The sequence below is a fragment of the Rhinopithecus roxellana genome, chromosome 7 (assembly GCF_007565055.1).
Source record: "Rhinopithecus roxellana isolate Shanxi Qingling chromosome 7, ASM756505v1, whole genome shotgun sequence".
Taxonomy (NCBI): Eukaryota; Metazoa; Chordata; class Mammalia; order Primates; family Cercopithecidae; genus Rhinopithecus; species Rhinopithecus roxellana.
The window spans coordinates 130,603,727-130,747,905 of NC_044555.1; the positions used below are offsets into that span (position 1 = coordinate 130,603,727).

Genomic DNA, 144,179 nt, shown 5'->3' on the forward strand with positions numbered 1-144,179 from the left:
GTAACATATCAAATATTAACAGTAATTACCTCTGATGAGTGAGACATTTATTTTTTTGGGTACACATTTATATTATCGCAAATCTGAATTTGTTACAATGAACAAGCAAAGTATGTTTTCTGTAGCTATATATATATTCAGAATATATATGATTAGAATATATAAATTTGGAATAGATTTACGAAATTCCATGTGGAAGTTGTGTTTTTGTGAAAGTTGACAGTTTTAGAGCAGGAGTATGTAAACAAATAGAGCTGAGCCTTAGTTTAATCTGGAGAAAGGCATGTACCAAGGACAAGGATAGATGGCAGAGACACTATAGAAAGGAAAAACCATAGGACCTGACAACTAATTCTATGTAAGTGCAGAGATAAGGGTGAGTTAAAAAAAGCTCAGTCACTGAAAGAACTTTGGAGATAGCATTAACCTGAGTAGGGAAGCCAGAGGAGCTGATTTTAAAGGGGGAAATCATGACTTCAGAGCCTAGAAAGATGTATTAGTTTGCCTACTGTTACAAAATACCCTGAAACTTAGTGGCTTAAAACACTAATAATCATCTATTATTTATATGGCTTCTGTAGATCAGGAATTCAGACTTAGGCTCAGCAAGGAAAAGTTGTTTCTGTCTCATGATGTCTGTGTCCTCAGCTGGAAGATCCAAAAGCTGAGAGCTGGAAAGCATCTGATGGTTCTTTCACTCACATTGTCTCACAATTGATGTCAGGCTGGTAACTGGTGTCAGCTGGGGTCCTAGCTGGGACTGTCAGCCAGAACATCAACATGGAGCCTCTTCATGTGGTCTGGCTCCCTCACAACATGGTGGTTGGGTTCCAAAGGAGAGTATCCTGACAGAGCGAGAGAGAGATCCAGGTGGAAGCCATATTTCCTTTTAGAAGCTTGCCTTGGACATCACGCAGCATTGCCACCGCTGTACACCATTGACCAGTGTGGTTATAAGCCCCCTTCCCCATATTTAAGAGTGGGAAACACAGACCCCACCTCCCAGTGGGAAGAGTGTTAGTCACATTACATTATAAGGGCATGTGGGGTGGGATAAATGTATAGGTATGGCTAGCTTATAAAAATGAATCTGTCGCACTGCATTGTACTTTAAGGTGAATTTGACTATTCATGGCTTAATGAATTATCACTTTGAGAAAGATGGGCATTTGGCTAAGGAACCCAGCATCCCCCAGTGCCTTTACCTAAATGAACAACTCACTAAAGGTGGGGAAGCTACATTGTTAAAGGACCATGATTTGAGGAAGGGTGCTTTAATCTTTAAAAGGCCCAATATAAAACTTAAAAGGACTCAAAAAGTCTTTAATACGGCATACAAAGTCCTCTATGATCTGGCTTTTTGCCTAATTCTTGGATTTCATCTTCCAACTATTCCTTAACTCACACCTTAAGTACAAGTTATGCCAAATGTCTAGAAGTTCTTTGAACATACTATTTGAGGTCAGGTTCTCGTAATTTACTACAGGAGAGTTTCCGGAAGAAGGGGGTGAGGGAAGCAGGATAGGGCAGGGGAAGAACCTAAGCAAGAATGTGGACTCACTTGGAGAGAGGGTTTCGCTGCTTCCCCAAATCTGGGAATCACGAATGACACCACAAAGATGATCCCATCTTTGTTAGGCAGTTGTTGGGTGCAGGTTGTAGGGGATGGCGGGGGGGATGTGACTTGGTACCAAAGAGGCTCCTCTTCTTGAGGACAACTTTACAAAAGTTGTCCTCAAGAAGAGGAGGGGGCAGCCGACGTTCACAGCAGCTGTGGGATGGGTGCAGTTGCCAATAAAGAGCACTTGAGCAGACCACTAGCTAGGGCTACACACACATTAATCTGTTTCAAGGCTTCAGACCCTGGCTCCTACTAGTCCCTTTATTTTGGGAGACAACTGCTTCTCTTTTTCTTTTCATTTTTTTGAGACCAAGTCTCACTCTGTCACCCAGGCTGGAGGCCAGTGGCATGATCTCAACTCACTGCAGCCTCTGCCTCCCAGGTTCAAGTGATTCTCCTGCCTCCACACCCGGCTAATTTTTGTATTTTTCATACAGACAAGGTTTCGCCATGTTGACCAGGCTGGTCTTGAACTCCTGACCTCAAGTGATCTGCCCACCTCGGCCTCTCAAAGTGTTGGGATTACAGGCGTGAGCCACCACACCTGGCCTCAACTGCCTCTCTTTTTCATCATGAATTCTTCCTTTCAGGACAAGTTCAGATACCACCTCCTCCAGGAGTCTTTCCCTGATGACTGGCTAAGTCTTACCCTTCTGTGCTCACATAGAACCTTGTGCATTTCTCTCTCTCTCTCCTCTCTCTCTCTCTCTCGCTCGCTCTCTCTCTCTCAGAGCATTTCCCACACTCTATTGAAAATATTTGTTTCTATTCTGGCCTTCCCCAGTGGAATAGAAGCTCATCAAGGCAGAAGCCATGTCCTGTTTATCTTTTCACCTCAGGCATTTAGCAAAGTGTCAAGTAGAGCAGGTCTAAGTAAATATCTGATGAACTGAACACTAAGTAAGTGATTTCTGTGGCTGTACAAGGCCAGCCAGCTCTGCTATCAATAATTCTTCGTTCTCCATTTGGTAGAAGGGAAACAGGCAAAACTGGGAAAATTAAGTGATTTATGACAAATAAGCTAGGTATAGGGGTTCTTACTACACCTAAGTAAAAATATGATCCTTCTATTGTTACATTTTAAAGGACATATTTACAAAAAAGGGAACAACAGACAGTGGGGCCTACTTGAAGGTGGAGGGTGGGAGGAGGGAGACGAGCAGAAAAAATAACCATTGGATCCTAGGCTTAGTTCAACAAATTCCCGGGACATGAGTTTGCTATATAACAAATCTTCACATGTGCTCCCAAACCTAAAATAAAAGTTAAAATAAAATAAAGGACATGTTCAAACATAGTTTAAATGTTGTCATTTAGAAAACATAGCCTTAAGGAGAAGAGGGAAGAATGATGAAACTTATGCTTTAGCAAGAATCAAAATGTTTCTTTTTTGTTAGTGGAAATGTCTTGGTATAGAAGCTGTTTAAGGATTTTTCACAATACTAACCCTCCCCAGAAGTTAAAAGGGAAACTAAAGGCATGTAAGTACTATGGACTAAATAAGTTGCAAAGAACCCAGCCAGGAGAAAAGCAGTGAGGGGATGAATTTAAGTGATATAGAAGGTAGAAATTCAACAGTACTTGCTGGTCTGGTAGATGTGGAGGAGGAGAGAGAGAGAAGCATCTAGGTTTCTGGAGGCAAGAGAGGCTAAGGCTGGCTGTGGCAAGGTCCTCCCCACCTGAATGCTTAGAATTCACTCTCTGTGCACTGCGTACATCCCTGGTGTTCCACACACAGAATAATGACCCTCTTGCCTGTGAGTTCCACAGTGGGCATGGGCAGTGGCTTCAGGGTGGTGAGGTATGAGGAGAACACCACAGAAAATGTGAAGGGGAAAGACCAAGATTCCAGGGCCTCAGCCCAGAGGCTCCAACACCCTGACTTGTGAGAGGAAGTTACCCAAGTGGCAAGACTCGCTGGGGAGCTTTGTGTGGGCTGCCCTGGGTCAACTTTCATCACCAGCTATTTTTATTTTTAGCCTACACCACCTCTCAGAGTAACCAAGTCTATAAATGTCCATATAACTTGCTGTGCCTGAGCCCTGGGCAGAAGGGAGCCACTAAGCCCTGGGCAGAAGGGAGCAGTAAGATTGTGCTAGGCATTTGGCTGCCCTTGATCAACAGATGTCTGGATCTCACCTCAGCTCTCTGGGCACCCCAACACTGCCACCACTCCTCACCCCTCACCAGCCCTTCTCCCATCAGGTTTCAGAAAGAGGATTTCCTGAGCATGGGTAGAACAACTGTCCATAGGCAGATCACAGCAAAATCAGGTCCCATACAGTCCTACAAGATGGGTTATCCAAGGCCAGTCTTTTGTGGGCTGAGGGAGGGCAGTCTTCATGCCTGGATGACTCACTCTCTCTGGCCCCTCTGCATCCTGCTGCACTGCAGGGCAGTGCCCAGGTTTCCTGTGCTTCCCTGCCAGTGAGCTGGTTCCATGCTGGGCTTCTTCTAATGTGTGTCTGGGCTCTTAGACACCCAGCACATACCTTCTTGTTCTGGTATTGTTCCTGCAGAGTGGAGAAAAAGAGCTTGAGCTCGGAGGTCAGGCAGTTGACCAGTGGAGGGACCCCAGTTTCCTCACGTTCACCTGGGAAAAATAGTAGGCCCTACCTCACAAGATTGGTGTCTTGAGATAAGATGTGCAAAGTGCCAAGGCCTTTACCTTATACGTAGTTCGTGCTTAAAAAAACAAGCACTCACAACTGTAGTGTATTCCCCCAAAATCTGTCTGGGAAGCTTCTCCCCTCTTTGAGGCTTATTTTTATACTTTGCTCAGCCAGCTTGCTTCCTAGTAATTTTTACATGGGTGGCCCACAGACAAGTCAAACTCACCTTGCCCCTTGTACAAAGATTAGCTTTTTACCTGACTTTATTTCTTCCATGGTAGTTATCACCATCTGACATACTAGATATTTACTTGTTTATTTATTATAAATGTGCCAAGACAGGGAATCTTGGCCTATGTATCTAGATCTTGGAACAATGCCTGGCACTGCTTACAAAATATTTGTTGAATAGCCTCCACCTGCCCCAAAATGCATCTCTTCCTTTGTCTTCTGTCTCAGTGAGTAGCCCCACAATTTCCCTATTGCCCAAGCCAGAATGCTGATCACCCTTGACTCCTCCCTTTTCCTACATCCCATGTTCAGTCAATGGCTAGGACTTGACTACCCTACCGTCTAAATGTACCTGGCACCTATACACTTCTCTCCACCCTCTTGTCACCACTACAATTCAGCCCACCTAAATTATAGAAATAGACTCCTCGCTTGTCTTCTGGATTCCATTTTTGTCCTCGTCTAACCCATTCTCTGTGCTGAAGATAGAAGGATATCACCGAAACCTGATCTGTTGAGAATCATTCAATGGTTCCTCGTTGTCTCCACGATAAAATTCAACTCCTTACAGGGCCGACTAGGCCCTGCATGATCTGGCTCCTGCTAAGCTCTTCAAACTCATTTCTATCCACTTCTCCCCTCTACCTATTCCCCCACTCCAGCTCCTTTCATTACAGTCATACAGAACTTCCTTTTCTTTCCCAAGGGGTCTCTGTCAGTCTCTCTCACCATCTCATCCACATTCCCCATTTCCTGCCTGGGACACTCTTCCTCCTTTGGTGTGTTATTCCTCGCCCCCCACCAGCCTCCTTCACCAGGATAATTCCTAAGCAAAGTCAGATCCTGTAAGAAATCTTCTCTGTATGCGCCCCTGACATCTCCACCCCCTCTAGAATATACTTTCCTTCTTGGTGCTTCCATAACACCCTGTATTTCCTCTCTTATAGCACTCAATATAATATCACATCTATTATTTTGACTATTTTCCTACTAGAATGTAAGCTCTACAAGGGCCAGAACTATATCTATTCTTGCTTTTATTTAACACAAATAGAGCTTACTCTGTGCTTAGCATGTCTCTGAGCTCTTCATGGGCTGGGCACAGTGGCTCATACTTGTAATCCCAACATTTGGGAGGCTGAAGTGGGAGGAATGGTTGAGCCCAGGAGTTTGAGACCAGCCTGGGCAACATAGCAAGACCGTGTCTCTACAAAAAAAAAAAAAAAAAAAAAAAAAAGTATTCATTCATTTAATCATCATTACAATCCAAAGAAATATTATTATTATTACCGTTATACAGATGATGAAGCTGAGGCAGAAAGAGGTTAAGTAAACTTGTCCCAGGTCACATAGCTGGTAAATGGCAGAGCCGGAATTTGAACCCCCAGATCCAAGCTCGTAACCACTACAATATGCTGTTTCCCTTTTTCCCACATGCATACTCATTGCCCATCATATAGAAGGTCCACCCAAGCAGTATTTGAATAAAAGAAAGAAAGAATGACTAAGTGAATAAAGACTGTGGAAATAACACAGTCCTTTGTGGAGACAGTGAGAGGAAAAGAGGTAGCCATGGAGTGAGACAAAGATTAACAGTCAGTGAAGGTGAAAACAAATGGTCCAAGGTGTAGGAAGACCCCAGGTGAAATTGCAGGAGATGAAAAACAAGGTAGTTGGGAGTGGGAGCTCAGGAAGGCATGTAACAAGTAGCTCTTCAATCAACAAAGGAAATACAGAACACACCATTGGACTTGGCCAGAAGTAGGCCACTGGGGACCTCTGAGCAGTTTCCATGGAGTGCAGGGAAAATAACCAGATTGCATGGGCTTGAGGAGACAGAGGGTGCTGAAGAAACCAGACAGGGAGATTTTACTTCCCTCTAAACCAAGAAAGGCGGGCTTTGGGAGGGGGTAGTCACCAGGTTAAGTAAGGTCTTTTTGTCAAGATGTAGTGATTACGGCCGGGCCTGGTGGCTTATGTCTATAATCCCAGCACTTTGGGAGGCTGAGTTGGGATGATCGGTTGCATCCAGGAGTTCAAGACCAGTCTGGGCGACATAGTGAGACCCCATCTCTATAAAAAAAATTAAACATTAACCAGGCATCGTGGCAAGCACCTGTAGTCCCAACTACTCAGGAGGCTGAGGTGGAAGGATCACTTGAGCCAGGGAGGTTGAGGTTCTAGTAAGTTGTGGTCACACCACGGTACTCCAGCCTGGGTGACAGAGTGTGACCCTCTCAAAAATAAAAATGAAAATATAGTGATTAGGGACTGCTTAAAGACAAGAGGTGACAAATCTTGGAAGAGTGAAAAATCAAACTGACTCTCACCAAAACAAAGCATCAGCTGTATGGTGGTGGACCACACCACAACATAAAATGTAAACATGGGGCAAAGTCTGTGACCATTTGTATGAAGGGAATGAAGGCCAGGAGAGCAGTATATGAAGAGCAAGGACTTGAAGGGGAAAGAGGAAACTCTTTTCAAGAGCTCACAATTTCAAAAAATGTTAGAAAATCGAAAAGAAGACAGGATGGTTAATGCAGGTCATACAGCCTGAAATTTGGGAGCAGTTGGAAGAGGATTTGACTGAAGGAGACAAACAGTGAGCAGTGGCCCCAGAAGGAGCCATTTCATAAGGAAGCATGAGTAGAACAAAAGGGAAGTTGCCAGGGTTCTGGGTAAGCAGTGAGGACTGTCAGTTCAATGCCTTGGCCTGAAGGGGCCTTCTGGAGCCCAAATCCAAATGGCCCTGGATCCTCAGGGACAGGGGAGCTGGGTCTACCACCCTGCTCCCATGAGAGATGGCAGGCAGGGGGCAACATGGGAGGGCTGGGTAACCCTAGGAAAGGAGCTATAGGATAATACCCCAAGCACCTGGAAATATGATGAAAGAATGAAAACCACAGCACATTTGACAATTTCTTTCAATAACCATTTATGGAGCAAGTACTTTGCACCAGGCATTGGTTATAGGCTCTAGCTGCTCTCAAGGAGTTTACATTCTAGTACAAGAAACAAACCCAAGGCAGAAAGAACCTACAACACGAAGAGGCTGATGTTCTGTAGCAGAGAAAGATGTAGAAAGGGCTTTGTATGGGCTAGTGTTGATGTATGCCAAAGAAACACAGTGGAGAAGTCTACACACTTTCCAGCATAATACAGAGCTTACTTTCCTCCAGGAAGTGATGAAGAGAAGGTTCTTGGTGATAGCTTGGGGTCTGGTTTAATCTGAATAAGCCCATAAATCCATTACATGGTTTTTTTTTTTTGTATATTGCCATTTTTGTAGTTTATACTGAGACGCAAATATTCTTCAATTCTATGTTTACATCACTTCAATTCCATTTGCATTTATGCCAGAAAGAATCAATAACATGTCTTGTTAGAAAAAAAAATACGTTAAAAGGCATTCACCTGCATGGGGAGAATATCTTGTCCCTAGAAGGTCACTCTGTGGGACCATGTATATGCTCGACCACAGGAGCATTGTGTGACTGAGACTATTTGTGCTTCACTAATGCTGGTAAGTCGTTTTTGAAAATTGCCTCAGTAATATTCACATTGGAATAACTTTTACAAGACTTTTAATGTAATTTTTAACATAGCCCCTTTTCTGATTATAAAAGTAAGGCATACTCATTGAAAAGTTGGGAGGAAAGTATAAAGGAGATTTTAAATGTCATCTTAAAATACCATTTGTAAACTGGGGTATATCATGGCACAGCAGTCCTTATTCTCCTCTCTCACACACACATACATACATAGATATTCACAAAATAAAATATAAACTCCTCATGGGAAATCTTATGATTCTTCAACCAAAGGATAGTCTAAGCAACAAATCAACCCAATGCATTTATTTGGTGGGCTGAAAGTTTGTATAGTATTACTCAAAATTGACTTTAACAGGCTGGGCACGATGGCTCACACCTGTAAACCCAGCAATTTGGGAGGCCGAGGCGTGTGGATCACTTGAAGTCAGGAGTTTGAGACCAGCCTGGTCAACATGGTGAAACTTCATCTCTACTCAAAATACAAAAATTAGCTGAGCGTGGTAGCACATGCCTCTAGTACCAGCTACTCAGGAGGCTGAGGCAGGAGAATCACTTTAAGCTGGGAGGCAGAGGTTGCAGTGAGCCGAGATCACGCCACTGTACTGTAGTCTGGGCAACAGAGCACGACTCGATCTCACAAAAACTGTGAACTAGGCAAAGTTTCTTTCCACGAAATAATCACATCCGCATCTTAATAATCCCATCCCTATCTAATGTTAGGCAGAATTCTTAGGTGACCCCATGATCTCCAACCCTTGGTGTTACATCTGTATAATATTCTTCCCTTGAGTGTGGGTGGGACCTGTGGCTTGCTTCTAGTCAATAGAATATGGCAAAAGTAATGGAGGTCACTCTCGAGATTATCTACATTATATAAGGCTCCATCTTGGAGTGACAGATTTCTCTGCTGGCCTTGAAGTAGCAGCTATGTTGTGAACAGCCAATGGAGAAAGCCATATGGCACAGACCTGCAACAGAAGGTGGACCTGAAGGTGGTCTCTGGTCACCAGCATACAGCCCCAAGGAAATGAATTCTGCCAGAAATCTGAAGGAGCCTGGAAACCAATTCTTTCCCAGTTGAACCTCCAGATGAAAACAGCCTGGCTGACACTTTGCAGACTTATGAGACTAAGTAGAGAACCCTGGTAAACTCAGACCCCTGACTCATGGAAACTGTGAGATAGTAAATGCTTGTGTTGTTTTAAGCCACCAAATTTGTGATAATTTGTTACACAGTGGTAGAAAACTAACACACTGCCCCCAACAGTCCTATATTTTTTGTACCCTAGCCCATGTAGGCATTGCCCTTCTACATTGACATTTGTATTGGAATGGAAATGGTGGCTTCTGGTATCTTTTTCATACTTATTTCTTCATTAATTCCCTACATTCCACCAGAATGGCCTGAAATGCACCATACATAGCACTATCTTTGGCTGAATTTTTGTTCATACCATTCCTTCCAACCAGATTCCCTCTCTTCCACCTTTGTGCCTTGTTCATGAAATCCTCTGAATTTCTAGACCACTGGACGATTGTTTCCATAGCACTTTTTAATTTGCATCCTTGTTTGTCCCTGATTCATATACTGCCATAGACTTATTTTAAAATCGTATTTCTCTGAGAATGTATTGAATGTGTATATATAATATATAAAAATATGTAATACACAGAATATATACATATATATATATAATGTGTACATAGAATATATAAAAGACTTTTTATTTTTTTTGAGACGGAATCTCATTCTGTCACGCAGGCTGGAGTACAGTGGCGTGATCTCAGTTCACTGCAACCTCCGTCTCCTGCGTTCAAGTGATTCTCCTGCCTCAGCCTCCCAAGTAGCTGGGACTACAGGCGCCTGCTACCATGGCTGGCTAATTTTTGTATTTTTAGTAGAGACGGGAGTTTCACCATGTTGGCCAGGCTGGTCTCAAACTCCTGCCCTCAAATGATCCACTCACCTTGGCTTCCCAAAGTGCTGGATTACAGGCATGAGCCACCGCGCCTGACCAAAAGATATAAAATACTATATATGTGTATGTCATCATCTCTCCTCAATGAAATTGCAAACTCATTGGAGCCCTGGATTCCACATTGTGCATAGTAATTGCCAGGAATACACAAGTCCAAATTTTAAAACTGTGTCATATGAAGTAGTCGATCAAGTGTGGTTGGCCACTTATTGAATCTCTTCACAGAGCCAGACCTGAGAGTATCCGACATTGTTACTCTAACTTCAGGGAGCTGCATTTTCCTTTACTAAAATGAATATAATGCCATCTGCCATAATTAATTCAAAGATTAAACAAGGCTACCGTGGGTGCCTGGCTCTTCATAGGTGCTCAATAAATGTGAGTTGAGAGCCCGCCCCTGTGGTCCCAGCTACTTGGGAGGCTGAGATGGGAGGATCGCTTGAGCCCAGGAGCCGGATGGTGCAGACTGCTATGATGGGGCCACTGCACTCCAGCCTGGGCGATCAAGCGAGATCTTCTTTATTTATTTATATAAATAAATAAATAAATGTGCGAGTTGAATCACAATCTAGGTTTGCAAACCTCCTTGTGTAAAGGCTGCGCAGAGAGAACAGTGGTGGAATTATCACAGGCAGGCCAATGTTTCAAAGAGCTTAGTGAAACTGAAGAAGCTTGTGCATACAAAAGGCCAGTTTAGGTAACTGTGTTTAAGCTTTAGTTTCCTTTCTAAGTAGATATATGTGGAATGCAAGGCCAGCAACCGACTCACAAATACTGATCAAGACGGGGGAGGGATCTAAAGGAATGTGAGTACGTCCTGCCAGGAAAGAAGTTTGCTGCTTCTGAAATATTTTCGTCTTCGCCACTGGCAGGATTGATCGATTGCAGTTAGCAAAGCGTTTTCTGTGCAGACTGTCCAAGCATCTGCTTCTGTACTTCTGTACAACTGTTGCTCAAATTCACTCTTCCTTTCGAATCACCATCTTTGAAGAGCGACAGAAAAATCCATCTAAACCACCCGAACTAATTATTTGAACTGCTTCCAAGTCCTTTAAAGGAGAATCCTAGCGAGGGTCCTTAACACTTCCCCTTACCCTCTGCCTGGGTTCAAACTTCAACTCCCAGGGTTCGCCCAAGTCCCTCCCCCAGTCCTGTCATCTAATGAATATGCAAATACCACATAATTGGCAGCCAATGGCTTGGGTTCTGGTCACATGGTGCCGATGGTAGGTGAGCAGACAGAAGTTGTCAGTGAACAGAGACGGCGCTCAGTCTGGGGCGAGCGCTCTAGTGAGCGCGGACGGATGCTTAGGCAGTAGTCCTGGCAGCGGCAGTAGTGGTGGCAGCAGAAGAGAGGAAGGGGGAGGGCCCCGAGGGCTACACACGCTCACACTTTCAAGTTCCCTTGGAGGGAGAGGAGGTGGGGCTGCAGAAAGAGGAGGCCAGGAGCGGTCCCATCCGTCCCGTCCCGTTTCCCCCTCTTTCTCTTGCTCCTTGCCCCCCGGCTCTGCGAGAGTTGAGGGTTCGGGTGGCTGTACGCGGCAGTGAGGGCAAGAGGGCCAGGAGAGTGGGGAGCGGAGGCAGGAGTGCGGGAGAAGATGCCCATCCTGCTGTTCCTCATAGACACGTCCGCCTCTATGAACCAGCGCACTGACCTGGGCACCTCCTATTTGGACATTGCCAAAGGCGCTGTGGAGTTATTCTTGAAGGTAAAGGGAGGGGAGGGGAGAGATGGGGAGAGCTCCCGAGGGATTTCGGGGTGTGGATTGAGGTGCTTCTGTAACGTTTGTATCGCCCTCCCCCCCTTTCCTACGCGACCCCCTCCGTCATCCCTCGCCCCGCAGCTGCGCGCCCGGGACCCGGCCAGCCGCGGAGACAGGTACATGCTGGTCACCTACGACGAACCCCCGTACTGCATCAAGGTAAAGGGGCTACGGGTGGGGGGACAGGCGGGAAGCGGGAGCAAGTCGGCGGGGGCTGCTTACCCCCCTGCCCCCGCCCGAGGCGGTCCTGCGTCGCCCGGCGGGGCGGGCGGCGGGGGGGCGCAGAGGGCGGTCGGAGTGGTGCCGTCGGCGACTTCGGAGTAGCTGTCGCACCTGGGGTCGGGGAGAGGGGACCGGGTAGGAGCAGCCCCAGGGAGAAACCGCAGGAGGGCCGAGCTCGTGGCGCGACAACCGCAGCTGCCTCGGAACATGGCGGACATTTTGCTTTTGTATGAGCCTGCGAGAGGGAGACTGAGGGCGCTGCTGAGATGGAAAGGAGGGAGGGGAGGGAGGAGCGGGGAAGGAGGGCCCGAAACCCGGAGGGAGGCTGCGAGGCGGTCCCGCCCCTTCGAGGCGCACCGCGCGAGGGTGCGGCCGCGGCCGGGGGGCCGGGCGGAGCCTGCGACTCCGCCCCGAGGTCCTGCGGGCTGGGCGCGCGGGCTTTCCCGGAGCCTGGGCTCCTCCTCCGGCCCCTCCTTCCTCCCCCGGTCTTCCTCCCCCTCCTTGGGCTCTTCGCCGCTTCTCCTCCTTCTCCCCCTCTTCCTCCCGCTCCCCTCCCCTTCCTGCTGAGAGCGTGGCAGAGCCAGCCGCCGGCCTTCAAAGACCAGACAACCGCCTTTGCACTCGTTGGCCTCTCACCACCCCCGCCCAATCGGAAATCTGTCCGCGAAGCCAGCCTCCCCACCCCCAGACCCGGAGAAAGTCATTGCGTTTCTCCTCCGGAACTGGCCAGGTTCAGCCCCGCTCTCAGTTACCTTAGCTACTGTTACTGTTTCATTGGAAATTCCAGCGAAGCAGCGACACGGAGGGGGACGTGCCGAGTGCGAACCCACAGGGGCAGAGCTTTTTAGGGACCCGCTCTACCTATTAACATCGTAAATTAGGTTTGTGCCAGCCACGTAGGAATTAATCCAGGGACAAGAAAGAAAGGAAGGGGAGGACTCAAATGTGAGCATTTGTAATAGTCAAGTTCGATGATTTGATTCTGACCTACAGGAGAAAAGTAGGGAGGACGGCCTCTGTGGGGTAATTTATGTTCCTATGCTGAGGAGATAAAGAACTGCTGCTTTGCCTGCAGTGGCCAGATAAAATGGAATTTAAACTGTTAAACCAACCTGCATAAGAGTCCTGCTTGCATATTGAAAATTTTAAAATACTACCACAATCCTTGACGTTTTTTGTTAGGCTTTTTCTTTTTTCCTCAGAATAATCGTTAATAGTGGTAGGGAGACGCAGTCTGGATGTGTTGTGATCCGTTTCTGTAGAATGAGGTGTTTTAATGAATGGAACCTACCAAGCTGAAGATAGTTGGCCAAAGAGTGTTCCTTCAAGCATAGGGAAACCAAAGAGAAACTAATTTTGTAACTCGTAGCTTCGGTTAACAGTTTAATTAGTAGGTTCCCCTTAAAACTGTTCTTTTTTTCGATACTTTGTTTTCAGTTTGTGATTCTATCCATTTAGAAAAGTGGAACAAGTAGACATCTTTCAAAATGCCATAAGCTTTTTAAAAATGTCAGTTTTCCCAAAAGGGTGTGATCTTTTTTTCCCACATAGAAAAGGAGATGTTTATACATCCTAGGTCTGAATATCTACACCCTTTGACTAGTAATATAGATAAGAACCGACCATTTGTAGTGTGGTCATTTGAAGACACGCTCCTTAATTGGAAGTAGTAAAAAAGATAAACCACAAAGCAGTGTGCCTTCTTTTCCTTAAAGGAACAACTTATTGGCCGGGTGTGGTGGCTCACGCCTGTAATCCTAGCACTTTGGGAGGTCGAGATGGGCGGATTTTCTGAGCTCAGGAGTTTGAGACCAGCCTGGGCAACATGGTAAAACCACGTCTTTACTAAAATACCCCCCCCCCAAAAAAAAAAAAAATCTGCCGGGTGTGGTGGTGGGCGCCTGTAATCCCAGCTACGCGGGAGACTGAGGCATGAGAATTGCTTGAACCCGGGAGGTGGAGGTTGCAGTGAGCCGATACCATGCCACTGCACTCCAGCCCGGGCAACAAAGTGAAACTCTGTCGTCAAAAAAAAAAAAAAAAAAAAAAAGGAACAACTTATTTATCATTTTTCCATATGCCAAGAAGGATGGTTTAAAGATAGTTTTCCATCTATAAAACTTAACAAAACAGTAGTTACAGAAACTTGGGAAAGGAAATAAACCTCATTCTTAATAACCATCATTACATCTTTTAACCTAGCGTTGTGATTACAGTGCACATATTACTTTGTATTCTGCTTTTTCCACCGATTTTTATCCCATGAATTATTCCAGGTCGCCACATAGCCTTCATACTTAAAATTTTTAATGGCTGTGTAATTCATTCATGCTATTTTAAAGGCTCCAGATAGCCCTATAGAACAGACAGGAAAAGTTGGATTTTGTTTTTAGTGGAAATTTCATCAGATAGCTCTTTTTATCCTGCCATTTTTTTCCTAAAGCAAAAAGCACGTTTCCAAATTGAGTTTGATTATTTTTTTCGTTATGTAGGTCAGATATATGGGAAGATACTTTTTGTAATATGTTTATTAATCGTTGGTTATCTTCTTCTTAGTCTATCTTTCCAAAGTTTTTCATTTTAGGTGGTAACTACATGTTCTAGGAAAGGTTAATGATCGTAACGATGTTCTTGTCATTTTGCTCTCTATACCTGAATTAATAATATGCCATATTTTGGTAGCATTTTCTTTTTCTGAGTCTCTTTTCAATCACTCTCTTGCCAGCCTGCCTCCAACCCTCCTCTCAGCATGTGGCAACTATTTGTTCTTTGCTTTTAGGATCTAACCAGCTTGGAAAGTCTGAAATTTTAGAACATCTGGTGATTTTTTTTTTTCTTATAATTTAGTCTAGTCTCACTTGCTAATAGCTGGGAGCCATAAATGTCTGTTTTCTGTCACACTGATTATCAAATAGGTCTTTCTTTGATTGTCAGCAGGCACCTTAGTTCCTACTTAAAAACTTCACTCATAAGGAGTCTGAGGTCTTTTCAGCAAAGTGATGTTGGCTAGGAATTTATTGGTAGCTTATTCTTTTGCAGAATGTGAGTGTATTTTTTTTAATTTCTCCAAGGTTTGAGGACCATTGTTTCTCTTTTTTCACAGTAACTGCTTATTTCTTAGGTCTTGGTTGTATCCAAGTCTAAACACTGTAAAATGAACTTTGTTTTCTACTCGAAGGTTTGTTTCTATTGGTGTTAGACATGAGTTGTGCATTTGGTTGGAAGATTTTTTTTCTTAATAGGCGTACAACTCTTCCCAGTATATCCACTTACAAGCTCCGACAATAAATCTTGTGAAAAGTTACTGTGACTGAAAATGTTCACTAATGTATAATGTTGAATATGTGAATATAGTATTTCACCAAAGACTTCGGAACTTTTTACCGCATACCCCTTACTTTATAGCTGTGTGCTCTTTTAAAATTAGTCATACTTGTTACTTGCAGTCCAGGTTTGCATGGATGGAATTAAGTTTGACTTAAGTACCATATAAAAAGTGTATGAAATGTAAGCATCATGTGCTACGTCTGTTATGTTGCTTTCTAGACAAGTTTTATGCATAGTGTTACAAGTGTTAACCCCACCTTTATACCGTGGTATCTTCAGTATACACAGCTAGCATGAAACCCTGTTTAACATTTAAAAATGTCTAATGTATCCTTGTAAAACTAATATGTGGTTTTTAAAAGTGTTATGTTTTGGGATGTTTTGGTATAATTGTTCTTTTTAGTCTTGGCTGAGGTTCTGCTGTCTTGTATGTTTTGTTTTGCTATGAATAATAATTTCCTTTTATTCAGTGAATAGAAGAGGTAGGCTTGTCACTACTATTACTTCGAAAGAAAGTAAGCTATTAGAGTAGGGTATATACTAACAAAGGTATTCAAAATAGTTTTATGTTGGAAGCTACTTTCTTAAAATTATTTCTTTTTCGTTGAAGGACATTTTTTTTAAAACATAAAATGGAGTTACTTTTCTAGAAATAGTTGAAACATATGTATAAAATACTGGCCAGAAGATTTTTATAAATGGGAAATGATAATGTTTCAAAGAAATATTCTAAGTCTGTAATTTGAAAACATACATTTGAAAAAGTAAAATTTTCCCTGAGCGTTGCCTTTTCACATCCTGTAGCTAGCTTTGCTTACTGGTGTCTGCATGCCTTTGACAACATGTATCAGAAAATAGCAAAATTTTGGCTTACAGATTTAGGAAGTAATCTAAGCTTTTAAAATGATATGTGTCACAGGCATTTTTAAGAATTTTAGCTAAGACATAACTTTTTCATATGCCCATGAATATATTTTATAGACCTTATTTGCAAAAGGAGTGACTTTTACAGGAGCCTTTGATTGTGGTTAAGAAGCTATGGAAGAGCTTGTCAGTGAAATAGTAGCAACATGGCCTGTGAGAGCAATCTTAGACAATGAAAGATGCTTTTAAAACTCAAAATGCCACACAGGCAGTGCATTGACTTTTACAATGAATTGCCTCTCCCATGATCTTGCTTTCTTATCTACCTTCTTTTACTGGCCATTTGTGGCATGCAGCAATAATTATTTTGAAATAAGAAAAGGGGAGAGTCAATAGTAGAAGATGAGACCTCTGGGCAATACAATCTTCAGACTAGGGACCAGCTGGAAGATGACTAGGGAATATGCCTGACAAAATTGTGGAGGCCTGTCTGTTCTGGATCCCCAACCTCTCTGGTATCCATTCATTCTTATTTGCTCCTCGTTTCAACCTTCATCATTTCTCACTTGCAAGCAGTCACTCAATTGTTCTCCCTACTTCCAGTCTTGCTTTCCACTGATTCCTTCCCCTCATTGCCCTCAGATTGATCATTCTTTAAATAAAGTCATTCCCCTATGAAAAAAAAAATCCTTCAGTGGCACTCCATTTCCCAATAATAGTAAATTTCTTGGCCTGGCCTCCATGGCCCTTCATGATTTGGCCCTATTTTACCATGTCTCTGCCCTCTCTTCTCTTCTCATGGACCTCAGGCTTCACTCACAATGAAAAATTAGGTCCTCTCCAAACACACTATGCCAGTTGCTTCTGTGCCATTGTAAATGTTATTCCCTCTGCCTGGGACACATTGGTTGGCCTGACATACCTCAGTTCTTTATTCTATGTTCTCGAAAGTCATTTTGTCCATCTGCCTTTTCCCTACTCCAAGCAGTGTAACAATTTCCTCTGTGTTCCTTTAATGTGTTGTCCACACCTTAACTATACAGCATTTAGCATGTTATACGGGGACTATTAGTGTTCACGTTGACTTCCCTAATGTGAGCTCTTGAAGGGCAAATATTTGAACTTCTAGGTATTTGTATCCCTAGTACCTAAGGGGGTATGTAGATTTTAATATGTACTCAACAAATGGAAAAAAGGTTTCAAGCACTATGTAAGTGTCAAAGCTACTCATTTCTCTCATGTCAAAGCTTACCTCATTCTTGGAACTCTTCCCCATAGAGTAATCACTATTAACAATTTGATATATTTAGTGTTTATTACAGCTAGCATTTTCATATAGGTTCAAGTTTATAATATGGTAGAATCTTATTGTATTTTTTACAAGATAATTGTACCCCTTTTTTCCTTTTTTATCGAAGTATAATTTATATGCAGAAAATTCATGAATCCTGATGACTTGATGCATTTTCATATTTATACATTCATGTAACCACCATCCCAGGCCAAGATATATAACATTTCCATCAACCAGGAAAATGCCTCTTGCATCTTTCTGCAATCCATCTCTCCCCTGCATGTAATTACTGTTCTGACTTTTATCACCATTGTAGTGATATGATCAAAATGGTGTTTCCAAAAGACAAGTCTAACAGTGGATCAACACTACGGCAGTCTAGGCATTCATTTACCATATACTTCTCGGGCATCTCCTCTGCACCAGGCTCTGTTATAGGGGCCTAAGGTGAAATCAGAAAGATCTGGCCTAAGGAGGGACCAGAATAGTAAAAGACATGGTCCTAGTCATTAAAGGTCTTGAGGATAGTCACTGGAAAAAGCTGACTAGAGAAGGTTGCTTAGGATATGGGAAATGTCAAGAGCAGTGGACTCTTAACCAGACAATTGGAGATGAGGGAGGAGGATGCACAGGAGTCGGAGAATCTGATGTGTCTCAAGACTATAACTAGTTAAGACTGGACCACAGAAAGGCTTTGAAACTTACAAGCTAGAGTATGTACATTTCTTCTGGGATGCAGAGCTCTTAGGTAGAACTGAAGAGAAATAGGACAAAACTTGTTGTCTGTATGCTTGTTTGGTTATAATTACCTTTTAAGTGAGCTAAAGGAGGGGAGAATAAAAGGCTAGGGAGACCCAGAAGTTGTAGTTGAAATTGCCTAGTTTTGTATTAGTGCTTGTTGCTTGAGAGCTTTTGGCCTTATGGTTGGGATTGGGGTGGGGGTAGGGAGATGGTGAAGGGCAGGGCACAGGTAAGGAAAGGGCAGATATTTTTTTCTTTTCAGTTTGCCTTTGCTTTGGGAAGATAATTATAATTTAGAACACAGGATTCTCAGTTTCACAGAGTGAAAAAATATGGCAGTGGTTCCACATCTCAGGAAGAAATGTGTTTTCTAGAGAAGGATAGGATTGAAGGACCCTCCTTATGGGAGTGAGAAGGGCAGTGAAGAAAGGAAACTACATGTTTCATTTAAGTCCTTAAATGAAAAACTCTGTAAACATGGCCTCCTCCCAGTTGCCTTTTACCAAAAGAGTGTAGATGAGAGACCCAGGCAGTCCCTTTGTAACTGTGTATTGGGAACTTGGAACACATTATCTCCTGGATACAATGTTGGAAGTGGTGATTACCTTCCCAGACCTTCCTCCCAGGAAAGCCTTTTTAACTCTTAATGTCATTTAGCCATAGACCTATTGTGTTTATCATTGTTTCTAATGGGAAATGGGTTTAAGTTTCCAACTTGATTTGTGGAAAACATATTCCTTCTCTCTTCTTCCTCACAACTGGGTGTGGACTGTGGTTCCTTGAGGGGTGGGAACACTGTAAAGGTTCCAGCAGAGAGGGTGAGGGGCTGAGGTGGCAGTGGAGGTAGGCGTGGCTCTTCACATATGCCAGTTACTCCTATTCATAGATTGGCTACATTTACAGGTTCAGCACAGCATCCACTTAGCCACGTATGGTTATTGAGCACTTGAAAGGTAGCTAGTCTGTCAGTCGGTGCTGCAACAGACAGTGTAAAATATAATATTTTGGATATATTGAGTTAAGTACATTATTAATCTAACTTGTTTCTTTTTACTGTTTTAATGTGGCGAGTTGAAAATTTGAAATTCCATATGTGGCTTGCACTATATTTCTATTAGACAGCAGTATTCGTCTATATTCTTTCTTAAGATATTTTATGATGTTCATATCCTAGAAATTGTTTCTGAAGGAGGATCCTTTCTCTGGAAGTTCCGTTTAAAATGAACACCTCCCCCCACCCCGTGATAAAAGACTCATTTGTGCATGAAAGGTTATCATATAGTTCAGAGTTGATGGCTTGATAACCCTTGCCCATGGGGCAAAATATGAAAGCATCCCATTCTTATTTGTATTGAAAGCTAGTTTGGTTGCTTAGTCTTTTGGATGCAGTTGGTGATCCAACTGGTTGGGTTAGAAGTCTTTTCCTGGGCTAAGTATAATGGAATATGTATGTGAATGAATGTAACTGCAGTAATTCAGAATTCCATTTATAATATGTGCTCACCAGTAGTACTGAATGTTTCATGCTTTCAGTGTTATTGGAAATATGTAACATGTCCCTTGTTAGATTTACATAGCTACTTTGCCCAATAATTCTCAGGAGCAGCATTCTTTAGGAAGCTTAGAGGATAAAGTTTAGAGGATAAAGAATAAATACTCTAGTTTGGCATAGTGTAAAACTTAACAAAGGGGAATTTGTATCACTACTGTTTTTGAAAACTTTATTGATGTTCCCCAGCGGAGCCCTTGTCTTACATCATGGCAAGTCATCAGTAGCGTTAAAATGAGGGAGAGGCCACATGACTGGAGGGCTCCTAGGATTCTTACTTCTGACAGTCTTTAACTTTTTCAAAACTTAATCCTCCTAGTGGAGGTTACAGGAGTGGTTGTTATTTTTTGGTAACTATAATGGCTCCCATTTAAGGAAGAAGCACCAATGTCTAATTCTGAGGCTGGGTGGATGTGTAGATATGCTGATGAATAGCATCTATAAGAGGTAGGACCACTTTATATCCCTAATTTTGGATCCTACTAAATCCCATCTTATGGTCGAAGGTGTTATCTAGCTTGTATAGCATATCCCTGTATTTCAGATATGATTTGACTTATATTTGCTTCCTTATAATAATGAACAGTCACAAAATAGCTTTCAAATAATAGCAGCTGACATTTATTGAGTAATGCTTAGGTACAGGGCAATGTGCCAATGAATGTAAAATGTTTATTTAGTTTCTCTTCCTAGTCAGCCTGTGTACTGGTATTACTGGGTACTATTATTATCCTCATTTTATAGATGAGGGAACCAGGGCCCAGAGAGGTTAAGTAACATAGCCAGTAGTAACCCAGGTCTGTCTCTATTCCAGTCTATTCAGTGATTAACCTCTTCACTTTTCCTATGAATTTTGACACAACATTCCTTTTGATAACTTCTCACTGGTATTTTCTCAGTATGATGCATGTCCTAGAGCCATCATTTTTTAAACATAATTGTCATGCTGTTATTTATAGCTGCTTTTAATGTAATAGTGCTTGGTATTGTAGCAAGCACTCAGTGAATGAAAATTATTACTGCTAGTGTTATTATTTTTAATATTTCTCTGACTTGCTGGGTGAGTATTGTGGTACATTTGTTTGTAAAACATTTTTGGCCGGGCGCGGTGGCTCAAGCCTGTAATCCCAGCACTTTGGGAGGCCGAGACGGGCGGATCACGAGGTCAGGAGATCAAGACCATCCTGGCTAACATGGTGAAACCCCACTCTACTGAAAATACAAAAAACTAGCCGGGCGACCTGGCGGGTGCCTGTAGTCCCAGCTACTCGGGAGGCTGAGGCAGGAGAATGGCGGGAACCCGGGAGGCGGAGCTTGCAGTGAGCTGAGATCTGGCCACTGCACTCCAGCCTGGGCGACAGAGCAAGACTCCGTCTCAAAAAAAAAAAAAAAAAAAAAACATTTTTGCCTTTGATGTCCCACAGTTATGCCCCTACTGATGACAGATACAGAGTTGTTGAGACTCTCAGTTGATGGAGTATGAGATAGTTGAGGACTGGAGGATGTGAACTGGTGGCCTAGGCTGAGTAGGCCCTATAGGAATAGTGGTAGTTTTGTAAAAGCAGCAGGGTAGTCCTTGGCTATCTATTCATAATAGCCACTAGAAACTGATATGCCTTCTTCACTTTACCAATCTCCTGATAAATGCTTTTTTTATGAGGAAAAGAAAGATATTCAGTGTACTCCACAGTAGCCATTTGTTTTTTCTAATCCACAGCCTCTGGAGGAGGTAGACATGGTTTTTAAAAAGGTTTGGAAAACCATCATGCCTTTGCATAGTTTTGTGTATCAGCCTGAGCCTTATCTGCTGGTGTGGTCCTCATTTCAACCACTTCTTCCATTTTCCTCAAGCCACACCCTGTCATAGTCAGATGGTTGGTTTTTTTCCCTCCTGTCTAGTTAGATGGCCTGGGGTAGAAGAGGGATTTTAGAGAAGAAATAGAGATGTCAGTCAGTGGGGTCTTAACCAGAAAAACATTGCATGAAGACTTTTGGGTGGTGTGCCAGATGTTTATAGAAAAAGTAGAATTCTGTATCTTAAACCATTTCCCCCTGGTTATACTACTCATTAATGTCAGTTGCTCTTTCATTATCTATATCCTGCCCTGTAGCTCAAATAGTTCAGTGAACTTAGTACCAGGAGCCAAACACAGGATTTAAATGCAATTGAACAAAAAGTCTTGAAACATTTTTGTTGGTGCAACTGAAAAACAGTACTGTTAAGAAAAGTAAATATGATTTATTAAGATCCTAAGATTTATTGTCAAGCTACTTGGGCAAAATTACTAATATTCATCCTCTTTGTCCTTGACTACATTTGAAACTAACTACTTCTCCCTTCCACAACTTATTACTTCCTATATTCTGTTTCTCCACTTCTTTCTCTCATAATTATTTCTCTGTCTTCCAAAGTCTTTCCCTTGGGGAGTGTATCCTGCTTCATTTGTGGTTCCAAATATTCTGACACACACTGATGCTTCACCATCTTCAGCTCTTACTCAGGCATCTCAACTGACTGCATTACATCTCCACACATCTCCCGTGACTGTCTGTCCTGCTATCAGCTCACAGTCAGACCTCTGTCATTATTCATCTTTGTTTGGTTTGTTTGTTTGTTTGTTTTGCCTTCCATCTGCCATCCCTTTGAAATTTCTTTTACGTGTGTTCCTTCGACTCAATTTCTGTTGCCATCACTTTAATCGAGGTTCTCATGTTTTTATGCTTTGACCACTGTACCAACCTTCTAACTGGACTCCCAAGTGCCTCCAAAATTCCTGTCTTCACTTAAATCAACTGCTAACTTTCGAAAAAAGTTGGTTTTATCATATCACCCTCCCCACCAGCCTTCAGTCTCCCCATGCCTATGGGGTCAAGTCTAAATTCCCCAGCATGCCATTCTGAGCTCTCTAGTATCTGTTAAAAACTTATTTTCCATCATTTCCCACAGAAGCCCTGCACTGTCTCTTCTACTCTCTGAGTGTATCTCCCCATTCTTGATGCCAGCCCTTAGAGCATCAGTTAGTCAAAGGAAGAAGAGATATAGAGCCAGGAGAGCTGAAGGCCTGGGGGAGGAGAGGAAGTAAACTGAAAGCATTCCATTAAGGGTGTGACTTGAGGGTGAGGACATGACAGAACATGCTTTAAAATGCTATTATAATGATGAGAAGTTGCAGAAGGAAGAAGGGTGGGAGCTGGAGTATGACCGTTAGGGTTTGATTAGCCTGAACTCTAGACCAAGATGTTTTAATTTAAATTGACCTGAAGTTGCCCGGAGGCACTGCTGTTTAATTAGAAGGGCCAGTCCCTCTGCCAAAGACAGCCCACATAACTAGACAGGGGACAACAGGATTCCAGGGAGAATATCTAGCCTTTAATATAGCCATGACATTGGAAAGTGGAGACCCCCTCCTGTTTTATTTCTTGAAGGAGGATGTTGACGATAAGCAGAGCAAAGCTCTGCACTTTTCTTAATAGCTTATGTAGGTTTGTAAACTCCATTTCATAGTGATGCCTTTGAGTTGTGTGTTAGAGGTAGATTTAGGCTATAGCTAGGTACTTTTATAAAATCAGATTTTAAAAAGTGGACATAGTACATCCTGTCTAGTAGATCATACCATCTACTGTCATGTAGTATGGCAAACTGTGTCATTTTCACTTCAGTAGCTCTGTCAAGAGTGCTGGACTGGAAGGCAAGAGATCCATGTTCTTAGCCTGAGTCTGTTACTAATTATACACATGACCCCAGGCAAGTCACTTAACCTTTTATGGTGTCAGTTTCCTTATCTATTAAATGAAGGGATTAGACTAGATTATTTCCAGGGCTCCTTCCGAAAAAGTACAGGAGAGAGTTGTGTAACTGAAAGGCAGGAAGTGGAATAATTGAGGCTTGGAATTCAGGGTGACTTAAAAATTACTTTAGGCCGGACATAGTGGCTCACACCTGTAATCGCAGCACTTTGGAAGGCTGAGGTGGGAGGACCACTTGAGCCCAGGAGTTTGAGACAGCCTAGGAAACATGGCAAGACCCTGTCTCTACAAAAAATAATTTAAAAAAAGAAAAGTAGTCTGGTATAGTGGCACATGCCTGCAGCCCCAGCTACTCAGGAGGCTGAGGTGGGAAGATCACTTGAGCCCAGGATTACAAGACTGCAGTTAGCTATGTTCACACCAGTGCACTCCAGCCTGTGCCACAAAGCGAGATCCTGTCTCAAAAAAACAAACAAACAAACAACAACAACAACAACAACAACAAACTTTAAATTTTAGAAAAGAGGTCCTGGATGTGTTTAATGTGCTATATCACACACTTAGTGGTTAAATTGGTAAATGCCACTCCATCTTATTGATGTCAATTCTGTTTGCTGTAAACAATTTAATAATGTTCATGACAGAGTCCTATCAATACTTTGGAAGAGTGAGAGTGAGGGTTTGGAAAACAGACAGACTAACTAACTTTGTATTTTGTTGGGATTTTTAGCAATGAATGCATGTTACTTTTACCATGTAAAAAGTAGCTCATAACAATTTTTTGAAATTATTTATTTTCATCAACTTTTAAGTTCTAGGGTACATGTGCAAGATATGCAGGTTTTTTAACATGTGCCATGGTGGTTTGCTGCATAGATCATCCCATTACCTAGGTGTTAAGCCCAGCATCCATTAGCTATTCTTCCTGATGCTTTTCCTTCCCCAACCCCCTTTCACAGGCCCCACCCAGTGTGTGTGGTTCCTCCCATGTGTCCATGTGTTCTCATGGAAGAATTTTTCCTAAAAGAATTAGTCCTGGGGAAAGAGGTACTGTGTAATCTTCAGAAAGTAATAAATGGCCATTCTGCTATCTCATATGTTCAACACTTTCTGCAATGCTTAGGTGGCTTAGTCTCACTCCTGTCCATGTATGTTTTTTCCAAGGCCAAACATTTTTATTATTTTGTGTATCTGTCCATAAAATGAACCAAAATGTAACCAACTGAACGTGTGATATGCGCAATAGTAGTTTTTTTTCCCCTGATAATAGGTATTAGTTGATAGCTGCAGTCGAAGTGGTCTGAGACTGGGAAAGGAAACTTTTCACATTTACATATGACCAAGTTTAGTAAGTTCTAAGATGTTTCTGCTTCAGTGGCAGTGCAGTTGACTTTTGGAGGGAGGAGAAAAGCTTCTAAAATTATTAGTTTCTACATGTTACTGTCCACTGGTGAAGGTCAGATTTCTTTTGATATTATCATGTTTTCCAGTAAACTTTGAGAAGTGTGCTGCTTCACGATTTTATCGTAATTCCCTGGGGTAAGAATTGAAAACTTCATAAACATATTTTGTAAATTTTCTAGATCCTTATGATTGTTTGTATGCTTAAAAAACTTCATACTAAGTATTACTTTAAAGAGGTCAGTAACACAAAATGGTGAACTATGTGTCAGTGGAACCAAACTGTGAATCATTTCTTTGCCCAGTTTCATTAAAATATATGATCACCTGAGTCTTTAACTGTCTGCTGAAGATCAGTGCAGCAGGCCACAGACTGTTAAATACATTTCTGCAATATACTGGGGGAGGTAAATTTCTTAATATCTTTGTTAAAAAGTAGAATACACAAGTAAGCTAGATTTCATATATGTAGTCTTGGTTGGTAGTATCTGCTGAAGTGTGTGGAGGAAAATTGGTAGATCAAAACACAGAATGATAGCATTCAGAATTCTCAGGGAGAGAACCGATTTAATCAAATAAAATGAACTTTACACATTTTGGCAAGTTCAGGACACTAAGAAAAGCCCTTGGGGAAGTAACTTTTATAAAACTGAATCCAAGAGAACTGGTTATTCTTTTTTTTTTTTTCTTTTTTTTTTTTAAAGATAAGGTCTTGCTCTGACACCCAGGCTGGGGTGTAGTGGTGTTATCATAGTTCACTGTAGCCTCAAACTCCTGGGTTCAAGCGATTACCACTCGAGACTACAAACACATGCCACTATGGTTGGCTAATTTGTATGTTAATTTTTTGTAGAGAGAGGGGTCTTGCTATGTTGTCCAGGCTGATCTTGAACTCGTGGGCTCAAGTGATCCTCTCTCCTCAGCCTCCCAAAGTGTGTTGGGATTACAGGCATGAGCCATTGCACCCAGCCTTGGATATTCTTTAAAAAGTAATTTTAAAGCTACACTATACATTTAAAACACACAACAGTAAAATACCTCCTTTGAGCGTTGAAGTATATTAGTACCTTGAGTCAAGCGAGTAAAGCACAAAAAAGTGAAATCCAGCCAACTTGCTAGAGTATCAGGGAAAAAGTTGTGTCAGGGTCAGAAAATATAAGCAAGAAGGAAGCTTTTAGGGGAGGTACAAGAAGGAAGACAGTTCTATTCTTGTAATGATATAGTGTATTCTTAGTGTGTACTTCATAATTGTAACAACCTCCTTTATAGGTGTGCTAGCTGTAAAAATCATTTTACAAAGATATTTTAAACAGTTTAAAGTGATTAAGCTATCACAGTGTTCTGTTACCTAAGACAGCAAGTAAACCTTGTCTTTGTTATCCAAATTGAAGTCCATTGTAATTGTGAGAAGAAGATTCTTGAAGTTGAGAAGTTTTAACTTGCCCAAATATTCAGGGCAAAGACCAAGAGAAAAGTCATTTGTCTCCTAGGGAGACAGAGATGATTGGAAAAGCAGGGCTTCTTATTTTTCATGTCATTCCATCTCACTGGTGAGTTTACCAATGCAGGAACAGTTTGTGATGACAAAGATGACAGAATGCTAAATTGAAGAAGAAAGTAAGTTGGTTGAAAAATACTGTTGGAATTGATTTATGCAAATTTTCTGGGTTGTTTCAGAGCAAGTTTTCCCCAAACTTATGGAGAGCAGATGGAAAAAGGAAAATAGTTTATCTTTCAACAAGAGAAATGATGGCCCTGCTAAATTTAGACTCTTTGGCTTTAACTTGTGACATCTGGGAAAATACTCAAATCTGTTAATCATTTAGTTTGTATAACCACCTAGAAGAGCCCAATGTCCAGGATAGACCTCTAACATGGGCTTACAAATGGCAGATATTACCAGGCTGATTTAATTTCCTTTAATAAAAGATAAAAAGTCTTGTCAAGGAGAGGAAAGCAACATGCATTGGCTTTCTGGATGTCAACAAGGTTTTCATTCATTCATTGTGAAGGGCTTGCTAACAAGCTAGGAAGATTTGGACTGGACTGCGCTGCTCAGGGGAATGTCCAGATAGGCTGTGGGATGTATGTGCCTAAAACAAGTCAGTGCAGTGGCTCAGCACCAAGTCAGGGGGACACAACAAGTGGAGCCTCCCAGCAAGAAGTTCTGTCACTGCTGTGTGAAGGAGCCTGGCTTGTGAAAATTCATAATGTACAAAGATTCTTTTTACTGTTTGGAAAGATTCACTGCCAGTCCCTTTAAATAGCTACCATCCTAGAGAATATTAATCATTCAACTATTTTTTTGATTTATAAATAGTCAATTCACATACCGTTTGTAAGGGTTTCTTTTCTTGTGGAAATTTAGGTACAGCTGCCCTAAATATTTTTATCAGTTACCTTGGCTGGGGAAATTAACAGCATGTTTATTGAACTTGTACATTATACTGTGTTATAACATTATACCATTTTCCAAATGTTAGTAAGGTTGCTAACATTTTGGAAAAGGATTACAAGTGACCTTTAGAGATAGAACAGGAGTTTTCAGAAAGGCCTCTGACACCACTCCCACATCCCCTTCAAGGACAGTTGATCTGCTTTTATCTCTTTTACTTGTTCTTAGTTCCTGGCAAGATTTCAATGGAGGAAAAGGCTTCTCTATTTAAAAAAAAATAAAAATCAATGAAAATCAATGAATCAGAAAAGTGGCCTGGCTAAAATGGGATGAAGTTCAGGAAGGACAAGTATTAGGATAGATACTGAGGGATACTGAAGTTTAGGGGAGCCGCTAAATAACACTCCTTCATTTCCCTCCTCCACTTGAAATCTATTGAGAAATAAGACCCAGAAGCCAACCAGAGTTCCAGATTACAGCTTTATTCCTGGTCAAAGCTGGAGGAAAGGATATAGCCTACATGTGTATTCATGAAAAGCTTCCAAGTAGTTCACATATTGACAGACCTACCCTATGGGTCTGTTGTAGGGGTGGAACCTACCCCTTAAGCACCACATGTCAGAGAACATACCAGAATATTCAAAAGAGCTTCAGCAACAGGCCTGCAGAGAGCATGCCAGTTTCCTGTTTGCAAACCAACTAGTCAGATGAGAAGGTGGAAATGTGGGTGCAGAGGGTAATAGAAAAGAAAATATTGCTTTTAGGCTTTGCCCTTCTGAGGAGAAAAGTGCAAATTCTCTCCTTCCTGTGGTGATGTCAGTGGAGAATAAATAGCTAGTGGCTAGTCAGATCAAGCTGGGACAAGAACCCAGGTCACTTTCTGTCAGTGACAGAAAGGCCCATGTTTTTCTGTTGGTATGAAAAGACATTTTTAGTTGACTATGGAAACTTAAACCCAACCTGAATTAACATATTTACTGAGACAGGAGGTGTTCTCTTTCTGTAAGTCAGATTTACATAAAGGATTGTTACAGGGTGTAGAATTATAAGATATATAAGTCTGATTTATATTAAAGGAAGGTATAGAATTATAGGATATAAAAACTGCAAGGGACCTTAGAGTTGGTTTTTCAGCCCTTTCATTCCTTGGGTGAGGAAACAGCCCCAGTGGGATTAAGTGACTTACTCTGGACCACTTGCCAAGCGAGTTTGAGACAGCTAGGAATAGACCAGGCCCTTCTAATTCTTAATTCACTGTTCCCCATACCTAATTGTTCTGTACTTAGATGTCAGGGAAAGTAGGCTTAAAGTGAAATTTGAAAATTTTATTAAACGTCTAAACTAATCTAACATGACATATCTGTGAAGTGAATATAGGCTTACCATGAAGATAGTGCAGGTTCAATTCCCAGACCACCACAATGAAGTGAGTCACAAGAGTTTTTTGCTTTCCCAGTTTACACGATACTGTAGTCTATTAAGTGTGCAATAGCATTATGTCTAAAAAACAATGTATACACCTTAATTGAAAATACTTTATTGCTAAAAAAATTGTTAATGATCACCTGAGCCTTCAGCCAGTCATAATCTTTTTGCTGGTGGAGACTCTTGCCTCGATGTTGATGGCTGCTGAGTGATCAGGGTAGTTGTTGCTGAAGGATGGGGTGGCTGTGGCAATTTCTTAAAATAAGACAACTACAAATTTTGCCGCATTGGTGGACACTTCCTTTCAGGAAAGTTTTCTCTGAAGCATGCAGTGCTTTTTGATAACATTTTATCCACAGTAGAACTTCTTTCTATTTTCTTTTATTGGAGTCTGTCCTCTCAAACTCTGCCACTGATGTATAAACTCAGTTTATATAATATTGTAAATCCTTTGTTGTCATTTCAACAATGTTCACAACATCTTCACCATGAGTAGATTCCATCTCAGGAAACCACTTTCTTTGCTTATTCATAGGAAACAACTCAATCATTAAAGTTTTATTATGAGATTGAAGCAATTCAGTCACATCCTTAGGCTTCACTTCTAAATCTAGTTCTCATGCTCTTTCTACCACTTATGCAGTTACTTCCTCAACTGGACTTTTGAACTCCTTAAAGTCATCCATGAAGGTTGGAATCACCTTCTTCCAAACTCCTGCTAATGTTGATCTTTTGACCTCCTCCCACGAATCACGAATGTTCTTAATGTCATCTAGAATGTTGAATCCTTCCCAGAAGGTTTTCAACTTCGCCCAGATGCATCACAGGGATCACTATCTATGGCAGCTGTAGCCCTACAAAATGTACTTCTTAATAGCCTTACAAAATGTATTTTTTAAATAATAAGACTTGAAAGTCAAAATGACTCCTTCATCCATGGGCTGCAGAATGGATGTTGTGTTAGCAGGCATGACAATAACATTGATTTCCTTGTACATCTACATCAGGGCTCTTGGGTGGCCGGGTGCATTGACAATGATCAACAGTATTTTGAAAGGAATCTTTTTTTCTGAGCATTAGGTCTCAAGAGTGGGCTTAAAATATTCAGTAAACCATGCTGTAAACAGATATGCTGTCATCCAGGTTTTGTTGTTCCATTGCTAAAGCACAGGCAAAGTAGATGTACACAGGGCCCTTGGATTTTCAGGATGGCAAATGAATGTTGGCTTCAGCTTAAAGTTGCAAGCTGCATTAGCCCCTAACAAAAAGTCAGTCTGTCCTTTGAGGCTTTGAAGTCAGGCATTGACTTCTCCTTTCAAGTTATGGAAGTCCTAGATTGTGTCTTCTTCCTATAGAAGTCCGTTTCATCTACATTGAAAATCTGTTCTTCAGTGTAGCCACTCTCATCAGTGATCTTAGCTAGATCTTCTGGATAACTTGCTATAGCTTCTATATCAACACCTGCTGCTTCACCTTGCACTTTTATGACATGGAAGTGGCTGCTTCTTCTAGCTTCAAAGTTTTCTTCTGCAGCTTTCTTACCTCTCTCAGCCTTCATAGAGTTGAAGATTCATTCTGTCAACTCTAGGAAGAGTTAGAGCCTTGCTCTGGATTAGGCTTTGGTTTAAGGGAATGTTGTAGCTGGTTTGATCTTCTCTGCAGACCACTAAAACTTTCTCCATATCAGCAATGTGGCTATTTTTCTTCTTATTCCTGTGTTTCCTGAAGTAGCATTTTAAATTTTCTTCAAGAGCTTCCTTTGTATTAACAACATGGCTGTTTGGTGCAAGAGGCCTACCTATCTCAGCTTTCGACATGCCTTCCTCACTAAGTTTAATCATTTCTAGCTTTCGATTTAAAGTGAGAGAAGTGCAACTGTTCCTTTCACCCAAACACTTAAGAGTCCATTGTAGGGTTACTAATTGGCCTGATTTCAATATTGTTGTGTCTCAAGGAATAGGGAGGCCTGAGGAGAGGGAAAGAGATAGGGAACAGCTGGTCAGTGGAGCAGTTAGGACACATACAACATTTATCGATTAAGTTCACTGCCATCTTATATGGGTATGGTTCATGGTGCCCCAAAATAATTACAATAGTAACATCAAAGCTCACTGATCATAGATCACCATAAAAGATATAATAATAGTGAAAAAGTTAGAAATATTGCAAAAATTACCAAAATGTAACAGAGAAACACAAAGTGAGCACATGCTGTTGGAAAAATGGCACTGATAATACAGGGCTGCCACAAACATTCAATTTGTAAAAAATGCAATATCTGTGAGGTGCAATAAAGCAAAGCACAATAAAACGAGGTATGCCGATATCCATAATGTGTGGAAGAGTGGTTTAAATTGGTGGGCTCTGAAGTTAGGTTATCTGGATTCAAATCTTGGCTGTGCCATTTCCTAGTTGTTTGGCCTGGACAAGTTGCTTCGCTTTCCCAAGCCTCAGTATGCTCATGTATAAAGTGGAGATAATAACAGCACCTACCCAGAGGGTGGCTGTGAGGTTCATGTAAGAAGGATGTATATTACATGCTATGCTTAGTATAAGTTAGTTCCTAACATATAAGCACTGATAAATATTAGCTATCCTTAGTCATCATCATGATTATTTTACCTCAGAGAGACTTTTAAAATTTGACCTGTGAAGATAATAAACCCTTAGCTTAGGATTTTACCCATCCCAAGTTACTCCTTTGTCCTAAACCTCCATTCTTTAGGCCTCTTGTAATCATCTTTTACTGTCTGTCCTTTGGCCCCATGCTCTATCACCAAGTCCTGTCCTATTTGTTTCACATGTTTCTCATTTAACTCTTTCATCTGTGTTTCCATACTAATTCAGGTCTTGATTCCCCAGGTGTGACTTACTATTCACGCCTCTTAGCTGCTGCTCCTTCTCCTCTTCCTCCTCTTCCTCCTCCTCCTCCTCCTGCCCCCCTCATCCTCCCTGTCCTTTTTTTTTTTTTTTTGAGACAGGCCCTGGTTCTGTCACCCAGGCTGGAGTGCAGTGGCATGATCATGGCACACTGCAGCCTCCACCTCCTGGGATCAAGTGATCCTCCTGCCTCAGCTTTCTGAGTAGCTGGGACCACAGGTGCACACCACCATACCCGGCTATATTTTTGTGTGTGTATTTTTGGTAGAGACAGGGCCTTGTCATGTTGCCCAGGCTGGTCTCGAATTCCTGAGCTTAAGCTATCTGCCAGCCTCGGCCTCCCAAAGCGTTGGGATTACAGGTGTGAGCCATCGCGCCTGGCCTCAAACCTCCTAGCTTCTTCTGACTACAGCTTCACCTTCCTCCAGGCTGTCCTGTATGTAACTATCAGACTGATTTTCTGTTTACCCCTGCCTTGGATTCTGTAGTGTGTCTACTGTCTGCTGCTTTTAAGGCCAGGCTCTCATACCTCAACTTCAGGTCTTTTAGGAACATCAGTGTCCAATAGAAATATAATGCCAGTCATACACATAATTTAAAAAATTCTAGTAGCCACATTAAAGAGTAAAAACAGGTAAAATTAATTTTACTAAAATATTTTATGTAACCAAAAATATCTAGGACATTATCATTTCAACATGTAATCAGTACAAAAATAATGAGATTTTGGCATTTCTTGTTCTGCATCCTCAAAATGCCAAATGCATTCTATACTTACATCACATCTCAATCCAAACTAACCACACATCAAGTGTTAAATAACCACATGTAGCTAAAAGCTACTGTATCAGATAGTGCAGCTGTAGAATGTGACTTGCCACCACATAAACAAGACATAACTATGTTTCACTTCTTCCTTGTCTGTTAAAATAGGGATGTTAATGCCATGCCTATTTTATAGGGTTGTCCTAAGCCAATGTGAAGTGTGAAAGTGCTTTGTAAGCAGTAAAGTTCTGTAAGAATGTATAGAAGTTATTATCAGGAGTGAAGGTTTTTACTAATATAAGAATACAATATCTTTGGAGTAAAGTAATTTAAAAGAAAAAACCATATTAAGGAGGCAAATTAGCTGTCCTGAATTCATTTGTGAAAAAAAATTAAGCAATGAACGGAGAGTATAAATGTATACTCACTATCTCTTTATAATTATCTTTTTGGAAGAAATTTATCACATTAATAAGATTCTCTAAATACTTAAGTAAATCTGTGGGCCTTTTTTTCTTCAGCATGTTGAGCAATGGACGTAGGGACATTTGGTTCTTCTCTTGATATAGGGAGCTGGACCCCTACCAAAGAGTTAATTGCTCTTGGTAGTAAATGTAGCCTACATATTTTGTAGTACTGAGGTAGGAGTGGCATTAAAAATTTCCCATATCATCCAGTTCATTGCAAAGAATAGGAATTAACCTAAAAACAATGTCAGAGATTTAGGTACAGAAACTATTAATATTTGGGTCGGGCACAGTGGCTCACTCCTGTAATCACAGCACTATAGGAGGCCAAGGCAAGTGGATCACCTGAGCTCAGGAGTTCAAGACTACCCTGGGCAACATGGTGAAACCCCGAATATACTAAAATACAAAAAGTTAGCCAGGCATGGTGGCATACGCCTGTAGTACCAGCTACTCAGGAGGCTGAGATGCAAGAATCGCTTGAGCCTGGGAGGTGGAGGTTGCAGTGAGCCGAGATCGTGCCACTGCACCCCAGCTTGGGCTACAGAGTGAGACTCCATCTCAAAAAAAAAAGGAAAGAAAAAGAGAGAGAGAGAGAGAGGGAGGGAGAGAAGGAGAGAAGGGAGGGAGGGGAAGGAAGGAAGGAGGGAAGGAAGGAAACTTAATATTTGTAAAATGCTTTCATTCCATATTCTAAAGGAAAATTTGAAGACAGATTGATGAATAACACCACTAACAATCAGGACACATTATTTTAAATCATGATGAGTCATGAAGTGGTACCCAAATCTTATCCTAGCCCTTTACCAAACCAAACAGTCCACTAGTTTTTAAAAATTATACCTTGAACTACCACATGGCCCTTCAGAGTTCAAATTTGATATATAACCGTTGTTTCCAGTGTGGAAATAAGATTGCTAAACGAATTAACTCCAAAAACAAGAATCAATTTTATATAATGGCTTCAGGGTAAAGGACCCCCGCCCACCATTACAAGTTTGCGAAAGCCAGAAACTTCAACATAATGCATGACCCTTTCTCTCTCACCTGTCCCTCTAATTAGCTACTAAATCCTTAGGACTCCTCCTCTGAAATACTTCTTTAATCTGCAACATCCTCTCCATCCCCACTGCCCTAACTCAGGCTTTCATCACTTTTCTCATAAGCTCTTTCAGCAGTCTCCAAACCAGTTTCCCTCCCTCAAGCTTCAGCCTCCCTTCCACCCCACAATTTATTCTCCAACTACCAGCAGAGATCTTAGTGAAATACAGATCTGATCATACCACTCCCCGGATTTAAAACCTTGAGTTCTTCCCAGGGCCAGCAGATAAAATCCAATCTGCTGAGCATGGTGTACAAAGCACTTTATAGTCAGAACCCAAATTATCTTAATCAGCCTTGCCTCCTGCCATGTGCCCAGAGCAATGATAATCAGATTACTGGTGGTTCTCAAGTAAGTCCTATCCTTTTATCTGTTCTCTTCTCTTGCACAGTCCCCTCCACCCCTCACATCAGTGAGTCTCATGATCTTCACTTCATCCCATCAGGCTTTCTCAAATGTCCCATTTTCAGTGAGAAGCTTTCCCTCACTCTCTGGTCACTTGTTCTTTCAGTCTCCATAAAAGCATCTCTTATTCCTTTGTGGCAGGAATCCCTCAAGAGCTCATTCCTCTCTATATCCCCAGCATGTAGCATTCTGCCAAGTATAGCATAGTTTGTCAGTAAAAAAATTGTTGAATAAATACAAGAAAGAATTGATCCTCTCCTCCACCCAAATGTACACCTTTCTCTTCTACCCCAAAGAAGAAATCTAATTTCCTGATTCTGTATGATTTATAATCAACTACTGATAGTTCCAGGTATTTGAAAAGACACTTTAAACCATAATGCTTCCTTTTCACTATCTAGTCCAATAAGATTTTCCTTGGGCCATAAAGAGTTATTCTCATTCCCTATATTCCCAGTGCTAAAAGTCATATATATACAAATTGGCCAAAAGAACACCTGGAAAGTTTTAACCTTTAAATGCTTTGACCTATAGGATATGTTAGGAATATTAAAATAAAAGACAACAAGCTTAGCACATCTTTAATTTCACAAGAATCGCCAGCTATTGGACCTGGAGTGAATCTTAACCAAGATCACCCTCACCTTGTAGGGTTATGCAGGTTGTGTTCTGTTTAACCCTAGGGGGCGCCACTCTCACAGATTACGATGTGAATGACTCTGCGAGGTGGTATTCTCAGCCTTAGACAGTGTCCCTGCTTATCAGATCATCCTCCTTTTCAACTTAGGTCCTAATAAGCCGACTGGTTTGCTCAAGGTCACACAGGTATTTCATAACAGGGTTCATAGCCAATAACCTGACCCCTTTCTTCTCAGTCATTCTACTAATCCAAATTGCTCTGGAAGACCATGAAACCAGAAAAGAGTGTTTGATGTAGTTGCATGGATAATGGACTATATGCCTTCAGCTAAATGTGAAATTCAAATGGTTTGGTATATCTCAGTACCATTTGCTCTTGTTTTCCACCTCCCGCTGTACTGGCCTGGTTGGCATAACTTCAGCATTTAGCATATCACACTGCTGCTCTCAGGCTCTCCGAGGCTCAAGTGGCTGTTCCACTCTGTTGCCAAGCTGTGCTGTCTTCTCTCTTTCTTGCTGGCCCATTCCTCTGTGACTTCCTGTTAGCTGCCACCTTCTTCTTTTAGCTTCTCTTCTCAGCATTTTTTGCTGCTTTGTTTTTATACCCATCTCAGACCAGTCAGCACGATCCTTTCCTTCCTTCTATTCTACAGAGCAATCAATCACAGCATGTTGGCTGTTGACCTTGGATCTTTGGTTGTTTGCTGCTGTTCATAGCTGCTGGGCGTGGCTAGGGGACGCTGCTTCTTTGCCAAAACTTTTTGTTTCTTTTTCTTTCTCCTCTTATTCTAGATCTTGGGCTTTCTGAATGCTTGAAGATGCCAGAAGGGTTATATCCAAATAAGTGTGGCTCTATTCCTATTATTCCCTCTTTACTCTTGCTTAAAAGTGAAAATATTGCTTGGGTGGAAGAATCTTGGTTAGAAGAATTAATGTAGCTCAGACAGTCAATATAGCTAATTGTTTGTCTCTACCAAGGACAATGCATTTAAAAAATAACTACTCCTTCCTCTGCCCCTTACTCCATGCTTACCATCAATGTCAAGCTAAGGTAACAGGTGTGTTGGCAGGTTTGGTTGAGCCTGAACAGAAAACTGGACCTCTTGAGCCACAGTTCTTCAGCCATAATGGACGAAGTATTTTTGACTTCAGTTCTTTGCAGTTGATCATTAGAGCTAGCAGGTCTTTCCGAAACTGCTTGCTTTAGTTCTACCTGATCAGTGAAGATATGGAATAGAATTAGGTTAAGGAGTGGTTAATTTCTTAGAGTTTTGATACTTGCTGTTTATGTTTGTACTTTATATATTGTTCATTGTGTAATTGAGAAATTCTTTGTAAATGTTTGGTTTGCAGGCTGGTTGGAAGGAAAATCATGCAACATTCATGAGCGAACTAAAAAATCTTCAGGCTTCTGGACTGACTACTCTTGGTCAGGCTCTAAGATCCTCATTTGATTTGTTAAATCTCAATAGATTAATATCTGGAATAGACAATTATGGACAGGTAAAAAAAAATTTGAGTGAGTACAGCTAATTTATTTTGGTGGCTTGGGGTAAGAATTTAAAATTGGGCATGGTTACTGAGTTTTCTGCTACTTTTCATAACCTCCAAAAATGAGATTCATATTACCTTTTAAATATATACTTTTAAAAAATCCCTCTTCTTTTGGTTCTTGTATATGGCTTGATAATAGAATAGCTAACATTGTCTACTATGAGATAATCAGATGTTTGAGAATGATGTGAATAAACGGCTGAGAAATATCGGAACAAGACAATTGGAAAGAAACTTTCAGTGTCCTTAACTCCTCTGCCCCTCCCAATTTGATGAAAAAGCTCTAGGATAAGAAGGCAGAGTAGCATTTGCTGTTGCTCCCATTGTCCTTTCCTCCTCTAAAGTCTGTGCTCACAGTAACCAGAGTCATTCTCCAAGTTGCAGCAGGTAAGTCACTAGTGTCCTATCTGTGCCAGGATTTTGACTCAAGTGAATGATTCATGAGGGTGGATGATAATGCCAGTATAATCTTGTAATATTATTTTATGATTACTTGGAAAGCACAGTGAGAGAGGTATTTAAATGTTAATGGTTTGGGGAGTTCCTGAATTATAAGAATTTCTCAGTTTATACTGAATGTTACCTCTTCAACGGTTGTTATTTTGATTCCCACCTATTTCGTTCCCTGATCATTTCTTCCTTATTTATCCAGACAAATTTTATCATATTCTTGAGAGATCATTGGCAAGGCAAATGTAAAAGTTTAAATACACTTCTATTACTTTACATGGCTCTAATGCTTTTTAAATGTATTTTAGGGGAGAAATCCATTTTTTTTAGAACCATCTATTTTAATTACCATCACAGATGGAAACAAGTTAACAAGTACTGCTGGTGTTCAAGAAGAGGTGAGATTTTTTTTTTTTTTAATTTTGTTTAAATGGCAGGGAACATGTAGCTATTTCTGTGGGAGGCATTTCCAGTTAAGAATAAATTTGGTCAAATCACCCATCTTGGTAATCCTTGAAAGATTGCTTAATTTTATTGAGTTACATGAAAGAAAAAGTCAACCCTTTAATTCTTTCTTCATTTTTATATGGGTTGTTATGATGAACCTTTTCACATTTTTGCCTTATCAGCTCCATCTTCCTTTGAATTCCCCTCTGCCTGGAAGTGAACTAACCAAAGAACCTTTTCGTTGGGATCAAAGGTTATTTGCCCTGGTGTTGCGTTTGCCTGGAGTGGCTTCTACCGAACCAGAGCAACTAGGGAGCGTACCAACTGATGAATCTGCCATCACACAGATGTGTGAAGTCACAGGAGGTATTGGCAATATTTACCGTTTCCGAAGGAAAAATTCAGAGCATAGAGTATGTTTTTCATTAAATGCCATATCCAATCTTTACTTGTTTTCCTTCAAAGCCTTTTAACTCTGTTGCTTAAAGTCATCATTGGTATGATACTTGCTGCCAATGTAGTTATGATTATTTCAAGCCCTATTTTAGGATTTTAAAATGCTTATATTATGAAATTATATTTTATTTGATCAAACTTGTGCTGTTTATTTTTCCTTCTGGGATAGGTCGCTCCTACTGTGTGAGAACACAAAGAATGTTGAATCAATGTTTAGAATCTCTAGTTCAAAAAGTTCAGAGTGGTGTAGTTATTAATTTTGAAAAAACAGGACCAGATCCACTTCCTATTGGAGAAGGTATAGTAGATAAACTTTTTTAACCCTAAAGTGTTATATAGGAGAATGAGAAGACATTAAATAAATTATTATAGACACAGTCTTCACTGTCCACATGCATTTGAGTGGTTACAAACATCCATCCAAACAACTACCATACATTCACTGCCTATGTGTATGTGTCAGGTAGCCAAATTCTAACAACTTTAATTTCATGTTGGATGTTCCTAAGAATGTGTTTCCTTTTCCTGGTGCATTTTATATTCTCTGGTCCCAGTCTTTGGATTGCACTGACTCATTCACTTCTCTATTCACAAAATGTCTGGAGATTCGCTATGGTATGTACTTAAAAAATAATCTGGTTTTTGTTTTGTGAGTGCCAAATATGCTAAGCCATCTTTATGAAATATGTGTTAGTTTCTGCACCTCAGCAAGAAATTATGAATGTTTATCCAGGAACTGCTCATCTTCTCTAAGATCCTACACTAGTATTTTCCCGGTCACTTTTTCACTTTGAAGTTAAGGGTTGAGCAACCTTTTCTCCAAATGAGATTTCACAGAAAGTTTGACATCCAAGAATTGATGAAAGTAGGGTGACTTTTGCATAGGGAAAGTTAAATTGTAGTGAATCTCCAGATAGTTTGTGAATGGATGTTTGTGATCACTTGAATGCAGATGGATTTCAAAGGGATCAGGGAACTAAACAAGCACCATGGTAATGCATTGCAACACTTCCATGGTAATGCATTGCACGAACAGAGCTCCTAGGAAGTCCGTGTGTGTGTGTGTGTGTGTGTGTGTGTGTGTGTGTATTTTCCATTATTATTACCACAGTGCTTGTCTAGCCTGATTTATATGTTTTAATTGCCTTGACCAAGAACAAAGGAGTCAAATGCATAAGGGCAGAAAGCTATACATTTCTGTCTGAAGCAGTGGATCCTGTGGCTCCTGATCTTTTGTTGTTGTTGTTATTGTTGTTGTTTTGCTCTTTAGTTCCTCATCCTTTTGAGAAGCTGTTGGAAAAAATATAGACCGCTTTTCCTATAAATACAGACATAAGTAACACATCCACAATTTTGTATATAATCTCAGGGATTTTTTGGACCTCCAAGTTAAGAACATCTGCCATAAAAGACTGAGGCTCCACAGCCTGTTTTAAATTAACTGTGTAGGAAGGGCATGTTATACTGCTAGCAATCCAAAATTTCATGCTCACTATCTTAGCATAAACTGGGAACTTACATATTGAAATCCTAGTGGGATCTGGTGTCATGTAAATGGCTCAGATTTTTTTTCTAGCTCCAGTTCTCCTTTGTCCAGAGTTATTAACCTTTCAGGTTCTGATGAAAGTTAAGAACCCTTTCCTCAGAAAAATATACATTGTCAGAATTGTGAGCTCAACCTAAGGGGGGTCCTCCAAAGCCATTACATGTCCTTTTCCCTAGTGCACAGTGGACCCATTAAATCTCCTAGTCTAAAGAAATTACTTGTTTAAAGTAATGCTTAAATAAGTTATTCAAATGACTGGTAATTTAAGAAAAATGAGACTCAAATCATTAAAACATATCTTTTACAAATATTATCATTGAAAGGTCATATAACTCTACCTTGCCCTGATTTGGGGTGGGGGGAGAAGGAGGAAGGAAATGAAATATGCTAGTTTAAATTATTAAAATGCATTCAGGATACATTATTCAGCATTATGCAACACCTATTGTCCATGGAATTTTGATGGTGGTTGGAGAAACCATAGTGAATTAGCCCATGATAAACTTGATGTGTTTGCTTTGTGCTCCCCTCAACTATATACACATTGTCTGCATTTCTTATATCTTTAAGTGAATTTGGCTAGTTTTTATTTTGCCTTTGTGGTCATTCGGTCTAATTGTTTGACAAAGAACACTTTTTTTCCATGTATTTGGAAATAGAAAGAATATATAAATGGAATTTATGATCTATTTTTGTCAATTCCAGAAATGTGAAAACTATACCAGGGAGTGAACAATTTCATTTGCCTAATTTAGTAATTGAATTCTTGAAAAATAACTGTAGTGTTTTGATGTTTTTAATTTATGTGTACGAGTCTCAGAAAATTTAAAACCAGTTTTACCATAGTTTTCTGCATAACTGCATATTCTCTTACTAGGTTAAGAATGGTGGGGGGCGGGGTGTTGGGTTAGAAGAGATAGATTAGATGAAAAGAGTTGCTAGAGAGAACATTTAGAAATCCTAGTAGAGTTACTTTTTTTTTTCTTTCATTTTTCATGAATCATTGTTCTTGTTTTATTTTGGACTTTGCTTTCAGCTGGAAAATTTGTACAAGAAGATCAGCAGCTGTAAAAAGAAATTCACACCTTAGTTTGTCTTTTGTTTAACTTTTAGATGGACTTACGGATTCATCTAGGCCAAGCAATTCATTTGCTGCTCAGCCATGGCATAGTTGTCATAAACTCATTTATGTACGACCTAACTCTAAAACTGGTGTTCCTGTTGGACATTGGCCAATTCCAGAATCTTTTTGGCCAGATCAGAATTTACCTTCACTAGTAAGTGTCATAAAACAAAAAGGTAAACATCATTCTGGATTTTCAATTTTCTAATTACAGTGAACCTTTTAAAATAGCTTTGAGGCCATGCCACAGGCAAGTAAGTCTTCTCTCCTTTGCCTTCTACCTCTTACTGGAAGTCTAGCTTTGTGCCTAAAATCAAAGGAGGACTTCCTTTATTTTCTGATACTTGTCATTCTTCAGTTGCCTTTACCACTTGAGCTGCCCTTTTTGGATGTTAAAACATTGCTGTTTTTGATGCTGTGATAATCTGTTACTTGGTTTTCATTTCAGAGCAGCTGACTTGATTTGTGTGGCAAACACAATGTCTAAAATGTACTGGCCTTGGTTTTCATGCACAGCCTCAGGAAGTCTGAACATAGTTTGCACCTTGGATAGGTTCTGGGAACATATTAAAAGCATATTCAAAATTCTACTTCTTCCTACTTGTCATCTTTTTGTAATCAATGGACTTTTGTAGCAATATACCTTTCAATGATGGGTAATTAAACAATATTTAAAAAATAATCTCTAGGCAAGAACTTGTCTTTTTGGTCACTGCATTTGGTAGGAGAGGCTTTGCTATTATAGTTGCTCCTAGTGCCAAATCAATTGGCTTTTCTTTTGGAGGGAGGGCAGTGTCTAGTAATAAGGGAGATGGTGTGAAACCCACTCTCTCTTTTCTCTTCTTTCCCCTTCCCCAAATTGTAAGAAGGCCTGAGTAATCTCCCTAGTGTGGGCTCAGGAGGGGACACAAACAAATCACTACTTCTATTTAACATCTTCCTGGTTCAGTTAATCTATATTCTGTCTCAGTTTTAGAAATTTCTGACAGTGAATTGCATTTTCTCCTGGATTACTGCTTTTAGGCTTCTGCGCTTTTTTCAGAAGTGGCCATGAAAGACCTGAATGTAAGACTGAAGAATCCTTTCGGCCCCTGCTGTGGGTGAGGGTAAATGTCCCACTCCTCTCCTCAGGGCTTCAAGGTGTTACGCCTGTGAAACGTCAGCCCTTCCAAACTCCAGAGTATAGGCTTTATGGCAAATTTACTTCATTTTTGCTAGCAACAAGTCATCACTTTTGTCTTTATTACATTTTTGCCTGTTCAAATCTAAGGAGTTAGTAACCTTTCACGAGGTTAATTAAAACTAAGTCGGGAAAAAACAAAATAGAATAAAAGACATTACAAGTAATTCACACATAGCTCATGTTACCATTCCTCCATCTTTAAAAGTTCATTTAAGAGCTATTTTTCTCAACCCCCAAACAACTTAAAATTGTAAATTATAAAGGCAAATGAATATGTTTTTCTTTTTATAAAGGAAGCAGAGATATTTTATCATATTCATATTAGCCTTACAGATTTCTCAACAAGAATAGGCTGACCCACTTCTTGCTTTGTCTCTGGGACTTGTCCTGTGTCCCTCTCTCTCCATGTTGCCCTTGCTGTTCGCCTTTATTTCTCTGGTGCTCTCCAATCACACAAGCTAAACCTGTTACTTAAATGGCTTCTCCATTAATCTGCTCCAGTACCCCAGGTACACAGGCCTTCGAAGCCCAGCGCAAAGCATCCCCAGCTCCAGCTATTCAAGGCAAACACGTTGGTGTTAGCAATGCTGCAAAAATCCATCTGGGCCCTGGCATTGTGACTGGCTCTTTATCAGTCTCTATCTTGCCCTTTCCATCCCTCTACTATTTTTCATCTTGCTTGTTCATGGCTTTAGCCCTCTCATTACATTATTAGAAAGTTGCATGGATTTCTTCATTCCCAGTGTATCTGGACTATCTGTAACCTCATGGTACAAAGGAATGAAGGGCAGGGAATTCTTGGAGGTCATAAAATAGATCTGAAATTCAACATTCATCCTACGACTCATAATAACTTCTTAAACATATTCAAAACAGTTTTTTTCAATTCATTGAAATTTTAGTTATGAGTGTTGTAATTTACCTTTCCTCTTTCTAATGTCAAGTAGATAGTAAAGAATCTGAGCCCTCCCATGGAAGCCACTGGTGGTTCCTAGAGATCTAGTAATCTTCTTTCTCAAAATGGTAGTCTGTATCTCAGTGATAATGTAACAAAATATAAAAGGACTTGCAGAATTGTCAGAAATATAAGCTTGTTTTGAGACCTAACCATTTTTTCTGCTTTTTTTAAAAAATTGTTTTAGCCTCCACGAACATCTCATCCTGTTGTGAGGTTCTCCTGTATAGATTGTGAGCCAATGGTAATAGACAAACTTCCTTTTGACAAATATGAACTTGAACCTTCGCCCTTAACCCAGTATATCTTGGAACGAAAGTCTCCCCATACCTGCTGGCAGGTACTTATCCTTACCTATTAGCCGAATGTCTGTAACCACTCTAGGATCTGGGAATTGTTTTAAGAAGCTTCAAAGGTTAATCTCAAAATAATTGGACTGTCTCTGTTAATAATGTTTCTCATGAATGCTGTCAAATAAGCAACAGGGCCAGGCAAATAATTTCAGACTAATATGAATCATTAGTCTACTGTACATTGCCATTTAAAGCAATAGAGTCTGATGAAACATATATATTTGAGGATTTGGGGGACCCCTTGAAGTCTACCCATGGACCCCAGCTTAAGAATCCCTAATCTAAAGGATGTAATTCACTTCAGGTATGGCATCTGCAGCTGAAACAAGGTGTGTAGCCCTTACTTTGAACTTGACAGATTGGGAGTACAGGATAGTTTAGCCAGAGAACCATAAGCCTTGAAACTAATTTCTGTATCAGTGTAATATAATAAAAGTCTTCGTCCTGTAGTACAAACCACACTAATGTGTGTAGTGTGGATTTTGCAACTTGGATGAGACAAATGCATAGAGATATCATACACTGGCTCTTCCAAGTGTTACACTTAAGCTAGAAGGATTTGCTAATTGGTTAATAGAGTCACCTATGGAATTTAATTTGTAAAAATTCAGAGATGGCAGTCACAGCCTTTTTATGTGGATACAACAAAAAAGCCCTACACTGTAAAGATGTATGTTCTATTTCTAAACTGTAAAGATATATGTTCTACTTCTATTAATATATAGGACTCTATAGCAATCAGTAACTGTTAGGCTCTATTTATGCAAGGAACACTTTCAGACTGCCATCTGTTTTATCTTAAAATGTGAGATTATTGCTACAAGTTGTCTGTAAGCTACTTAAATTCTCTCAAGATGCTACAACTAGTTAGAAAAAAAGGAGCAGGCTTAAAGCAAGAATATAAAAGCACAAGAAACAGAATAATCTCACAAACATAATACTGAGCAGAGAAGCCAGACATAAAAGATTACGTATTGTGTGATTCTATGTTATATACTTTCAGAGAGAGGTAAAACTAACTTACTCTGTTAGAAGTCGGGATAGTGGTTTCTCTTGGGGGGATACAAGGTAGTGGATAGAAGACGACACAAGGAGATGTCTGGTTTTGTTCTGTTTCTTTCTTTCATTCTTTTCTTTTTTGTTTTTTGTTTTGTTTTGAGAAGCGTCCAGCCTGTTGCCCAGGGTGGAGTGCAGTAACACAATTGTGGCTCACTGTAGTCTCGACCTCCTTGGCTCAAACAAAGTGATCCTCCCACCTCAGCCCCCCGCAAAGGAGCTAGGACTACAGGCATACACCGCAATTCCTGGCTAATTTTAAAATTTTTTTAAAAATAGAGACAGAGTCTCACTGTGTCGCCCAGGCTGGTCTCAAACTCCTGGGCTCAAGCAATCCTCCCACCTCGGCTTCCCAGAGTGCTGGGATGATGGCATCAACCATTGTGCCTGGCCATGTTCTGTTTTTTGACTCGTGTGCTGTTTACACATGTGCTTTCACTTTGTGAGCATTCATTGAGCTATATACTTAAAGTTTACCCCAAAAGTGCTAGAAATGTAGAGATATGGATAATAGATTGCTAATTTAAAATAAAGATATGACCTTTGAATTTATGGGTTGAAAAACATTTTTACAATGAAAGCAAATAAAATTACAAATTATAGCTTTTCCCTAAAATAACCCCTCTTTTCTATATAGCACATTTCTTGGAAACCTTCTTCCAAGAAACTTAAGAAATACTGTCCTTGCTCCTGCACAACCCCTTAAATATGTCATTTGCCTCTTTCCTGTACTTCATGTTACTTTGTTTTACAGTATTCTTAATGTGATGAATTAGCGGTAGTGAAAAAGAGTAAAATGAACCAGTAGCCAGGAAATATGGCAAAACCACAAAGGAGACCAGAGCCTAACCCTAGCTCTGTCACCAACTATGTGGCCTTGCACTAGGCACTTATTTTGTCTGAACTAGCTCTAAAGATCCTTTGGAACCCTAAAAATCTATGAATCTGTGGCTGATGAGGAATTTGGAAAAACTCAAGGGGCCAAGGAAGGTAGGAAAGAGAAAGAGAGAAAGAAACAAAATACAGTGCTTTTCCTTTCATGGGAATCATAGAGCTGACCCTTGATTGCCTTGTGCATGTGATTTTTTTTTTTTTTTTTTTTTTGTGAGGCGGAGTCTCGCTCTGTCGCCCGGGCTGGAGTGCAGTGGCCGGATCTCAGCTCACTGCAAGCTCCGCCTCCCGGATTTATGCCATTCTCCTGCCTCAGCCTCCCGAGTAGCTGGGACTACAGGCACCCGCCACCTCGCCCGGCTAGTTTTTGTATTTTTAGTAGAGACGAGGTTTCACCGTGTTAGCCAGGATGGTCTCGATCTCCTGACCTCGTGATCTGCCCGTCTTGGCCTCCCAAAGTGCTGGGATTACAGGCTTGAGCCACCGCGCCCGGCCTGTGCATGTGATTTTTTTAATCTTTCTTTGATGAATTTTTCCTCTCTTCTAATATACACACTTAGGAAATAAAATCCAGCATGGTTTATTGCAGTTATCTGTTTCTATTATCGTTCAAATTATGACACAATATCTAGTAGACTCATGTTTTAGTACAACTCATGTTCTGTGGGGTCATAAATTATATTACATAAATTATAACAACTTATTCTTAGTGATAACTTAATATTATAAGAAGGTAGTGAATTGGTAGGTGATATTGGTGGTAGCGAGAACTAGCAAGGTAAATGGATTCTGTTAAATGTCAGGGTTTGACTTTTGTTGTAAACAATTCTGCCAAAGGACTTTGGAAAAGTAAAGGTCCAGGTCTCCAAAAGTATATATTGGTGGTTTGGACTAAAAACTGAAAATGGAACAGAGAAAACATGGCAGCTAGGGGACCCCAGCACAACATATCAACTGTATGGGGGCTGATGATACAGGGATCACATCAGGAAATCAATAAGGAATAAGAAAATAGTCACATGGAATGAAGATCAATGTTTTAATCTTCACTGAATGTTTACCAGCGTAACTTTTTTTTTTTTTGAGATGGAGTCCTGCTGTGTTGCCCAGGCTGGAGTGCAGTGGCACAATCTCAGCTCACTGCAACCTCCACCTCCCTGGTTCAAGTGATTCTCCTGCCCAGCCTCCCGAGTAGCTGGGATTACAAGCACGCCACCACGCCTGGCTAATTTTTGCAATTTTTAGTAGAGATGGGGTTTTGCCATGTTGGCCAGGCTGGTCTAGAACTCCTGACCTCAGGTGATCCACCTGCCTCAGCCTCCCGAAGTGCTAGGATTACAGGCGTGAGCCACCGCACTTGGCCACTACCAGCATAATTTATAAGAGAAATGCCTTCCAGGTTGACCCAAAGTATCTCTTTGCTGCCTCAAAATAATTAGCACCAGTGCCTGGCTTATTATAATATGTGACTCCGTAAATATTTATTGAAAGGAAAATGAATAAATGGGTAGGGGAAGGAGGCAGCAAAGAGCATAGAACAAAGACTTAATAATAGTACAATGAAGACTGTTTACATAATCCTTTAAGTAGGCTTTGTTTTTGTAATTTCATGCTTCAGGCATGGGACTATGTTCTATTTTCCTCGCAGTCTGCATTCGTTACCACTTGTTCTTTTGAGAAGTTAATTTGTTTTAGTGGCTCGTTTCCTCTTAGCAGTATTTCAGCTTTTTTTTTCATTTTGCTAAGTAAGTAAATATTTGGGTACCGTTGATGTGGCCTGTGATCTCTGAATGGTTGTTGCATAGTATAGTTTCATTTCTTAATATAACTTATAGAAGAATTGCAATCTGAACATTCGTATTTAGTATGATTTTTTTGAGACAGGGTCTCCCTCTGTCACCCAGGGTGGAGTGTAGTGGCACAGTCATGACTCACTGCAGCCTCAAGCTCCCGGGCTCAAGCCATCCTCCTGCCTCAGCCTCCCAAGCATCTGGGACCATAGGCGCGTGCCACCACACTTGGCTAATTTTTTAAATTTGTTGTAGAGATAAGGTCTCCCTTTGTCGCCCAGGCTGGTCTCAAACTCCTGGCCTCAAGCAGTCTTTCCACCTCAGTCTCCCAAAGTGCCAGGATTGTAAGTGTGAGCCACCTGTAATTCTAGTACATGAGCCTGGCCTAGTATAATATATTTTGACATAACCGTAGGCTAAAAACACTATTGCTATTTTAAAATTACAATCAAATTGTGCTATAGATGCTGCTATGGAATGTTACTGTGGGTTTGGTTTGACATAAAATCCTTATTGTCATCACTGTGCATTACTTCATGTTCTTCTCAGGTGTTTGTTACTAGCAGTGGAAAGTACAATGAACTTGGATATCCGTTTGGTTATTTAAAAGCCAGTACGACTTTAACTTGTGTAAACCTCTTTGTGATGCCTTACAACTACCCAGTTTTACTTCCTCTTTTAGGTAAGTAAAACATGTGCCATTGAATCATCTTTAAAATACATCGGAAATGAGAAATCCATAATGGACTAAGCATTTTAAATGTAGATGACAGTAAAAAACCCATTTGAAAGGATAGAATTTGCATACTGTTTTCTGTTTTGTTTGTCTTCTTTTTGTTGTTTTTACATCAAACAGAAGAGAAGCTTGACCTTCAGTGTGTGATTCTTATGCTGTTCTTCAGGTTGCAACTTCCAATGCACGCCCCACCCCCAGTCCCCAGTTTGAAGTGCACTTGGCTTTTTTGTATAGTTTGGGCCAAAAAATACCAAAACAGAGCTAACATGGGGTGGGAGTAATGGCTTATGCTTGTTTCTCCTCAAAAGATAAATGCTCTTGAGGCATCTGTTTTAGGCAGAGTAGCGAGTTAAGGAAATAGGTACCAGAGCAAATTCTGCAAGGACTGTGGTTGTAGAAGCTGTGGTTTCCATAGCAAGATTCTAAAAGGAACAATTCAAGAAGCTGTCACTCAGATACTAATGAAAATGTGTGTGGAGATATTTTCCCCTTATTTGAAGAGCCACATCTGTTTAGAGTAATGTAGTACTTACTGCACAGTATCCTTCTAGTTGTAAAGTTGTAAATGTTTTTATTTCGTGGAGTTTCTTAATTTTTGCAAAAACGGTCAAATCTTTACTAAGTTTTCATATGATCACTAAAACTATGAGACTTTTAGTGCTATAAATACAACATACATTGAATATACTGAAATTGCAATACTTTTAAATGTTGAGTTAAGAAGTTTAAGAGTGAATCATTATAAATGTATTAGTATGATTATTTTATATAACCTATCTACTTTATTTCTTAGTCCAACCTAAGAGGGATGTTCTCTAAGAGCTGATTATCATTAACATATAATATAGGTTATATCTTTCAGATTAATAAGACTGCCAGTAAAAAAGTATCTGTATTTTGCAGATTTATTTATCCCTTTTCTTAAATATGTCTTTATGACTTCAGTTTCCACAACTATAAAGTGAAGAGATTAGACTGTGTAATCTTCACTTACACTGTTAATGGTATTATTTTTCTATTTTTAAGCACACTTTTTTGATCTACTTGATCTATTGACATACAAAAAGCTGTACATACTTGATGTATACAACTTGATGAGTTTGGAGATAAGTATATACTCATTAAACCATCACCTCAATCTATGCCATAAACCTATCAGTCACCTCCAGAAGTTTCCTCCTGCCCTGATAAGATCTACCCTCTTACTGATCTTTCAAGTACACAATCTGTATTGTTAACTGTAGGTACTATGCTAGAAAACATTATGCTGAGTGAAATAAGCCAGACACAGAAGAACAGATACTGCATACCACTTACACGCTTTTTATTTTGAGATAATTGTAGATTCACATGCATTTGTAAGAAATAATATAAAAAGAGATGACCTCAAAAGCACAGGCTACAAAAATAAAACTAGACACATGGGACTGTATCGAACTTAAAAGCTTGTGCATCAAGGAACATGATCAACAGAGTGAAAAGGCAACCTATGGAATAGGAGAAAATACTTGCGAATCATATATCTTATAAGGGCTTAATTCCAAAAAATATAAGGAGGTCTTACATTTCAACAGCAAAACAAACACAAAACCCTAAATAGCCTGCTTAAAAAATGGGCAAAGGACTTGAATAGATATTTCTCCAAGGAAGAGGTACAAATTGTCAACAAGCATATCAAAAGATGCTCAACATCACTAATCATTACAGAAATGCAAATCAAAACTACAGTAAGGCATTACATTACACCCCTCAGGGTGGTCACTATCACAAAAACAGAAAATGAGAAGTGTTAGTAAAGATGTGGAGAAATTGGAATTCTTGTGCACTCTTGGGAATGTAAAATGGTGCAACCAATATGGAAAACAGAAGTACCTCAAAAAATTAAAAATAGAATTAACCCTATGATCCAGCAATCCCATTTCTGAGTATATATCCAAAGGAATTGAATCCAGAATCTTGAAGATATATTTGCACACCCATATTCACTGCAGCATTATTTACAATAGCCAAAAAAAAAAAAAAAAAAAAAAAATGCCACTGTTGAATAAATGAATAAAGAACATGTGGTATATATACATGCAATGGAATATTATTTAGCCTTAAGAAGGAAATTTTGTGACATGCTACAATATGGATGAACCTAGTGGACTTATGCTAAGTGAAATAAGCCAAATGACAAATATTATATGATTCCACTTATATGAGGTATTAAAAGTAGTCAAACTCATAGACACAGAGGCTGGGTGAGGGGGAAATGGGGACTTGTTCTTCAGTGCGTAACAGAGTTTCAGTTTTGTAAGGTGAGAAAACCTCTAGAGATCTGCGACACAGCAATATGCATACAGTTAACACTATTGGACTGTACAGTTGAAAATGGTTAAGATGGTAAGTATTACGTGTTTTTAATCACAATTTCTTTCTTTTTCTTTTTCTTTTCTTTTCTGTTTTTTTTTTTTTTTTTTTTTTTTTTTTTTTTTTTTTTTTTTTTTTTTGAGATAGAGTCTGTCTCTGTCACCCAAGCCAGCGTGTAAGGGTATGATCTTGGCTCACTGCAACTTCCGCCTCCTGGGTTCAAGTGATTATCCTGCCTCAGCCTCCCACGTAGCTGGGTTTACAGGCGCACACCACCACGCCCAGCTACTTTTTGTATTTTTAGCAGAGACGAGGTTTCACCATGTTTTCCAGGCTGGTCTTAAACTCCTGACCTCAAGTGATTGGCCCACCTCCGCCTCCCAAAGTGCTGGGATTGCAGGCATGAGCCACTGCACCCAGCCTAAACACAATTTTTAATAATATTTCTTAAAAAGAAACACAGAAAGATCCTATGTACTCTTCACTCAGTTTTCTCAAATGGAAATCTTGCAAAACTACAGTACAGTATCACAATTGTGATGTTAACATTGATGCAGTGAAGATACTGAACATTTTCATCACCATAAAGATCCCTTATGAGGCCCTATTATAGCCGCATCTACCTGCCTCCTGTACCCATCCCCTCCTTAACCACTGCCAACCACTTATCTGTTCTACATGTCTACAATTTTATTATATCAAGAATGTTATATAAATGGAACCATTCAGTATGTAACCTTTTGGGATTGGCTTTTTTCACTCAGCGTAATTCTCTAGAGATTCCTTCAGGTTGTTGCAAGTATCAATAGTTTGTTCCTCTTCACTGCTGAGTTTACAAACTATGACATGAATATACTACAGATTCTCCACCTGTTCACCTGTTGAAGGATATCTGTGTTGTTTATGCTTTTTGGCTATTGTGAATAAAGCTACTGTAAACATTTGCTTCCAGATTTGAACATAAGTCTTCACTTCTCTGAGATAAATGCCCAGGAGTGCAATTGCTAGATCCTATGGTAGTTGCATGTTTAGTTATTTAAGAAACAGCTTAAGTGTTTTCCAGAGTAGCTATACTATTTTACATTCCCACCATTAGTGTATGAGTGAACCAGTTTCTCTGCATCTTCATCAGCCTTTGGTGGTGTTAGTATTTTTTAAATTTTAGCCATTTTGATAGGTGTATAGTGTTACAGTACTGTGGTTTTAATTTGTGTTTCCCTAATGGCTAACAATATTGACCATCTTTCTATGTGCTCATGTGCCGTTGTATATGTTCTTTGGTGAACTGACTTTCCCCTATATTTTAATTAGATTGTTTGCTTTTGTTACTGTTGAGTTTTGAAAGTTCTTTATATATTGTAGATACTAGCCCTCTGACAGATAGGTGACTTGCAAATACTTATTTAGATCTTTTCTGATCTTTCATTGGTGTTATGCAGTTTTCTGCATACAAATACGGTGCATATTTTGTTATATTTACACCTACTTCATTTTTTGAGTGATTGCAAATGGTATTATATTTTTGATGTTGGTATCTACATGTTCACTGCTAGTAAATACAAATACGGTTGATTTTTATGTTAATATTGTATCCTGCAACTTTACTGAGCTCACTTATTAGTTGTAGGAGAGTTTTGTAGATTCCCTGAAATTTTCAATGTAGACAATTATGTCACCTGCAAATAGAGACAGTTTTACCTTTTGTATTCTTATCTTTATGCTTTTTATTTTCTTTTATTGCCTTACTGTACTGTAGAGAACTTCCAGCACTGTGTTGAATGGCAGTGGTAAGATGTATGTTCCATCAGTGCTTGACTATGCACTATTCATTCTTCAATTAAGCATAATGCTTTTGTAGATTTTCTTTATCAAATTGAAGAGTTCTGGCTGGGTGCAGTGGCTCACGCCTGTAATCTCAACACTGTGGGAAGCCAAGGCAGTCTGATCACCTGAGGTCAGGAGTTCGAGACCAGCCTGACCAACATGGCAAAACCCCCATCTCTACTAAAGAATACAAAAATTAGCTGGGCATGGTGACACACACCTGTAGTCCCAGCTACTTGGGAGGCTGAGGCGGGAGAATTGCTCGAACCCGGGAGGTGGAGGTTGCAATCAGCCAAGATCACGCCACTGCTCTCCAGCCTGGGAGACGGTGCAAAACTCCATCTCACAAAACAAAACAAAACAAAACAAAAACAAAAACAAAAGTTAAAGAGTTCCGCTTCTATTTGTATTTTTCCGAGTTTTTAAAAATCATAAATAGGTGTTAGAGCTTCTCAAATGCTCGCTCTTTTTTTTTTGAAATAGAGTCTAGCTCAGTTGCCTAGGCTGGAGTGGAGTGGCACGATCTCGGCTCCCTGCAAGCTCCACCTTTTAGGTTCACGCCATTCTTCTGCCTCAGCCTTCCAAGTAGCTGGGACTACAGGCGCCCACCGCCACGTCCGGCTAATTTTTTGTATTTTTAGTAGAGATGGGGTTTCACCATGTTAGCCAGGATGGTCTCTATATCCTGACCTCGTGATCCACCCGCCTCAGCCTCCCAAAGTGCTGGGATTACAGGCGCGAGCCACCGTGCCCGGCCTCTTTTTTTTTTTTTTTTAAGATAGAATCTTGCTGTGTTGCCCAGGCTGGGGTGCAATGGCACGATCTCAGTTCACTACAACCTCCGCCTCCCGGGTTCAGGCAATTCTCCTGCCTCAGCCTCCCAAGTAGCTGGATTACAGGCATGTACCACCATGATTTGCTAATTTTTATATTTTCAGTCAGAGATGGGGTTTCACCACATTGGGCAAGATGGTCTTGAACTCCTGACCTCAGGTGATCCATCCGCCTTGGCCCCCCAGAGTGCTGAGATTACAGGCGCGAGCCACTGGGCCCAGCCTCAAATGTTCTTTCTGCATCATTTGATATGACCATATGATTTTTCTTCTTTAGTCTGTAAGTATGATGGTTTACACTAATTTTCAAATATTGAACCAGCTTTCTGTCCCTGAAATAAATCTCACTTGGTCATGACATATAATTCTTTCCATATGTTACTGAGTTCTATGTGCTAATATTTTGTTGAGTAATTATTCATGAAAGATATTGGCCTGTAGTTGTCTTTTTTGTTGTTGTCTTTGGTTTTAGTATCAAGGTAATACAAGCTCTTCATAAAATGAATTGGGAAGTGCTTCTCCTATTCTGTTTTCTGGAAAAGATTGTGTATAATTGGTATTAATCATTCTGTAAACATTTGATAGAATTCCTGAGTGAAACTATCTAGTTCTAAACATTCCTATTGGGAGTTTTAAAGTTATTAATTCAATTTATTTCATGGTTATAGGATTATTCAAATTATGTGCTTCGTTGAGTGAAATGTGGTTATGTGTCCTTTTGAGGAATCAGTCCATTTGTCCATTTCATCTAAGTTGTGAAATTTTTGTGTGTAGAGTCATTCTTGGCAATCCCTTATTGTCCTTTTGATGTGTACAGTCTTTAGTGATATCACCTATATTGTTCCTGGTATTGATAACATGGATCTTATGTCTTCTTTGTCTTTGTCAGCCTTGCTAGATGTTTGTTACTTTTATTAATCTCATCAAAGAACCAGCTGTTTCATTAATCTTATCAATTTTTTTCTTTTTAAAATTTCATTGATTTCTTTATTTCCTTTCTTCTCCTTACTTTAAGTTTGTTTTGCTTTTCTTTTTTGATTCTTGGTATGGGATCTTAGATTATTGGTTTGATACTTTTCCTCTTTTCTGCTGTAAGTAGTACTTAGCCTTAAATTTCTCTCAGCACTAATTTAGCTGCTTTCCACAAATTTTACATGTTGTCCTTCATTTTCATTCACTTTACTTTGTCTTTTGATTTCTCCTGAGACTTATTTGACCCATAGATTATTTAGAAGTGTATTGTTTGATTTCCAAGTGTTTTGAAATTTACCTATTATCTTTTTGTTACTAGTTTCTAGATTGAATTCCATCATGGTCAGAGGACGCATCTGTATTTGATATCTACTCTTATAAATATGTTGCCATTTGCTTTATGGCAAATGATATTTTCTGTCTTAATATATATTCCAGCGGTGCTTGAGAATAATGTACGGTCTCATGTTGTTTGGTAGGATATTCTAGAAGGGTTAAATTATTCCTGTTGGTTGATGGTGTTCTGCTATATCCTTGTTGATTTTCTGTCTATTTGCTCTATCAGTTTTTGAGAGAGGGGTATTGAAGTCTCCAACTATAATTGTAGATTTGTCTGTTTCTTTTTCAGTTCCGTCAATTTTTGCTTCAACTATTTTGCACCTTTTACTTGGTTCATATACATTTAGAATCATGGTGTATTCTTCCTTGATGGATCATTATGTAATGTATCTTTGCTAATTTTCTTTGCTCTTAAGTCTGCTTTATCTGCTACTAATGTATCCACTTCTGTTTTTCTTTGACGTTTGCATTATATATCTTTTTCCATCATTTTACTTTGAACTTGCTTGTAACTTTTGTTTAAGTGAGTTTCTTATGGACAGCACATTTTTGGGTCATGTTTTTTAATCCACTCTGCCAATCTTTGTTTTCTAATTGATGTATTTAGATATCTGCATTTAATGTGATTATTGTTATGTTAGGGCTTAAGTATGCCATCTTATAGTATTGTTTTCTCTTTGTTCTATTTTTCTTTTCTCTGTTTTCATTTTACTGGCATCTTTTGGGTTATTTAAACGTTTTTTAGAATTCTATTTTCTTTTACCTATAGTACTTTCAAGTATATTTGTTTGGATAGCTTTTTTAGTGATTGCTCCAGGTGTTATATATGCATAAATTACCAAAGTCTACTCGTTCTCATTATTTTACTAATTTGAGTGGAATATAGAAACTTTATCTCTCATTATATTTCCTTACCCTCCTCCATTTATACTAAAATTATCTGAACTATTTTATGTACAATTAGAAACACATGCGGCCTTGTTATAACTTTCGCTTCAACTGTCAAACATAATTTAGAAAACTCAGGATGAAAGTCTATTGTTTTAAACCATATTTTGGCATATCCTGTTCTTTCTTCCTGATAATTCAAGATTTGTTCTTTTATATTTAATTTCTGTTTAAAGAACATCCTTTAGCTGTTTATTTATTTATTATTTATTTATTTATTTATTTTATTATACTTTAAGTTCGAGGGTACATGTGCATAACGTGCAAGTTTGTTACATATGTATACTTGTGCCATGTTGGTGAAGGATAGGTCTGCTAGTGACAAATTCTCTTAGTTTCTCTTCATCTGAGAATATCTTGATTTTCCCTTCATTCTTGAAATATATATATATATATATTTGTGTGTGTGTGTGTATATATTTTTTGCTAGGTATAGAATTCTCGGTTGACAGTACTGTTATTTCAGCACTAGAAAAATGCTGTGTAACTGCCTTCTGTTCTTTTGGTTTCTAATAAGAAATCTACTTTAATTCTAATTGTTTTTCCTCTGTAAGTGAGGTATTGTTTTTCTTTGCTTTCAAGATTTATTTCTGCCTTTAGTTTTTGGAAGTTTGGTTATGATGTGTCTTGGCATGCATTTCTCTGAGATTATTTTGTTTGAGGTTCACTGAGCTTCTTGAATCTGTAGGTTTATTTCTCCTTCCAAATTTGGCCACTTTTCAGCCATTATTACCTTGAGTACTTTTTCAGCCCCACTTTCTTTCTCTTCTCCTTCCAGGATTCTGTTGACATGAATGTTAGATCCTTTCTTGTAGTTTCATAGGTTCGTTAGGCTCCGTTCATTGTTTTCATTCTATTTTCTCTGTTATTCAGATTGGGCAATTTACATTGTTCTATTTTCTAGTTCATTGATTATTTGCTCTGTCCCCTGCATTCTGTTGTTGAGCCTATCTACTGAGCTTTTTATTTTGGTTATTGTATTTTTTTAATCCTAAAATTTCCATTTAGTTATTCTTTATATCTTCTATTCTTATTTTCTATTTCTTTGCATGTGTTTTCATTTGTTTCGAGCCTGCTCATATTATTTTTTGAAACATGTTTTATGATGGCTGCTTTAAATTGGATATTTTTAACATCTCTATTATCTTGGTGTCATCATCCCTTAATTGTCTTTTTAAATTAATTTTGAGGCCAGGCGCGGTGGCTCACACCTTAATCACAGCACTTTGGGAGGCCAAGGCAGGTGGATCACTTGAGGTTAGGAGTTCCAGACCAGACTAGCCTGGCCAACATGGTGCAACCCCGTCCTTACTAAAAATACAAAAATTAGCCGGGCATGGTGGTACACACCTGTAATTCCCGCTACTCAGGGGTCTGAGGCATGACACTCACTTGCATTTGGGAGGCAAAGGTTGTAGTAAGCCCGAATCACGCCACTGCACTCCAGCCTGGGTGATGGAGTGATACTCTGTCTCAAAAATAATAATAACAGTAATAATTTTGAGATCTTCCTGGTTCTTGGTATGATAAGTGATTTTTTTCCTGTACATTTTCAGTATTTTCTTATGAGTCTCTGGATCTTACTTAAACCTTCTGTTTTAACTTACTTCCTCTCACACTCTTTTGGAGAAATTAGGAGGTGTTGCCTCATTCATGCCAGGTAGAAGTTCAGGCTCGCCACTTGGTCTTCATTGACACCAAAAGGGAGGGGTCTCCTTGTTATTGTTGTGTGCCGGTGGGAGTTCTGGATCCCTCCTAGAATGATACCTTCCTGGCTGGAAGAGGTAGGAATGCTTCATTGTCTTCCACACTTGACCTCCACTGACACTATATGGGTAGAGGTGACCTCATTACTACTGAGCAGTGGTGAAAGTCCTATGCAACTATTATGGGCTGAGCTATAGGGTCCCATCTTTCGTCTAAATCCAGCCAGCCTTCCAGATTATTCCCTGAAAATTCCTTTAACTAGAGCAGCTGGTCTTCCAGTAGCTATCAGGATGTAGAGCACTTTACAATAGCAAGACCCATCCTCTCATCTTTGCCTTTGCTCGTCTTTCAGGTAATGGAGGTCAGATGAAGGCATGACATAATGGTTAAGAGGAATGATTATAGTGTGATCAAGCATTCAGTTCTTCTTTGCCTAAAACCTTCTTTGCTTAAGTTGCCACGTGGTGCCCATCCCCAAACTCCTCAGCACTCTGCCGAGTCAAATCCTGACACTGTCTTCCTGGCCACCTTTTAGTTTGTATCACTGTATTCCTCAAATGTCACGTGTTTCTTATGTTTGAAGTGTCTTCTGTCACCAGTAAGATATGTGTGGCATCTGTGCCTGGTCTTCCTTAGCCTATAACACTGAGACTCCAACCTTGCCTAGAGCATGATGACCTAAATTATTTCGGTTGCCCAACAGCCTTCTGGATGTTTCAAGAGTGTCTTCAAGCCAAGCTGAACTCTTAACTTACCATGCTCTTCCTCCTCTCTCCACAGTTTAGTTAGTGGCATCACCATGTCTATGCAGACATCCCACACCAGAAACTCTGGAGGCATCTTTGACTCTTCCCCTGTTCCCTAATCCCATACATTCAGCTAGGGTCCATGCCGATCTTGACTCAGTTCCCATTCTGCCCCCAGGCTTCAAATAGCCATCTCCAGGCCTTTCTGTAACCTGTGTCTTCTGAGGAATATAGGGTTTTTAACACCCTTTGAAGCTGGAGGTCCTTGAGCTCCTGAAGTCCAAACTTGGGATTCCTTGTGAGTTTCTGAAATAAACAAAAACTCAACATTTCCATAATTACTTAATTCTCTGGGTAGTTTAACATCTATAGTGGTTAAGAGTTTGGGCTAGAGGTCATAGCTGCCCAGGTATGAATCTTGCTAGTTTCATGACCTTGGGCAAGATACTTAACCTCTCTATGCCTCAGTTTCCTCATTAGTGAAATGGGGATAATGATAGTACTTACCTCAAAGGGATTTAGTTGGAATTAAATGAGTTAATACAGTTAAATTGTTTAGAACTTGCCTGGCAAATAGTAAGTGTTCAATAAATGCTGTTATTATTATTTTCGTTATTAATATCTATATTATCTTAGTAGCTCTTGAAGGCACTGCTTTCTTATACTAAGAATATACTGTACGGTTATTGTATAATTTTGCAGTTTTAGTGGAGAGGGACAGTTAGTAAAAGGGCAAGTTAAGTTACATAGACTTCATAAGTCCAGAAGCATCACTATATTACTGCATAGTACAGTAATTGTTCATAATAGTGTCCCTTGTTTTCTTTTTATTAATACCAGATTTCAATCAAATTAAGGTCATGAAAGTTTAATTACTTATGCACTAAAACTTACTAGAAAATATAAAACATCTCATTTTCTGGAATAGATAAATGAGGCTTAATTGTATCAATGAGCTACCAGAATCATGTCATTAAGGAGGTCACCAGATTGTTGTAGTTAGCAAAGGACTCTTTCCCAATTAGGAAATTAATTTTTCTATTGAGACTTAATAACTGTGGAAATTAGAGCATTTGTAACAAGTTTTTTTTCCTTTTCTTAAATATACCACATTCAATCCACCTGTTCTTTTAAATTCGGAACTGAGGGCTTGTGTAAAAAATAAAATGTAGTTCCATATTAAAACCAGTTATGATCAGGAGGAAGAAAGGGAGAGGTATGAGGATAGAGAATAGAAGCAGGATATTTTGATGTGTAGCAGTCACTATGTATCTGGTACTTAACAGCTTACACTAGTTTGTTTGTTTTTCATTTTGTATGGGGCTTTTACACATGTATTTTGTAGTTCCTTAGAATAGTCTTGTGGTAAGGCAATTATCATCTGACCCATTTTATAGATGAAATGGAGGCTTACAAAGGCGATTTCTCCAGACTCACTGAGCTAAGGATGTGGCTGAGCTTGAACTCAAACCCAGGTCTTCCCTCTCTTTGAAGAAAGAAATGGGGAGAAAGGAACTGGAAGAGAAAATACCAGTCATTTTTGAGGTGTTGGCAGTATCATTTTACTTTCATTCATTCTACACTCTCATCACCTCTTCTTTCAAATGTTGATCAGCTAATTGTTCATATGACACCTTTACTGTACCATCCTAGAGAGTCCATGTGAATGGGTATTTAATCCTATGGAAATAATTTGCTGAGCTACAGAGGTAGTGACTAAGGCAGTGTCACACTGGAAGTTAGACTGCAGAAGATTATCTTTCTTCTCCTGACCCCCATTTTAAAACTCTGGCAGAAAATAATTAGCCTAAACGATCTCCTTGGTGGAATCATTGCACTTGGCATTGTTAGAAATACAAAGAGTATTATATATCTAAAAGTTTCTCCAGTATTTACGTTTGTCTGTTAGTTTCCAAAATCTGCCTAATTCCCGACAGACTCCACATAAAGACATGGTATAACAGGATATATCCATGGTCTCTCATTCCTTTCTGTCAAGATATGAATGGTCTTTAAAGGCTCCACTTGCTGCAGTGAACCAGAAATATCTTCAAATCTTTAACAAAAGACCTACGTTTTATGACTTTGTAAATTCATTTAAATTTGTTTCAGCAGGAGTGAATAATTTATTATAGCTGTAAAAGGAAGGAAATATGTCACTTTTCTTAACTAAAGTAATTCAGAATTTCAAAGAATGGCCCTATTTGTAAATAAAGTATGCATGTGGGATAGGGATGGTTTTGTCTCTGTAAGTAAAGCATTTTTTTTAAAAAATAGCAATAAAACCTTAAGACACAAAATAAAGGATGAATTTATAGTGTCTTTGGTACCTATAGTATGTGTGGCAGATTCACGTTGATGTCTGGGGATTCCAATTTTTATATTTTTATTATATTAGAAAAAATATTTTTTTCTTACACTTGGGAATAATGAGATGCGAAGGAAATTTTCATGCAGTATATAAAAATGTATTTAGATTATTAAAATAATTAAATTTAAGTGTGAAAAGATAGGGAATGTCTACTTAGGTAAATATTTTTAGTTTTTTTTTTTATAGAGATGGGGGTCTCATTGTGTTGCCCGGGCTGGTCTCAAACTTCTGGGCTCAAGTGATTCATCCACCTGAGCCTCTCAAAGTGTTAGAATTACAGGTGTGAGCCACTACGCCTGGCCCAAAATATAGTTTTAGAGCTTGCTCATCACTGCCTAGAAATTATAGGCTTAGCTTTTGTTCGTATATACTTTGTAAAGTCTCTTACCTTGACCTTTCAGCAAAATGTATAACACCTCTATGTTTAAATGAAATAAATGTTATTCCATCAACCAGTGACCATGGATTGCCCTTGAGGTGAAAATTACTAGAGTTACCAATATGTAAGAGGTTGGGAAAATATTTCAAGTGGATCAAAATCATTGTTTTAATATTGTATTTCATGTAGCATTGCAGATGAAAGAGGAATATGTAACTTAAGAATTTATTACATTTTTTAGAAAAAATACTATATATAATTTTGGTAAATAATACAACCACTAAGAAAGATAATCAAATAAATGCCAGTGAAATTTTCATCTACATTAAAAGCTGAAATTTCTAGATGTGGGTTGCTTGATTATATCTTAGAGCTCAGGACTAGAATGATGTGATATTTTATTTTTCTATTACAGATGACTTGTTTAAAGTTCACAAGCTTAAGCCAAATCTGAAGTGGCGACAGGCTTTTGACAGCTACTTAAAAACTCTGCCTCCGTACTACCTATTAGTATGTATTTGTGTGTATATATGTATTAACTGTATCAATGATGATTCTTGTCACAAAAAATGTTAGTGATCAAAAGCTTTTACTGTTGCAATAAGAGAGATATCTTTTTATTTTACAGATATTTGTGTCGTCACTGTCTTCTCAAATCATGTGTAAGAGTTTGGAGATGTCATGGCGGCACAAAAGAGAACTGTTTTCTCTATTTTATTCCTTTAACTGCCATGGTTATTTTTATAAAACACATCTATGTTTCTCTTATTAAAAAAGTAACCTTATGAAATTATAATATTGGAATTTAAGAATAAATAGATCCGGATTCATATATTACATCAACTTCCCTTTTTAACTCTAGAAATTCTCAGTATGGGGTTTCCCTCTGGAAAAAGAAAATCTGAAGACATTACAGTTGCCTATTGCCTCTTAAATGTGTCCTAGACACAGCATGAAGTTGGGGCACTGGTGGTGGGAGGTGGAATCTAAACAGATTAAGAAATGACTTGACCTCATTTTGGTTTTTATAATGTGAGGTATTCATGATTTTGAACTGGTGATATAACCTAAATCAAGATTACCAAAATCATTTCAGAGGTTGATGTGACAAACTTTAAGCCAAGTTTCTAGAGGTGAAAAGGCAGAATCTTAAATGGTACCATTGGTGTCACTGGGAGGAGAAATTGGGGTGTGTTACTGTTTACCATGGCAGTAATGGGGCAAACAATAAAATGCAATGTGAAATGATTTGATGATTTGGGAAATAAGATTGAATGCAATTTACTTGTTTGAATTTGCTGTTACTTGCTCTTCTTATCCCACTCTCTCCTGATTTTTTTTTACTTTCTGCTCCTTACTTCTCTGCTATTTTCATTGCCACTTTTTAATGTTCCATGTTTGGTTTTATGTGCAGCACCTTGACTTCTAAGAAATGAATCATGTCCCTTTGCCCCTTATAACTGAACTTTGAGTATTTTAAGATTTATTCTATTCTTACTGTTGTGTATTTTGTTTCCTTATAGCCATTAAAGAAAGCACTAAGGATGATGGGAGCTCCAAATCTGATATCAGATAATTTAGATTGTGGACTTAGTTACAGTGTTATCTCTTACCTTAAAAAACTCAGCCAACAGGTAGTATTGGTAAAAACAAACAAACAAAAATCCTTTGCCCTCAGAAGTGCATTTCCTTATTCTTTAGTGTAACTGTAATTTTTCAAATTAAATGTGTATATATCTCTACACTTTATGGATTAGTAATAATGTGATTCTCTATGGCTTCTAGCTTCACCATTAAGCTGCAGTTAAGGGTCTGTCAGTATCATCTGATGCTGTGCCATTTCTCCTTTTGCCTGCCAGTTTGTCCTACCCACAAGCTGGTTGATATGGGGCAGAGGCTTAATAGACTTCTCTCATGGGTCACATTTTGTCTATCTTCAACCTAGTTCCTCCTCAGATCACTCTGGGCTACAGCATCCCTCCTGTTTAGATCAGCACACTGAGGCATGGTGTGACTGAATGACTTGTCTGAGATTAGTTTTCAGGCATGTGAAGGACTTATACTCACATGCTAGCCCTTGGATAAAGAACTATATGCTTTCCCCTGGAGAGTGGGGAGATGAGACCAGTGTTCCTCACACTGGAGGGTGATAGACCCCAAGGGGAACTGAAGAGTGGAGCTCAGTTTCCTCTCTTCTCACCCTCCACCTGTTCCTCATTTGCCATTATTCACCTTGTCCCTTGCCTGCCCCTCTCTATTAGTACCTCATCCTCCACTCACCGTTCCTTATCATACTTCTCACCTCTACTTAGCCCATTCTTGTAGGATGGAAATATTTGAGAACTACTGAGTTAGAGCTTTACTTCCATATGAATGTGTTACGTTATATGACAAACTAATGCAGCAGTTTTACTTACCTTATGCACAAAGGTATTCCCAGGTAGGGGACAATAGTAGCATTCGCAGTGGTGATAATGCTTCAAGATGGATGTGTTTGGAAGTTTGGCCTTTAGGAAATGGAGAGTAGTGAGAAAAACATCAGATTTCACCAAAGAACCAAAGTGACTCCACAATTGGGATGCCGACACACCTTGCTAGGAACTGACAACTTAAGTATGGTCTGGAGCTTACCAGCTCCTACCAGTCCAGTGTGCTTATAAGTGCAAAAGAAAGTAAGGGCAACCCCAGATTTCTAATCTACCAAGTATCCCCCTAACCTCCTTACCTCTCTGCTAATAGATTTTTTTGTGGTTGTTGTAAATGTTTTGGTTTGGTTATTTATTTATTTATCTATTGATCTATCGATTTTTTTTAAATTTGATGTTTACCTAAGCCTTTAAGGCTGTGTCACCAAGGTATGGCCACAAGGAAGAATAGTGTACAGAGATTTTAATTAATGCAAGTTCTGGGACCTTTTGGGGCACATGTATCATTTTATGCATGAGCTTTCAAGACCATTTAAGGAAACAGACGCTTCATTTTCTCTTATCTCATATTTCATGACTTAAGAATTTTTTAGCGATAATAAGCATAGACTTAATTCCAATAATTAGGGAAAATTAATAAGTATCTCTGACCAAACCACAAGAAATCCAAAATTATTTTAGGTTTACCAAACATTGGTGGAATTCCATCTTTTTGAGAAAAAGAGAAGATCATAGCTGATTTATAATAGCTCAAATTACTAATTTAATAACTAGGTCACCGGTGTTTCTTGAGCCATTTCAGATTTATGTAAAACTCAAAATATGCCAAATACATATTACTAGAATACGCTCATGCAATATTAATCAATATGGTATCACAATGCCTATTAAGAGGCTTTTTACAAATTATTTACTTGGTAATATCTGTTAAATTAAGCATTATCTTCTAAGATCTTTTTTGGATAGTCCAATATTAGAGATAAATAGTTCAATTTTTTCAGATATAATGCCAATCGATGAATTTTAGCACTAGTTTACATACATAAATACAGAGTCTTAAACCTTTATGTCTGAGTCTGAAATGAACCTGTTCACTTAGACTAGATTTTATAGTAACAAAATGTGCTTTTAAATGTCTATGAATGCAATTCTTATTCATGGTTTTTATTCTCTCCATGATTTTATTATAATTTTGACACTAGACGAGAAAGAAAAAAACAAAAACAAACAAACAAAAGCCATATTATTTGTCTTTCCCGCCCCCTATCTGTTTGCTGTGGTAGTGCAGAGAAGCACAGGAAAATGTTTAATTATCCATTTTTCTGTGATTTGTAACTGAAAATTGTTCTGTGGGGTTCTGAAAGTATTATCTTTCTTAAGTAGTAAAAATGACAGTGGTAATGTAGATTTTTTATAACACATTGTGTACTTTCATTTTAGACCAAACTAGAGTCAGAACGAATACTAGCATCAGTGGGGAAGAAACCTCCCCAGGAAATTGGAATTAGAGTGAAAAATCATTCTGGAGGTGGCATGTCCTTGACTCACAATAAAAATTTTAGAAAACTATTGAAAGAAATCACAGGGGAAACTGCGCTTAGGCTGACAGAATTGAACACCAAAGAATTTGCTGGCTTCCAAATTGGGCTCTTAAATAAGGTAAATTGTGACATAAATAGTTTGTATTTGTTTGAACTTGTCTGATACATTTATGTCTTTCATATTCCTTTAATTTTGAAATAATGGACAATCCTATTTTGGATTTAGTAGTTAATAATGGACCAGTTTAGGAATTGTCAGCAGATATCAATATGGAATTAAATGGACAAGATTTATTTTGTGGATAACGCCCATGAAAGATAAAGGGGAGATGAAGCTGGAGTAGGCAGGGAGAGCTTCCAAGCCACAAAGCTGACCCATCACCTGTGAGAGGAATGAGAAATGAAGAAGAATTGGGTGTGAAGAAGCTCAGACATTGGTGTAGCTTGGAGAAAGTCTTGGCCAGTCCAGTGGGGACCTCTAGCACCAAGATTTCCTATAGAGGAGGACCATACTGGGCAGAGCTGGCCAGGCCCTAACACCCTGCCATTCTCTGTTACTGGCCATGGGCAGCCTGGGAAGGGCATGGCCTCAGCTCAGTGCTGCAGCACCCTATGGTACCACAGCAGCAGGAGGCTCTCTGCTAACTGCACTCCTTGCAGGATCAGCCATTGCTTTCCTGAGGGGAGATCCCAGCAGCTCACCTCCCCTCCATGGCTGCCAGATGAATACATCTAGAGTACGAGCAGTGGTCCTGCAAGGCGGCCACAGGTATCAATCTGGGGATTTGGTGTTTTAAATGAAATATTTGAAAAGGGATAGTCCCAGTGGCTTTAATACCCTGTAGGTGTGTTACAACGCAGAACAAGGCTAGCAAGTGAAATTTTGCCACTGGGAAAATTCTGCTGTAGTCAGTTGTATTGATATAATGCTCTTCAATAACATTTTAAGAGAGATAAGTATTACATTTCTATATTAAAAGCCTCAGGAATAGCTGAAATTACTTGTTTCATTTCGAATAGGATTTGAAACCTCAGACATACAGAAATGCTTATGATATTCCCCGTAGAGGTCTTTTAGACCAGCTGACCAGAATGAGATCCAATCTGCTGAAAACGCACAAGTTTATTGTTGGACAAGATGAAGGTAAAAGAACTGTGAAATACTTTTTTTTTGGAAAATGCCAGGCATGACTTACAGGAAGGTGTTTATTGCATAATGAGTATTTTATAGTATTTTAATGTATAAAATACCTGTTTTCACTGAATCCCTATGTCTGTTTACCAGGCACATTTTTTTTTTCAAGTTTAAGGGCAAGTGTGCATTAATCAGCACGTACACTACACTTGTCATGCTTTAGCTATTGTAAGCTTCAAACAACCCCAGAAAATAGATACTGTTTTTATGTCCACTTCATGGACATGGAAACTGAGAGTGAGCATTTTAGTAGTTTGCCCAAGTTTGGCCAGTTGGAAAGCGGCAGAAGCTACATCTATGAGATTTCCCAATCTGCACACCCAAACACTATAACACCCAGCCTACTGTGATAAACTCAGTAGAGAATACCTCATTTAAATGAAAGTAATCAACCTAATGGTATCCGGGATAATTGTGACTATTTACAAATTCCATTTACTCCATTTTGTTTATTTTAAAAAGGCTCACCTGTTTACTAAAATGAGCAAATATTATTCTGGCCAATTCCCTGAAATTGTACACAAAGTTTTGTGTGTAAGAGGGCTTTTCTAGGAAGAGAACCTACAGATTTCATCAAATTCTCAGTGATTAAGACCTACTAACCGAGATTCTCTGGATGATAAGAGAATGCTGTAGAGCCTAGACTCTTTGAAATGCAGAAAATATGTGGTGATTTGAGTTGGGATGGTGGTGTAGGGTCAGCCCATTCTCAAACCTGGTTTGAAGGCAAGGGAGTTGTTCTAACCCTAGCGATGTGAGCCTGTAGGCAGTAGTAATGGTAGACTAAGTTACGATTGGGGGAAAAGAGATGATTCTAGATCCTAGAATGCTAGATTCGAAACTTTAAATACTATTTGATGCCAAGACACACTGCTAAACCAAACTATGATGTCTTCTCAAAAGGACCATACGCTTCAGCTATAAGCATCAATTCCTTTTCCTGTGATTTTGCAGATTCCCTTCATAGTGTTCCAGTTGCACAAATGGGTAACTATCAGGAATATCTGAAGACATTGGCTTCTCCACTACGAGAGATTGATCCAGACCAACCCAAAAGACTGCATACTTTTGGCAATCCATTTAAACAAGATAAGAAGGTAGGATACCTATGCCTATGTCTGCCTAAATTGGGATATTCTTGCTATATAATTATTTTCTTTTTGGCAAGATGAATACAAATCAGAGGTTCTCCATTTGTTTGTTTAAACAATAAAATATGACACCAAGGCTCTTGGTGGGAGCCTCCTGATGCAAGAGTGTGTTGGTTGAATAAAGTCAGAGTTGCCATGTATTGGGTACTAGTAGGAGCTGGTGTTTTAAATGATCTCATTTAATGCTCACAACTGTTCTGTAAGACGAATGCTACTGTTTGTCCTTTAAAAGGGAGAAATCAAGGGCTGCAGTGGTCAAATGCCTTACCTATAACACAGCACATAAGAGCAAGGATTAGAATCCATGTCTTTCTCACTCCAGAGTATATATTCATCCCACCACACACTAATTTCTTTAATATCGAAATCACAGTTTATTTCCTATTCCCATGGTTCATATTTGTAGTGCTTGATCTAGAAAACGACGAATGCGTCCCTTGAAGTATGAAGTACTAAGTGATGTTGTTTTACTTGAATGGTCCTACTAAAAATCTAAACGTGGGATGTGTGTGTGTGTGTGTGTGTGTGTGAGTGTGAGAGAGATATACTGACTTGCCCATTAAAGCATGAAAACAGATGGGATTATAGCTGCACTCATGGAGGAGACCATTGGTATTAAGGCTCAGACCACACAATAATCTCTTTTGTGACAAGACTAGATTCAGAGGTATTCCACCTCACCTCAATCCTCAATTAATGGTAGTCCACCTCACCTAAATCCTCAGTTTATTTTTCTGTGCTTCGCTTTCCTCATTTTGTAGCACTGGGGATAATAATTACACCTAACTAGGCTGGACGAGGTGGCTCACGCCTGTAATCCCAGCACTTTGGGAGGCCGAGGCAGGCAGATCATTTGAGGTCAGGAGTTCGAGACCAGCCTGGCCAACATGGCGAAACCCTTTCTCTACTAAAAATACAAAAATTAGCCAGGCATGCTGGTGGGTGCCTGTAATCCCAGCTACTGTAGAAGGCTTAGACAGGCGAATCACTTGAACCCGGGAGGCGGAGATTGCAGAGAACCAAGATCGTACCATTGCATTCCAGCCTCGGTGACAGAGTGAGACTCCATCTCAAAAATAAATAAATAAATAAATTACACTTAACTAATAGAACTCTGCATGATATTAAATGAGTACATGTACACTGTTTACAGCATGAACAGGCATATAGTAAATTCTCAGTGAAAATGTTTTCCCCTTTCTGTATTGTTTATGAGTAAAAAAATCCTTTGGAAAAGTCGTTTAATATGATTTTATTCAAATAATGAGGGCACATGTTCTTGGATTGTTCTTGGACAAGAACAGCTCTTGGCTAAACTTCTACACTGCTGCCTCTCATCTTTTATCTACCCCCAAGAGTGAAAAGCCTCCTCACTGCCTGCCCAGCATCAAAGTGGGCATGTTTGAATCCCTGTGAGGCTGCAGACGGGGGAGTTACATTTTCCACCTGCCTGCCTTTCAACATCTACATGTAGCATACTGTACAGTGATAATCAGTGTTATTTAATGATATGAGTTTGAAGCACAAAAAAGGAAAGTATTTCCCTTACGAAGGGTTGATGCAAAGTGGTTTGTACTTCTTTCATTTTGATTGAATAATGCTGCTTATTTGCATACTTTCTGTTTAATCATTATTGTAGTATGTTTTGCTTGGAACAACATCCTGTATGTTAGTTTCCTCCTTGTTCCGTTTAAATTGGATTAAAATTGAGTTGCATTTTTCTAAGAACAAAGTTGGGGTAGAGTAAGGTAAATCTTTGGCCCATGATTAATATTTATATTAGTTAATCTCGCATGGGATTTAAAAAAATGAAAGAAAAAAAGACAGTGATACAATGCAAGATTGATTATGTATGCGTATTAAGAGTGCTTGCAGTTTTATAATAGTTGCATTTTGGTCTTTAATGAAATACGTTCATTTATGTGTTTTTCAGGGAATGATGATTGATGAAGCAGATGAGTTTGTAGCAGGGCCACAAAACAAAGTGAAACGTCCAGGGGAACCCAGCAGTCCTATGTCGTCTAAGAGAAGGCGGAGTATGTCCCTGCTGTTGAGGAAACCACAAACACCACCTACTGTAACTAACCATGTGGGCGGAAAGGGACCACCCTCAGCCTCGTGGTTCCCATCTAATCCAAACCTCATAAAACCCACCCTTGTACATACAGGTATAGAGTAGTGGTTGTGATTTCCTTATGGCTCCTAGAGGACTAAGACGCTAAACAATTTTATTTTCCTTTTTGTATTCCTTCCTTTATGTTCAGTTTGTGTTCATTAAGTAAGCCATTACTAAATCATCTATGTGGTAGGTACAATAAACCCCACAGGGAGCAGAGACCCTGTTTCAAGGATCTCAATCTACATAAGGTGAAAAACTTATATAGTAATTAACAGTAATGAATACATTGCTTAGCAAGTAAATACCACAGTAATTAATGGAGAAATAATGGAAAGAGGTGAGCATGTTTGCTGCAACCTTTTGTAGTGGCTGCAAGGGTGAGGAGGATAAAGCAGGTTTCCCTGGCATTAGGAGCAAGAGTGGATCTGCACTTGCTCTTTGTGTTATCACCACCTATGCATGCTCTAACCCAGTGCAGTCTGGTATCTGCCTCCTTGACCCCACTGAAACATTCTCATCAAGGTCACTAGTGTCTGCAGCACATTGCCATTCCTTCTCTGCAGCATTTGACACAGTTATTCACTCCCTCCTCCATGGGTACGTTGGGTTCTCAGACACCATAAGCTCATAGCTTTCTTTTCCCTCTAATAGCAACTCCCTTTCATCCTCTTTTTCTGGTTTTGCCTTTTCTTTCCACCTCTAAATATCATAGGGCCTCAAAGCTCAATCCTGGGACCTCTCCTGTTCTTCACCGCACTCTCTTCCTAGGTGACCCCATGCAGTCTTGGGGCTCTAAATTTGATCTATGTTTCAACAACTCTGATATTTATATCTCTAGAATATTACTTGCTCCTCAATTTCAGACTCAGACTTACTTGTGGACATACATCTCCACTTAGGTGTCTAATAGACAAATAAAACTCAGTAGGTTTCATGAGTTTCAACTGAACTCTTGAACTTGCCCCTCTCCAAAACAGCTCTACTTATAGCCTTCCACATTGCAGATAATGGCACCATCCAGATATGTGCCAGTAAAGCTTTAACATCTGTCAGGGTTGAGGAGCGTAGAAAAGCTCTAGATTGTAGTGTTTGCAGATTTCCTTCATGTAAATAATGCTAATATTTATCAACGTCAAGCTATCAACCTGAGATCATTGAACCAGAGTCAGGAAGAATGCTGTGGAGGGCAGTTGTGCCCTGACTCCTGCCACACTTCAGCACTATTTACCCAGTGGTTCAGGTGACAAACCATAGAGTCATCATGATTTTTCTTTTATTCTTCCCTCGCTTTGATACCTTTCACAAGTTGAGGAAACTTGATGTTCAACATCCCTAAATCCCACTATTTCTCTCTATCCCTCCAGTGCACACTGCTGTGACCTCTCACCATGCTACTACAATACCTTCTTATCTCAGCTTCATGTTTCTAAACTAGCCCCCATCTATCATATACTCTCTAACCCTGTGGCCAGATAATTATTTCCACATGTATATCACATCATGCCATGTTGCCCCTGAAAACCCATCCTCAACTCTCCTAAGCACTCAGAAGGGACCCTGAACCAGCTTTAGTCTGCAAGACTGCACAGCCTGGCCTCTGTCACCCTCTCCTAACACGGGAGCCCTTGGGGCTCCCTCTGCTGCTGTCTCCCAAAGGCCTGTAGATGGCTTCCCCAACACCAGCCCAATGCTACTTCTTTCATTTGCTCATTCTGCATGTACTGTCTGACTGCCCCATGAGGATGTGAGCTCCACAAGGGCAAGGGAACGTTGCTCTCGGGCTGTTTACTGCTGATCCCCAGTTCCCGACACACTGCCTGCCACAGACGATGAATAAATGAAAGAGGTGTCAGATCTGGAGTGAAAAGAAAGTCACTTTTCTGACACAGAAAAGAAGAATTAGGAAGATAATACACTAAAAGGGATTTTTGGTGATGGAGTGCGTTATAGAACTTTTAGCACTAATGGCCGCCTCTATTTTCTCAGAATGTATTTGATGTAAAGAGGAGGCAACTTGTGGTGTATCCAAGTTGTCTGGCTTCCAGCTCAGTAAAGCATGGCAGGTTGTATGTGAATTTGAGAAGTCATGAAATAAAGTGAGACTTGCTGTTTTCAACTTGTAAAGCATAACAAGCTGACACTAACGCATGAGTACCAGGGATCTGTGAATGTGTGTTTAGAGTTGTACTGTCTTACTTGGTTTCCATATGTATTCATAGGGCCAGAAAATAAGAGGTGGTTTTATTGTATTATGTGTCCTGGCCTCAATTTGAGGGGTCTCAGATCGCCACCTGGTATATCCTCCTGCTTTATGAGATAATTTCCTAGAAATTGAGCATCGGAGGGATATACCTGTGGGGTTGACATAATACACTTACCTCACAGCTCAACCTCTTCATTTGGTTTCCAGATGCTACTGTCATTCACGATGGCCATGAGGAGAAGATGGAAAATGGTCAGATCACACCTGATGGTTTCCTGTCAAAATCTGCTCCATCAGAGCTTATAAATATGACAGGAGATCTTATGCCACCCAACCAATTGGATTCTCTATCTGATGACTTCACAAGTCTCAGCAGAGATGGGCTGATTCAAAAACCTGGTATTAACGCATTTGTAGGAGGAGCCAAAAACTGCAATCTCTCTGTTGATGACCAAAAAGACCCAGTAGCATCTACTTTGGGAACTATGCCAAATACATTACAAATCACTCCTGCTATGGCACAAGGAATCAATGCTGATATAAAACATCAATTAATGAAGGAAGTTCGAAAGTTTGGACGAAGTAAGTAGTGAAAGAACGTCTATCAATAATGCACCAGGAGGTCTCTCTCATTCAAGCTACCCCTTGAGGTACACTGGGGGCAATATTGGGCTTTCACATAGTTTAAGGCAATTCCTCTTGCTTTAGCTAAAAAGGTACAGTATATATTTTCCTGTTTTTTCCCCTTATTTCTTGTAATGTTTCCTTTTGCTGCCATAACATGTTACCAAAAGATTCCTAGCTTAAAACAATACAAATTATTATCTTACAGTTCTGGAAGTCAGAATTCTGAAATTATTTTTGCTGGGCCAAAATAGTGTTGGCAGACCAACATTCCTTCTGCTAGTTCTAGAGAGAATTTCTTTCTTTGCCTTTTCGAGCTTCTAAGGGCCATCTGTATTCTTTGGCCCATGGCCCCTTCCTCCATTTTCATGAAAACACCCTTAGCACCTTTTCTCCTCTCTGACCTCTGCTCCTGTCTTTACATGTTTTCTCTCTGACCTTAACTCTACTGTTTCATCTTATAAGGACACTTGTGCTTACATTGGGCCCACATGCATAAACTTGGATAATCTCCCCATCTCAAGATCCTTAACTTAATTACACCGGCAAAGTAAAGTCTTTTTTGCCATATAAGGTAACATATTCACAGGTTCCAGGGATTAAAATGTGGACAATTTTAAGCAGCTGCTATTCAGCCTGCTATGTTTGGTTAGTGTTAACAAGAGTTGCCCTAGTAGATGCATGCAGATATTTTGATCCGAATGTTTAAAATACAAACTACATCTAACTTTCCACTCACAAAGAACAATTGCTAAGGATGTACAATAGTTAAATTTTATTTCCCATTCATCTTTATAAAAATACTGAAGTTTTTTAAATATCTTCAGAATATGAAAGAATTTTCATTTTGCTTGAAGAAGTGCAAGGACCTCTGGAGATGAAGAAACAGTTTGTTGAATTTACCATCAAGGAAGCTGCAAGGTGGGTAAAAACAGGAACTCTTCAGTTTTTCATTTTTGTTTTTAGAGCAGTAGGGCCCAGTGCAGGACAAAGAGAGGAATAAGCTCTGCCTTGCTTCTTTCTCAAACCCTGGCCCTCACTCATAGTTAAGGTTGTCTCCAGAAATATTTGGATTTATGTTATCTGAACTCAACTCATTCATCCTTCTAGTTTTATCATAGTCTCAGGTAGGCTTGGGCCCTCAATTGCCACTATTGGTACTTGCTCTAAACCATATCTTTCCATGAGGACAATCTTTATATTCCTATGTAGATTGTAAGCTTCACTTTGTATCCCACACAGTGCCTTGAACATCATGAGTACTTTAAGTATCTTTTGGTTAATAAAATTTCTCTTTATTTTCAGGTTTAAAAGACGAGTCCTAATTCAGTACCTCGAGAAGGTACTAGAAAAAATAGATTCCCACCACCTTCTCAGCAACATTAATCACATCAACAGCAGATCGTCATGTTAGTGCAAAGACCAATGAGAAAAAAATGACAAGTTTTCTGTGCTGTAGGATGGAATGGGATATTGTTGAAGCCTCCAGAAATGTTTGAGTCAAGGGAATTGCCTTCCAGATGCTAAGAAGCAGCAGTGGGGCTTTTGAATTTTATGATTATCTGGCAGTGAAAGCTGGGCTTTTGCCTTAATAATTTTTTTAAGTATGAATTGTTTTGTTTTTCTCAGTTGAGGAAGGTGATGTTATTAATTCAGCTGGCTAAATTCAGTAAACACCGCTGCCCCTACCGCAGGTAATGAGAGGTCACTCTTTTGAACTTTGCCATTCCAGGCATTCTCAGAGTGGCTAGGGGCCACCTGCAAGTGGAGTGCAACTTGGTGCTCTTACTGTGTCCTTCAGAAAGAATAGGTGTACAGAAAAGAAATGGCAATCTTATGTGTGCTGAACAAAGTTTTCAACAATGCCTAGTTGTGCCTTTTAAACCATGCAATATTCAGGATAGTTTGAATCAAAGAAGTAAGAAGCTGCTATTCGGGTAACTTATTTCTCTGTGGGAAGGGGCAGGGAGAGTCACCAAACAATCTACCTCCAACTCTCTTCTCTTTTGTCTAGAGACATTACAAAGTGCACTTGAGGCTGCCCCCAACCTCTGACATTTTTCTTGCATGTGATGATAGAAAGTCTTCAGATGGACTTATACATTCTGTGCTTTGGAAGCACAAGAAGAACAAAAAAAAGTGTATATTTCCTTTAATGTTTATACAAAGTTTATATGGAGCAGTATTGCTATGTTTGTATGAATTTGCAAAAATTAAAGTGTACAAAGAGATTTTGACTTTGCATATATAAAATAAATCATTTTATTGATTTTCACAAGTTCATTAATGCTGGATAAATTTCTAGTTATATGTTTCTTGTGATTTGTTATTCCTTTCAGAAAAAGAGCGTATGCTGTTAAAAAAGATGTTAACATAAAGATTTAAACTTCAAAACATCACTCACAGAATTGAGTGACGTTAGTGAAAATGGCAGAGTAGAGTACCCTGGGGACTAGTCACTTTCAAGAAACATGGAAAACACTGGAAAGAAAAAACCTGTCAGAATCAAGTTTTATTGGAACTCTAGAATACAGTAAAAGGTTTACAGCAATCAAGTCAATCCTGAATTAGGAGAGAAGTCATTGAAACATGGTAGGAGAGCTTTTTGGCATTTCAACCCACCCTTGGAATGGTCGAGTACAAAAGAAATTTGAGGCCAGGTGCAGTGGCCTACATCTGTAATCCCAGCACTTTCGGGAGCCAAGGTGGGAGGACCACTTGAGCCCAGGAGTTCAAGACCAGCTTGGGCAACATGGTGAGACCCCGTCTCTCCAAATATATGTAATTCATTAGCTGGACATGGTTGTACGCAACTGTGGTCCCAGCTACTCAGGAGGCTGAGGTGGGAGGGCTGTTTGAGCTCAGAAGGTGGAGGCTGCAGTGAACTATGATCACAGCATTGAACTCCAGCCTGGACAACAGAGCAAGACCCTGTCTCAAATAATAATAATAATATATACAGACTGACTTCTGAAATGGCATGGCTGTTTACTTCCCACCTTCCTACCCATCTCAAACAAAGAGGGAGTTTTTGCATTTTCTGTTCCTGGTTGCAAAACACAAAAGAAAATGGAAAAATAATTTGTGTGCATTTATGATATGCTTGCTCCTTTGAGACTCTCAAACAGCCAGCACCATCCCTTCCCATAGCCTGCTAGGAGCCAGGATGGCTTCCCAGTGCCTGTTTCTTGACCATTTTCATTTAAAAGCACTGTGAGTAGTATTAGCTTTGCCTTCTCTGCCACAAGAGAAAAAGCCTGGTCAAGAGGTGTGGTTTTGGATGCAATAAGTCCACTGCTTCTTGGAGACGTTCCTGGACATATTCAATCGTGTCTTTCCTGGGTCCTTGGAGTAGTTGGTCAGGATGGACTTCCACTCAGTCCACAGGCCTTGGCCTGATTCATGGTGGTCCCAGAGACCTCAGCCCTCTGTGTTGGGCTGGAAGCCCAGAATGGTGTACAGTTCCTCAGGCATGAACCCCAGCAAGTTTTGGAGGTCACACAAAAAGCAGCACATATAGCTCTTTCCTGACATCTTATGGAGGATGTTCTTGTCATAATAGTAGTGTAAACCCAGGCTTAGCTTCTAGTAGTTCATCTTGGGCTTATTTTTCCTGATTCCCCACTGGCAGGAAACATTGTCAGGTTGGCAAGTTTAAACTCCTTCCTGTTCCTATTCCAGCTGATGAAATGACTGGCAAGACTGTCTAACAAAAATTCCAGGAGAAACTGCCGCAGGTGAACAGGTCCACTTTCTGTGAAGCCGGACAGCACAGCCACAGGTATAACAGGTTTGCCTTGCTCCACCGGGTTGCTCCTCTCTTGGATGTAATCCTTGAAATGCACGGTCAATTTTTTGAGGCAGAGAGACTGGCTGCAGTTTTCTTTGAAGCTCTCGAAAAAAGGAACCTGCTGCGCATCCATTAAGGATGACTGGCTGTTCCAGGTGCCTGAGCTCTCAAAGCTGTCTGCTTCGTGATTTAAACATTAAAAAAAGCAGACAGCTTTAAATGTCTGCACCATTCTCAGGGGATTTGTGGTCTTTAGGCTTCCCAGAATTGTTGGTGAACAAATTCAGGACTAAAAAGTCCTGACTGATGGAGCATATTTGAGGCTGACAGAGCTGAGCTGAGACTGGGAGAACATCTGAAACTCCTGTTCAGAGCTGGGCATGCTGGTTGCAGAAGCTGGACACATGCCATCCAGGAGGCTGCCTTCGGGGTAATTGTGTGTTTGCATACCATAGGGTACCTGCTTTATGCCAAAACCTAACGTATTGTTAAACCAATGAGGAATTGGGTTCAGGCATGAATTTTCTTTATATTGATCTTTTGTCTTTTCTTGGTTTTCTTCGGTCATCTGGTCCAGATGTTCCCAGAAAATGTCATCCACAAAGTCAAGTACCAGCTCCAGAAAGTACTCCTTGCCAAGGTTATACAATACCTGGCCACTCATGTTAAGCCTCTGGAGATTCACGTTCACCAGACTGAACTTGTTGGTAGTGCAGAGAAGCCACTGGCATACTTGCTGCTCACTCCACAGCCAGGGTTTCTTTGGAATGCCAAAGCACTTTTTCTCCTTTTTGAAGCCACTGAAGGTAGCTTTTAAAGCTTGATTCATCACAGCCTTGCTATACAGAGTTAACAAGGGCAATGCACAGTTGGCAAGTCATGAGAAATTGAGTCCAAGCCTGTTGGCACTTCTTACAGTGTTTGCTCTTTATTTAGAGAGTGAAAAATAACAAACAGAGACCCATAAAAAGTGTCAAAACCTGGCTGGTGCCTCAGTGTCCCTCCGTAACTGTTAGCCACAGGGGCTATGTGGTCCATATTCTTGATTCTAAAATCATTCATTGTGCTACTGCAGGCAAGTCCGGTGCATGATCGGGGTGGTGGCTGCTCAGGGCCCATGGCTGCTCGGTGTGCAATGTGTTAGAGCACACAGGTGCAGGCATGGGACTGGAAAAGAGACAATCAGGGAGGCTGAATGCAGGCCAGATGGCTCCCAGCACTCAGTGCTGGGGTGACACCATGCTTATCCGCCACTGGAGCAAGTAACTAGCCCATCCCCCATGTGGCATGCTCTTCAGCAGTGGGGGAAGGAGGGAGGATGGATGGCTGAGGGAAAAGGGAAGGAGGGAGAGGAAGGAAGAGGGGAGGAGAGAGAGAGAGAAGAGAAGAAGGGAGGAAGACAGGAGGAGGGGCCAATAGCAACTTTGATCAGGCAAAATAAACAATCAGTGAACTTGAAGATAAGTTGATTGAAATTATCCTGTCTGAGGAGTAGAAAGAAAGGAGAATTAAGAAGAATGAACATAACTTAAGAGACTTATGGGATATCATCAAGCCTAACAACATATATACAATAGGATACCCAGAAGGAGAGGAGGGAAAGTAGCATAAAGAATATTTAAAGAAACATTGGCCCCAAACTCCCAGATTTAATAATAGACATGAATCTACACATGCAACAAGCTCAAGGAATTCTAAGGGAGATAAACAGATCCACACTGAAAAGCATTATATCAAACTGTTCAAAGACAAAGAGAATCTTGAAAGCAGTGAGAGAGAAATTACCTGTCAGAAAAGATCCTTACTGAGATTAACAACCAATTTCTCATTAGAAGCAATGAAAGCCAGAAGGCCATGCAATTACATATTTAAAGTGTTACCAGGAGAAAAAGCTGCTATGTGTAAAGAATGGGGTCTTTAAATGCAAGGGATTCCCCCATTGAACATGGAACAGAAATACTGCAGCTTTTAGAGGCTGTGCATGATCTTAGGCAAGAGGATCAAGACATCAAAAAGGAAAAACGATCAGAGATATCAAAAAGGAAACTCCTCAGTCTCATTGGACAATGCAAGGGCTGGCAGGGAAGATAGGATGGCAACTATGGAAGCTGTAGCCCAGCTGGCCTTATTCCTCTCTGCCCATTCTCTTCATTTTATTTTATTTTTTATTTTTTTGAGACGGAGTCTCACTCTGTCACCCAGGCTGATCTGCGGTGGCCTGATTTCGACTCACTGCACCCTCCTGGGCTCAAGTAATTCTTCTGCCTCAGCCACACGAGTAGCTGGGACTACAATCACATGCTATCATGCTGCTAATTTTTGTACTTTCAATAGAGAAGGGGTTTGCCATGCTGTCCAAGCTGATCTCGAACTCCTGGCCTCAATTGATCTGCCCGCCTTGGCACCCCAAAATGCTGGATAACAGGCATGAGACAGCATGCCCATCCCATTCTTTTGGTATAAATTCATCCTATACTATACTATACTAAGAAATAGCATGGGCTAAAGAAAATCAGGGGAGCCTAACTCTTGAGGGTTGGTGGCTCGTAGGCCAAAAGCTCTTGCTTCCTCAGTCCCATAGGGGTAAATTGTCAAAAATTTACATAATTCCATCCATATGGGCAGGATGCTACGACCACCTGGATGTACCATAACTTTACAGGTACAGGCCTGGCAGCCACAATAAAAAAGGTCATTCTGGCCTGTGAACTTTGCTCTCAAAATTACCTTAGGGGAAAACGAACAACAACAACCAAAGAAACAAGGGCCGGGCGAAGTGGCTCACGCCTGTAATCCCAGCACTTTGGGAGTCCGAGGTGGGAGGATCATGAGGTCAGGAGTTTGAGACCAGCCTGGCCAACATGGTGAAACTCTGTCTCTACTAAAAATACAAAAGTTAGCGGGGCATGGTGGCACACGCCTGTAATCCCAGCTACTCGGGAAGCTGAGGCACGAGAATAGCTTGAACCTGGGGAGGCGGAGGTTGCAGTGAGCTGAGATCACGCCATTGCACTCCAGCCCGGGTGACAGAGTGAAACTCCATCTCTGGAAAAAGAAACAAACAACAATAACAAAAAAACAAGGGTCCCCTGCTTTATTAACCTCAGTACAGTGGCAAGGAACCTATCCTGATGAGTACTGGCAAATTCAGTGCACCCAAATACCCACCTTTCAGGTTTTTAAATATCTTTTAGTTTTTGTAGACACCATTCTCGAATGGGTAGAAGCTTTCCCCACCAGAACAGAGAAAGCTACAGAAGTGGCCAATGCACTGCCAAAAGTGATCATACCAGGATTTGACCTCCCCTGCTCCCTGCAAAGCGACAAAGGACCCTGTTTTCCTGCAACTACAACCCAATAGATAGCCCAAGCTTCGGAAATTAAATATCATCTCCACTCCTCATGGAGGCCACAATCCACCAGCAAGGTTAATAGGACTAATCAAACTTTAAGTCAGACCCTGGCAAAACTATGCCAGGAAACTTCTGAGTCTTGGTACACTCTGTTGCCTATAGCCCTCATGAGAATATGAGTGGCATCCAAAGAAAAGACAAAACTTAGTCCTTTGGCAATAACTTCTGAGAGAACCTTCCTTACCTTGGACCTGTTTATCAAACTGGAAACCCAATCTACTATACAGTATAATCAAAATCTAAGCCAGGGACCAGGCGTGGTGATTCATGGCTGTACTGTCATCACTTTGGGAAACTGCAGGGGGCGGATCACTTGAGGTCAGGAAATCGAGACCGCATGGTGAAACCCCCGAAATACAAAAATGAGCCAGGCAGGGTGGTGGGCCTGTAATTGCAGCTACTCAGGTGGCTGAGGCAGGAGAATCTCTTGAACCTGGGAGGTGGAGATTGCAGTGAGCCAAGATTGCACCACTGCACTCTATCCTGGGAGATAGATTGACACTCTGCTATCCAAATAAATAAATAAATAAATAAATAAATAAATAAATAAATAAACAAAAATAAAAAATCTAAGCCCAGTACATCAGGCTATCCAGGAATATAGCAATACAGTGCTGCCCTCACCTGGACAAATGAAAAACATCCCGCAAGTCCTCCCTGGAGATTGGGTCCTATTAAAAACTTGGAAGGAAGGCCACCCGGGCAATCGACTTCTTCCTAAATGGAAGGGTCTTAGCAAGTACTACCAACCACCGCAATGGCTGTCAAGTTTCAAGAAATAGCAAGTCCGGCTCATATGACCAGAATTTAACTATGCAATAAACCTTTACAGGAACCGGAGTAGCTACTAATTACACCTGCCAACCCATAGAGGCTCTAAAATTTCTATTTAAAAACACAATTCCACATAAAGCCAATCTGAAAGAAAAGTAACATCTGCATTTTCTTGGTACTTGCCTGCCATACACTAAGGGCTTTTAGAGACACTGGCCTGTCTGCTGGGGAAGTAATTAACCATACTGTTAGACTATTAAACTTAACTCAGGCCTGGGCGCCATGGCTCCCACCTGTAATCCCAACACTTTGGGAGGCCGAGGCGAGCGGGTCTCTTGAGGTCAGGAGTTCAACACCAGCTGGACCAACATGGGAAAACCCCATCTCTACTAAAAATACAAAATTAGTGGAGCGTGGTGGCGCATGCCTGTAATCCCAGCTACTTGGGAGGCTGAGGCAGGAGAATTGCTTGAACCCAGGAGGTGGAGGTTGCAGTGCACTGAGTTTGTGCCATTGCACTCCAGCCTAGGCTGCGAGAGTGAAACACCATTTCAAAACAAAAACAAACGAACAAACAAAAACTTAACCTTGTTGACTTTGCATAAATACCAAAATTTGGGGATATGCCAGACGTGGGCCATTGTAAGACTGGCCTGGCATCCTAGCACATCTCCAGGGACAAACTCACTGGCCCACAGAATGGGGATATCAGGCCCAACAGTCAATACACGTTATTAACTTCCATGGGAATCTGGAAGCATTAGCTATTGTCTGCCTTGCTCCCTTTAAAAATGCCAGTCATTAACATATTTTAAGCTTTAACTTTTGGTCCAATTTTGTTTAAAATGCTGATTTCTTACTCTCTTCCTTACAGCAATTTCAGGTCCACATGATGGTTTTGAAAGGCTTTCAACCTTGGTCTCCTATGAGCTATCTCACTTCTTGCCCACCAGTCCTGTGAACTACATGGTTCACACAGCGTTAGATCAGGCAGGAAGAGACTTTAGGGCCCAGGCTAGGTAGGGACAACGCCCCACTCAGCAGGATGCAGCTTCAGAAGAAATGACCTAGCCCCTCCACCCCCCATATGATTATAGGCCCTGAGATCTCTTAGAGGGGAATTGAGGCAGGGTAGGCAGTCAAGGAAGTGACCATGGCCTTGGCACACAGCAACTGTAGGGACCGTACAGCCAACACAATAAGCCTCAACATTCACATTGTACTTAAGCTCATTCAAGCAAAGCTATCTTCAGTAGAGAATGTCCTCTGTAGAGAGCATGTGCACTTTGATTTTACCTGTCCTCAAACTGACCCTTTGCTCATTGTAAATAGTAAAAAACACACCCCTGGGTAGAGATTTAAAAAGCTAATGAGACATGTGATGTATGACCAAGCATGGATGGGCATGTGCACCCAGAGGACTACCCAGAACATGTTTACTAGTAACACATCTTCCCACCTCCTTATGAATAATCATGTAAGACTCCCATAAGGGGAGTTTCCCCAGTAATAATCAATGCTGTCTCATCCTTACGAGCAGCCAGCCCTGAATCCTCTCTGTCACTCTCAGGGTGTATTCTGCAGCTAACTTTCAAAATATTCTTTTTTCCTTTGCAATAAATTACACTATGCTACATCTCCTTTCCTGTGTGCCTCTTGTTTAAATTCATTTAAACTAAGAAAGCAAGAACCAATGTATCAGAACAGCCGTCAACAACACCCCAAAATATTCTACCACTTTTGCTGATTTCATCACCTTCTGCAAACCATCATCTATTAAGCTATGAGTCTGCATATATATACCATAATACACCTCCATTTTGGAAAAGCATTATGCTGGAACAGGAAATTCTCATATTTCCAAATTCTATTTCAATTCTTCCAATCTATGAACCCCCTTTTTTGAGTTTCATACATCAGATTCTGTCACATTACTGCTAAAAATTATTCACAGAGAACCAGATAAAGACATATATTATTTGGAATAAACTTTTTTTTTTTTTTTTTTTTTTTTTAGACAGGGCCTCGCTTGTTGCCCAGTCTGGAGTGCACTTTTGGGATCACAGCTCACTGCAGGCTCGATCTCCTGAGCTCAAACGATCCTCCTACCTCTGCCTCCTGAGTAGCTGGGACTACAGGTGTGCACCACCACACCCAGCTAATTTTTGTATGTTTTGCAGAGATGTGGTCTCGCCATGGTGTCCAGGCTGGTCTCATACTCCTGGGCTCAAGTGATCCTCCCGCCTCAGCTCCCCAAAGTGCTGGGATTACAGGTGTGAGACACCGTGCCTGGCCACACACCTGTCTTTTAAAAATTCTCCAGTCATTATATGAATACATTAGAATCTGCATGTTGTTCTTGGTCTTCTCCATATTCTATCTAGTAAACCCCTTTTGTTTCATTAGCTCAATCTCAAGTCCACGGGTTTCTGAAATATCTAACACTCCTCTTCAATTTCTTCTCACAATTTCAAAAAGTTTCCTTAGTTTTCAGTGGATTTGAGGGGAACTGTATTCTAATAATGTCAATGATAGGAAAACATTTATTTTCATTAGCTGCAATACTTTTTTCTAGTCATCCTCATAACTGAGTGACTCCCATAATTTTGATGGATTTCCACATGCATTGTACTTCATTATTGAACATTACACCACTTACCTTTGGTGCCTTAACTGTCTAAGTAATTTTAGCATAATTTACAAAAATATTTACTTTTAAATGATATAGTCCATGTAGAGTAAATGTGCTCTCTCACACATAATCAAGTAATTTATATTAATTATGGATACTTGTGTGATTTAAAATATTTAGTTATTACACTGACGTACATAAAAATTTATATAAAGATAAAAAATAAATAGTTATAAAGAGTAAAAAAATTTCACACCAGGCTTCTGAACAAATCTGACTTTTAAAAACTCTTGAAAATTAATTGTTTAAAAATGAAATGAACACCAGTGTAATTTTCATAACTGCCTTCAGTGAATAAAGTACAAAAGTTTCTTGATAATTGCTATTTTCTGAGGAAAGAACACTTTTTTAGAAAATGTTTGATATTTGACAAAATTCCATTTCTGAAAAGTCAAATATTTTAACGAATAAAATTTGCATGACCCACTTGAATGTTCTTTAGAATACTGTCAAAAATTGCACAGACATGTTTGTAATTAAATCAAACTATTTTTTTTCCACCCTGTGGCACTATGGATTGCATGAGCATAGAAAGGGAACAATTGCCAGCTTCCCTCAGAAGGAAGCAGTGGCCTTCTCAGAAAATTGCAAATGAGACGTTTTTAAGTAATAGGCCTGTGGCACCCATGTGTCCCCTCCATGTGCACGACGCTCAGGGCTTTGCAAGTGCAAGGTCAAATCCTGCCTTTATTTTAAATTTTGATATATTGGTCATCGTGGATATTTTGTATTAATTTTGATTTTTGAAAAATTATGGCAAACTACTCCTCATCTTGATTACCAAGTGCCTTGTTTTCCCCTAAAATTTTACCTCATTCGTCTGAAACTAGTCCTGGCCCTACCCTGCCTGCTTCCCTGCAGGCTTCTCACTGTGTGACGCCCTGGGCCACTCCCACAGGCAGGGAGATTCTCTGCTCATTGCAACCAGAGACACCCTGATGCATAAGATGGTGAAATGCCAATCATGTGACCTTTTCACCATCATCTCCCCAACGTCTAGGAGAGAACCAGCACTAGAAAACCCTCAAGGAACATTTGTTGAATGAGGGAAACATCATAACGAGTGTCTGACGACTGCTTTAAGCTCCTGATGGGAAATGACTGGTGTTCCAACAAAGTGGCTTTCAAAAGTCTTTAGAATAAAGGAATTCCAGAAACACACCGGTCTTGTGGCCAGGGAAAGCAATCTACCCAGACACAACTGTCAAGGCCACAAGGAACGTCAGACATCAGTCATCCCGGGATTGCCATTTTCCAGAGATATTACAAATGAGGCCCTAAGAAGGGAAAGACAAATCCCAGGTCATAGGCAGCTAGGGCTGGAACAGAGTCTAAGAAGCCAAATGTCCAGCTTGCCTGCTGCACAGAGCTGCTCCTTGACCAGATCCAGGAGCCTCAAGTATTTGGGGTGAGAGCCTCTATGCTTACTGAGGGAAGTATTTCGGCAAACGCACCCTCACCAGGTGCTTCCACTCTATTCTTCTAGCACAAAATACGGTTTAGCAAGTCCAGAAATGTTTTCCCCCTTGTCCAGTATTATACCGAGATAACAATCTTATACAGACAGCATAGTCCTGTAAAAATACTATATCAGGCCAATTTTACATAACAACTCCCTTTTATGTAGACAGACAGATGTTTAACATTAGATAGATATTTAACATTATATATGCATTTATACTCACACATAAGTTTGTGTGTGTGTGTGCGTGTGTGAGATCATGTGAATGCCTTTTTCTCTATACATGTGTTTTAAAGATCATGAGGAACTGTTTGCTTTCAGCTGGCAAGGCCAGGAAAACCCTTTTCCTTCCTACCTCAGTCTTATACCAACTCTCTAAGTGATACAGGTAGGAGGCAGAGAAACTCCAGGCAGACAAGGGTGGGTCCTTGGTGAAACCCACCTTCAAGCTGAAAAGCCTGAAGTGACAACTTCCATCCTATCTTGGCCACGCCCTGCCAATTGGTTCTTTCTGAATAATGTCTTTTTACCAATTGAATGTTGCCTTTTTCAAAACTACCTACGGCCCACCCTACCCCCGTCCCATGTTTGTGAAGACCCCAGATTCATCCAGTAGGGAGGAGAAGCAGCTGGACATCAGGGAGAGGTGACTTGACTTCTGACTTGACGGCTAGACGTCGGGGAGAAGCAACTTGACTTCAGAGGAGAGAGGCAGAGAGGTGATTTGACTTCAGGGGAGAGCGACCTGCCCTTCCCCTCCCCTTTTCAGCTGCCTTCTCTGCTGAGAGCTGCTTTCATCGCACAATAAAATTATCTGCACTCACCATCCTTCGATTAGTCTGCGTGACCTCATTCTTCTTGGGTACCAGACAAGAATTTGGGACCCACCGAGTATGGGTACCCAAAAAGGCTGTCGCACTGGCCCTTTGCCTTTGCTGACAGAGGACAGCCACCCCCGCAATGAGGCAAAGGTCCCACTAAGCTGATAATACACTGCTGTCCGTGGATGGCGGAGCTAAGAGAGCATTGTAACACGCACTCTCGGGCCTTGGGGTTGCAGGCAGTCCACCCGGATGGTGCCATAGCGCCTGCATGGAGTTTGCTCCTGCCAGTGCCAAAGCAGCTGGCCAGTTGCCACACTCACTTGCCTATGTGCTGCCTCCCATGAGGGGTGGGGTGCAGCGGACCCAAGGAAAAGGTGTTTGCTCCTGCTGGTGCCAAAGTGGCTGGGCACCCCTGTCATGAGTCCTGTGAAGGAGTCAGGAAAGTATCCTGCATCATAAACTTATGTCCCAAACTAGTCCTTACGGATCTTGATCTCCTTTCCTTCCCACCATGTGACACCATTACTTTGCATTGATGACATTACGCTGATTGGGCAGGACCTAGCAAATACTCTAGACACACTGGTAACATACTAACATGACAATCTAAGTATCAATTCGCACAAAAAAATCAGGGGCCTTTTACTTAGTAAAATATTTAGTGGTCAAGTGCTCAGAGGCATGTCAGCATAGTATTTATCAGGTGAACGGCAAGTTGGTACATCTCACCCTTCCTGCCACTCAAAGGGGACAGGCAAAATAGTGGGCCTCCTTAAGTTCTGATTATGGTAACATGTACCTCATTGAGGTGCGCTGCTGTGACTTACCTGCTAATGACTGGAAAATCTGCTACTTCTGAGTTTGACCTAGAAAAAGAAAAAGTGCTTGAACCCACACCTATGGCTCCAAGGGGGGTCCCTTATGAACAGAGTTGTCTCAAAAGCAAACAACAAAAAAATCCCTAGGCCTGGCTTACTTACTATTCTTTCTTTATAATGGGCTGGCAGCACGTGTATTAGTTTTCTATTGCCACATAGCAAAGTACCTCAAATTGGGCAGCCTAAAACAACACACATTTATTATCCACACTTCTGCAAGTCAAGACCAGGAAGGCTCAACTGGCGTCTCTGCTGGGTGTTTCCCAAGGCCAACTCAAAATGTCAGGCTGGTTGGATGCTGATGTGGAGACTGCGGAGTAATCCACTTCTAAGCTTATTCATGTTATAGCTCATTTAGATCTAGTTCCTTAAGGTGGTAGGAATGTGGTTCCCATTTCTTTGCTGGCTGTCATCCAGAAACTGCACTAAATGCCTAGAGCCACTCTATACCTTCTTGGGAGCATGGCTTTACCCTCAAAGCAGGCCTGCTGTGTCACATCCTTCTTGTGCTTTGACTCTCTTACCTCTTCTTCCGCTCCTTGGTAAGGAAAATGCTGTACTTCTCAAGGATTACCCTGCCAGGTCTGGCCCACCCGCACCACATTCACGTCTCAGGGTCAACTGACTTGAGACATTAATTATCCAGCAAAATCCAACCATAGCAGTACTTGGATTAGTGCTTGATCGAGTACACAGGAGAGGGGAGTCTGGGGAATCAGACTACAGCTGTCTCAGCTCGAGCTGCTATCACAGAATACCACAGACTGGATGGCTTCATCACCAGACATTTCTTTCTCACGGATCTGGAGGCTAGAAGTCCAAGATCAGGGTGCCGGCATGCTCAAATTCTGGTGAGGTTCCTCTTCCTGGCTTGCAGTCAGCCACCTTGCTGCATCCTCACCTTTTGAAGAAGCATGGAAGAACAAATTCCCTTTTCTCTAATTATAAGGGCACTAATCTCATCATAGGGACCCAAACATCATGATCACATCTAAACCTAATTACCTCCGAAAGGCTCCACCCCAAATATTGTCCCATTGGGAGTTAGGGTTTCAACATATGAATTCTCAGAGGACACAAATATTCAGTCTGTCCATAATGCCTGCCTACCACAAAAGCCAGAATTGGACAGCTACATTACGACAGGTCCAACTGGGATAGCGCTGAAGGACAGTGGGGAAGGGAAATCCTCCCAGAGGGAAGATGTTTGAGCAGTGCTTCTGTGTGGAGGAGAGATGGCCAGACCTATCAGTATGAATCCATGTATAGGCGGTGTCTCCTTTATTGGCTGTATGATCAAGGACTTTGTGGACACGATTGGAAATTTGTGACAAGGAGGTCTGGGAAAAAATATATGGACAGACTAGTCCAAATGGATATACAATGTGAAGATACTTAGGTCTCATGAGAGTTCTCGGCAAAGGGTAACCTCAGTAGAGCAGAATTTTAATAATCTGAAGGATAAAGTACCTATTATCTAGATATTAATCAGCCTCTTTCCCCAACACTGGTGTCATAAGCCCATGAGTTCACAAAGTGGCCAAGGTGACAGGTATAGAGATTATGCTTCAGTAGCATGGACTTCCATTCACCAAGGCCAACCTGGCTACAGTTGATAGAGACATGAGACAGCCAAGGGTCCCAGGTGAAACCCCTTCTTCAAGCCTAAAACGGCCTGAAAGTTGAGAAACTCGACTGCTGCTCCCGAATGAAACCCACACCCAGAAGAACTGGCACTGTTTGCTAGCCTTTTCCCAACTGATTCTTTCTTCATAATGGCGACATGTGTACTGGGAGAAGGGTGTGGAGCCAAGGGAAGTTTGCATCTTGTGCAGGGGTGGTGGTGGGGAGCCTGGTCTCTTTGGTTCCTATGTGGTGGTCCAGAATCAATCTGTGAGGTGGGGGCCTATTAGCAGGACTCCCTCTCGCTTTGCTGAGAGTTTTTTTTCCCTTCCTATTTTTCCTTTTCAACCAATAAATTTAGCTCCTCACCCTTCAACGTGTCCCCGAACCTAATCTTCCCTGTTCGTGTGACAAGAACTCAGTTTTAGCTGAACTAAGGAGCAAAATTCTGCAACATAGTCATTGCTGAGAGTACAGTCTTCTAGAACAGAGGGCAACACTGAGTCTCTTACATGGCACCTATCTCCAGCGTGATTAGCCAGTTACCGGATGGCAGGTGATTACACTGGACCACTATGGAAGGGACAGGACTGTGTTCTTACTCAAATAGACACTTATTCTGAATATGGATCTTCCTTCCCATCCACAGTAATTTCAGAAAATAAACATTTGTGCACCTAGAAAATGCTTTATTTACCATCATGGTATCCCACACAGCATCACCTCCAAACAAGGCACTCACTTTCCAGAAAATAAAGTGCAGTTATGGCCCCATGCTCATGGGAAATCACTGGTCTTATTATTTATATCTCCCTATCCCCCATCATCTTTTTAAAGACATGATACTGCCTTGGCCTCATAGTTCTTTGATTCCAAATCAGCCTCCCAAATTGTCCCCCATTATGTTAAAGTGACTGGATCAACAGAAATGTGGAATGACCTTGTACAACTCAGTTACACTGCTAACTAGGTGGCAATACCTTGCAGGTCTGAGAAATTACTTTTAGGAAGCAGTGTTTGCTGTATATCTGCATCCAACATAGTCTGCTTTTTCTCCAGTTGTCAGGATTCATTAGTCTTAGAATGAAGGGGTATAACTGGGAGTGTCCCTACTCACTATTTACCTCAGTGATCCACTAGAATAAATGCTTCCTGTCCTTCCTACTTTAGGCTCTCCTGAACTAGAAGTCTTAGTTCCAAAGGAAGAAATGCTTTCGACAAGGGACACAACAGTGACTCCACTGAAAACAGATTGATGCTGCCACCTGGCCATTTTGGTCTCTTCAGCATCTTCTATCTAGAGGCAAAGGAGGGGGTCATCTACTGGCTGGGGTGACAAACCTGATGACCAAAGGGGGATTAATTGCACTACACCAGGGGCTAAAAAAGAGTATGTCTGATACATCTAGAGAGCTTCTTAGTCCTCCCATGTTTATTACACTTAACGGAAAATTACAGCAACCCAATCCAGGCAGGATATCTAATGGTCCAGACTGTTCAGTAATGAAGGTTTGAGCCATCCTGCCAGACCAAGCATCATGACCAGCTGACATGCTATCTCAGGGCAAAGGGAATGAGAAATGGAGAGAAATACCAGCTACAACAATGTGAGCTGCTGCAGAAATCAGGACTGTAATACTAAATACCTTGGTGAGTTATTAACTCATGCCCCTCCTCAAGCAAAAGAACAAACAAACAAACAAAAGTGTGGCTTTTATTAACAGAGATTTATTAAATATAAAAAGCTCCCTCCTTTTTTCTTAGCTTTTGGAAGGGAATTCTCTTCACTTCAAAATTATAGGAAGCTTCAGCAATAACCTGTTCCATCCTACAGCATTTCCTTGGTCTTTGCACTAACACAATTATTTTTTTCTCATGTGCTTAACTTTTCTGAGATGGCAGTGGGAATCTATTTCTTTTCTTTTTTTTTTTTTGAGACGGAGTCTCGCTCTATCGCCCAGGCTGGAGTGCAGTGGCCGGATCTCAGCTCACTGCAAGCTCCACCTCCCGGGTTTACGCCATTCTCCTGCCTCAGCCTCCCGAGTAGCTGGGACTACAGGCGCCCGCCACCTCGCCCGGCTAGTTTTTTGTATTTTTTTAGTAGAGACGGGGTTTCACGGTGTTAGCCAGGATGGTCTTGATCTCCTGACCTCGTGATCCACCCGTCTCGGCCTCCCAAAGTGCTGGGATTACAGGCTTGAGCCACCGCGCCCAGCCTTGGGAATCTATTTCTTTAAGTGCCTTCTCGAGTTGTTGAATTAAGACAACTTTTTAAAACCTGAAATGAAAGAGGTATTCCATTAACCAGAGGATATCTACAGCATCTATGAGATGTAAGAGGTAGTAGTGGATACAAAATAGAATTTACCATCTACATGCAAATAGAAAATGCATCCTCATGGAAAGATACAAACTAGAAAAATACAAAGTGAATCAACTGAGGGCCCACATCCACTCCCAGATTATGATAAATTTGGAAGGCTCCATGGCATTGGAAGAAAGTGTGAGAATAAGATAATACCAACTTAAATGCCTGCGGAAATAGCCTGAAGTATGATTTAGGGCCGGCCGTGAAGTAAGTGCCTTATTTCAACCCACAGGTATATCCCACTGATGCTCAGCTTCTAAGAAATTATTGCATAGAGCAAGAGGACATGACAGGTGGTATTCTGAGCTTAAGAAATATCTCAAATAGAGCTTAAGAAATATGATACAACAAAACCACCTTCTCCCCTTCATGACACTATGCATGCATATGGAAACCAAGTAGGAAAATTTAATTAAAAGCTGAACATACACAGATCTCTGGTACTCATGGCCGGAATACCAGCTCCTGCCATATTAGTAAGCCCTGATAGAACATTTGACAAGACGTTATCTGGTTGCGGTTGGCTATTTTCCATCCTCTCTTCATGGACACTGGGATTGGCGATAGCATCTGGAAACCAAATGAAGAGGTTGAGCTGTGAGGTAAGTGCATTATGTCAACCCCACAGATATACCCATCTGATGCTCAATTTCTAGGAAATTATCAAAGAAAGCAGGGGAGGATAAGCCAGGTGGCTAACGACACCTCCCAAATTGAGGCTAGGAAAGAATATACAACAAAATTACCTTCTACCATTCATGAAAATATGCCTGCTTAGAGAAACCAAGTAGGCCAGTACAACTAATAAGCAGACATACACAGATCCCTGGTACTCATGGATGAAATTCCAGCTGCTGCCATATTACCAAGCCATGGTGGAGCAGTTGATGAGACGTTATCAGGGGCTGGTTGATCGTTGTTTATCTTCTCTTCACAGACGTTGTGAATGACTGCAACATCTGGAAACCAAATGAAGTGGTTGAGCTGTGAGGTAAGTGCATTATATCAACCAAAGAGGCATACCCCTCTGATGCTCAGTATCTAGGGAATTATCTCATAAAGAAGGAGGATATACCAGTTAGCAATCTGAGAAAACCAAGTAGGACAGTACAACTGAATAAGCAAACATACGCTGATCCCTGGTACTCATGGCTGGAATACCAGCTGTTGCCAAATAAGTAAGTCCTGGTAGAAGAGTTGACAAGACGTTATTAGGTAATGGTTGGTTATTTTCCATCCTCTCTTCGTGGACACTTTGAGTGACGGTAGCATCTGAAAGCCAAAGGAATAGGTCGAACTGTGAGGTAACTGCATTATGTCAACGCCACAGGTATATATATCCCTCTGAGACTCAGTTTCTAAGAAATTGTTCCATAATACAGGTGGTGATCTGAGACCCCTCAAATTTAGGCTAGAAAAGATAATACGACAAAACCACCATCTTCCCTGCATGACACTGCATGTGTATGGAAACCAAGTAGGACAGTACAACTACTAAACAAACATGCGCTGATCCCTGGTACTCTTGGGTGGAATGCCAGCTCCTGCGAAATTCATAAGCCCTGATGTAACAGTTGACAAGAATGTATCAGGTGCTGTTTGGTCAATTTTTGTCTTTTCTCCACAGACATTGTGAGTGATGGTGAAATCTGAAAACCACATGAAGAGGTTGAGCTGTGAGGTAAGTGCATTTTGTCAGCCCTACAGGTATATACCTCTGATGTTCAGTTTCTAGGAAGTTATCTAAGAAAGCAGGGGAGGCTATGCCAGGTGGCCAACTGAGATCCCTCAAATGGAGGCTAGGAAAGAATACTACAAAACCACCTTCTACCCTTCATGAAAATATGTATGCATATGGAAATCAAGTGTGACAGTACAACTAATTAATAGACATACAGAGATCCCTGCTACTCATGGATGGAATACCAGCTGCTGCCATATGAACAAGCTGCAGTGGAACAGTTGACTCAACATTATCAGTTTGGCATTGGCCATTTTCCGTCGTCTCTTCATGGACATTCTGTGTGATGGTAGCATCTGGAAACAAAAGGAAGAGGTCAAGCTGTGATGTAAGTGCATTATGTCAGTCCCACTGGTATATCCCACTGATGATCAGTTTCTAGAAAATTATCCCATAAAGCAGGATAATACATCATATGATGATCTGAGGCCCCTCAAGTTGAGGTCAGGAAAGATAATTCACAAAACAATCTTCTTCCCTTCATGACACTATGCATGCATACGGAAACCAAGAAGGACAGTGCAAGAAAAAAACATACCTACACAGATCCCTGTTACTCACTGCAGGAATACCAGTTCCTGCCATATTAATAAGCCCAGATAGAACATTTGACAAGACATTATCCTGTTGCAGTTGGCCATTTTGCATCCTCTCTCCGTGGACATCGTGATTGACAGTGGCAACTGAAAACCAAATGAAGAGGTCGAGTTGTAAGGTAAGTGAATTTTGCCAACCCGACAGGTATACACCTCTGAGGCTCAGTTTCTAGGAAATTATCACATAAAGCAGGAGGATACACCAGGTGGTGATCTGAGACCCCACAAATTCAGCTCATGAAAGACAATACAATAAAACTACATTCTTCCATTTATGACACTGCATGCATATGGAAACGAAGTAGGATAGTACAACTAGCAAACAAACATACACTCATCCCTGGCACTCAGGGGTGGAATACCAGCTCCTGCCAAATTAATAAGAGTTGACAAGACGTTATCGGGACTGGTTGGCTGTTATTTATCTTCTCTTCACGGACATTGTGAGTGACGCTAGCATCTGGAAAACAAACATAGTGGATGAGCTCTGAGGTAATTACGTGCAGTATGTCAATCCCACAGGGATACCCCTCTGATGCTGAGTATCTAGGAATTTATCTCATAAAGAACTAGGATATACTAGGGAGCCCTCTGAGAACCCTCAAATCGAGGCCAGAAAACATAATATGACAACACCACCTTCTTCCCTTGATGACAATATGCATGAATATAGAAACCAAGTAGGACACTACAACTAGTAAACAAACATACACTGATCCCTGGTACTCATGTCCAGAATACCAGCTGCTGCCAAGTAATAACCACTGGTTGAACAGTTGACAACACGTTATTAGGTTGGGGTTGGTCATTTTCCATCTTCTCTTCATGGACATTGTGAGTGACTTCATTGGAAAACAAATGAAGAGAGTGAGCTGTGAGGAAGTGCATTATGTCAACCTCACAGGTATATCCCTGTGATGCTCAGCTTCTAAGAAATTACTGCATAAAGCCGGAGGACATCACAGTTGGTGATGTGACATCCCTCAAATTGAGCGCACGAAAGATAATACAACAAAACCTCCATCTCCTTTTCATGACACTATGCATGCATATGGAAACCAAGTGGGACAATCCAATTTATAAGTGAACATACCCAGATCATTGGTACTCATGGCTGGAATAACAGCTCCTGCCATATTAATAAGCCCTGTTGGAGCAGTTGATAAGACATTATCAGATTGGGGTTGGCCATTTTCCATCTTCTCTTCAGGGACAGTGAAGGTGACTGTAGCATCTGGAAACCAAATGAAGAGGTTGAGCTGTGAGATACGTGTATTATGGTAACCCCTCACGTATATCTTTCTGATGTTCAGTTTCTAGGAAATTATCTAAGAAAGGAGGGAGGATATGCCAGGTGGCCATCTGAGACCCATCAAATTGAGACTAGTAAAGAATATACAACAATATCACCTTCTTCCCCTCAGTACAATCTGGAAACCAAACGAAGAGGTTGAGCTGTAAGGTAAGCGCATTATCAGCCCCACAGGTATATCCCTCTGATGCTCAGTTTCTAGGAAATTATCAAGAAAAGCAGGGGAGGACATGCCAGGTGACCATCTGAGACCTCTCAAATTGAGGATAGGAAAGAATATACAACAAAACTGACTTCTACCCTTCACGAAAATATGCATGCTTATTGAAAACAACTATGACAGTACAACTAATTAGCAGACGTACACAGATCCCTGATACTCGTGGATGGAGCTGCAGCCATATGACCAAGCTGTGGTGGAACAGTTGACAAGACATTATCAGTTTGGGGTTGATAGTTTTCCATCCTCTCTTCACGGACATTGTGAGTGATGGTAACATCTGGAAACCAATGGAACAGGTTGAGCTGTGAGGTAAGTGCATTATGAAAACCTCACCGGTATATCCCACTGATGCTCAGTTTCCAGGAAATTATCCAATAAAGCAGGAAAATACATCATGTAATGATCTGAGGCCCCTAAATTTGGGGCCAGGAAAAATAATTCAACAAAACAACCTTCTTCCCTTCATGACACTATGCTTGCATATGGAAGCCAAGGAGGACACTACAACTAATAAACAAACATACACAGATCCCTGGTACTCATCGCTGGAATACCAGCTTCTGCCATATTAATCAGCCCTGATAGAACATTTGACAAGATGTTATCCGTTTACAGTTGACCATTTTCCTTCCTCTCTTCATGGACATTGGGATTGACGGTAGCATGCGGAAACCAAGTGAAGAGGTTGAGCTGTAAGGTAAGTGCATTATGTCAGTCCACAGGCCTATCTGTCTGATGTCCAGTTTCTAGGAAATTATCTAAAAAAGCAGGGAAGGATATGCCGGGTGGCCACCTGATACCCCTCAAATTGAGGCCAGGAAAGAATATACTACAAAACCACCTACCACCATTCATGAAAATATGCCTGCTTATGGAAACCAAGTAGGACAAGTCCAAATAATAAGCAGACATACACAGATCCCTCATGCTCGTGGATGAAACTCCAGCTGCTGCCATATTACCAAGCCATGGTGGAGCAGTCGGCAAGGCATTATCAGGTGCTGGTTGACTGTTATTTATCTTCTCTTCACGGATGTTGTGAGTGACTGCAGCATCTGGAAACCAAATGAGGTGGTTGAGCTGTGAGGTAAGTGCATTATGTCAGCTGCACAGGCATACCCCCCTGATGCTCAGTATCTAGGAAATCATCTCATATAGAAAGAGGATACACCAGTTAGCAATCTGCAATCTGAGAACCCTAAAATTGAGGCCAGAAAAGATAAAACAACAAAATTACCTTTTTCCCTCATGACACTATGCATATAGTGCATAGTGGAAACCAAGTAGAACAGTATAACATGTGAGCAAAGTTACACTGATCCCTGATACTCATGTATTGAAATATCAGCTGTTGCCATATTAATAAACGCTGGTGGAACTGTTGTCGCGACATTACCGGGTGCTGGCTGGCCATTTTTTATCTTCTCTTCATGGACATTGTGAGTGATGCTAGCATCTGGAAACCAAATGAAGAGGTTGAGCTGCAAGATAGGTGTGTTTTGTCCCATCCTCCCCCAGAGGGACAGCTATGTATTCATCAGTTTCTAGGGAATTGTTTATTTCATGAAACAGAAGGATTTACCACGTGGAAATCTCAGATCTTGCAAATAGAGATCAGGTAGGTAATACAATAAAACTAACTTCTTACCTCTTGGCATAATGAATACGCGCAGTAAAGAAGTGCAACAGCAGAATAAACATTCACAGGTTTTTGTACTCATCATTTTGTGTCATCTTGCTGTCCTTTACATTTCTCATTTGATATTATTTGTATAGTTCACCTATAAATACCATGCTGTGTGCAGCAGGAAGCCAGACTAAGTGACCCTCCTTAACCTGCTTCCTTTCTACCCCAAATATTCTGAGAAAATAGACGTGGCTATTGGAGTTGAGCACTCTTATCTCCACTCAATCATCACACATCTGTGTTTTTATATGATTCTACAGATCCTTCCCTTTTGTCTAGAAAAAGTGACTTTCTTTTCACTCCAGGTCTGACACCTCTTTCATTTATTCATCATCTGTGGTAGGCAGCATGCCAGGAGCTGGGGATCAGCAGTAAACAGCCCAGAGAGCAACGTTGCCTGCCCTTGTGGAGCTCACATCCTTATGGGGCAGTCAGACAGTACATGCACAATGAGCAAATGAAGCAAGCAGCACTGGGCTGGTGTTGGGGAAGCAGTCCACAGACCTATGGGAGACAGCAGCAGAGGGAGCCTCAGGGGAGACTGCTGGTTTGACAGTGCCTTCTGAAGAGGTGCCGTTGGGCAGGGCTTGGAGAAGAAGCAGAGCCTCCTGTGTAGAGGCAGAGGGAGAGTTCCAGGTTGCGGTGAGGCCAAAGGTAGGGGATGGAGTGGGGATGGATTGGGCACTACAGAGCTGAAGGACAGAGGCAGAGAGAGCCAGGAGGAAATGGATGGGACCTGTGTTAGGAGAGGGTGATAGAGGCCAGGCCGTGCAGAGAGGCTTGCAGACCAAAGCCAGTTCAGGGTCTGTTCTGAGTGCTTAGGAGAGTTGAGGATGGGTTTTCAGGAGGGACATGGCATAATGTGATTTACACACTGACATAATTATCTAGCCACAGGGTTAGAGAGTATGTGATAGATGAGTGAAGATTAGAAAAACAGAACTAAGAAGGTATTCTACTAGCTTGGAGAGAGATCATGGCAGTGTGCATTGGAGGGATAGAGAGAAATGGTTGGATGCAGAATTTATACTGGGCATTGACTGCTGGACTTGCTAAGAGATGGGAAATGAGAGAGTAATAAAAGAATCATAAGATAACTCATAAGTGACTTTAAGTATTTTGATGTGAACTACTAAGTAAAAGTACATCAGGGGTGTTCAGGAGGTGTTAGGAAACTGACTATGAGAGCCGAGTGCTGCCAACTCTTCCTGAATCTGCTTCAGTGACCTTATGTTGAGAGTTTGAACTAGGCCATGGTGGGATTATATGCACTATGGATAGCTACAAACTCTAAAAACCAAGACTTCTAAATCCCCTATACCTGTGAACATCTGGTTGTTACACTTTTGTGGATGTTTCACTTAATGGACAGTATCTTTAACTGAAATAGTGAAGACTAAAAGTAGAGTATTTTTGGAGAGAGGGAGGTCAGAAATTTGAACATGTAGGGCCAGTTGAATTTTAGATGCCTATTAGACACCCAGTAGAGATACCACGTGTGTAGTTGCATTTGAGTCTGGATTTCAGGAGCAAGTTGTAGTCTAGAAGTATAATGGTGAGAGCTTTTTTAGTGTGAATCATTTACAATTCTAAGACAGCATGGCATCACCTAAGGAGATAGTACATTGAAGGGAAGAGAGCCTAGGATCATGCTAAATATCTGAAATATTTAGAGATGGGAAGGCAGGGGAGAAAAACAAAAAGGAGAAGAAAAATGAGTCTCAAGTAACACGGTAAGAAATCCAGGTATCTGGGGACCCAAGAAGCTTTCCGTGCAGGAGGAAGTAAACAACTGTGTCACATGTTGCTGAGACATTAATGCCAAAATGCAACAAACACTGGTGACCTTGATGATAGTAGTTTCATGGAGTACACTAAGAAGCCAGACTGCATTGGGTTAGAGCGGAGTGTGAGGACAGACAGAAAGTGAGCAGACACATCCTCTTGTTGAGCCCACCATCTCCTTCTGCCCCAGGAACCTGCTTCATTCATCTAACACAGCAACTCCAAATTGTTGCACCTAATTAGAACCTTGCCCTTCCACTTGCAAATGGGCTCATATCTGTTCATCCCTCAAGGACATGACTACAATTGTCCTTTGACATGGTTGAGGCCCAGAGATTGCATTCCCCTACACCTTCCTGTTTGTCTAGTCACAGGGACATAGTCTTCCTTCTCTTAGATGAAGAGTGTCTCTTGGATTTTCTGGAATGTTTCTTTTTGCTTTGAAGCCCTGTTGCAACTTGATTTACTTCATCACCCCTCATTTGCTGAAAAACATCAGTGAAAATATTCCATTAAGGTCAAATCCAACCATTGCAAAGTCACAGTCTTCATATGCATACACAGCCATCCATTTATATAGTTAATATAAAGTTTTAGTCACAGGTCAAAGATTTATCATCACTCAACACACGAGATGCTCTCAGAAGAGGCAAGCTAATTTTAATCTAGTCTCAGTGAAACAAGGAAAGGTAAAATACAAGGTGTTATCCAAAGTCAAACATGGTACAGTCATGATTAATCAGAATGTTTGGGGAAAGAGTGGTTTTCATCAACCAAAGGAATAAACACATGATTATCTCTCTAATGAAGTAGGCATCATTTTGTCTCAGCCCTTGTTAGGGGACAAAAAAAAAGTCTTTCTTATCTTTCAGTGCTTTAAAGCTACATATTAACAAATACTGATTAATACTTTATTAGATGATACATATAGATAGTGAAGGGTAGGATAGATCGAAAAGGTAAATGTTCCCACCATGTAAATGTTCCCACACATGGTGTTCCCAGACATGGTGGGAACATTTACCTTTTCAATCTATCTTACCCTTCACTATCTATATGTATCATTAGGTATATCATATAGATATATACAGATATCGTTATATCTATATGCATCACTGTCTATATTTATCTATATGCTTAATTCCCCAAGCATTCTGATTAATCATGAGTGTGCCATGTGTGACTTTGGATAACATCTTATATTTTACCTTCCCTTGTTTCACTGAGACTAGATTAAAATTAACTTGCCTTTTCTGAGAGCATCATGTGTGTTGAGTAATGATAAATCTTTTTTTCCAATATGTTGATGTAGGAGTCAGGCAGGGGTAGGGCATGCTTTGCAATGTTGATGGTAGATAAAACATGAAATTCAAGGGTATTGTAGGTTAACTAAAAGCTGTTTTCATCAAAGGATAACCCAAGAATATGCTCCTGACTACCAGAGGTACCAAGAAGAGCTGGTACTACTTCTACTGAAAGTATTCCAAAAAATTGAAAAGGAGGGACTCCTACCTAACTCATTTTATGAGGCTAGCATCATCTTGATACCAAAATCTGGCAGAGATACAACAAAAAAAGAAAACTTCAGGCCAGTATTCCTCATGAACATCGATGCAAAAATCCTCAATAAAATACTGGAAAACTGAATCCAATAGCACATCAAAAAGCTTATTCACCATGATCAAGTTGGCTTCATCCCCAGGATGCAGGGTCGTTTCAGAATAGGCAAATCAATGAATGTAATTCATTACATAAACAGAACTAATGATAAAAATCACATGATTATCTCAATAGATGCAGAAAAGGCCTTTGATAAAATTCAACATCCCTTTATATTAAAAGCTCTCAATAAACCAGGTACTGAAAAAAATACCTCAAAATAATAAGAACCATATATGACAAACCCACAGCCAATATCATGCTGAATGGGAAAAAGCTGGAAGTATTCCCCATGAAACTTCCACAAGACAAGGATGCCCTCCCTCACCATTCCTATTTAACATAGTATCAGATGTTCTGGCCACGGCAATCAGGCAAGACAAAGAAATAAAGAGTATTCGAACAGGGAGAGAGGACGTCAAATTATCTTTGTTTGCAGATGACATGACCCTATATCTAGAAAATCCCATCATCTCAGCCCAAAAGTTTCTTAAGCTGATAAGCAACTTCAGCAAAGTCTCAGGATACAAAATCCATGTGCAAAATTGCTAGCATTCCTATACACCAAAAACAGGCAAGCAGAGAGACAAATCATGAATGAACTCCCATTCACAATTACTACAAAAAGAATAAAGTACCAGGAATACACTAAGAAGGGAAGTGAAGTACCTCTTCAGAGAGAACTACAAACCACTGCTCAAGGAAATCAGAGAGGACACAAATAAATGGAAAAACATTCCATGCTCGTGGATAGGAAGAAACAATATCGTGAAAATGGCCATACTGCCTAAAGTAATTTAGAGATTCCATGCTATTCCCATTAAACTACCATTGACATTCTTCACAGAGTGAGAAGAAGCTATTTTAAAATTCATATGCAACCAAAAAAGAGCCAGAATAGGCAAGACAATCCTAAGCAAAAAGAACAAAGCTAGAGACATCACACTACCTAACTTCAAACTATACTACAGGGCTGCAGTAACTGAAACAGCATTTTCCTGGTACAAAAACAGATACATAGACCAATGGAACAGAATAGAGAACTCAGAAATAAGACCGCACAGTGATAACCATCTGTTCTTCTACAAACCTGACAAAAAAAAAGCAATGGGGACAGGATTCCCCATATAATTAATGGTGCTGTGAGAACTGGCTAGCCATATGCAAAAATTGAAAGTGGACCCCTTACACCTTATACAAAATACAAAATCCTTACACCTCATACAAAAATTAACTCAAGATGGATTAAAGACTTAAATGTAAAACCCAAAACTATAAAAACCCTAGAAAAAATATAGGCAATACTATTCAGGACATAGGCACGGGCAAAGATTTCATGACAAAAATGTCAAAAGCAATGGCAACAAAAGCAAAAATTGACAAACAGGATCTAATTAAACTAAAGAGCTTACGCATAGCAAAATGAACTATAATCAGAGTGTACAGACAACCTACAGAATGGGAGAAAACTTTTGCAATCTGTCCATCTGACAAAGGTCTACTATCCAGACTCTACAAGAAACTTAAACAAATTTACAAAAGAAAAGCAACCCCATTAAAAAGTGGGCAAAGGACGTGAACAGACAGTTCTCAAAAGAAGACATTCACGCAGCCAAAAAACATATGAAAAAGAAAGCTCAACATCACTGATCATTATAAAAATGCAAATCAAAACCACATAATATCTCTTGCCAGTCAGAATGGCGATTATTAAAACATCAAGAAACAACAGATGCTGGCAAGGTTGTGGAGAAAAAGGAATGCTTTTACACTGTTGGTGGGAGTGTAAATTACTTCAACCATGTGGAAGACAGGGTGGTGATTCCCCAAAGATCCACAGGCAGAAATATAATTTGATCTAGCAATCCCATTCCTGGGTATATACCCAAAGAAATATAAATCATTCTATTATAAAGACACATGCACGCATATGTTCATTGCAGCACTATTCACAATAGCAAAGACGTGGAATCAACCCAAATGTCCATCAATGATAGACTGGGTAAAGAAAATGTAGTACATATACACCATAAAATAACATGCAGCCATAAAAAGGAATGAGATCATGTCTTTGTAGAAACATGAATAGAGCTGGAAGCCTTTAACCTCAGAAAAGTAATGCAGGAATAGAAAACCAAACAGTGCATGTTCTCACTTATAAGTGGGAGCTGAATGATGAGAACACATGGACACTTGGGTGGGGGGGGCAACACACACTGGGGCCTGTTGAGGGGAGGGGTAGTGGGTAGGGAGACCATCAGGAAGAATAGCTAATGGATGTTGGGCTTAATACCAAGGTGATGGGTTGATAGATCCAGCAAACCACGATGGCACACATTTACCTATGTAACAAACCTGCACATCATGCATATGTACCTTACAACATAAAAGCTGAAAAACAAAGAATATGCTCCTGCATTAAATATTTAATAAAATTTATATTTTATATTAATAATAAATGTATTTATATTTATTATACAAATTTATTGTTTAATAAAAATTTACATTATTTTATTAATAATAAATATTAACAACAATAAATACATTTGTATTTATTATATAAATTTTATTACATATAGTATTTAATAAAAATGTTTACATATAATGTTGATTTAAAAATTTTCTGAACTATTTTCATTTCCTATAAAATAGGGGCTTAGAATCTATGAAAACATTTTTACCAGACATTTACTACCCTCCAGGTACTGTTCTAAATGCTTTACATGTATTAACTCAATCCTTGGCCAATCCCTATGAGTGAGGTGTGATTCTTATCTCTATTGTTAAAAAAGAGAAAATAAAGGCACAGAAAATTGAGGAAAAGTTTAATTAATTGAGGAATTTTGGGAATGTGGTGGAATAAGTTTAGTCTGGTTTTGTTACAGAAGAGATTATTGCCTATCTGTGTCCTTATGCCAATGGTCTCATCCACAACTGCAGATGCAATCTATTTTGTCTTCATGTTTTAATTGTGGAGTTAGTATGTCTCTCTCATACACAATACAAAACTCATATTAAGATCTCCTTTAGGACAGTCCAATTATGGCAACAGCACCTAGTGCTTCATATTCCATGAGGAATACTTAGTCATTTTTTAGATAGAGCACTAGAGACTTGGATAACAGAAACAGAGACTGTAGACTGTAATCTCAATATGAAAGGAGTTATTTTGGGGAGTGGGAAAAAATACAGACTCTGGAATCAGAAAGGTATGCGTTCAAACCCTGGCTCTATCTCCTATCATGTGTCACTTGGGGCAAGCCATTTGATCATTGTCAGCCTTGATTTCTTACTAAAGGGGATATAGTAATACACATCTGCAAAACAATTATGAGCATTAAATGTGATAATTAAAAACATCAGTTCCTTGCACAATGAATCCACTCTTGGATCAAAAAATTCCCATTTTATGTTCACATAAGAATTCCTGTGTCATGTTTCTTTTTCGTTTAAATCAAGAGAATTAACACATATAGTTCATATTTATCTTTTCAATGAGAAAATAATTATACTAAGAACGTCACAATTAGGGCAGAAATAGAAAGAGTTATCTTACCTGCCCATCATTTGTAAACACATAGCCAACAGTATGAAGTTCTTCAGGTGGAGTTGGTTGACTCGTTTGAAGTGGAGAAGCCTGCATCTGCAGATAGTCCTCATAATTAAGTATGTGTGTTACTAGAACACTTTGATTTATAACTGGAACATAACTGGCACATGAATCGGTACTATACAGCTGAAATATATGATCCTCTTGAGAGTACATGATCACAGACTGTCTTAGCAAAGTGTGCCTTGGTACCAGAGTTTAGAATCTCATATCCAGAATCTATATCATGTTCCGTGATCCAGATTCATCTCCCTCTATCTAGGTCATGACTCAGTCCACCATCACTATTTCCTGTAAGTTCACACCACTAGGTTAAACAATTTCCTTATGCCTCCAGCTGAGTTTGAGAATGGGCTGACCCTCCTTATACCACCATCCCAACTAAAAATTTAATTCTAAATATTAATACTTTAATATTTAGAATGCCAATTTTCACTGAATTCTACAAGTTCATTTTTTAAAATTTAAAGAGAATTATGTATTTTTTTTTTTTTTTTTTTTTTTTTTTTTTTTTTTTTTTTTTTTTTTTTTTTTTTTTTTTTTTTTTTTTTGAGACGGAGTCTGGCTCTGTCGCCCAGGCTGGAGTGCTGTGGCCGGATCTCAGCTCACTGCAAGCTCCGCCTCCCGGGTTTACGCCATTCTCCTGCCTCAGCCTCCCGAGTAGCTGGGACTACAGGCGCCCGCCACCTCACCCGGCTAGTTTTTTGTATTTTTTAGTAGAGACGGGGTTTCACCATATTAGCCAGGATGGTCTCGATCTCCTGACCTCGTGATCCGCCCGTCTCGGCCTCCCAAAGTGCTGGGATTACAGGCTTGAGCCACCGCGCCCGGCGAGAATTATGTATTAATGAGCACATACACTGTCCTAGATATCCTACCTGCCCATCATTTATAAACACACAGTCAAAAGTATAAAGTTCTTCAGGTGGAGTTGGCAGATTTGTTTGAAGTGGAGGAACCAGCATCTGCAGATAGTCCTGATAGCTAACTATGTGTGTGTGACTAGAACACTCGGATTAAAAACTAGAACAAAACTGGCAAAGAAATTGACACTATTCTCCCCATTGAAAGAGTGTAGGCTCTGTGGCATTCTCTTATCATCCAGAGAACGTTGAGTAGTGGGCCTAACTCCCTTTGGATAACTTGCTGAAATCTATAGATATTTTTCCCTGTTTGAAAAGTACCCTTACACACAAACTTGGTGTACAATTTCAGAAGTGTGACCAGCCTAAGATCTGATTAATTTAGTGGACAGATGACCCTACTTAAAATCACCAAAACTGGGGTACAGAGGGTTTGTGGATGGATGCCAATTATCCTGGACACTGTCGGCTTTGTTATTTCCATATAAACAAGGAATTCTCTGCTGAACTCACAGCGGTAAGCAGTGTCATATAGTATTTGTGTGTGCAAACTCTGAAATCTGACAGACCTAGGTTCTGTCACTTTTCCAACTGGTTAAACCTCTGAGAGCTGCTTAAATGTGCACTCCACGATTCTATTTCCATAAAATGGGCATAAAACAATATCTAACTCATGGTGCTCTTATAAGGATTACCAGAGATAAAGCACGAACAGGATAGTGTATGTGCTGGTTAATACATACTTTCCTTTAAGCTTGAAAAAAAATAAACTTGTGGGATTCAGTGAAAGTGGGCATTCTAAATATTAAAATATTCAAAGATAAACTACTCGTGCAATAAACACCTTCCTACAAACTAGACTTGATATTTTCAAAATCAACAAAGGCCAACACAAAAAACTTGTCTGGTTTCAGCATATCAAATTTCCTACTAGTTAACTTGTCTAAATGACTGCTACTTGCAATATCATAAGCATTTCTATATGTCTAAGTCCTCCTTTATGAAACAAGTAATTTGTTATTCCTGAAGTTTGAAATTGATATATTTAATACAGGCAAGCAGAAGGAGAGGAATGATGGAAATTAGAGTAGAAGAAAATCAATAAAATAAAATTTAAAAAAACAGAAAAATCAATGAAATCCAAAGTTGGTTCACTGAAAAAGTGAAATAAACCTAACAATCTTTTAGCTTGACTGACCAAGAAAAAAAGAAAGGACACACAGATTATCAAAATCAAAAATGAAAGGGGGTGTTATTAATACGGACCTTATAGAAATTAAAAGGAATATATTATGAACAACTTTATGCCAACAAACTAAACAACTTAGATAAAACAGAAAAATTTCTTGAAGACAAATTACTGACTCAAGAAGATACAGAAAATTGAAATAGGACTAAAGAAAGAAAAAGGATTTAATTAGTAAATTAAAATCTCTCCACAAATACAAACCAAGCCATGGTGGCTTTGCGTGTAAATTCTGTAAACATTTAATGAAGAAATAATACCAATACTTAGCAATATCTTCAAAAAAATAACGGAGGAAGAAACACTGCTTCATTTTATGAAGCCAGTATTACCCCGCTATCAAAGCCAGACAAATATATCACAAGATATACTTGCCTGTCAGCTCCAAATTCACCCTTTTATCCCGCTGTGTGAGAAGGTTCTGTGTTCCTCCGCCTACGTCCGCTGTACAGTTGTTACCGAAGGCGTACGGTTGTTACCGAAGGCCGCCTTTAGAGGGCGCCAGAGTCAGCGAAGGGGAGGGCTGCACTTCCTGGTTCTCTAGGCTGGCACCCGCTGAGCGAGAGGCTTCTCCTAGGGACTCTGGCGCCCCACCCAGGTCCCGGTGTTCTGTTGGAGTAGGGCACGCAGTGGCCTGCGGCTTCCCTTCCTTCCATCGCCCTTGGACCGTACACGATCGGTGCTTGTAGTGAGACGCCTCCCCATGTGCATCACTCCCAGGCGCCCTAGAGGGTACATTTCCCACAACTCCCAGAGCGCAGGTTTCTAGAAAGTTTCAGCAGTGGTGAGGCACCACAACAACTTTATTGCCATTTTGTGGGGTGCTGCCACACTCCTCTGGCAAGATCAGGATTTTTAAATTTTTTATTATTTATTTACTTTTTATGTTTGAGACAGAGTCTTGCTTTGTCTCTCAGGCTGGAGTGCAGTGGTGGTGAACAGGGCTCACTGCAGCCTCCACCTCCTGGGCTCAAGCAATCCTCCCACCTCAGCCTCCAGAGTAGCTGGGACCGCAGGCATGCACCATCATACCTATTTTTTTTGTAGAGATGGAGTCTCACTATGTTGCCCAGGCTGGTCTCAAACTCCTGGGCTTAAGCAATCCGCCCGCCTCAGCCTTCCAAAGTGCTGGCATTATAGGCGTGAGCAACCACGCCCAGCAAGGTCAGGATATCAATATTGGTGATAAGATGAATGGGATGGAATTTCAACATTGGGGGGTTGGGGGAGGTTATTTGAGTATTCCATTTAAGATCTGTAGTGGAGAGCTCTTTCCAAGGCACTGTATCTCAGCAGTGTTTCAGGATAAACTTTTTGGAAGGTAATCTATCTTAGCTCTGGGTTAAAGGGATCCTTCCCTGGATACTACACCTCAAATTCCCGAAGGTAGATTTCCAATGACTTCTGCCAATGTGGCACCCCAACAAGTTATCTGGCGTACATTGAGTAACAGCTGGGTCTATCCCATTTGTGGGCTTCAACCCTTGGTTGTGGTGGTGGTGGTGGTGTGAGTGTTTCCTCATATGCTGTCTTCAAGCCCTACAGAGGACTTTCATGGGTTCTTCTATCTCAGCATGGAGGTGATGAATCTTCCTCTGGGCTTTAACTTACTCCTGGGAGAAAGCTCTTAGCTTCCCTGGGTGACCTACCTCAACCCTATGTGAATGTTTCCTTGTGGGCTCTGTCTCATCCCTTTTGGATGGGGCTGTTTTGGAGGTGCTGTATCTTAGCCCCGGAAAGGATTTTCCGTAATTCTTTATCTCAGTCCAGAGGGGTGACTCTTAGGGGCTCTCTCTCAGCCCTTGGGAAGGAGACTTTTCCTTGGTTGTTTCATAACTGCAGTTGGAAGACTCTTCCCTGGGTTCTCATCATAATTATGTTAGGGGATGCCTTCCTTGGTTGCTCTATGTCAGCCATGAAGTGAAGGAACTTCCTTGGATACTGTGTTTCCCACCTCAGGCAGGGGAGGACCATCCCTTGGATGCTACATCTCAGACCTGCAGGGGACTCTTCCTCATATGCTCATCACAGCTGTGTGTGTGTGTGTGGCACTTTCCTTTGATATTCGATCTCGTTCTCGGGTGCTGTATGTCAGCTCTGGGGTTGAGGTTTTTCCTTGGATGCTCTATCTCAAGCCTACAGTGGTGCATCCTTAATGTTCTAACGCACCATTGCTGGAATTTTTCTTAACTTTGGGGCGTAGAACTTTCCCTTGCGCGCTCTATCCTCTAGTTGGGGAGTTATTCTTTGTGGTATTTTACCTCCACCACCAAGAGGTTCATACTTGTGTGCTCTGTTTCCACTCTAGGGGAGGGAGAGTACTTGTATTTTGGGTGCTCTATCACTCCTATGAGAGGGCTAAGGTCTTTTTTAGGTTCTCTAATTCATTTATGGAGAGGACTCTTCGGTGAGCCTCTGACTCAGCCCTGTGGGGAAGACTCTTCCCAGGAGCTCTAGCTCAGCTCTGCCATGTTGCGGGGGCGTGGGAAGGGGAGAGACTTGGTCTTGGATGCTCTATCTCAGCCTAGGCAGGATTTGTCCTTGGGTGCGCCTTCTCAGCTTTCAGCAGGAAAATCTTCCTTATGGGATCAAACTCAATCCTTGGGCGATTCTGCCTCAGGTGCTTTCACTCAGCCAAGGAGGTGGGTTGGCTTTTTCTTAACTATTCTATCTCAGCAATGTCTGGGAGGTGGGGGGTGGAGTGGGGAGGACTTCTTTGGGTGCACTATCTCAGTTGGGGATACTGACCACTTCTTATATCTGCTCTTTCTGTATTTAGAGTTCTCTTTATTTCTTACTAGTCAATTTCTTGTTACTCTGTTCCCCTGTTATCGTTAATAATTCTCTATATTCAACTTTCACTGTTTGAATTACTGTGTGGTTTCTCTCTCTTGATTTGATGAAATCTGAAACATAATGAGTACTGTGGATAGTCCTGGGCTAGACCCTTTAGCTGAGATTAGGGAATTTATCTGGTCGTGCCTTTGGGCTAAAACACAGCGCCCTGCTTCTTGCCAAAGGGAAATGATACGAAAGTATAATCCATGGCATGCATAGACTTCACAATTTGTCAAGCTACCACCACGAATGATTGTGATGAAGCACCAACTGAAGTGCTGGGGAGCCAGTGTATCATTCTGGCATTCTGGAGCCAGGGTATCAATCTGGTTCCAACTGCATAGGAGTTGCAGTTGCACCATATTCACACAAAACATGGTATAGACTACTGTTAGTTTTAGCTATTCTGCTGGGTGTTTAGCCGTATCTCATATGGCTTTCATTTGCCGTTCTCTGATGTGAATGAGTTGGAGCAACTATTAACATATTTAGTAGCCAGCCATTTGTATATGTCCTTATGAAGTAACTTTTCAGGCCCTTTTGCCCATATTTTATTTGGTTATCTTTTTCTTAGTGATTTGTAGGAGCTCTAAATTCAACTCCTTTTTCAGACATAATATATAATATATAATGTGTATATATAAAATGAATATCTTCTATGAATCTCTTGTTTGCCTTTTCATTCTCTTAATAATATCTTTTGATGATCAGAAGTTCTTAATTTAATTAATTCCAATTAATCTTTCTTTTTTATGCCCTTAAAAACCTTGCCAACCCCCAAGTCATGAAGATGATGTCTCAAGTTTTCTTCTAGATTTCTGACACATCTCAAATGAATTTTGGTATATGTAATGAAGTAAATGTCAAGGTTCATTTTTCCCCTGTGCTTACTTAGTGGACTTATTTAAAAGACTCATTTCCACCAGACATGCAGTTATTTTTCTGTAAATGTGTATTTCTTTTTTTACTTTTTAAAAATTTTTTTCAACTTTTTAAATCTTTCCCCTTTTTATTTGCTGTGGAGTGGTCACAATGCTCCATGGAACAGAAATGTGAAGACCATCCCCAAACCAGGTCCAGGCATCTTCTCTGCAGGAGGCCCTAGAGACATTGCCATTGATTGGCCAAGTTTCCAAGTATGAGGGAAAGCCAGGGGGAAATGACCACTTTCTTTTTACCTCTCGGTTATGATGCCTTTCTGCCTCTGCCAAGCCCTGGCTCTCTGAGGTCCAGTGTTAAAAAATAAATTAGGCTTCCCTGGAATGGAACTAACATGGGTCTGGTCTGTGTCCTGTGAGTTTCCAGGTACAGGTGCATTGTTCTCCTCTCTCCGATGGGCAGCCATGCAAATTGGATCCAGACCCTAATACCATTATCATTATCATCGTCTGTCATCAGTGTCAACAGTCAGGAATCAGTAAGTCCTGTAAGTCAGGCTAAGGGAGCTGGAGGCTGATGGACAGACTTGGAAAGCATGTGCACCCCAAAAGCAACTGCAAGCTGCAGTGCACAAACCGGAGGCAGTAGCCAGCAAAGAGTCCACTATCCCCTTCCGGGGAAGAGATGATGGTGGTTTGGGGAAGGAGGAAGAGGAGAGAAAGCTCCAGGACTGAGAGCTACTGGGAGCAGCACAGATTAACTGAGATAATGTGAGGAAAACACCCAGCGAGACATGGGCATGTATCAATTCCTCTGTGAACAACAGACGTTTCTTTTTTTTGTTAGTGTTGTTTGTTTTAAATAAACTGCTGCAGCTGTTGAGAAGCCCCTGCCAGTCTTAGACTATGTGCAGAGGGCCTGGTTTCCTTCATGCACAGACCTGGGCCCCTGGGAGGGATGAAAGAATAGAAGAATTCACCTCCAAACCTGAGGCCTGAGTCACGAACTTTAAAGGAGAAGGGGGAAATCCACAGAAAGGTGGAGGCAGCAACCTCCCCTGCACGGCTATGTGGGACTCACCACCCAAGGCACAGTTTGCTTCCCATCCCAGGGCACCAGGTGCCACCGTGGCTGGAGCCCTCATTCTACACATGAATCAAACAGGAACTATGACAGCTTCTGGTTGATTAATATGTGTTCATTCTGAGAGGTGATAATGTGCTAGCAGCCCTCACTCTCAGCGCCTCCTCAGCCTCAGCGTCCAGTCTGGCGGCACTTGAGGAGCCCTTCAGCCCGCCACTGCACTGTGGGAGCCCCTTTCTGGGCTGGCCGAGGCCGGAGCCGGCTCTCTCTGCTTGTGGGGAGGTGTGGAGGGAGAGGCGAGGGCCGGAACCGGGGCTGCGCGCGGCGCTCACAGGCCAGTGCGAGTTCCGGCAGGCCTGGGCACGGGCTCGGCGGGCCCCACACTCGGAATGGCCGGTCGGCGCCGCCAGCCCAGGGCAGTGAGGGGCTTAGCACCCAGGCCAGCAGCTGCAGTGGGTGCACCAGGTCCCCCAGCAGTGTTGGCCTGCCAGCCCCCCGCGGTGGGCTCCCGCGCAGCCGGAGCCTCCCGGAGGAGCACTGCACCTTGCTTCGCAGCGCTCGGTCCCACAGAGGGATGAAAGAAGTCCACAGAGGACTACGGAAATCGGCTGAGGAGTGCAGGCACGGCTTGGGACTGGCGGGCAGCTCTGCCTGCAGCCCCGGCACAGGATCCACTAGGTGAAGCCAGCTAGGCTCCTGAATCTAGTGAGGACTTGGAGAAATTTTATGTCTAGCTAAGGGATCGTAAACGCACCAGTCAGCACTCTGTGTCTAGCTTAGGGATCATAAACGCACCAATCAGCACTCTGTGTCTAGCTCAGGGTTTGTAAATACACCAATTAGTACTCTGTGTCTAGCTCAAGGTTTGTAAATACACCGATTGGTACTCTGTATCTAGCTAACCTAGTGGGGACTTGGAGAGCTTTTCCCTCTAGCACTCTGTGTCTAGCTCAAGGATTGTAAATGCACAAATCAGCACTCTATGTCTAGCTCAGGGTTTGTAAATACACCAATCAGTACTCTGTATCTAGCTAACCTAGTGGGGACTTGGAGAACTTTTCTTTCTAGCACTCTGTGTCTAGCTCAGGGATTGTAAAGTCACCAATCAGCACCCTGTCAGAACGGTCCAATCAGCTCTCTGTAAAATGGACCAATCAGCTCTCTGTAAGATGGACCAATCAGCAGGATGTGGGTGGGGCCAGATAAGGGAATAAAAGCAGCCTGCCCCAGCCAGCCACGGCAACCTGGTGGGGTACCCTTCTGCACAGTAAAAGCTTTATTCTTTTGCTCTTTACAGTAAATCTTGCTGCTGCTCACTGTTTGGTTCCACACTGCCTTTAAGAGCTGTAACACTCACGGGGAAGGTTTGCAGCTTCCCTCCTGACAGCGAGACCACGAACCCACCAGAAGGAAGAAGCTCCAGACACATCTGAACATCTGAAGGAACAAACACAATCTTTAAGAAGTGTAACACTCATCGCGAGGGTCTGCAGCTTCATTCCTGAAGTCAGTGAGACCATGAACCCACCAATTCCGGACACAATTCTATGTCCCCAGCTGGGCAGGATCAGAAAGTGTTCTAAATGTTGTTTCAAAAAGAGGGAGGATTTTCCTAGATCAGGCCCAGTGAGATGTTGTTTTTATTTTTTAAAACACTTTTTATATTGAAGAAATTTCACACTTACCAAAGAGTTTCTCAGGGATAGCATGAAGCTCCTATAAATCCTTCACCTGTGTCCCTCAACTTTTATTTTGTGTTCAGGGGTACATGTGCAGGATGTGGATGTGCAGACTTGTTACGTAGGTAAACGTGTGCCTTGGTGATTTGCCGCACAGAGCATGCCATAAGCTAGATACTAAGCCCAGTGTCGATTACCTATTCTCCCTATGCTCTCCCTTCCCCCACACTCCCTCTGACAGGTCCCAGTGTGTGCTGTTCCCCCACCCGCCAACGTGTCTTTGTGTTCTCATCATTGGGCTCCCACTTGTAAATGAGAACATGCAGTGTTTGGTTTTCTGTTCCTGTGTTAGTTTGCTGAGGATAACGACTTCCAACTCCATCTATATCCCTCCAAAGGACATGATCTAATTCCTTTTTATGGTTGCATAGTATTTCATGGTGTGTATGTACCACATTTTCTTTATCCAGTCTATTATTGATGGGCATTTAGGTTGATTCCATGTCTTTGCTGTTTGAATAGTGCTGCAATGAACATACGAGTGCATGTATATATATATAAGTGAATGCCTTATATTCTTTTGGGTATATACCTAGTAATGGGATTGCTGGGTCAAATGGTATTTCTGCCTCTTGATCTTTGAGGAATTACCATGCTGTCTCCCACAATGGTTGAAGTAATTTACATTCCCACCAATAGTGTAAAAGTAGTCCTTTTTCTGTGCAACCTCAGCAGCATCTGTTGTTTTTTTTTTAGATGGAGTCTTGCTCCTGTCACATGGCCTGGAGTTCAGTGGAGCGATCTCAGCTCACTGCAACCTCCACCTCCCGGGTTCAAGTGATTCTCCTTCCTCAGCCCCTGACTGGCATGAGATGGTATCTTATCGTGGTTTTGATTTGCATTTCTCTAATAATCCGTGATGTTGAGCTTTTTTTCATATGTTTCTTGGCCTCATGTATGTCTTCTTTTGAGAAGTAAATGTGTATTTCATTTAAGTTTTCGAATTTAATATAAAGTTGCTCATAGGAGTTTCACTTCCCTTTTCAGAATTTTTGCTGCATCCATAGTTATGCCATTTTTCATTCCTAATGTTATGTATTTGTGGATTATTTTTTCTTTATCAATCTTCCGAAAGGTTTGTCTATGCTATTAGTTTTCAAAGGACCAACTTTTGGATTTATTTTCTCTATTGCAATTTCTTTTCTATTTCATTAATTTCTGCTTTGTTTATTAGCACCTTCTTTCTGCTTCCTTTGAGTATATTCTACTGTTCTTCATCCAGTTTCTTATGTTAGAACTCAATTTTCAGACTTTTTTTCCTTTTCTAATGTAAGCACATAAGACTATTTCCTCTAAGGTCTACTTTCACTGCATCCAAAAGGTTTTCGTATGCAATGTATTCCTTATCATTCATATCTAAGTACTTATTAGAAGACTTTTAAAATTTCTGAATACATTGTGTTGTTGTTGTTGCTATTGACTTTTAGTTCAATTTCGTTTTGTTTAAAGAGTATGTTTGAAACCAGTTATTTGAACATTGTTGAGACCTTGGCCCGTTTTTGCATGTATGCTTGAGAATAGTTTATATTTCGATTGTTGGGTACAGGTTTCTATAAATGGCCACAAGTTGACTTTGTTTATTGTATTGTTCACATTTATGTGTTTCTTATTTTTTTCTGTTTAACTTAACAGTAATTGAGGTAAATACGTTTTAAAATCTTCCACAATAATGGTGGGGTTTTCAATTTCTCTCAACAGTTCTACTTATCATTGCTTTACATATTTTCGAGACTATTTTATTACCTGCATACAACTGTACAGTTGTTAAATATGTCTGGAGAAATGAATTTTGACCATTATATAGGGACTATTTAAGCTCAAATGGTGAATTTATTGGTCTCCTTTATCTGATATCAATATAACTTTCTCATCTTTCTTTCTTTTCTGATATTTGATATTTTAATCCAAACACATTGCTATTTGCATTAAAATTACAGGATACATGAACGCATGGAAGGTAGTATGTGGTAAAAAAAAATGCTGAGCTTCGCATGAGCTCACATTTAGCTCTGGTCCTGCCCCTGACCCCTCAAAGGACCTTGGCAATTCATATTTCCTCATCAGAAAACTGGGGGAATTTGATTGGATGAATGCCAGACTTTTAAAAAAACTTTTAAGTTCAAGGGTACAAGTACAGGTTTGTTACACAGGTAAACTTGTGTCACGGGAGTTTGTTGTACAGATTATTTCATCACCCAGGTGTTAAACCTAGTCCCCATTACTTTCCTGATACTTTCCCTCCTCTCATCCTCCATCCCCAGGTAGGTTCCAGTGTCTGTTGCTCCCATATTTGTGTCCATGTGTTCTCATCATTTAGCTCCCACTTATGAGTGAGAACATGCAGTATTTGGTTTTCTGTTCCTGTGTTAGTTTGCTTAGGATAATGGACTTCAGCTTCATCCATGTTTCTGCAAAGGACATGATCTCATTCTTTTTTATGGCTCCATTGTATTCCACAGTGTATATGTACCACCTTTTCTTTATTCAGTCTGCCATTGATGATCACTTAGGTTGATTCCATGTCTTTGCTATTGTGAATAGTGTTGCAGTGAACATTTGTGTGCATATGTGTTTATGTTAGAGTGTGTTCTATTTCTCAGGGCATATGCTCAGTAATGGCATTGCTGGGTCAAATGTTAGTTCTGCTTTCACCTCTTTGAGGAATCACCATACTGCTTTCCACAATGGCTGAACTATTAGGTTGGTGCAAAAGTAATTGCTGATTTTGCCATTAATTGTAATGTCAAAACTGCAATTACTTTTGCACCAACCTAATAATTTACGCTCCCACCAACAGTGTATTACATGTTCTCTATTCTCCACATCACCAGCCATCTGTTATTTCTTGTCTTTTTAGTAACAGCCACGTTGACTGGTGTAAGATGGTATCTCATTGTGGTTTCGATTTGCAATTTGTGTTTCTCTAATGATCAATGATATTGAATGCTCTGCTTTTAAAGGGCTTCTGTGTGTAAGTCAGTCCCACTTGGAGAATCTCCTTATAGGAAGATCAAGTGAATAGTGAGCTTAATTACATATGCAAAATTATTTTTTCCTGTAATGTAATCATGAGAGTAACACCAGAGGGTAAAGGTCATGGGGACCATCTCAGAATTCTTCCGAAGAAAGAGAGAAAAGCTAAACATAGCAAGAGTTGAAGCCATGAGCTTTGGGCCACTTTCTCTTGCAAAGTACTTATCGTTCCAGGACCTGAGTGTGATCTTTATGTATCCCTTCAATTTGATAATAGGATACATCTGTACCTGCACATCACTATGATTTGGGGGTTCAGAAAACACGCTAGTTAGGATGGGTAGCTCAGCTGGCATGGTAATGTGCTGTTTCAGTGAAATTCTGGGGAAAAACTTTTAAGTCACTTATATTCTTTATGTGAATATATGTGCTGCTCTCCTTTCGGCTGCGACTTCTGCACTATTCACTATTCATAATTATACTAACCCTGTGGGTGGGTCTCAATATTCAATATTCAGGCTATTTTGCTGCTTAGTGTTGCATCCTTCTGGCCACATTTCAGACTCAGTGTTTGTTGTCCCTCTGGCAATACTTGACTGCCACTTAGTGGCTATTGTGATTTATTTTCTAATCTGGATTTCTGTTGACAAAACTTTCTGTTTAGGGCACATTAAGAGTCCCTATTGCTCCAGGCTTGCTTCATTTTCATAATCCTTCAGATTGCCCTTCAGCAAACTTTCTATTCAGAAGAAAAAAAGATGTGCAGTCATGTAGATGTCCGGTCGCAGGGAATGCATCCAGGTATTCTAGGTGAGGTAGGGAAAGTCTTGTCAGTGAGACATCTGGGCCCCCAGCTGGCAGCGGGGGCCACCTCGGTTGAGCCTGGAGACGTCCAGTACTGGTGAGATCTAGGATGGTGCATGGCAATCACCAGTGACCTCCTAGGGCCCCGGTCTCATGGGGATTCAAGTGAGTGCCCTGTACTACTTCATGGTCTACGTTAGCTCATAGGAACACCCACAACCTCCTGGACATTGGTATATGTGTCTGTCATTGCAGGATTCTCTTGGCTCCATGGGACCCATCTCTTCTACTCTCACTAAAACAACCCTGGGATGTATATTTTAAAAACTGGAATACTATTTGGTTAGATGAGCTAAAGAAGAAAAACAAAAACTTACCTTGTTTTGTAACACTGTTTGACCTGGATACAATTCAGCTAAGAATGAAAAATGGACGGAGAAAGAAATGTGAACTTTAACACCATCTTATAGCTAGATCTTTTCTGTACAAATGAGGGAAAGTGGTCTGAGGTTCCCTATGTGCAGACCTTTATAGCCTTACAACAGAATCCAGCTCTATGCAGCACCTGTGGGCTTAAACCCAGTAAGACAGAAAACCACACAGATGCACTAGAAGATTATCTTCTATTAAGGGGAAGGGCTCTCAGGGCCCACAGTACAACACCAGCTCCACATAGGGGCTCTCAGGTGCCTGCATCTCCTTCCAAGTCCCCAGCACACCCTACCCGATCAAAGTCTTCTGTAGAATTTAATCCCATTTCAACTCCTGCTTATGCTCCTCTTTATTCTCTTTTGCCTTGTACAGTAGGGACTAGCCCAGCTGGAATAACTCACAGTGGGACTTCATATCATCCAGGACCAGTGAAACTGCTTCCTTTACTGGAAGTCCAAATGCAAAAGGGATCATTAGAATACATGTTCCTTTCTCAATAAATGATCTAATCCAGTGCAAGCAAAACCTCAGGCAGTTCTCAGAGGAACCCAATGCATTTACCAACGCAGTCCAGGCTCTAAATTTGGCCATTGACTTAACTTGGAAAGGTATATGCAAGTTGTCCTTTCCCTTGCTGTACTCCACAGGAACAACAGAGAATCTGAGTAGCCAGTCGGGGATACATAAATAGCAGGGCAGCTGACTGGCCTGCCACCCATGAAGTGGCAGCTATTGCTGATCTCTCCCACGACCCAGGTTGGAATTACAACAGGTCTGGAGGAATAAAGAATAGGGACGGCCTACATGGTCCAATGCCTCCTGGCAGGGATCAGACCATGTATTACAAAAAAACCTGTTAACTATGAGAAAATCAAAGTAGTCATACAGGGAAAACCCTGCCCTCTTTCAGGGGTGCTTAAAGGGCATCTTCCAAAAGTACACCAACATAGACCCTATGTCTGCTGAAGGCCAAGTGTTACCAGGACAAAACTTTATTAGCCAGTCTACCCCAGATATCAGGAGAAAACCACAGAAATTATAATTAGGGCCACAAACATCTATGTCTCAACTAATAGAAATGGCTTTTGGAGCATTGCATAATAGGAATCTGGCTGAGGAGGAAGGCAGAGTCCAGTGCAAGAACAGGTGAGATAAGGCTCAGGCTAAAAGCATAGCTCTTTCCGTTAGTAGTGTCCTGCAACCTCTAAGTCACCCATAGGAACCTTGAAGCTTCGAAACTGGTCACCAACAGGGTAACAGCCATCAAGGAGCCTGCTTTCAATGCAAGCAATCGGAGCACCAGGGCAGAAAGTGCACACAGCTTCCCCTTGGCCATGCCCAGTCTGTAAACCAGATAGCCACTGGGGAATGGATTTTCCTCGGTCCTGAAGGGGAAAGTGGACACTAACTCAAGACTGAGGAGGCTCAGGGATCCAGACGGCCCCTCTGAAAAGAACATTCCAGTCACCAATCTGGAATTCTAGCTGACCCTTGATGCGGCAGGTAAGACTATTGATTTTTTAATTGATAATGGGGCCTCCTACTGTGTATTAACTTCTCAGGTTGGGCCACTTACTTCCAAAAGTTGTACCATAACTGGGTTCAATAATCAACCCCATTTTTACTATTTTACTTCGTTACTCACATGTCAGTATACACATCAGTTTATGTCACACTCTTTCTTGTTAATTTCTGAGTGTCCTACCCTGTTCTTGGGCAGAGATTTATTAAATAACACGGGTGCCAACATACAACTCAAAGGCACCAGCCCCTACCAAATGGTCCTCACTGAAGGGCCAGCAGATCATCTCCCTATATCTGTCAATCTTAGAACAAGTAAATCCAGTATGGGGGACGACAGGTGCTCAGAAGAGCCCTTTGGGCTCAACCTGTGTTCATTAAACTACAGGATCCCAATAGGTACCCCAATTAAAAGCAATATCCCCTAATGTTAGAAGCAAAGAAAGGATTTGAGCCCTTAATTTCTAGATTCTTACAGCATAGTTTACCAGTGTCCTTCCAATCACCTTGTAATACTCCTATTCTGACCAGTGGTAAAACCAAATGGGGAATATCAACTGGCATAACACTTGAGAATCATAAACGAGGCAGGAACTCTCTTCCTCACTTGGTAGAGAACCCTTATATCTTGTTAACCCAAATTCTAGGGCATTGCCAATGGTTTAGTGTACTAGACCTTAAAGATGTCATGTTTTTAATTCCAGTGCACCTGTCCTTTCAGTTTCTATTTACCTTTGAATAGACAGATCCAAATATGGGGAACACCCACCAACACACCTGCATGTTATAGCTCCTGGGCTTTCAAGATAGCCCTCACCTGTTTGCACTAGCCCTAGACAAAGATCTTTGAGAGTTACCACTTAGGGAATGCAGTGTCCTACGCTATGTAGATAACATCTTGACACCTAGCCCTACCAAGGAAACATCTGGCAAGAATACCATCACAGTCTTAAATTCCCTTGGAGCAAGTAGATACAAGTTTTCAAATAAAAGGGCACAATTAACCAAACAGAGAGTAACTTACTTAGGGTACATTATAACCCCCGGAATAAGGCAGCTATCGGGAAAAGAAAACTGGCCATACCACAGTTGCCTAGTTCCCAAACCAAGAGACAACACAGAAATTTTCTTGTAATGTACGGGTTCTGTAGAACCCTGATTTCTAGATCTCTCTCAAGAGGAAGACTCACCAAACATCAGGCTCTCCTCCTGGACTCCCCCAAGGTTACTATAAAAACTTGTGATACCCTTAATCCAGCTCTGCTCATGCCAGTCAATTCCTCAGAGAACCTAACTCATTCCTCTATTAAAACCATAGAACAGGTCTACTTAGGTAGAAGAGATCTAAGAGATACATTTCTCAAGAATCCTGATGATGAATGTAGTTTTCTACATTCTGATGGAAGTAGTTTTCTAAAAAATGGAAAAAGAAGGGTAGGATGTACTGTGGTTAGTCTATACCAAACAATAGACACCCAAACACTGCCACGTAATACCTCAACACAAAAAGCAGGGCTAATCGCCCTCACCCTGGATCCTGGTTCCTCTCCCTAGGGCCCTGGATCTAGGTCAGGGAAAGGCACTTAACATATACACTGACTCCAAGAACACCTTCTTTGTGCTTCAACCACATGCAGCTATCTGAAAAGAGCGGGGTCTTCTAAATGCCCGGAATTCCCCCATTAAACTTGCAAAGGAAATACTGCAGCTTTACGAGGCTGTGCGTGATCCTAATCAACTGGCCGTCATTCACTGTCAAGAACATCAAAAAGGAAACTCCTCAGTTGCATTGGGCGATGCAAGGGCTGGCAGGGAAGCTAGGACGTCAGCTACGGAAGCTGTAGCCCAGATGACCTTATTCTTCTCAGCCCATTCTCTTTATTTCTTATTTTTTATTTTTTTTGAGATGGAGTTTTGCTCTGTTGCTTAGGATGGAGTGCAGTGGTGCGATCTCAGCTCATTGCAGTCTGCACCTCTCTCACTTGAGCAATTCTCCTGCCTCAGCTTCCCGAGTAGCTGGGATTACAGGCACATGCCACCACACCTGGCTAATTTTTGTATTTTCAGTAAAGATGAGATTTTGCCATGTTGGCCAGGCTGGTCTTGAACTTCTGATGTCAAGTGATCTGCCAACCTCAGCCTCCCAAAGTGGTGAATTTCATATGGATGTGAGCCGCCGTGCTCGGCCCCATTCTTTTCATATAAATCTGTCCTATACTATAGAAAACAAGCATAGGCTAAAGAAAATCAGAAGACCCTAAATCCTGAGGGTTGGAGACTCATAGGTTTAAACTCTTGCTAGTCCCACCCATGAAAATTTGATAACAATTTGCATAATTCCCTCCATATGGGGCAGGATGCTATGACCACCTGCATGGACCATGTGTTTACAGGTAAAGGCCTGACAACCACAATAAAAATGTCACTCTGGCCTGTAAACTTTGCTCTCAAAATTACCATGGGGCAAACAAAACAAGGGTCTCCTCCTTTATTAACCTCAGACCAGTGGCAAGGAACCTGTTCTGATGAGGACTGGCACACTGACTGCATCCAAAGGCCCTCCCTCCTTTTGAGTTTTTAAATACCTTTTAGTTTTCATAGACACCATTCTCGAATGGGTAGAAGCTTTCCCCACCAGAACAGAGAAAGCTACAGAAGTGGCCAATGCACTGCCAAAAGTGATCATACCAGGATTTGGCCTCCCCTGCTCCTTGCAGAGCAACAAAGGCCCCTGTTTTCTTGGAACTATAACCCAAGACGTAGCTGAAGCTTTGAAAATTAAATTTCATCTCCACTCCTCACGGAGGCCACAATCCTCCAGCAAGGTTAGTAGGACTAATCAAACTTTAAGGCAGACCCTGGCGAAACTGTGCCAGGAAACGTTTGAGTCTTGGTGCACTCTGTTGCCTATAGCCCTCGTGAGAATGTGAGTGGCACCCAAAGAAAAGACAAAACTTAGTCCTTTTGAACGGATTTCTTGGAGACCCTTCCTTACCTTATACCTGTTAATCAAACCAGAAACCCAGTCTACTATACAATATATTCAAAATCTAAGCCAAGGACCAGGCACTATTATTCACGGCTGTAGCTGTACTCTCATCAATTTGGGAGACCAAGGTGGGCGGATCAGTTGAGGTCAGTAGTTCCATACCAGCCTGAGCAACATGGAGAAACCCCCAAAATACAAAAATGAGCCAGGCATGGAGGCCTCAGCCTCCCAAGTAGCTGGGATTACAAGTGCATCACAGGTGCCGTTACAGGTGCCATCACGCTGCTGATTTTTGTATTTTTAGTAGAGATGGGGTTTTGCCATGTTGGCCAGTCTGGTCTCAAAGTGATCCGCCCATCCCAGCCTCTCAAATTGCTGGGATTACAGGCGTGAGCCACCATACCTGGTCCTTTCTGTGCTTTTAAATCACAAAAAGAGCAAAATACTGTGTGGTTTTTCCTTAACATTTTACAAATGCTTACATTGATAAGTAATGTTATGTTTTTTATTAATTTGCAAACATTTTGTATAAAAAAAAGATTTCAACTTGTCATATATACAAATAAAACATTTTATATTTTTCACAAGTCCATTAATGCTGGAGAAATTTCTAGTTGTCTTTTCTCTCTCTCTCTTTCTTTTCTCTTTCTTCCTTCCTTCCTTCCTTCCTTCCTTCCTTCCTTCCTTCCTTCCTTCCTTCCTTCCTTCCTTCTTTATTTCTTTCCTTCTTTCTTTTCTTTCTTTTTGACAGAATTTTGCCCTGTTGCCTATGCTGGAGTGCAGCATCAGGATATTGGCTCACTGCTGCCTTGGCCTCCCAGGCTCAGGCAATCCTTCCACCTCAGCCTCCCAAGTAGCTGGGCCTACTGGTGCACACCACCATGTCTGGCTAATTTTTGTATTATTATTTTTATTTTTATTTTGTGGAGCTGGGGTCTTGCCATATTGCCCAGTCTGGTCTCTAACTCCTGGGCTCAAGCAATCCTCCTGCCTCAGTCTCTCAAAGGGCTGGGACTACAGGGCATGAGCCACCACGCCCAGTCTAGCTGTCTTTCTTGTGCTTTGTTATTCCTTCATAGAAAAGTAAATTGTACTTTTTTTTAAAAGAATATTAAGATAAGAACATAAGAATTTAGACTTCAAAACTGCACCCACTGTCAACAGTGGCATTTGTTCATGCTTAATTAAGAAATATTGACCTTAACAGCAAGGATATTTTTAGAAATGGATTTCAAGACAGGCTGTGTGTACTAGTTATCAGCATAGAGTAAAACTATGCAACTCTATAAGCAGGTGATACAATGAAGCTTAATAAAGGCAGTGGATAGATACACAGACTGAATGATTGATTTGTTAAAAAGAATTGGTCTTACACAATTGTGAAAGGTGGTAACACAGTCTCTATAAGGCTTTTGTCATCTCTACTGAGGATGGTGGTGTAACAAACAGGCTGAAACCCACAAACATGATCTGGAACATTATGAGGGCAGGTGGAGGTACATGTTCATTTTTGTTGCCTCTGATCTTGGTGACGAAAAGCCAAGAAGGGCTCTTTGTAATGGAGCTAAACACATACACCTGGCCCAGAAGATAGAGAAGGTGAAAGAGCATCCAGGGGAAGGAAGAGAAATTGCAGGTCTGGCTGCAGCTTCATACCAATAAGGTGAATCCAGAGAGCAGCAACAATGTGTGTGAGCTACAAATGACTGCTGCCTCCTATCCACTGCCCTGCAGAATTTTCAAAGAACCTCCAGGGGGAACACCAGATACTTCCCAGAAAGAGAACCATGGCTAATATAATTTGGCAGAACCAAGTTGACAAATTGCAAGTGATACCCTTGTCACTTTGGTATCCATGCACGTCTCCTTATGCCGTTCTTAATCTCTAAGTAGAGACAATAACAAATCACAGTTCTCCCTAATGTGGTACAACTCTCCTAGCTGCAACCAAGAAAACATGAACTCTTCTCCAAAAGAGGGCACTAAAGCCCCACATTTTTCTTAAATCTTGTTCAATCTGCTGCTACCTAATTCATACTGTGCCTTTAATATCCTGTATCTTAAATGTTGAAAAATAAAGTTAATAATACATCTTGTGCTAGGAGATCAGGGGATATCAGGAGGTAAAAACCAAAAATATTTATTATATATATACACACACATATAAACGTATATATGGCACATACAATATTAATATATATGCAAATGAATTCATATCAAAATAAGGAATTGATACTCTTTATTCTGAAACAGAAACAGAAACAAGGATTTATGATAGTCTTTGTATCGGCCTATGGTCACGTAGTCACTTCTCCCACTACCCATTTCATAGTCCCTTTGTCCTCAGCAAGCACCTTCCCTGGTGACAGACCTTTTCCTAGTGGGGTGACTCAAACTTCCAATCTTGAGGTTCATGGCCATAAGCAGTCCTGATTGAATTAGGCTGTTTTAGTTTTCATCGACTTTCATCACTGGCCACAGGAGTACTAAGAGGTGCTCTGTAGGATTCCCTGAATTTCAGACATATCCCTCCTTAACCCCGTGATGACTGAAGAGTTGTGCCTCAATCAACTTGCAGACTTAACTAGTTTATAGACCTAAAACCTCATGAATTAAGACAAGGCCTCTTGAGGAGGGACCTTTCTAGAATGAAAAAGTTTATACCATCACTCTTTCTCCCATTCTTACTCAAAGAAGTCCTGTAGCCCTTCACTAAGGTGAAAGTACATGCGGAAGAGAAATTATTAGATTTCTCAATGACTACAGCACACCAGTTCTGAATTGAGATGAATTTCTTGAAGACACAAACATCATGCTGATCCTTTTGAAAAATATGTGATTTGTTACTGAGCCTTGGGTGACATTCAATGCTTGACCATGGATACCAAACTATAATGCTGCTTAGACATGCCTGTCTTATCCTAGGTGCTTTCTGACCCACCAAGTTACAGCAATGGGTATGCAGAGAAGCACCCCATTATTAAATGGAAGTGGTATGTACAAGATCAAGCATGTCCTGAAGGCCACAGTAAGTTCCACGATGAAGTGGCCAAAAACGAATGGATCCTATTCCTGCTACACAACTTTCTCCATCTATGATTGGCAGAATACTAAAACGGTCCCCATGAATTTCACCCCCTGATTACGTTACACAGCATGACAAAAACGATTTTGCAGATGCAATTAAGGTTACTAATCTGTTAATCTAAATATAGAGGAATTCTCCAGGTGGGCCTAACCTACACACATGAGCCTTTAAAAGCAGAGCCTTTTCTCCAGCTGGTACCACAAGAGGATGAGACAGTTATGAAGAATAAGAAGAATTTGACATGCTGATGCTGGCTTGAAGATAGGGAAGGGACCTCATGAAAAGACCAGGTAAGCCCCTTTATGAGTTGAGAGTGAGCCCCAGTTCACAGCCAGTCAGAACCAAGGATTTCAGTTCTGCACGGCAAGGAATTGGATTCTGCTAACAATCTGAATGAATTTGGAATTGAATTCCACCTCAAACTTTTTAGATGAGAACGCTGCTTGCATACAATTTTGATTTTGGTCTTTTGAGACTCCAAGTAGTGAACCAAGTCAAGACCTCCCAGATTTCTGAACTGCAGAATGGTGAGATAATAAATAATAATTTGGTGTTGCTTTTAGCCATTTAATTTGGAGTAGTTTGTTACAGGGCAATAAAACGAATACATTCTTTCAATCTGTACCTGTATCCCTATGGGGAGTACACTATAACCAGTTGAATGAAGAAGCAGTACCTCAGGGCTAGCTTACCAATACAGGTGAATGATATGCAGGCACCACCTATATTAGTTTTCATACAGGAAAAAGAGAGAGTATAAATTGATTAAAATCTCATTTGTTGTATTTATAGTTAGGTTAAAACGTAACATATAGGAGAAGACTCCGGGAATCACAGAGGAAAGTCCAGTGAAAATCCACGCCTTTGGTTTTAAAAAGTGGCAAATATTACCAACGTAAAGATTCTTGGAATTCTGGGAATTCAACAGTCCGAAGAATATTTATTCAAGAAAAATGGCTAAATCACACCACAAACCGTTAAGTTTTGTGGTGTTTTAACTTGTATTCCCCCACGCCCCTCCTCTGCTCCATGTTAGCCTTTAAACTTACACCCTCACAACTCTGGTAGCTGTGAATACCAGCAAATTATCAGCCACTGCGGGAAGCTACTAGTTGGAGCTCCCCTAAAATCTCTATTTCCAGAAAATCACCACTGTTAATACTAATATTATTATTATGTTTCAGACAGGGTCTCTCTCTCTCTCTTCTAGAGTGGATGGCAGTGGTGCAATTGTGGCTCACCGCAGCCTGGAACTCCTGGGTTCAAGTGATCCTCCTGCCTCAGCCTCCCGAGTAGCTGGAACTACAGTCATGAGTCAGCTAATCACCACTATTTAGCATGTCACAAAACTCCCTGAGAAGCACCATTTTCAGAGCTTATGTTTAATTAAACTGTCTGATAGCTGACTTTGTGTGAATACCCCATCCACTATCTTCAGGTGTAAGCTAGGAATTCCCGTAGGACTGTGTTGCACAGAAGTGATGGCAGTGGGCAATTCTGTCCTGTTTTGGTTTTACAAGGCATGCATCTAAGATTTCTCCCCTAGGAATAATGTGTGCAGTGGATTTCAGATAGACCCACAGCTAGTATCATACTGAATGATAGAGACCTTTCTTAAATGCTTTTACATTTTTTTCTCATGAATAGGTTGTTGCATTTTTAACATGGCTTATGCTTTAAATGCAATGGCAACATACATTTCTTCTTCTTTCTTCTTTCTTCTTCTTCTCCTTCTCCTTCTCCTTCTCCTTCTCCTTCTCCTTCTCCTTCTCCTTCTTCTTCTTCTTTTTTGTTAATATAGTGTGCCAGCCATGAACTTACTGGCTGTCAGGTACAAATTCACCCTATTGTTTTTGAGACAGGGTTTGCCTCTGTCGCCCAAGGGGGAGTGCAGTGGCACGATCTCGGCTCATGGCAACCTCTGCCTCCGAGGTTCAAGTGATCCTCCCACGTCAACTTTCTGAGTAGTTGGGGTCACAGGTGCGTGCCACCACTCCCAGCCAATTTTTGTGTTTTTCTTTTTGTTTTTGGTTGATTGGCTGTTTTGTACAGCCAGGGTCTGACTATGTTACCCAGGCGATTTCATCCCGCTGTGTGAGAAAAGTTTTGTGCATTCCTCTCCCTATGTAGCTGTGCAGTTGTTACTGAAGGCCGACTGTAGAGGGCGCCAGAGTCAGCGAATGGGAGAACAGTGCTTCCTGGTTCTCCTGGCTGGCTCCTGTGGTCCTACAGTAGGAGGCTTCACCTCGGGACTCTGGCGCCCCCAACATGTTCCCAGTGTTCAGCTGGGGTAGGACAAGTGGTGACCGGCAGCTTCCCTTCCATCCCCCTTGGGCTGTAAGGGATTGGTGCTTCTGGTGAGACGCCTACCGTGCACATCATTCACAGGTACCCTAGGGGGCACATTTCCCACAACTCTCAGGTTTCTAGAAAGTTCCGCCAGGGTCTGACTATGTTTGTACAGACAGGGTCTGACTATGGCTTGCCTCTGTCACCCAAGGGGGAGTGCAGTGGCACTTTTCGCTGTCATTTTGTGAGGTCCTGCCGCCGCTCCTCCGGCAAGGTCAAGACTTAAGGACTGTGAGTGTGGTAGTTTTTCTCTGAATGTTTTAATTTCACCCCCGAAAGTGTCTTTTCTGGGGTGCACTGCATCGGGTGTCGGGTGTGTCCTATGGCTCCCTGCGTGATGTGATTCCGCTCTGGAGACACCACCGCGGGTGCCTGTGTCAGCCGTGGGGGAGCGTTTTCCTTGGGCACCTTGTCTCGGATATGTTGTGGGGCCGTGGGGCTTTTCTTGGGGGCTCCCTCTCGGTGATATGAGGGACTTTTCCTGCTGAAATGACCTGAGCCCGGGGGTGGGGACCCTGCCTTGGTTGCCTGTGTCAGACTCGGGTTTGGGGGTGTTTCTTCCCCGTTGGTTACAGCCCTGAGTGGGGACTCTGCCTTGGGGACTCTGTCTGTGCTCAGGAGCTGGGGTGGGGCTGGCTGTTCTCTGGATGCATGATCGTTGCCCTGTGGGGTTACTCTCCGTTGGGGCTTTATCTCAGCCGGCAAGGGAGTCTTCCTTGGGTGCTGATGTCGGCCGTGGGGTGCATTTGTCCTTGGATGTCGCTCGTTCTCAGCTAGGATGTGTTCGCTTTTCTTTGGATCTGTTTATCCCTGATGTGGACGCTTACCGGATGCTTTCTCTTGGTGCTGGCTTTTAAAATAATATTATCTGTGGGTTCTCTCTCTCGGTGCCACGGGACGGTGGGGTGCTGTTCTTTGGATTCTCTAAGCCTATGGTGGGACTCGGGGAGCTCTGTGTCAGTCATGAGGCAGGCCACCCGAACTTGGGAGTTCTGTATTGCCCTAGGGTGGGGTGCTTTTTCTCGGTTGGTTGATCTCAGTCCTGAAGGAGCTCTTCGGGGTTCTGTCTGACCTTTGGGCCGTGGCCTTGGGTGTCTGTGTGGAAATCGGGGTTCAGAAATATTCGAAGGTTCCAGCTGTGCCACTTTCACTCAATCCCTGTACAGTTACTCTTTCATTCCAGCCACTCTGATGGGTGTGCAGTGATCTCTCCTCATGTCTGCACTTGCATTTCTCTGCTGATTAATGAGATTGGGCACCATTGTTCTAAAAAAATTGTTTTTATTTATTGATTTTTGTCTTTTGAGACGGGGTCTCACTCTGTCACCCAGGCTGGAGTGCAGTGGCATGATCTCGGCTCACCGCACGTGATCCCGGGACTCAATTGATTATCTTCCCTCAGTCTCCCCAGTAGCTGGGACTACAAGTGCACGCCACCAAGCCCGGCTAATCTTTGTGTTTTTGGTAGAGACGGGGTTTCACCAAGTTGCCCAGGCTGTTCTCCAACTCCCGGGCTCAAGTGATCCACCCCCTTGGCCTCCCAGAGTGCTGGGATCACAGGCATGAGCCACCGCGCCCAGCTATTTATTGATTTTTTTTTTTTTTTAGTACCTTTTTATACGTTTGTTGGTCATTTAACTACAGCTTTTCGGAAGTTCCTTTTCAGGTCTTTTCTCCCAAATTTTATTGAGGTGTTTGTATTTTAAAAATGGATTTGTGGTTTACATATATTCTGGATTTCAATTATACACAGGCATATATGTACATATATTCAAATATGTATACAATTTTAGCATCTTCTACAAATCTTTTTTGCTTTTACACTATCTTAATAATGTGTTGTAGATGAACAGTTTCTCTTAATTTTATTAATCAGTGCATTATTTATGCCTGACCCTTTTTATTATTTTAAGAAACATCTCTGCCTCACCCAATGCCATGATAATATTGTAAATATTCTTCTAGATCTCCCATTCATCTCAAATGAATTTTCATGGAATGGAGTAAAGTCAGAGTCCAGGTATATCTGAGGTGTTTATTAGCTATTTGAGTATGACTCTTATGACGTGCGTATTCAGCTTTCCCCCCAGATTTTATTGAGATGTTTGCTTTTTAAAAATTGATTTGTAGTTCTGGATATATTCTGGATTCCACTCAGTTGTTGTCAGATGTATATACAGATGTGTATATATATGTGTCTGTGTAATTAATATATATTTATATGTATAATCTATACATATATACTGTATAATATATAATCTACAAATATACTTCATTTTTTCATTGTCTTAATAGTGTCTTTTGAGGAACAGAAGTTTTCCATTTAATTCTGTGTAATTCAACAATTCATTCTTATTTATTTATTTATTCATTTATTTATTTTTGAGACGGAGTTTTGCTCTTGTTGCCCATGCTGGAGTGCAATGGCGCAATCTCAGCTCACTGCAACCTCCGCCTCCCATGTTCAAGCCGTTCTCCTGCCCCAGCTTCCCGATGGGATTACAGGCACCCACCACCACACCCAGCTAGTTTTATATTTTTAGTAGAGACAGGGTTTCTCCATGTTGGTCAGGCTGGTCTCAAACTCCTGACCTCAAGTGATGTGCCCACCTCAGCCTCCCAAAGTGCTGGAATTACAGGTGTGAGCCACCGTGCCTGGCAAACAATTCATTCTTTATGGTTAATGCTTTTTTATCCTCGTTAAAAACATCTTTGCCTATTCTATATTTGTGAAGATAATATCTTAAGGGTTTACTAGACTATCTATCCATCTTCAATAAAGTTTTTGGAGTAGGGTGAGGTAAGATTAAAGGTTTGTATTATCCCTGCATTTGTCACATTTATCAAGTGCATTTATTAAAATCACTGTCCTTTCCACAGTGATTTCCAGGAGCTCTCCTGTGGTAAATCTAGCTATTTTGTATTTCCAGATTATTTCTGGCCTCTGTGTCCTCTTCCCTTGGTGTATTTGCCTGTCATTGCTCCAATATCACACTGTTTTAATCACTCTACCTTTATAGTAAATCTTATATTTAATAGTGTATATCTACCAACTTACTTCTATTTCTTCTTTCTTTCTTTTTTTTTTTTTTTTCCTTCAGAAGGAGTTTTGCTTTTGTTGCCCAGGCTGGAGTGCAATGGCGTGATCTCGACTCACTGCAAATTCAGCCTCCCAGGTTCAAGCGATTCCCCTGCCTCAGCCTCCCGAGTAGCTGGGATTATAGGAACCTGCCACCATGTCCGGCTAATTTTTATATTTTTAGTAGAGATGGGGTTTCACCATGTTGGCCAAGCTGGTCTTGAACTCCTGACCTCGTGATCCGCCCGCCTCGGCCTCCCAAAGTGCTGGGATTTCAGGCGTTAGCCATCGCACCCAGCCACTTCTATATCTTAAAGATTGTCTTGGGTTTTTCCAAATCTTAAATGTGCATATTCTTTTTAAAGAACATTATCAGCTTGTCAATTTTTGGATATTTTTGTTTTTACTTTGTGGAATTTTAAATAACATTGCTATTATCATTCTAGGAGAATTAACAATAAAGCCTCTTAATAATGTCTTCCATTCCATGGAAAGAATGTTTTTTCTCCATTTACTGTAGTCTTGAATTTCCCTCAGTGATGTTTTGTAATTTTTATGTAGTGCTCTAGCACATCTTGATTCGATTTATTCCTAAATATTTTATGTTTTTGGCAGTGTTATTAATGACATTTGAAATTTCATATTCTAACTATTTGTTGGTGTTAATTATAAAGAAATACCAGTGGCTTTTCTAATATTTAGTGACTTGACTAAATTTGCTTATTAACTGTAAAGATTTTATTCTTTTACATTTTCTAGGGACAGAACAATATCATCTGTGAATAATGACAGTTTTATTTCTTTCCAAATTTTAAACCTTTTATATTTTCCTGATGCTACTGCCACTCCCAATGTCCGTGAAGAGAAGATGCAAAATGGCCAACCAGTACCTGATAATGTCTTGTCAATAGTTCTACCAGGGATTATTAATATGGAAGCAGATGGTATTTCTTCCCTAAGTACCAAGGATCTGTGTATGTTTGCTTGTAACTTGGATTGTCCTACTTGGTTTTCACATGCATACATAGTGTCATCAAGGGAAGAAAGTGGGTTGGTTGTACTTTCTTTCCTGAGCTCAATTTGAGTGGTCTCAGATCGCCACTTGGCACATCCTCTCCTTCTTTATGAAATAATTTCTTAGAACTTGAGCATCAGAGGGATATACCTGTGTGGGGTTGATATAATGCGCTTACCTCAGAGCTCAACCTCTTCATTTGATTTGCAGATACTACAGTCACTCACAATGGCTGTGAAGAGAAGATAAATAATGGCCAACCAGCACCTGATAACTTCTTGTCAGCCATTACACCAGGGCTTATTAATCTGTCAGGAGCTGATATTCCACCCATGAGTACCAGGGATCAGTGTATGTTTGTTTACTAGTTGTTTCTACTTGGTTTCTATATGCATGCAGTGTCATAAGTCAAAGAAGGTGGTTTTATCGTATTATCTTTCGTGATCTCAATTTGAGGGGTCACAGATCGCCACCTGGGGTATCCTTCTGCATTATGAGATAATGTCCTGAAAACTGAGCATGAAAGGGATACACTCGTGTTGTTCACATAATGCACTTACCCCACAGCTTGACCTCTTGTTTTGGTTTCTAGATGCTACTGTCACTCACAATGTCCATGAAGAGAAGATGGAAGATGGCCAACCAGCACCTGATAACGTCTTGTCAGCTATTCCACCAGGGCTTATTAATATGGCAGGAGCTGGTATTCCAGCCATGAGTACCAATGATCTGTGTATGTTCACTTATGAGTTGGATTGTCCTCCTTGGTTTCCATATGCATGCATAGTGTCATGAAGGGGAGAAGGTGGTTTTGTTGTATTATCTTTTGTGAGCTCAACTTAAGGGTTTTTCAGATCACCACCTGGCATGTCCTCCTGCTTTGTGGAATAATTTCCTAGAAATTGAGCATCAGAGGGATATACCAGTGGGGATGACGTAATGCACTTTCCTCACAGCTCAACCTCTTCGTTAGATTTGCAGATGCTACCATCACTCACAATGTTGGTGAAAAGACTATAAAAACAGCCAACCAACACCTGATACCTTGAGGGCCACTGTTCCACCAGGGCTTACTAATTTGGCAGGAGCTGGTATTCCGGCCATGAATCCCAGGGATCTGTGTATGTCTATTTACTAGTTGTACTGTCCTACTTGGTTTCCATATGAATGTGTAGTGTCATAAAGGGAAGAAGGTAGTTTTGTGGTATTATCTTTCGTGAGCTCAATTTGAGATGTCTCAGATCATCAGCTGGCATATCCTCTACTGTTTTATGAAATAATTTCCTAGAAACATAACATCAGAGGGATATACCTGTTGGGCTGACATAATTCACTTACCTCACAGCTCAACGTGTTCATTTGGTTTCCAGATGCTACCATCACTCACAATGTCTGTGAAGAGAAGATGCAAAAAGGCCAACTAGCACCTCATAACTTCTTGTCAGCTGTTGCATCAGGGCTTATTATTATGGCAGGAGCTGGTATTACAGCTATGAGTACCATGGGTCTGTACATGTTGGCTTTTAAGTGGTACTGTCCTAACTTTTTTCCATATGCATTCATAGTGTCACCAAGGGAAGAAGGGGGCTTTGTAGTATTATCCTTTCTCCCCTTAATTTTAGGGCTATCTGATTGCCACCTGGCATATCCTAGTTCTTTAGGGGATAATTTCCTAGAAACTGAGCATCAGTGGGATATACCTGTGGAGTTGTCATTATGGATTTACCTCACAGCTCAACCTCTTCATTTTATTTCCAGATGCCACCGCCACTCACAATGTCCATGAGGAGAAGATGAAAAATGGCCAAAAAGCATCTGATAACTCCTTGTCAATGGTTCCACCAGGGCGTATTAATCTGTCAGGAGCTGGTATTTCATCCAGGAGTACCAGGGATCTGTGTATGTTCATATGTTGGTTGTACTGTCCAACTTGGCCTCTATATGCATGCATAGTGTCATGCAGGGGAGAGGGCAGTTTTGTTGTATTGTCTTTCTTGAGCTTAGGTTGAGGGGTCTCAGATTGCCACCTGGCATATCCTCCTGCTTTATGAGATAAGTTCCTAGAAACTGAGCATTAGAGGGATATACCTATGGGGGCGACATAATGCACTTACCTCACAGCTTAACTTTTTCATTTGGATTCCAGATACTACTGTCATTCATGACATCCCGGAGGAGGAGATGGAAAACGGTCAAACTCCTCCTGATGGCTTCCTGTCAAATTCCGCTCCACCAGAGCTTATAAATATGACAGGAGATCGTATGCCACACAACGCATTGGATATTTTCTCTTACGACTTCACTAGTCTCAGCAAAGATGAGCTGCTTTACAAACCTGATAGTAATGAATTTGTGGTAGGCATCAAAAACTACAGTGTTTCTGCAGGTGACCCACCAGTCACAGGAATGCCTTCAGTGGAAACTGTGCCAAATACACCACAAATGTCTCCTGCCATGATAAAGAAAATTAATGACGATATAAAATATCAATTAATGAAAGAAGTTCAAAGGTTTGGGCGAAGTAAGTAGTGCAAGAGTGTCTATCAATGAAAGCATGAGAAGTCTCTCATTCTATGATTTAGAACAGAATTTAGCTGCCTCTTGAGCTCATTGTTTGGCTGAATTGGATCTGTATATAATTTAAGCATGGCTTCTCTTTAATTTCACTGAAAATTTCTCATACATCTGATTAAGTGTTTTGTTTTCCTTTGTTGGTTTTCACAATGGTTTCCTTAGTAATATACAGGCGTTGTGATTTAAGCATTCAAAACACAAACACTATATAACATTGGAGTCTATGAAAAATGTATACTGTGGTAATGGATGCACTAAGGTTGAGGTGTATTTCTTTTTCATAATTGGAGAAATACTGATGTTTTTAAATATCTTCAGATTATGAAAGAATTTTCATTTTGCTTGAAGAAGTACAAGGATCTATGAAAGTCAAGGGACAATTTGTTCAATTTGCCATCAAGGAAGCAGCAAGGTGAGTACAAAAAGGAACTCTTCTATTGTTTTAAGTGCTTGCGCCCAATTTGGGATGGGGCGGGAACAAATCATGCCTTGTTCTTCCTAATCCCTAGCCTTCAATCATAGTTCATTCTATTTCCACAGGCATTTACATTGATATTATCTTATTCTAACACTTTCTTCCAATGCCATGGAGCCTTCGAAATTTATCATAATCTGGAAGTATGCATGGGCCCTCAGTTGACTCACTTTGTATTTCTCTAGTTTGTATCTTTCCGTGAGGATGCATTTTCGATTTGCCTGTAGATTGTAAACTCTATTTTGTATCTACTACTTGCTCTTACATCTCATAGATGCTGTAGGAATCTTCTGGTGAATGGAATACCTCTTTAATTTCAGGTTTAAAAAAGTCGTCTTAATTCAGCAACTTGAGAAGGCGCTTAAAGAAATAGATTCCCCTGGCATCTCAGAAAAGTTAAGCACATGAGAAAAAAATAATTGCACTAGTGCAAAGACCAAGGAGAAACAAGAACACACGCTGTAGGATGGAACAGGTTATTGCTGAAGCTCCCTATAATTCTGAAGTGAAGAGAATTCCCTTCCAGAAGCTAAGAAAAAAAGATGGAGCTTTTAAAGTTTTATAAATCTGTTAGTAAATGCTGTACTTTTGTTGTTTGTTGCTTTGTTCTTCCGCCTGACGAGGGGGATGAGTTAATAACTTAGCAAGGTATTTAGTATTACATTCCTGATTTCTGCAGTAGCTCACATTTTTGTAGCTGGTATTTATAATTGCCTTCTTTCACTACCCATTTCTCGTTCCCTTTGCCCTGAGATAGCATGTCAGCTCATCTTGGTGTTTGGCCAGGCAGGATGACTCAGACCTTCATTACTGAACAGTCTGGACAATTAGATATCCTGCCTGGATAGGGTTACTGTAATTTTTCATTAAGTGTAATCAAAAAACATGGGAGGACTAAGAAGCTATCTAGACAGAGGAGACATACTCCTTTTTAGCCCCTGGTGTAGTGCAATTAATCCCCCTTTGATCATCAGATTCATCACCGCCAGGTAGTAGATGATCCCCTCCTTTACCTCTAGATGGAAAGTGATGAAGAGACTAAAGTGGCCAGCAGGCAGTATCAATTTCTTTTCAACAGAATCACTGTTGTGTCCCTTGGTGAAAGCATTTCTTCCTTTCTAACTAAGACTTCTAGTTCGGCAGAGCCTAAAGTCAGAATGATAGGAAGCATTTTTGCTGTTGGACCACTGGTGTGAATAGTGAGTAGAGATTCTCCAAGTTATACTCCGTGATTCTAGGACCCATGAATCCTGACTATGGGAGAGAAAGCAAACTATGTTGGATGCAGATAAACAGCAAACACTGCTTCCTAAAAGCAATTTCTCAGACCTGCAAGGATTGCCACCTAGCTAGTACTATAACTGAGATCCACAAGGCCATTCCATTGTTCTGTTTATCCAGTCACTTTAAGATAATGGGGCACACTTTGGGAGGCTGAGCTGGTGTTAAAGACTAGCGTGGGAAATATAGCACCATCTCTAAAAGAAAAAAAAAAAACAAGGGGGGGATAGGAGAATATAAAGAATAAGACCAGTGATTTCCTATGAGCACGGGCCCATTGCTGCCCTTTATTTTCTGTGAAGTGAGTGCCTTGTTTGGAGGTGATACTGTGTGGAATACCAGAATGGTAAATAAGCTATTTTTCTAAGTGCACAAGTGTTGATTTTCTCAAAGTACTGTGTGTGAGAAGGAAGGTCTGTATTCAGAATAAGTGTCTATTTCTGTAAGAACACAGCCCTGTCCCTTCCATAATGGAAGTGGTCCAATGTAATCACCTGCCATATGGTAGCTGGCTAACTCTGGAGACAAGTGTCATATAAGAGGCTCAGTGTTGCTCTCTGTTTCTGGCAGATTGTACACTCAGCAATGACTATGTTGCAGAATTTTGCTCCTTAATTCAACTAAAACTGAGTTCTTGCCACATGACCTGGAAAGATTACATTCGCAGACACATCGAAGGACGAGTAGCGGAATTTATTGGGTGAAAAGGAGAAAAAGGAAGGAAAAAAACTCTCAGCAAAGCGAGAGTCCTACTAGCAGGCCTCCACCTCACAGATTGATTTCAGGCCACCACACAGGAAGTCAAGAGACCAGGCTCCCCACAACCACCCCTGCCCAAGGCGCAAACTTCCTGTGGCTCCACCCCATTCCCCCTGTGCGTATGTGGGCATTCTTAAGAAATAATCAGTTGGGAAATGGCGAGCAAACAGTGGCAGTTCTTCCTCTGGGTCGCTGGTTTCATTCAGGACCAGTAGTCCGATTTTTCAACCTTCATGCCGTTTTAGGCTTGAAGGCGGGATTTCGCCAGGGACCCTTGTCTGTCTCATGGCTCTATCAGCTGTAGTCAGGTCGGCCTTGGTGAGTGGAAGTCCGTGCTACTGCAGCGTAATCTCTATCCCTGTCATCTTCATCACTTTGTGAGCCCGTGTGGTTTTGACACAAGTGTGGGAGACAGAGGCTGATTGATGTGTAGATAATAGGTATCTTATCCATCAGATTATTACAGTTCTGCTCTGCTGAGGTTACCCTTTGCTGAGAACTCTCATGAGCCCCAAATATCTTCACATTGAATGTTCAATTGGGCAGATCTCTCCACATATTTTTCCCCAGACCTCTTCGTCACAAATTTCCAATCATGTGTCCTCAAAGTCCCTGATCATTCAGCTAATAAATGAGACACCGCCTATATATGGATACATACTCATAGGTCTGGCCATCGCTCCTCCACACAGGTGCACTACTCAAAGTTCTTTTCTCTGGGAGGATTTCCCTTCACCACTGTCCTTCAGGGATATCCCAGTTGGGCCTTTTGTAATGCAGCTGTTCATTTCTGGCTCGTGTGGTAGGCAGGCATTATGGATGGACTGAATATTTGTGTCCTCTGGGAATTCATACGCTTAAACCTTAAATCCCAGTGGGATGATATTTCGAGGTGGACCCTTTTTAGGTCCACCTTTTACGTGAATCCTAATTACCTTTGGAAGGTTATTAAGTCTAGATGTGGTCATGATGGTTGGTCCCTATGATGAAATTAGTGCCCGTACAATTAGAGAAAAGAGAATTTCTTCTTTCGTGCCTCTTCAACATGTGAGGATACAGCAAGGTGGATGACTGCAAGCCAGGGAGGGGATGCCTACCAGAGTTTGATCATGCTGGCACCCTGATCTTGGACTTCTAGCCTCCAGAACCATGAGAAAGAAATGTCTGGTGATGAAGCCACCCAGTCTGTGGTATTCTGTGATAGCAGCTCAAGCTGACTGAAACAGCTGTAGTCTGTTTCCCAGACTCCCCAGACTCCCATCTCCTGTATACGCAATCAAACACTAATCCAAATACTGCTGTGATTGAATTTTGCTGGCTAATTAAGGTCTCAAGTCAGTTGACCTTGAGACATGGAGGTGGTGTGAATGGGCCTGACCCTCACAGGGGAATCCTTGAAAAGCAGAGTATTTTCCTTATAAGGAGCAGAAGAGGTAGGAGAGTCGAAGCACAAGAAGGATGTGACACAGCAGTCCCGCTTCGAGGATAATGTTGTGTTCCTGAGAAGGTATAGGGTGGTTCTAGGCATTTAGAGCAGTCCCTGGATGACAACCAGCCAAAAAACAGGAACCACTTTCCTACCACCTTAAGGAACTAGATCTAAATGAGCAATAATGTGTATAAGCTTAGAAGTGGATTATTCCACAGTCTCCACATCAGCACCCAGCCGGCCTGACATTCTGAGTTGGCCTTGGGAGACACTCGGCAGAGAGGCCGGTTGAGGCTTCCTGGTCTTGACTTGCAGAAATGTGGATAATAAATGTGTGTTGTTTTAGGCTGCTCAAATTGGGGTAATTTGTTATGTGGCAATAGAAAACTAATACAGTTGCTGCCAGCCCAGTATAAACAAAGACCAGTAAGGAAACCAGCCCTAGGGATTCTTTGATTGTTTTTGAGACAACTGTTCATAAGGAAGCCCCCTTTGAGCCATAGGCATGGGTTCAGAGAGCTTTTTTCTGTACTAGGCCAAATTTAAAACTAGCAGATTTTCCAGTCATTAGCAGATAAGTCACAGACGCAATCCCAATGAGGTACACGTTACCACCAACAGAACCTAAGGAGACCCACTATTGTTTGTGTCCACTTTGAGTGGCAGGAAGGGTGAGATGTACCAACTTGCTGTTCACCTGTTAAGTGCTATGTTGACATGCCTCTGAGCACTTGACCACTAAATATTTCACTACGTTAAAAGGCCCCTGATATTTTTGTGCGAATTGTCACTTCAGTTGTCATGTCAGTATGTTACCAGTGTGTCTAGGGAAGTTGCTAGGTCCTGCCAAATCAGCATAATGTCATCAATGGAAAGAAATGGTGTCATGTGGTGGGAGGGAAAGGTGATCAAGATCCCTAAGGACTAAGTTTATGATGCAGGGTATTTTCTTAACCCCTTCACTCGTGACAGCGGTGCCCTGTTTACTCAGCCTGCCATGCTCAACCCCTCGTGGGAGGGAGGTCGTGGGCAAATGATTGTGCTAACCAGCCAGACGCTTTGGTACCAACAGGAGCAAACTCTGTTTCCTTGGGGCTGCCGCACCCCATCCCTCATGAGAGGGAGCACATAGGTAACTGAGTGTGGGGACTGGCCAGCTGCTTTGGCACTGGCAGGAGCAAACTCCGTGCAGGCCCCATGGTTGCATCCAGGTAAGAATGCCTGTGACCCCAAGGCCCCAGAGGGAATGTTACAATGCTCTCTTAGCTCCACATCCACAGACAGCAGTGTGTTATCAGCTCAATGGGACCTTTGCCTCATGTGTGGGGTGGCTGTTCTCTGTCAACAAGGGCAAAGGGCCAGTGTGACCTCCTTTTTAGGAACCCACACTTGGTGGGTCACAAATTCTTGTCCAGTGCCCAAGAAGAACGACGTCATGCAGATGAATTGAAGGATGGTGAATGCAGAGACTTTTATTGAGTGATGAAAGTGGCTCTCATCATAGACGGGAGCTGACAAGGGAATGGGAAGGGCAGGTTGCTCTCCCCTGAAGTCAAGTTGCCTCTCTGTCTCTATCCTCTGAAATCAAATTGCCTCTCCCCGACGTCCAGCCGTCATCTCTGACGTTAAGTCACCTCTCCCCCACGTCCAGATGCTTCTAATCTCTACTGGCTGACTCTGGGGTCTTTGTAGGCATGGGATTGGGGGCGGGGCAGGCCTTAGGTAGTTTTGGAAAAGGGAACATTCAGTTGTTAAAAATACATTATTCAGAAAGAACCAATTGTCAGAGAGCGGCCAAACAGGGATAGAAGTTCTCTGTTACGGGACCCCAAATGGTGGGACCGGCTGGAGCCATGGCAGAAGAACATAAATTGTGAAGATTTCATCTTAATATGGACATTTATCAGTTCCCAAATAATACGTTTATAATTTCTTTTGCCTGTCTTTAATCTCTTAATCCTGTTATCTTTGTATGCTGAGGATGTACGTCACCTCAGGACCATTGTGATAATTATGTTAACTGTACAAATTGATTGCAAAACATGTGTGTTTGAACAACATGAAATCAGTGCACCTTGAAAAAGAACAGAATAACAGCAATTTTTATGAAACAAGGGAAGACAACCATAAGGTCTGACTGTCTGCAGGTTTGGGCAAAAAGAGCCATATTTTTCTTCTTGCAGAGAGCCTATAAATGGACGTGAAAGTAGGAAAGATATTGCTAAATTCTTTTCCTAGTAAGGAATATCAATATTAATACCCTGGGAAAAGAATGCATTCCTTGGGGGAGGTCTATAAATGGCTGCTCTGGGAATGTCTATTTTGTGCAGTTGAGATAAGGACTGAGATAAGCCCTGGTCTCCTGCAGAACCCTCAGGCTTACTAGGGTTGGGAAAACTCTGCCCTGGTGAATTTGTGGTCAGACCAGTTCTCTGCTCTCAAACCCTGTTTTCTGTTGTTTAAGATTTTACCAAGACAATACGTGCACTGCTAAACATAGACCCTTGTCAGTGGTTCTGCTTTTGCCCTTTGCCCTGTGATCTTTGTTGGACCTTTATCAGTGGTTCTGTTTTTGCCCTTTGCCCTGTGATCTTTGTTGGACCCTTATCAGTGGTTCTGCTTTTGTCCTTTGTCCTGTTCCCTCAGAAGTATGTGATCTTTTTTAGACCCTTGTCAGTAGTTCTGCTTTTTGCTCCTTGAAGCATGTGATCTTTGTACCTACTCTCTGTTCTTACACCCCTCCCCTTTTGAAACCCTTAATAAAAACTTGCTGGTCTGAGACTCAGGTGGGCATCACGGTCCTACCAATATGTAATGAAACCTTTGGCAGCCCAGCTGTAAAATTCCTCTCTTTGTACTGTCTCACTTTATTTCTCAGCCGGCCGACACTTATGGAAAATAGTAGGAACCTACACTGAAATATTGGGAGCGGGTTCCCCCAGTAGTTCTCGCTTCAGGCTTTTCAGCTCGAAGGTGGTGTTCCACCAGGGACACACGTTTGTCTGCCTAGAGTTTCTCTGCCCCTGCCTCTATTATCACTAGACAGTTGATATAAGACTGAGGTAGGAAAGAAAAGGGGTTTTGCTGGCCTTGCCTGCTGAAAGCAAACAGTTCCTCAGGATCTTTAAAAAACATGTATAAAGAAAAAGGCATTCACATGATCTCACACACACATATATACATATATGTGTGTATATATGCATATATAATGTTACATATCAAATGTTAAAAATTTATCCCTCTATGTAAAAGGGAGTTGTTTCGTAGAACTGGTCTGATATAGTATATTTACATGACTATTCTGTCTCTATAAGGCTGTTATCTCACGTATAATACTGGATAAGGGGGCAAACATTTCTGAACTTGCCAAACCATATTTTGTGCTAGAAAAATAGAGTGGAAGCACCCATGGAGTGGAAGCACCAGTGAGGGTGCGTTTGCCGAAATACTGCACTCAGTAAGCAGAGAGGCTCTCACCCCAAATGCTTGAGGCTCCTGGGTCTGGGCAAGGAGCAGCCCTGTGCAGCAGGCAGGCTGGACATTTGGCTTCTTAGACTCTGTTCCAATCCTAGCTGCCTATGACTTACGATGTGTCTTTCCCTTCTTGGGGCCTCATTTGTAATCTCTCTGGAAAAGGGCAATCCTGAGATAACTGATATCTGACATTCCTTGTGGCCTTGACAGTTGTGTCTGGGGAGATTGCTTTCCCTGGCCACAAGAGCGATATGTTTCTGTAATTCCTTTATTCTGAAGACTTTTAAAAGCCACTTTGTTGGAACACCAACCATTTCCCATCAGGAGCTTAAATTAATCCTCAGACACTCATTATGTTTTCTTCATTCAACAAATGTTTCTTGAGGGTTCTCTAGTGCTGGTTCTCTCCTAGACATTGGGGAGATGATGGTGAAAAGGTCACATGGTTGACACTTCAGAATCTGACACATCAGGGAGCCTCCAGTTGCAACGAGCAGAGAATCTGCCTGCCTGTGGTAGTGGCCCAGAACATCACATAGTGAGCAGTCCACAGGGAAGCAGGCAGGGTAGGGCCAGGACTAGGTTTAGATGAATGAGTCAAAATTTTAGGGGACAGCAAGGCACTTGGTAATCAAGATGAATAGTAGTTTACTATAATTTTTTAAAAATCAAAATTAATACAAAACATCCACAATGAACCAAATATCAAAATTTAAAATAGAAGCAGGATTTGCCCATGCACATGCAGACTCCTGCACTTTGTGCATGTACAGGGGACATGTGGGTGCCACAGGCCTGTGACTTAAAGAAGTCTCACTCGCAATTTTCTGTGAAGGTCACTGGTTCCTTCTTAGTGAAGTTGGCAATTGTTCCCTTTCTATGCTCATGTAATCCGTAGTGCCACAGTGTGAAAAAAATAAATAGTTTGATTTAATTACAGATGTCTGTGCAATTTTTGAAAATATTCTTAAGAACACTCAAGTAGGTTATGCATATTTTATTCATTAAAATATTTGACTTTTCAGAAACGGAATTTCCTCAACTTTTAAACATTTTCTGAAGAAGTATTCTTTACCAGGAAATAGCAATTATCAAGACACTTTTATACTTTATTCACTTAAGACAGTTATGAATATTATACTAGTGTTCACTTTAATTTTAAAAAATTATTTTTCAGGAGTTTTTAAAAATCAAATTTGTCCAGAATCCTGGTGTGAATATTTTTACTCTTTATAACTATGGATTTTATGTCTTTATATAAATTTTATGTACATCTCTGTAACTATTAAATATTCTAAATCACACAAGTATCCATAATTAATTTAAATTACTTGATTATGTATTAGAGAGCACATTTACTCTATATGGATTGTATCAGTTAAAAGTAAATATGTCTATAAATCATACTAAAATTAGTTAGACAGTTAAGGTACCAAAGGTAAGTGGTGTAATCTTCAACAAAAAAGTAAAATTCATGTGGAAATTTATAAAAAATACAGGAGTCATTTAGTTATGAGGTTGACTAGAAAAATGTGTTGCAGCTACTGAAAATAAATGTTTTCCTGTCATTGACATTCTTAGAATACACTTCCCCTCAAATCCACTGAAAACTATGGAATCTTTCTGAAATTGTTAGAAGAAACTGAAGGGAAGTGTTAGATATTTCAGAAACATGTGGACATGAGTTTGAGCTAATTGAACAATGGGTTTTACTAGAAAGAATATGGACAAGAACAACAACAACATGAAAATTCTAGTGCATTCATATGATGACTGGAGATTTTTAAAAAGATGGGTGTACGGCTGGGCATGGTTTCTGACGCCTGTAATCCCAGTACTTTGGTAGGCCAAGGCAGGAGGATCACTTGAGCCCAGGATTATGAGACCAGCCTGGGCAACATGGCAAGACCCCATCTCTGCAAAAATTACAAAAATTAGCTGGGTGTGGTGGTGTGCACCTGTAGTCCCAGTTATTCTGGAGGCTGAGGTGGGAGGCTAGTTAGAGGAGGAGAATAGTGGTCAAAGCTGGAATGAGCTGTGATAGCAGTTGTGCACTCCAGTCTGGAGGACAGAGTGAGTCCCTCTCTTAAAAAAAAAAAAAAAAAGTCATATATAAGAAAATCAGGTAACATCCGGTAACACAGGGTAGATTCATCCTGACTGGGTCATTTATTCCAAATAATATTTGTCCTTATCTGGTTCTCTGTGAATAATTTTAGCAGTTATGTGACAGAATCAGATGTATGAAACTCAAAAAAGGGGTTTCACAGACTGGAAGAATTGAAATAGAATTTGGAAACATGAGAATTTCCTGTTCCATCATGATGCTTTTCCAAAATGGAGGTGTATTATGATATGTATATGCAGACTCATCGCGTAATAGATGATGGTTTGCAGTAGGTGATGAAATCAACAAAAGTGGTAGAATATTTTGGAGTGTTGTTGACAGCTGTTGAGATATCTGTCCTTGTTTTCTTAGTTTAAAAGAATTTAAACAAGAAGCACATAGCAAAGGAGATGCAGCATAGAGAAATTTACTGCAACGGAAAAATAATATTTTGAAAGTTAGGTGCAGAATAGTCAGTAACCCTGAGAGAGACAGAGAGGATTCAGGGCTGGGTGCTCATAAGGATGAGACAGCATTGACTACTACTGGGGAAACTCCCTTTATGGGAATCTTACATGATTATTCATAAGGAAGTGGGAAGAACTGGTACTAGTAAGCATGTTTTAGGTGGTCCTCTGGGTGCACATGCCCAGCAGCTACGCATGCTTGTTCATACAGCACATATCTCATTAGCATCTTAAATCTCCACCCAGGGATGTGTTTTTTATCATTATAATGAGCAATGGGTCAGTCTGAGGACAGGTAAAATTAAAGTGCATATGCTCTCTACAGAGGAAATTCCCTACTGATGATGGCTTTGCTTGAATGAGCTTAACTACGATGTGAATGCTGAGGCTTATTGTGTTGGCTGTACAGTCTCCATGGTTGCTGCGTGCCAGAGACATGATCACTTCCTTGACTGCCTATTCTGCCTCAGTTCCCCTGTAAGAGATCTTAGGGCTATACTCATTTGGGAGGTTGAGGGGCTAGGTTATTTCTTCTGAAGCTGCTTCCTGCTGAGTGGGGTGTTGTCCCTGCCTAGCCTGGGTCCTAAAGTCTCTTCCTGCCTGATGTAACGCAGTGTGAACCATGTTCACAGGACTGGTGGGCAAGACTTGAGATAGCTCATTAACGGCCCCAGGTGAAAGCCTTGCAAAACCATCATGTGGATCTGGAGATGCTGTAAGCAAGAGACTCAGAAATCAGCATTTTAAAAAAAGTTGGAAAAAAGTTAAAGTTAAAAGTATGTTAATGACTGGCAATATTAAAGGGAGTAAGGCAGACAAAGCTAATGCTTCCAATTTCACATGGAAGTTCTTAAAGATTCAATTTTGTTTGCCTGGGTAATGACTTTTTAAAATATTTTCTTAGAATAATGCTAGAGCACTACATAAAAATTACAAAACGGGGGGGCGGAGCAAGATGGCCGAATAGGAACAGCTCCAGTCTCCAACTCCCAGCACGAGCGACACAGAAGACCGGTGATTTCTGCATTTTCAACTGAGGTACTGGGGTCATCTCACTAGGGAGTGCCCGACAATCGGTGCTGGTCAGCTGCTGCAGCCTGACCAGCGAGAGCTGAAGCAGGGCGAGGCATCACCTCACCTGGAAGCGCAAGGGGGAAGGGAATCCGTTTTCCCAGCCAGGGGAACTGAGACACACAACACCTGGAAAATCGGGTAACTCCCACCCCAATACCGCGCTTTAAGCAAACAGGCACACCAGGAGAATATATCCCACACCTGGCCGGGAGGGTCCCACGCCCACGGAGCCTCCCTCACTGCTAACACAGCAGTCTGCAGCGATCTACCCGCAAGGCAGCAGCGAGGCTGGGGGAGGGGCGCCCGCCATTGCTGAGTCTTAAGTAGGTAAACAAAGCCGCTGGGAAGCTCGAACTGGATGGAGCTCACAGCAGCTCAATGAAGCCTGCCTGTCTCTGTAGACTCCACCTCTGGGGACAGCGCACAGCTGAAGACCAACAGGGGAAGCAGCGGGGGCCGGTGCAGACGCGAACGACTCTGTCTGACAGCTTTGGGGAGAGCCATGGATCTCCCAACGCGGAGGTTGAGATCTGAGAACGGACAGACTGCCTGCTCAGGTGGGTCCCTGACCCCTGAGTAGCCTAGCTGGGAGACATCCCCCACTAGGGGCAGTCTGACACCCCACACCTCACAGGGTGGAGTACACCCCTGAGAGGAAACTTCCAAAGGAAGAATCAGACAGGTACACTCGCTGTTCAGCAAAATTCTATCTTCGGCAACCTCTGCTGCTGATACCCAGGCAAACACGGTCTGGAGTGGACCTCAAGCAATCTCCAACAGACCAACAGACAGTCCTTCTGACTGTCAGAAGGAAAACTATCAAACAGGAAGGACACCGATACCAAAACCCCATCAGTACGTCACCATCATCAAAGACCAGAGACAGATAAAACCACAAAGATGGGGAAGAAGCAGGGCAGAAAAGCTGGAAATCCAAAAAATAAGAGCGCATCTCCCCCTGCAAAGGAGCGCAGCCCATCGCCAGCAACGGATCAAAGCTGGTCAGAGAACGACTTTGACAAGATGAGAGAAGAAGGCTTCAGTCCATCAAACTTCTCAGAGCTAAAGGAGGAATTACGTACCCAGCGCAAAGAAACTAAAAATCTTGAAAAAAGAGTGGAAGAATTGACAGCTAGACTAATTAATGCAGAGAAGATCATAAACGAAATGACAGAGATGAAAACCATGACACGAGAAATACGTGACAAATGCACAAGCTTCAGTAACCGACTCGATCAACTGGAAGAAAGAGTATCAGCGATTGAGGATCAAATGAATGAAATGAAGCGAGAAGAGAAACCAAAAGAAAAAAGAAGAAAAAGAAATGAACAAAGCCTGCAAGAAGTATGGGATTATGTAAAAAGACTAAATCTACGTCTGATTGGGGTGCCTGAAAGTCAGGGGGAAAATGGAACCAAGTTGGAAAACGCTCTTCAGGATATCATCCAGGAGAACTTCCCCAACCTAGTAGGGCAGGCCAACATTCAAATTCAGGAAATACAGAGAACGCCACAAAGATACTCCTCCAGAAGAGCAACTCCAAGACACATAATTGCCAGATTCACCAAAGTTGAAATGAAGGAGAAAATCTTAAGGGCAGCCAGAGAGAAAGGTGGGGTTACCCACAAAGGGAAGCCCATCAGACTAACAGCAGATCTCTCGGCAGAAACTCTACAAGCCAGAAGAGAGTGGGGGCCAATATTCAACGTTCTTAAAGAAAAGAATTTTAAACCCAGAATTTCATATCCAGCCAAACTAAGTTTCATCAGTGAAGGAGAAATAAAATCCTTTACAGATAAGCAAATGCTTAGAGATTTTGTCACCACCAGGCCTGCCTTACAAGAGACCCTGAAGGAAGCCCTAAACATGGAAAGGAACAACCGATACCAGCCATTGCAAAAACATGCCAAAATGTAAAGACCATCGAGGCTAGGAAGAAACTGCATCA

At 41.1% G+C, this 144,179-nt stretch overlaps 2 protein-coding genes and 2 pseudogenes across 9 annotated transcripts; 2 read left to right on the forward strand and 2 right to left on the reverse strand.

The window, feature by feature from the left end:
- The first annotated feature begins 11,245 nt into the window (after nt 1-11,245).
- INTS6L (integrator complex subunit 6 like) lies at nt 11,246-73,539 on the forward strand. 7 transcript variants are annotated; one of them, XM_030933838.1, is made up of 18 exons: nt 11,246-11,709; nt 11,845-11,922; nt 36,340-36,489; nt 37,299-37,388; nt 37,620-37,803; nt 38,063-38,191; nt 40,553-40,716; nt 42,888-43,040; nt 47,340-47,472; nt 60,413-60,507; nt 61,521-61,631; nt 63,864-64,082; nt 64,985-65,108; nt 66,114-66,256; nt 68,244-68,478; nt 70,840-71,214; nt 72,084-72,177; nt 72,562-73,539. In XM_030933838.1, exons 1-18 carry the CDS (start codon nt 11,599-11,601, stop codon nt 72,668-72,670), a joined length of 2,697 nt encoding a protein of 898 aa, XP_030789698.1. In that variant the 5' UTR covers nt 11,246-11,598; the 3' UTR covers nt 72,671-73,539. The 7 variants fall into 7 exon arrangements, with proteins under 7 accessions (XP_030789698.1, XP_030789695.1, XP_030789697.1 ...); XM_030933835.1 differs by having other exon boundaries at nt 11,246-11,922; XM_030933837.1 differs by having other exon boundaries at nt 11,246-11,922; nt 68,244-68,346; nt 72,562-72,934.
- A 1,137-nt stretch (nt 73,540-74,676) lies between these two features.
- LOC104657810 lies at nt 74,677-76,174 on the reverse strand (annotated as a pseudogene).
- A 12,796-nt stretch (nt 76,175-88,970) lies between these two features.
- On the reverse strand, nt 88,971-101,726 carry LOC104657809 (sarcoma antigen 1-like). The gene is given in 10 exon segments (XM_030933666.1): nt 88,971-88,990; nt 89,510-89,650; nt 89,899-90,039; nt 90,212-90,352; nt 90,977-91,117; nt 91,364-91,504; nt 93,095-93,229; nt 93,915-94,007; nt 96,777-96,909; nt 101,640-101,726. Coding segments are annotated over 10 exon segments (1,173 nt in total).
- Nucleotides 101,727-128,402: 26,676 nt separating this feature from the next.
- Nucleotides 128,403-132,059, forward strand: LOC104657808 (annotated as a pseudogene). The gene is made up of 8 exons (XR_004058305.1): nt 128,403-128,550; nt 128,802-128,942; nt 129,184-129,324; nt 129,573-129,712; nt 130,350-130,490; nt 130,738-131,112; nt 131,484-131,577; nt 131,961-132,059. The product of XR_004058305.1 is annotated as a sarcoma antigen 1 (transcript).
- The last annotated feature ends 12,120 nt before the right edge of the window (nt 132,060-144,179 follow it).

What these genes read in the sequence shown, in the direction of transcription:
- INTS6L (XM_030933835.1), top strand. Translation starts at nt 11,599, where the DNA reads ATGCCCATCCTGCTGTTCCTCATAGACACGTCCGCCTCTATGAACCAG. An exon ending in TTAAAAAACTCAGCCAACAG is followed by an intron (nt 61,632 to 63,863) that starts GTAGTATTGGTA and finishes CTTTCATTTTAG; the next exon opens with ACCAAACTAGAGTCAGAACG. An exon ending in AAATTGGGCTCTTAAATAAG is followed by an intron (nt 64,083 to 64,984) that starts GTAAATTGTGAC and finishes CATTTCGAATAG; the next exon opens with GATTTGAAACCTCAGACATA.